This window comes from Coregonus clupeaformis, chromosome 14 (assembly GCF_020615455.1).
Source record: "Coregonus clupeaformis isolate EN_2021a chromosome 14, ASM2061545v1, whole genome shotgun sequence".
Lineage (NCBI taxonomy): Eukaryota > Metazoa > Chordata > Actinopteri > Salmoniformes > Salmonidae > Coregonus > Coregonus clupeaformis.
The window spans coordinates 30,530,398-30,644,832 of NC_059205.1; the positions used below are offsets into that span (position 1 = coordinate 30,530,398).

Here is a 114,435-nt window from a genome sequence, read left to right on the forward strand (position 1 = left end):
GAGAAACCAAGGCTATTTAGTCTGCCAATAAGAATGCGGTGGTTCACAGAGTCGAAAGCCTTGGCCAGGTCAATGAAAACGGCTGCACAGTACTGTCTATTATCAATCGCGGTTATAATATCGTTTAGGACCTTAAGCGTGGCTGAAGTGCACCCATGACCAGTTCGGAAACCGGATTGCATAGCGGAGAAGGTACGGTGGTATTCGAAATGGTCGGTGATCTGTTTGTTAACTTGGCTTTCAAATACTTTCGAAAGGCAGGGCAGGATGGATATAGGTCTGTAGCAGTTTGGATCTAGAGTGTCACCCCCTTTGAAGAGGGGGATGACCGCGGCAGCTTTCCAATCTCTGGGGATCTCAGACGTTATGAAAGAGAGGTTGAACAGACTAGTAATAGGGGTTGCGACAATTTCGGCGGCTAGTTTTAGAAAGAAAGGGTCCAGATTGTCTAGCCCAGCTGATTTGTAGGGGTCCAGATTTTGCAGCGCTTTCAAAACATCAGCTGTCTGAATTTGTGTGAAGGAGAAGCGGGGGGGCATGGGCAAGTTGCAGCGGAGGGTGCAGAGTTGGTGGCCGGGGGTAGTGGTAGCCAGATGGAAAGCATGGCCAGCTGTAGCAAAATGCTTGTTGAAATTCTCGATTATTGTAGATTTATCGGTGGTGATAGTGTTTCCTAGCCTCAGTGCAGTGGGCAGCTGGGAGGAGGTGCTCTTATTCTCCATGGACTTTAGTGTCCCAAAACTTTTTGGAGTTAGTGCTACAGGATGCACATTTCTGTTTGAAAAAGTTAGCCTTTGCTTTCCTGACTGCTTGTGTATATTGGTTCCTAACTTCCCTGAAAAGTTGCATATCGCGGGGGCTATTTGATGCTAATGCAGTACGCCACAGGATGTTTTTGTGCTGGTCAAGGGCAGTCAAGTCTGAGGAGAACCAGGGGCTATATCGGTTCTTAGTTCTGTATTTTTTGAATGGGGCATGTTTATTTAAGATTGAGAGGAAATTACTTTTAAGGAACAACCAGGCATCCGTTACTAACAATCTATTTACAAAACAGAAACGAACACAATCATAATGCTTCTACAGTAGTGAAACTATTTAATAATTAGACGTTACCAAAACCACATTCAACATAGGCCTATACACTACAGTTCAAAAGTTTGGGGTCACTTAGAAATGTCCTTGATTTACAAAGAAAAGCAAATTTTTTCAGAAATACAGTGTAGACATTGTTAATGTTGTAAATGGCTATTGTAGCTGGAAACGGAAACACTAATGTAGTTGTCCTCTTGCTCAGTTGTGCACCGGGCCCTCCCACTCCTCTTTCTATTCTGGTTAGAGCCAGTTTGCGCCTTCATTTCTCAGAACAAGAATAGACTGACGAGTTTCAGAAGAAAGTTATTTGTTTCTGGCCATTTTGAGCCTGTAATCGAACCCACAATTGCTGATGCTCCAGATACTCAACTAGTCTCAAGGAGGCCAGTTGTATTGCTTCTTTAATCAGCACAACAGTTTTCAGCTGTACTAACATAATTGCAAAAGGGTTTTCTAATGATCAATTAGCCTTTTATAATGATAAACTTGGATTAGCAAACACAACGTGCCATTGGAACACAGGACTGATGGTTGCTGATAATGGGCCTCTGTACGCCTATGTAGATATTCCATTAAAAATCAGCTGTTTCCAGCTACAATAGCCATTTACAACATTAACAATGTCTACACTGTATTTCTGATCAATTTGATGTTATTTTAAATGGACAAAAAATTTGCTTTTCTTTCAAAAACAAGGAAATTTCTAAGTGACCCCAAACTTTTGAACGGTAGTGTGTGTTTCTGTGAAGTGCATAGTTTCTGTGAATAGTCTTGAACCTAGTGCTGAAACGTCAACATCAGTCTAAACTTCATCCCCTGATCTTGTGTTGTTCTTTTCTAAACCCACCTTGGCGATGGAGAGAGTCTGCTGCTCCATGACCTCATGCAGCACAGAGCGTGTGCTGTCACTCATCTTGTCAAACTCATCAATACAACATATCCCGTTATCACTGAGCACCAGGGCCCCCGTCTGCAGCACCAGCTGCTTGGTCTCTGGGTCCTTCATCACGTAGGCTGTGAGGCCCACGGCGCTGGAGCCCTTCCCAGACGTGTACTGACCGCGGGGCACCAGGTTGAACACGTACTGCAGCAGCTGGGACTTGGAGGTGCCGGGGTCTCCACAGAGCAGGATGTTTACCTCGGCACGGAAGTTACCGCGGCCTGTCTGGCTGAAGTCTTTACGGGTGCCCCCGAACAGCTGGAGAAGAATACCCTGGGGAAAAGAAGAGAAAAAGTTTACAGTACTGGTCATGCATTTTGAATGGAAGTCAAATCTAAACTCACACCAGTCAAAATCAAACAATTGCTGCAGCAAAATGCCCTGGGAAATTAATGACAATCTTTATAGTACTGTTCATGGATGTTGAATGAAAGCAAAATCCACTATAATATGAAAGACAGCAGTTCCACATCCCTGGCAGCAGAGGACCCCACGTTCATTTGATGAGAGAGATGGGAGAACTGTCCTGTGGTGAGTTTCCCAAAAGCGTTGTAGCACAAACATCTTAATTCCATAGCAGGCAATGTAGAAAGTATTATCTTTGCGCTACAACTTCGCTTCCACTGACCTTCTTGATGTCCTCCTGTTCATAGATGCTGGGGGCCAGGGCGGAGGAGAGACGCTCGTATACGTCTGGTTTGGAGGCCAGCTCCTTCAATGTCTGGACGCGCTCTTCAGTGAAAAGCTTCTGGTCTGAATCCTCATCCAGCCCATGAAGGCGCTTCTCATCAGTCTTACGGAAGTGGATGACGTCGATGTGGGTCTTGTACACTGACTTCACGTTGCTCTGGCGAGGGTTCTCACGCATAGGAACTGCTCTGTAGATACCTGTGGGGGAGTTGAGGAGTTTAGTCATGACAATAGGACCAATTTCTGTTTACCGTCAAACGTCACATTCCAGTGATGCACGCGCATCCCAACATCAAAAAGCTCTGTAGCAGGATAGCGAACGCTGATGTCGGGAGTCTCGGGACCTTGACAAATTTAACAGTGAGTGAGTGATGACCATAAAAACACACAAGACTGATGGCTATTGCTATGCAGGGGTTGAAACAGAACCATTATTTTTTTTGTTCCGTTCCACTGTTTCGACCAGCAAAATAAAGTTCTGAACCGTTTTGAACCAAAACAGTTTATCTTTAATTTCTGTTCCTTTTTAAACCTCTGAAATAGATTTATTTTTTACATTTATCTCGACATTAAATTACTTAAATGGATAGAGCAGCTTGCTATGGAGCGGGCAAGCTACAGACAAGTGTAGTGTACGACATGCGAATAAAATTTTGCAGGTGAGGAGAGCACTGGTCATGAAGTGCTGGGCATCTTGTTGTTATGACATGTATTATCCGAATTAGGCCCACAGAATTATACCTACGGAGGAGTGGCTTCTACGAAGGAACTTTGAACTTCAGAGAGTTGACTTAACTGACATTGGACCAGAGCTAGCCCTTGATCATGACTCTCAGTTCCATTACATTATGCCACCTAGAGTTTGAGAGCTAGACCAGAGGTAGCTAACAAGCTAACTAGCTAATAAGCTTGTGTGTGCAGAGCGGCGCCAGAATTAAAATAAAACACGTACCTTTTTGTAGTTAATAAATCCAATGTGAAACGTGATACCTATAGTATCCTTAACTAGCATTGAAAAAGTTAATCCATTATTCTCCAATTAAAAATACATCCCTAATTTCTGAATCATGCCTGTAGCTCCAGTAGACTGTGCATGCTTCGGAGGGAGTGATTTTCAGATGACCGACACTGGAATCCATTTCTGAGTGAAAGAGGGATTTGCATAGGCGCTTTGTTGCGTTTTTTGTGGGACTGGAAAAAAATGCCCAGAACGTTATTAAACGGTTCCAATGCTTTTAAAATAACGTTTCTGCTTTCGCTCTCGGTTCCTTAAGAAATGTCAGTCTTTTCCGGTTTCGTTCCCTGAACAGGTTCCAACCCGTTTCTATGTTCAACAAGTATATTATTCTTATGGCTTTATCTAGGTCTATTTGTGATATTTTACCTTGCCTTGTTGGCTTGCTAGGTTATCAATCCTCTGATGACATCTGCGTTGTTGACGATAACCATCTGATTACGTATTTGTTAACTTGCATGAGCTGCATTTGAAGTTGCATGTGATCTTATCCACTGCTAGGTACACAGAGGTTTTTGATGACGAACTATGCGCTCAACTTTTCATGACGCAGCCGGGAAATGAGTCTATAGGATCATGTCTTCTTATTCAAACTGCAGTAAGACACAGCAGCAGTATGCATGACTTCAGCTAATTGTTTTTCCTTACCACGTGACCTGACCAGAAAAACTAAACCCATGGTTATAGGCTTTAAAAAGGGGCAAACAGCAGTTGAAACAACAAAGCGCTATTGATGCAAGGACTGACCATCCAAAATATCCCAATTATAGTTAAGCATATTTTAAGTCTATACAGTTTTTTGTTACAAACATGGGGCACGGTAGTTGAACTAAGCGCATGAGGCACTTAAATTATATTCTACAAGAAATCAATGAATACCATTCATTTATAAGTCCAAAAATGGATGTGGCAACTGCAGATTGCCCTTTTAACTAGAGCACCATTTTTGGAAAGCACTTCATAGCCTGTGTTATCATACTGTTACAGAATCCCCTTGTCGAGGGCGCTACATCATTGTGTTGTGTGCGCATTTGTTTATTTGCTTTCTGGAGCCGCACTGTCTGGCTCTTACTCATCCTCACCCTTTCTCCCCCTCACGTGAGAGATTGATCATCTCCAGCTCGTGGCTTCCGCCAACTAGACAATAGCTATGTGTCTCACCCCTGTGCACGCTCTAGCCATGCAGTCTCTCCAAGCCCTAATTGGCTAGCCAGCCTGACCCACACTCTCCAAGGGAGTAAATATGGCCCGTACCCGAACGGTCTTTTCAGTTTCCCAGTTTGAGTGTGGGTGGACTGGTGTACATGGGGATGCGTGAAAACATACGTTTGCATCACTATTGTTATGCCTGTTGGATGTGTTTACCACATGTGCTACAAATAGATATGACCTCTTCTTGCCATTTACGTTGCCTATTTGGGTATAGCTTCACTGTGTTCATTGAATGTTTATTGTTAGTAACACGAGTCACAAATAGTGCTCATGCTATGTAATACATGGTTATTAGTTGTTCTATTCATTGTATATATTGTATTCATAATCATTCCTTCATGAATAGCTTATCCCATTGTATTGCACTCCGCACATATCTATGCTGTGTATTTATCTCCTGTATAGCATATTCATTATCTCTCGGTCTCTGTACCTTCACAGAACCATCCCCATGTTAATCTTCCTCAGGGTGTTTAAATGAAGTTCCTCTGTGTTAACTCTTGGGCTGCTTTATTCCCCTCTAACCGGGGGCGGTGTCAGTGGGTCACAAACCAGTAAAATACGTAGAGCCGGGTCGCTCTCTTTCACATACCATATCCCCAACAGCAAAGCTATACATTATTGCTTCACAGCCATTTCTTCTGCGGATCAAACAGCTCACCAGTGATGTTGATGCGGTCTCCTGGCTGTACTTTGTCGACCAGGTCATTGTGAGCGTACACTATGGTGGTGTGAGGGGTCTGCCCAGCAGGCATGTCATCAGGAGACTCCTGCACTTTGATCTGAAAGGGGAGAGGGAAAAAAAAGAATTAGAGTGAGAAAACCAGAGCTCTGCTTCTTCAGAGCTGTGTCTGGGAATACACTAGTATTGGATTTGTGTTCTAACCTTATGGAGTAATGGGTATCTGAACTAAACCACCATCTCATCAATTCTGTTCAGCAGCATCCAAGCAAATGATATCTTCCATTTAAAGTAAGCAGACTGTCATACAGTATAACAACACCCCCCTGCCCTCTTCGTGGTCTTGTCCTACTATATACACTACTGTTCAAAAGTTTGGGGTCACTTAGAAATGCCTTGTTTTCGAAAGAAAAGCAATTTATTGTAGCTTGAAACGGCTGATTTTTAATGGAATATCTACGGAGGCGTACAGAGGCCCATTATCAGCAACCATCAGTCCTGTGTTCCAATGGCACGTTGTGTTTGCTAATCCAAGTTTATCATTTTAAGTAGTACACAGCGTTGTACGAGATATTCAGTTTCTTGACAATTTCTCGCATGGAATAGCCTTCATTTCTCAGAACAAGAATAGACTGACGAGTTTCAGAAGAAAGTTATTTGTTTCTGGCCATTTTGAGCCTGTAATCGAACCCACAATTGCTGATGCTCCAGATACTCAACTAGTCTCAAGAAGGCCAGTTTTATTGCTTCTTTAATCAGCACAACAGTTTTCAGCTGTACTAACATAATTGCAAAAGGGTTTTCTAATGATCAATTAGCCTTTTCAAATGATAAACTTGGATTAGCAAACACAACGTGCCATTGGAACACAGGACTGATGGTTGCTGATAATGGGCCTCTGTACGCATCCGTAGATATTCCATTAAAAATCAGCTGTTTCAAGCTACAATAGCCATTTACAACATTAACAATGTCTACACTGTATCTCTGATCAATTTGATGTTCTTTTAATGGACAAAGAAATTGCTTTTCTTTCAAAAACAAGGACATTTCTAAATGACCCCAAACTTTTGAACAGTAGTGTATATATTTTTAAAACTTCTAGTGCCTTCTTTCTCTCCCCATAGCTCACCATCTGTTTGTCGGAGAAGGCCGAGCGGTTATGGATGAGGGCCAGACTGTGGGTGGTGTTGCAGTTGCGGCACACGGCGGGCTCTGCGATGCGGCCACGGTCCACCTCCACGCGGGTAGAAAAAGCACACACCTGGCACTGGAAGAAGGCCTCCTGCATCTCTGGGATCAGCTGGGAGGTCCTGATCACCATGCCACTGATGGTGATCATTTGGTCAATGTCTGGGAGGAGAGGGACAGATGAAGATTGTATTAAGTACTGAGCAGTATAGCACCAGATGTGTTTTCAAAATTGTACTTGTTTCAAACATTTTAGTTATGCTTGACAGCTTGCCCGGAGCAATGGAACCAATGGAAGTCCCAAAAGTGCAAATCTGGCACTCTAGGCCGCAGGCTCATTCAAACACTCAAATTTGAAAGAAAATCAATACAATGTTTAATTGAGCATAATTCACTCTTCATATGGTTTATAGTGCAATAGATGTTCATGCGTTGTTCAGGGAAGCTAGTCATCCATCAGATTACATGGTCTATTACTAGGGCTGTTACAGTTCCCGTATTATAGCCACACTGGCAGTCACCAGTCATGACTGCAGTCAAATTCCACATGACCGATGAGTCACAGTAACTAGGCTTTTTTTGTGGGCCACTAAATCAAATAATTCCACACATATTAGTAGTCTATATGTAAATACCAGATTAAATTCAGAATAGTCTGATGGGTGAGAATACTATCGAGTGCTTGTCAAATTGCAAATAAGAGACTGATGAAGTGTGTGCAGCCTGTGCAAGAAACATGCAAACTTTCTTCAAATCATCATTAGTCGCATCATGCAGCCTTAGAATGTATTAGAAATCAAAACATAGCTTAAGGTTTGTGTCACAACTAAAGTTGCATAAATGACTAAATTAAGCATATAGGACATGTTTTAAATGATTATTTTGTTAACCACTCAACACAGAATAGCAGCATGCATGTGTGCACTTCCTCAGAAAAATATCATTTCTATTCTATTCAGCTATGTTCAATTGTATTCTTCTTACTATAAAATAATATAAAATGCCACAGGAATTATAAGCTGCTAAATGAACTAGAGCCATAGTCTATTACCTTCAGGGTTCAGGCTCCTCATGTTCCTGGTCTTCAGGGCATTGTACGGCCGCACCTGGATCTGGTGCTCCAAGATGGAGTCTGGGAAACGCTCAAAGAACAGCTCATTGACAGCCATGTCAAACGTGGGTATGACTTCCTGTGAAAGAGATATAGGAGAAACAAAGTTATGAATCACCATTCTTATTGGTATGCCCACATAATGAAACATATTGTATCTCTATGCCCATTTTAATAAATGGTAGAAAAATATTTAGCAGACAAATATTACAGCAAACCACCTGTACTAGCTGTCACAATTTAATTTAATACTGTCATAAGTGAAACATTTTAACTTTTTCATTCATAGCCCATTACCCTCCATCAATATTAAGGGGTCCTAAAACATTTCCATATGTTAGCTTAGTAGAACCCCCTCCCCAGACTCTAGAGGGTTAATGTGTTAGACCGTCTGGTGCGTGCGTGTTTACCTGGGGGTAGGAGATGAGCTGCCTGTACAGGTCCGCGTCAAAGGACTGCACATGGCCGCAGTTGATGTTCAGCACAGGCTCACCAACCACACTGATCTAGAGGGACAGCAGAAATAGAAAATGAACATCACTGCAAAAGAATAAGCGCAATTTTGCAATACTAGTCTCAAGAATACCTCAAGAAACCAAATACAAGAAATCCAACAATAAAGGACTAGATGTAAATGGTTTATCACTGTTTTAGGTGTCACGCAGAGCTAGGGGGTGGGGGACCCTACCTCCTCCAGCTTTTGCATGTAGAGAGGCTCATTCAGGTCCAAACCAGCATTCTCATCCTCATTGGAAGTCGGGTCAATGAACCTCTGCAGGAATCTCTGTGGGAAAATGAACAATAATAGCATTAACTAAGCTCTAAAAATAGATTGAACTCAATTTTTTATCAATTAGATTTGTATTATTTATTTTTCTACACCAATGACTGCACAGCCCTAAGGTTAACTTCCATACCTGGAACTTCTCCTTGCACGTTCCCACGTTGACATCAGTGCCCCAGATAACCAGCTTCTGACCCGCTGCCTGCTCACTGGCTACTGCACCATCTGCACTTGGCTGGTGGAAGAGAAAATGGCATTAGCTGTTATAGATTTCCTAACAATGTCATTCTATATCTATATAGCATAGGCCGTTAGCGATTTGCTAACGCTATCATTCTATAGCTAAATAGCATTAGCTGTTACAGATTTCCTAACTATCATTCTCCATATAGGAGTGTTTCTCTACTCACCGGCTCAGAGTGGAGGTCCACCTGGGGGGCCTTCCTGACGGAGCCCAGGTCAGGGCGCTGTCTGGCTGGGGTGCCACGCACACCACTGCGGGGGGTGCCCTCCACCCTGGAGCTAGGAGTCCCGTACATTAGAGGGGAGCTCATGTCCACTTCACTGGGGAGAACTGAGGAGACGACATTGACTTAACATTGAGTGACATCACAGGGTCAAAATCTCAATTCTTTTAAGTACAGTTCCAGTTTCTTTTTTGCAGTTGTGCTGCATAAATGATCTGGGCCCGTATCCACAAAGCATCTCAGAGTAGGAGTGCTGATCTAGGATCTGTCCATATCATCATATTCATTATTTTCTAAAAGGCTAAACTGATCCTAGATCAGCACTCCTACTCTGAGACGCTTTGTGGATACGGGCCCAGATCTCACAAAGCCTGGAGAAGTGTTTGTGTATCAGAAATAGCAATACAGCAGAAATATATATTTATGCGACTGCAAAAAATACTATCTCAAACAGGATCATTCTGTGTGTCAATGCTGGAGAGGCGGTTACCTGAGCGGCGTGGGCTAGAGAACAGAGAGGTGTCAAGGACTGCAGGGCTGGCAATGTCTGTGGCTGGAGACGTGGGCATGGCTGGCAGATCCCCGTTGGAGGAGTCCTGACCTCTCCGCCGCTGGGAAGGAGGGGAGACCAGGCCATCACTGTCCGCTACAGAGACAGAAAAATACATAGAGTTGGTTAGCTCAGATAAGACTGCTTCCTTTCATGTGATTTATAAGTCCTTGAGTGTTATATATTCAATGAAACATAGAATATCACTGTACAAAATCAACCAGTAAATATCGTTTATGGTACTCTGAGAAGCTTTTGCTGTCAACTTACGAGTGGCTGGAATGGCATCCCTGCTGCGCTTGCGTCCACCGGGAGTTGATGTTGGTGAAGACATTCTGAATGATCACAGGTCCTAGAAATTAAATCTGGTTGATTATACGGTCAAAAAAAGTTACACTCATTTATGCGTCATTAGCTCGTAAAATAACATTATGCAACCAGTAACTAACATAGTGGAGTTTAACTACAATTTGCTAATAACAAAGCCAGTTGTTAGTTATGTCACTAGCTAACTAGTTAACGTTAGTTGTTGGTAGCTACTTGCATTCTTTTCGACGTGCAATGAAACAATGCATCCTAGCCAGTTAGCTAAATTCGCTAGTTAGCAAGCTGGGAAGTCAACTAAACTTCCGAAAGAGTATGTAAACTAGAAAGAAAATATTGATTGTAAATCCTTAACTAAGTACATTCTCTAAATATATATTCCTAATCATTTTTTGTCAAATATTTTGATGGCTGGCATGTTCAAGACAACTGTAAACAGTAGCTAGCTAGCGCAAGTTATCAATAGAGACAAAGATACTGTAGCTAGCTAGTATCAGTGCATGAAAGGCACTACTAGCCGAGGAAACCCAGTCAGATTTTACTTAAAAATCCGGTATTAACACTTCCAAACACATAATCTGAATTTGCTTTAACAACATAAAACATTTAATAAGAAATTACCAATCGAGTTAATTTAACTTTTGATAACTTTAGAAATAGCTAGCTACAGTATCTTACACTGACTTTTCTTACCTACTACGCAATGCATTTGGCGCGAAATTGTGGGTGTGACGTTATAGTCCCGGGAAACTTTGCACCAATAGCAAAGCTAAACTACTTGAGCGCTAACCATTTGCATTTGCACATCAATGGGGTTCCGGAGTGTCTTAATGTCAATACGGTTAAACATTTTCACGGAACATGAATAATCGTATTTGTTGTAAGTATTTCATTATTATTTCAAGACTAGACCCATTATTTTCATTGCAATAATTGTGTTCACCTAAAGGTCTGGGTAATCCCCCCGTCAGTCTTATTCGTTTCACCCGACATATTCCACTCAGGGGCGATAGTGTAAACTTTTACCACAAGGTGGCGTATGTGCCATGAGAAATGTGTACATTTTTCGACTATCACTGGAAAAATAAAGAATGCGTATCCTTAGGTTTTCATAGAATTTATGGGATTTACATGAAACAGAAATTCCGGGAACACATCAAACATGCAGAATTAATCTTACCATAAGTAATTACTCTGCATTCCTCTTCTATATAGTAATAATGCCTTTATATCAAATGAATAACCATGATAACCTACTTCCCAGGGCCATCAAATCAAATCAAATCAAATTTTATTGGTCACATGCGCCGAATACAACAGGTGCAGACATTACAGTGAAATGCTTACTTACAGCCCTTAACCAACAGTGCATTTATTTTAAACAAAAAAAGTAAGAATAAAACAACAACAAAAAAAGTGTTGAGAAAAAAAGAGCAGAAGTAAAATAAAGTGACAGTAGGGAGGCTATATATACAGGGGGGTACCGTTGCAGAGTCAATGTGCGGGGGCACCGGCTAGTTGAGGTAGTTGAGGTAATATGTACATGTGGGTAGAGTTAAAGTGACTATGCATAAATACTTAACAGAGTAGCAGCAGCGTAAAAAGGAGGGGGTGGGGGGCAGTGCAAATAGTCTGGGTAGCCATGATTAGCTGTTCAGGAGTCTTATGGCTTGGGGGTAGAAGCTGTTGAGAAGTCTTTTGGACCTAGACTTGGCACTCCGGTACCGCTTGCCGTGCGGTAGCAGAGAGAACAGTCTATGACTAGGGTGGCTGGAGTCTTTGACAATTTTGAGGGCCTTCCTCTGACACCGCCTGGTATAGAGGTCCTGGATGGCAGGAAGCTTTGCCCCAGTGATGTACTGGGCCGTACGCACTACCCTCTGTAGTGCCTTGCGGTCAGAGGCCAAGCAGTTGCCATACCAGGCGGTGATGCAACCAGTCAGGATGCTCTCGATGGTGCAGCTGTATAATTTTTGAGGATCTGAGGACCCATGCCAAATCTTTTTAGTCTCCTGAGGGGGAATAGGCTTTGTCGTGCCCTCTTCACGACTGTCTTGGTGTGTTTGGACCATGATAGTTCGTTGGTGATGTGGACACCAAGGAACTTGAAGCTCTCAACCTGTTCCACTACAGCCCCGTCGATGAGAATGGGGGCGTGCTCAGTCCTCTTTTTTTCCTGTAGTCCACAATCATCTCCTTTGTCTTGGTCACGTTGAGGGAGAGGTTGTTGTCCTGGCACCACACGGCCAGATCTCTGACCTCCTCCCTATAGGCTGTCTCATCGTTGTCGGTGATCAGGCCTACCACTGTTGTGTCGTCGGCAAACTTAATGATGGTGTTGAGTCGTGCCTGGCCATGCAGTCATGGGTGAACAGAGAGTACAGGAGGGGGACTAAGCACGCACCCCTGAGGGGCCCCCGTGTTGAGGATCAGTGTGGCAGATGTGTTGTTACCTACCCTTACCACCTGGGGGCGGCCCGTCAGGAAGTCCAGGATCCAGTTGCAGAGGGAGGTGTTTAGTCCCAGGATCCTTAGCTTAGTGATGAGCTTAGAGGGCACTATGGTGTTGAATGCTGAGCTGTAGTCAATGAATAGCATTCTCACGTAGGTGTTCCTCTTGTCCAGGTGGGAAAGGGCAGTGTGGAGTGCGATAGAGATTGCATCATCTGTGGATCTGTTGGGGCGGTATGCAAATTGGAGTGGGTCTAGGGTTTCTGGGATTATGCTGTTGATGTGAGCCATGACCAGTCTTTCAAAGCACTTCATGGCTACAGACGTCAGTGCTACGGGTCGGTAGTCATTTAGGCAGGTTATCTTAGAGTTCTTGGGCACGGGGACTATGGTGGTCTGCTTGAAACATGTTGGTATTACAGACTCAGTCAGGGACATGTTGAAAATGTCAGTGAAGACACTTGCCAGTTGGTCAGCACATGCTCGGAGTACACGTCCTGGTAATCCGTCTGGCCCTGCGGCCTTGTGAATGTTGACCTGCTTAAAAGTCTTACTCACATCGGCTACGGAGAGCGTGATCACATAGTCATCCGGAACAGCTGGTGCTCTCATGCATGCTTCAGTGTTGCTTGCCTCGGCGAGCATAGAAGTGGTTTAGCCTCGTCTGGTAGGCTTGTGTCACTGGGCAGCTCGCGGCTGTGCTTCCCTTTGTAGTCTGTAATAGTTTTCAAGCCCTGCCACATCCGACGAGCGTCAGAGCCAGTGTAGTATGATTCAATCTTAGACCTGTATTGACTCTTTGCCTGTTTGATGGTTCGTCGGAGGTCATAGCGGGATTTCTTATAAGCGTCCGGGTTAGAGTCCCGTTCCTTGAAAGCGGCAGCTCTACCCTTTAGCTCAGTGCGGCTGTTTCCTGTAATCCATGGCTTCTGGTTGGGGTATGTACGTCACGGTCACTGTGGGGGACGACATCATCGATGCACTTATTGATGAAGCCAGTGACTGATGTGGTGTACTCCTCAATGCTGTCTGAAGAATCCCGAACATGTTCCAGTCTGTGCTAGCAAAACAGTCCTGTAGCTTAGCATCTGCGTCATCTGACCACTTTTTTATTAACCGAATCACTGGTGCTTCCTGCTTCAGTTTTTGCTTATAAGCAGGAATCAGGAGGATAGAGTTATGGTCAGATTTGCCAAATGGAGGGCGAGGGAGAGCTTTGTATGCGTCTCTGTGTGTGGAGTAAAGGTGGTCTAGAGTTTTTTTCCCTCTGGTTGCACATTTAACATGCTGGTAGAAATTAGGTAGAACGGATTTAAGTTTCCCTGCATTAAAGTCCCCGGCCACTAGGAGCGCTGCATCTGCATCTGGATCTGCATCTGCATCTGGATTCATGGACATTGAATTTAATTTATAGACAACTGCATATGCACAACAACAATCTGTGAATATAAAATATTGTTCATTATGTAACATATCCACTATCCACAATGTCATATGACCAGAGACGTGCACTTGACAGTTTACATCAGTGGTTCCCAACCAAGGGTCCTTGGACCTATGGGGGTACTTGAGAAGACTCATGAGACCATAGGCCTACTGGTAAAATCCACATGAGGGGGTACTTCAGGGGTAGGCCAAGTACCCCCATTGGACAGAGCAAAATTCAATTGGTGGTACCGTAACCAAAAGTTGGGAACCACTGGTTTACATGATGCCTATAAAAACTCTGGCTCCATACACGCAGCATGAAATTGTGTGCTTGTCAATGAGGGAATTTGATTAATCTGGCCCGGGCGACGTGGCGTGTTTTGCACCGGGTGAAAGTGTATTGCATTCGTTTTGGGGACCGGGCTACCTACCGGGCGTGAGCCAGGTGCCCCGTTTAAAGCCCACGGCGAAGTCGCCTCAAAACAAAAGTGAAGTAATTAAGCATGTGGAATAATGAGTAGGATTCTGTGTTTTCACATGCAAAAGTGATCGCTTTGATAAAAACGCTTATCTGCCTTCAAAATGAAAACTAGTTTGAAAATTCAAACATTTTTTATGGAAAAGTGATGTGTTTCTGGACACATTGACATGGCCTCGTTGACATGACCGAGCGGCGCAGATTACTGTTCGATTTGTGAAGTGCGCTCCTCCCTCACCGCTTTTTCCCGTTTACGTCACGGGTCATAGTCCGGTGCCCTGCGGCTCAGCATAATCTAATCTTCCCAATACACTCGTAGTAAAGAAAGTGGGTGGCATGTGCGCACACCCTTCTCTCCTCAAATGGGAGCAAGGGAGACCACGTGATTCAAACTTGACTCTACTGGCTTGTCAAAGGGGGAGGTAAACCTTTGACGTAAGCAGAGGAAAGATACAAAGTACACTCCGCGAAATACGGAAGCTTCAGAGAAGTTAGGAGTTACATATTACTCACAGATCTTAACCTACAGTGACTATACCGCCACTATTTTAGGATAAACCTAAACACCACTTAAAAGAAGCAACGGTGGGGAAAAGGAAGAGAAGCTCCAGTAATACAGAGTGAACGTGATACATTGTATCAAGCTTGTTCCAACTACCTGGCTACTAAGTCACGAAATCTATTGACGTCCGATCCCACGAGGGCAGAAAGCAGAGTTCATGTGTGATATATACAGCCTGGATTCTCAGTGCGTATCTCCACAATGCAACATGAGTTGGGCGATGGAGCCTACAAACTTCTACGACAATAAGCTGAGCAACGGTCTCCAGGGGGTCTGCAAACCCGGGAGAGGTGATCACAGCACGGTCACGGGCGAGGACACCACCATGGCCGAGCTAAGCACAGCCCCTGCAATGTACGACGACGAGAGTGCCATCGACTTCAGCTCCTACATAGAGTCGATGACAGCAGTACCACACCTGGAACTCTGCAACGATGAACTTTTTCTTGACTTATTCAACACTGTGAAGCAAGAGAAGACAGACTTCTACATGCCAAACTCGACTACGTCGTCCAGCAATATGCAGCAGCTGACAAACTGTTCAACCAACGCATACGCAGTTGGAAGCCAAAAAGAGTTCGAGAGGAAGCTTAAGGCTGGATTTGACAGCAAGGGGGTCTTCAGTGCACCGATCAAGCAGGAATCGGACTGGAGCGACAATGACATGTCCTCGTCGTTACCTTCCCAAATCAAAACCTGCGCACAGACCTCCGTGAGCCTTCCCATGGGACAACCAACTCCACCAACAACCCCAGAGCCCCTCTCAGCCCACTCCTCTCCTCGGAAGGTCGGAAAGGAGAAAGGGAAAAAGAATATTGACAGGTACAGCCAAGAGTACCGCCAGAGACGTGAGAGGAATAACGTTGCAGTGAGGAAAAGTAGGGACAAGGCAAAGCAACGCAACGTGGAAATGCAGCAAAAGATGCTTGAACTGGGTTCAGATAATGACAGATTACACAAAACTATCGATCAGCTAACCAGTGAGCTCACTGGCCTGAGGGAATTCTTCAAGCAGCTTCCCAATCACAACTCCTCGTTTGTGGGGACCACGGGTGGAGACAGCCGGTGACCAATTAATCTCACTTTCTAATTAACAACTTTTGAAATACATACCTCAACACAGATTTATTACCATCTGTAACAGATGCATTATAAACAAGCTTACATTTATGGCACTGGAAATGTACTGGAAATGTAGGCCTACTCCCATATTGTTGCCATAGTCTTTTTGGGGGATTTTTTTTCTATATTAAATTATTTTACCACTTCATTTACTTGTTGTTATACCAGATATGGTACATGTTTTATAATTCCAAACTTTGTAAGAGCAAGAGCATGTTTGAATTTGTATATAGTTTATATAAAATAAAAAAAAACTAGAAATATTTGTCTATATGGAATCTCTAATAAAAGTGCTGAAAAGTCATACAAATCAACTGGTCTATGAGTGTGTTTGGGGTGAATATATTAGTACATATCTGTGACTATAAATTACTTGGCATGGTTAAAATTTGTTTTATGTGGATCTGGTGTTTGCAAGAATCTACCTCTAGAATTACATTTTCACAGCTAGTGGACGAAAGTACAGAAAAAGGTAAACAAACACACTAACATATAATACAAGGTTTATTGACACAGTAAAAGCACCATTCATCTTCAGAGATATATTAGGAGGTAGGTATTCAAGGAAACACTTTGAAAGAAACGTGTGGCTATATACAGCAAACAGGCATATTTTACAGTCACCAGTTGGACCCACGTGAGCCAAGTCTGACATGTTACTCCTCTCTGGTCCTTCAGTTCTAACCTTGGGCTGTCAGCTCCAGGGTCCTAACATATCAGTAACATACAAACAGATCTATTTTTCCACCCTAACTATTCACGCTCCGTACAGAGAGAGCCTGTGGGGCAGCGGCCTGGCTGGGCTGAGGCGGCCTCCTAGTCCTACAGATTGATTTCATGGGATCCCTCTCCAAACTTTTGACAGCCTCAGAGGCAGATCTCTTCCAGGCCGATCCACAGGGCAGGTTTCCTGGTGACCACGCGGACGTACGCGCTGAGGGGTCCCACCTCCTTCCCCAACACATTCTCCACCTCGTAACCTGGGAACTGCAGAACAATCAACCTAACCATGGATCTATAGTCATAGGCTAGTCTAAGAGTAAGACTTATATACAAGTTAGACATGCTCAATGAGAACAAAAGTTGGAGCTAAGCTAAACATCAAAAGTGAATGTTACTCTATAATATCATTTCTAATGACAAAAACACAGTATTATTATTAGATTGGGGGGGAAAACACCCAATGCAAAAACTCAATAGTAAATATTTGTACTGGGTATGTGGCGCTGATCCACCTCAATTAACCTGGATTGTTGGGTTGCCCTTATTCTCAATAATGGATGTATGCCAGGTTATCAACGATATCCATTCTAGAATGCTGGATGGTATATGGTGGTCAGAGCCATATATTTAGATATATGGCTCTGATAGGGGTATGTGGTGATACTGGTGTTTGTAGATTAGAAGGCAATATAGATACAACTCCAGCGAGACTAGTATCATCTGGCTCCTCTTACAGTATTGATCTGTGTGAGTAAGTCCGGCCATTGTTCTAAACAGATCTCTTAACACAGTCTAACTATGGGATATTAGACAGATGACAATGATGTCACTGTCAGCAAATATACTGAAAGTCTAACACATAGGAGGATCAAAATGCTATACTGGTGCACTAAACTGAGAGGTAAGTACTGTCTGCATAAAAGGCAGGTACAGTGTATTACATAACGTGAGAGAGAGAGAGAGAAAGAGATTGAGAGAGAGAGCGCTCACCTCATGGCCAGAGGCTGCACAGTTCAACACAGATATGATGGTGCTCTGTTGGAGCTAGAAAACAGTAGAGAGAATAGTCACCATACTAGTTGGAATGGTCTAGACTGGACTGTCAAACTAGAGTTCTCCATATTAGCGGTTTTATTAAATTATGTCATATTACATTACAGCACATACCTTATAATAATGTAATAAGATATTATAAGCATGGACTTTGTCATAGCGTTTTTAACAGTTTAATCTTACCATTAATGATACAATCTAAGACTATATGACAGTGACACTATAAGAAAATACAGAAGTATTGGTATACACTTCATGCTAAAATATGTTTTGAGCTCACACCTTGATTAAGATTAGATTTGATCAACCATCCCTTTATATTACTTTATGCTTATGCACTGCTAGGTCACACATTGAAAATACACACATTTGCCAATACACAACCTAAACTCAAAATCCTGTCTCACCTTTACTTTCACAGTGCAGTCCTTTAGTGTAGAACAATTCATGAACACTTCAAGCTGCATGTTCATCGTTGGTTGGTCAACCAGTGAATCACAAGCAACACAAAGGAATGCTTGACTGGGGACAACAGACATAATGCAGATATTGACATCACATTTCAACCATAATACAAAAGTTCCCTTTGCGAAATATTAAAAGTAATTCTATTCTATTGGTAAACCAATAAGATTCAATCAGTTAATTAGGCTTATCCACTATAGCACATCAGCAGATGAATTGAAGACTTACGGCTTTTGGGGTGCCATCTCCAAGCGGTCGCTCCCACACAGGCTGCAGACTGGCCAGGAGTAGGCCGTTTCCTCATCCACACCAACTATCACACCTGCCAACACCAACACAACCATCAGCACTAGCCAGGGAAACAAACCTCTATAGGGCACCACACTGACTAAACTGCCTAACAGGCAAGCAACATGGGTGGAAACTGGGACTTAGCAGTGTAACAACTTTATCAATATTCTTGAGGCCACTGTGGTATGGATTAAAAAGGAAAGATAAAACAAGCTCAGTAAGAAAATAAGAATGTCATTTTAGGGTCAAAATAAAAGAAATCAAGTCTGAAGCCCCATTATTCTGATCTGTGAGTTGATACGGATAGCAAGTGTTTACTTCCTTAAAGAACTGACACAATCATAGTTAACAACCCAAGATATCCCCCCCCCCACACACACACCTTATGTAAAATAGATACACAATTTCCAACCGATAAAAAAATGCAGCATTCACACAGAGCCAGGCAAGCTGCTATAAGTTAGAACTTAATTACGAGTGCAGATAAATACACATTATACACTATTCTACACTACAGAGCCAAGCACAGCTGTACCGTGCTGGCCTGGTTATGCATCTACCATAGCGTCTGGAACCATGCTGGAAATGACCATTTGAAAAGAAACTAATCTGAGCCAGCACTGCATGGGGTTCAGCACAGCATTCAGGTTAGCGTGAATAGTGTGAATCAGACACTGGTGTTTGTTGTATTATTCAGCCAGCTGATCCAACATGGAAGATGAGTGAGAGAGACCTGAACTAATCAAAAGGGTTCACAGTTTCACCTTCGATCTCTCCTGTGACACAGGGTGCTAACAGATGCAGCTTATCGTGATTTACTCAACTTTCCCTGCGTTGCATATAAAATAAGACTGTAGACAGACAGTGAATGTATTTTGTGCCAGTATCTTAAGCGCTTAAGTTACTCTGTAGTTTGAGTGGATCACTTAATCAGATTCATATCATTACCATTGAGGTTAGCATAACAGTTTGACGGTTGTGTATCTTCTCCTATCTGCAGTTAGTAAACAGAGAAAGAGCAGCTTCTCCTGAGTGATGAGTCCTTCAATAAACATTCACCAAAACATATTGGATTAACGAACTAAAAACACAAACCAAGTAAATTCTACTTACAAATTACTCTGCATCTATAGAAACACGTTTTGAGTGTTAAGTAAATTCCTTGAATGATTTGTTCCTATCAATAGATAGAGTCCACAGGTTGAAAGGTTGTCAGAATCAGTGGCTCAACCGCATGAGGGAAACTGTGAATGACAGCGGAAGAACACAATGCATTCGACTAGCCACACGAAGGCCTCTCTGTATTTGTTACTTTGTGAGAGACAAACAGGCAACAGCCACAAAACACTCAAAACCGTTTGTCTGTCTGTCTAATAAAACAACAATTATGCGGGCTAACCCTGAAAAATAATTTATCAAGGAGGAGAGCGTGACTTTTTAAAAACATAAAAAATATTTTTCAAGCCACAAGTGTGAATGAATGCAGTGTACAGTATAAACTGACCCGAGAACGTGCAGAGGGAGTTAGGTGGTGTTTCTGGACCCAGGGGATCCAGCTTCACAGGTTGTGGTAAGGCCTGAGGAAGGACATGGGGCTGGGCTTGAGGTAGGGGCTGAGTTAAGGGCTTTGCCTGGGACAATGACAGTGACCCTGGGCCCAGTGTGCTCTCGGTCTCCGGGCAGCACACAGATACCAGAGGCTGCAGCTGCACAACTGACTGCTCCACACACAGGATCACACCTGAACATGGAGAGAAATCATGGCATAGCGTCATAAAACAGTAGTTAACCCTGACATTGGAGGTGCTTCCATTATTAATAGTTTTGGGGAAGCAGCAGCCATGTGACTTCAGATGTCCTACAGTATGCACTACATAGTGGCTAATGCAGTATACACTATATAGTGACAGACTAGATTAATAACACCATGCCTTTGTCCCAAATGGAACCCTATTCCCTATGTAGTGTACTACATAGGAAATAGGGTTCAATTTGGGATGCAACCCATGATATTGCAGTAAAACAGTACCATGCTCTCTGACCGAGTCCCTGAATGACAAGCAGCAGGCGCTGGGGGTGGGGGTGCTTATTGCCTTGGCGACAGAGGAAGTGAGCACACAGGAAGTGGTCACACACACAGCCAGCGTTCGTCTGCATGGTGGCCCCTCGTGCTGCTGATCCTCCTGCAAACTGGGGTCAGTCACCACCAGCCAAACCTCCCCTGGGCTCTGACCCACATCACCACTCTGAGACTGGAGGGGAGAGAGATGGGGGGGAGACAGAGATGGTGGGGGCTATCATTCATATCAGCCAAGATGATAATAAAGAGAGCAAGAGAAAAAGGGAGAGGGGATCAGTCGTTAGTGTAGATTATTAGAGAGAGAGACAACGGGAGAGAGAAAGAACGGAGAGAGAGACAAGAGAAACGAGAGAGAAACAACGAGAGAGAGACAACGAGAGAGACAGACAACGAGAGAAAATGGGCATGAGAGACTATGAGCTTACTTGGAAAGTACAATTCTAAGTGTCTTAGTGAATAAACACCTTTCTGTCTGTATCTGTTTGTGCATCAAATAAAAAACATTAGGCTCTGCTAGCTCAGTCTGGTTGCTCAGAATCATCTATTTGATGACTGACATGAAAAACAGAGTGGGATAGACAGAAAGTGTTGGACTTTGCCACTCGCTTTGTTCTGGGCTGTTATCTCCCTCCCAGTGGTCAAAGTGTAAAGGTTTCACTGACCAACAGTAAAAAAACGCCTGGTAGATAATGTAGGTTAGTATGCATACAGATGGTGAAGGCGGTTTGCCTCGTTTATCAACACAGTAAGTTCAAATGAATCCCCACTGTCCACCACAGCAGGACGTGATCATGTTCCTGTCAACTCTAACTACATTGTGTTACATCTACACGTCTCTAAAAAGATAGATATCACAGATAACAGTTTCTTAGTCACACTATACATTCTTATTGAAATCCAAGGATGCATTTAAAAGTACCTGCATTCTCTTGTGGATGACAGTGGCGACAAAGCTACAGCGATGGCTGTTGAGCACACACTGAAACAGATATGACAGGCCATTACTACAATGCATATTTGATCGATCACCACTGGTTCAACAAAGTCAGAGTAAAGGAAAAATGTGTAATCTGGTCTAAACAACTCAAATGTTTGGAGGAATAGTTGGGGAGGTAAAAACAGTAAGGGTTAGACTTCAGTTCTCGCTCTCTCTCTCTGTGTGTGTCACTAGTTACCTGCAGTATGTCTCTGAGGGTTTGTTCTGTAGGAGGCAGGTATAGAGAGGATAAAGACTGTCCCTCTACAGGCTCCACAGAGCCCTCTTGGCCTGACAGCAGGTAACAGAAGCTTGGGGCTGGGCCTTTGGGTCTGCTGTCCTACAACCAAAACAAACACATGGAATCAAGGTAATTCACTACGTGCAGAGTATTCATAGCCAGCTTATTCATAGTTAGCTTATTCTAACATAAATTAACCATAATAACATGGGTTCTCAATATCAACTGGAAATACTGTATACACTACCGTTCAAAAGTTTTAGAACACCTACTCATTCAAGGGTTTTTCTTTAATTTTACTATTTTCTACATTGTAGAATAATAGTGAAGACATCAAAACTATGAAATAACACATATGGAATCATGTAGTAACCAAAAAAGTGTTAAACAAATCAAAATATATTTTATATTTGAATTCTTCAAATAGCCACCTTTTGCTTTGATGACAGCTTTGCACACTCTTGGTATTCTCTCAACCAGCTTCACGAGGTAGTCACCTGGAATGCATTTCAATTAACAGGTGTGCCTTCTTAAAAGTTAATTTGTGGAATTTCTTTCCTTCTTAATGCGTTTGAGCCAATCAGTTGTGTTGTGACAAGGTATGCAGAAGACAGCCCAATTTGGTAAAAGACCAAGTCCATATTATGGCAAGAACAGCTCAAAGAAGCAAAGAGAAACGCAGTCCATCATTACTTTAAGACATGAAGGTCAGTCAATAAGGAACATTTCAAGAACTTTGAAAGTTTCTTCAAGTGCAGTCGCAAACACCATCAAGCGCTATGATGAAACTGGCTCTCATGAGGACCGCCACAGGAATGGAAGACCCAGAGTTACCTCTGCTGCAGAGGATAAGTTCATTAGAGTTACCAGCCTCAGAAATTGCAGCCCAAATAAATGCTTCACAGAGTTCAAGTAACAGACATCTCAACATCAACTGTTCAGAGGAGACCGTGTGAATCAGGCCTTCATGGTTGAATTGCTGCAAAGAAACCACTACTAAAGGACACCAAAAAGAAGAGACTTGCTTGGGCCAAGAACCACGAGCAATGGTTTGGGCTTAGTGGGACTATCATTTGTTTTTCAACAGGACAATGACCCAACACACCTCCAAGATGTGTAAGGGCTATTTAACCAAGAAGGAGAGTGATGGAGTAATGCATCAGATGACCTGGCCTCCACAATCCCCCGACCTCAACCAAATTGAGATGGTTTGGGATGAGTCGGACCGCAGAGTGAAGGCAGTTCTCAGCATATGTGGGAACTCCTTCAAGACTGTTGGTAAAGAATTCCAGGTGAAGCTGGTTGAGAGAATGCCAAGAGTGTGCAAAGCTGTCATCAAGACAAAGGGTGGCTATTTGAAGAATCTCAAATATAACATATTTTGATTTGTTTAACTATTTTTTTGGTTACTACATGATTCCATGTGTTATTTAATAGTTTTGATGTCTTCACTATTATTCTACATCGTAGAAAATAGTAGAAATAAAGAAAAACCCTTGAATGAGAAGGTGTTCTAAAAACCTTTGACCGGTAGTGTATACATCGTTCACGTGAGTTTCAATTGCGGAAAAGGCAGGGTATGATACTCAATGGAATATTGAATAACCTACATCTTGACAGCTCTGGTTTTCTCCAAGTACTTTGAGGGGCATCACTGGTGGCCAGAGGCTGTCTATCAGGCTGAAGAGTCTGGTACACCTGTGAGAGCGAGAGAAGAAGAGAGGGAGGGAGAGGGGTTGGAAAGGGAAAAGACAGTGAACTACAGGGTACACAGAGGGGGAGGTGCAACAATATCACAGTTGGTTTCCCTTTTATGGAATCACAGATCTGTTAAGACAGGGCACTTTTTAGCTTCCACAGAATCAACAGAAAGCATGCTGAGACTGGTGCGACAGAGACACACTCTCGCTCTCACTTCTTTATCACTATCAATCTGACTGCTGAAAAGATAAGCCGTCTCCCTGCACAGACCTGCAGCTTAGAGAGTTTTTGCAGAGGAGAGCCTATATGCACCTTAGAAATTATTTGCACTGACTACTCACACATCCAACCCTTCCACCTAAACACCAATAAACAAACAAACACACCCACACTCAGAACTCACACACAGCTGTTGTTCTTTTATATACTACTGATTCCACTACCCACTTTATATTTGTAAATACAGCCCATTATTACTATGCATACTACTTCCTTCTATTACTTCTATGTTATTTTGACTTGACTCTTTGCATTGCTATTATTGATTAATGTACTGCATTGTTGAGGGAGCTATCGCATAAGCATTTCGCTGCCCCTTTTGTACCCACTGTAAACTGTGTACGTGAAGAATACAATTGTTTTGATTCTTACACACACCAACAAATGGAACATAGAGCAAACACCCCATGTAGGGTGTCCAATCAAAAAACGCATATTTTGACCAATGTAAAATAATATGTTAATTGCGTAGATACTCCTCTAAGAAAACTATTGGTCCAAATCTCATGTCTCTATCATAATCCATTAAAGTTATTGGAGTTTTTACCCTTTTAGGATGGCCAAAATTAGGGTGACTAAATCAATGGATGCTGTGCGTGAATTAAGACTAACTGACAGGCTCACCGTTGAACTCGTTGTCTTTCTTCTCGAATCCGGAGGACATAAAACAATATAGAGGTAAGATAGATATCAATTTTGAAACATGACACTAAACATTTTCATATTTTAGTATACGCTTTTCATATTAATGCATAAAACTTCTTATTGTCGAAGCCTGTGCTTATTATCGGATGTATTATGTTACAAAATCGGACTTTTTGGATATAATGTTAATGACATGTTAGAGAAAGACCCCACTGAACGATTCAGAACATGAATAATCATATTTGTCTTGGTAAAATGTATTTTTTAACATAAGGAAGTGAAATTTCACCACCAAAGCATGTTTTCACACACAAAAACAAGTGTTGTTTCAATTGACAAATGTTGCTGTTGCTTTGAGGCGCCCCGTCTAGAAAATCAAACTAGGGGACCTACTGAGAGGAAGACTGAAAAAAGCGATGCTTCCACCCCCACCCTAAACGCCCAGAAGCAAAATAAATTAAACCTGTCCTTGAGTTCAGGGCCAGTCAGTCAGTGTGTGTGTGTGTGTGTGTGTGTGTGTGTGTGTGTGTGTGTGAGAGAGAGAGAGGGGTTGGGTTGTCATTACTATTCCTCCTCTTTGGTGCTGTCACTCAGTCTGTTTTAGTCGGTTGTTAAGAACCGGTTCCCCAGGTCCTAATCACAGGGTATCTGTGTACAGAACTGGCTCTGCACCCTGGGCTGGTCCAACAGGTCAGGGTGAAGAATGAGCTCACCTCACACAACTGACTTTGTTACCGAGACCTTACTGTAGCTTTATTGTGACATTGTACAAGTCGGCTGATTTGCCTAGTGAAGAATACTGTTTAAGTAGTATGTGAGTACTGAAAACAGGGAGTCAAGGACTCAGTGACAACACTAACATTTATCAAAAACTGATTTAACATGATTACAGTAACTTGATCTAATTGTCGATATAATGATGATTAAAATGTGGAGGTCTTTAAGTGCCAACACATCAATAACAATTGTTTAAGCCTTGATAAAGGCTTATTAAAATAGCAAACACCTGCTATTGTATATGCAGGGCTCTACAGTGCGACCATTTCACTCGCATATGCACCTAAATATTTTGCTGTGCTACCTGGAATTTTAATTTAGGAGCACCAGTCCGCTTAGAAAAATAAGGATTCCTTAATACCGCAAATATTTTTCATTGTGCTCCTACATTTCTTTGTGTGCGCCTACATATTTCAACTTAGGTGCAAAAGTGTTCCTTGTAAAGAAGGTCAGCATAGAGCCCTGATATGGCAGGAATGTTTTGCACAGAGTATAAGATGGTGGCTAAATGTGTTTGGCCCAATCCCGAATTGACACCTAAACCCTACGCACTTCAGGAGATCTGAGAGGATTTTACAGGTGTAAGTAATATAGTTATCGCACCACCTTGACCTCAAGTGCATACGGCGTAGGGCTTAGAGGTCGATCTAGGGTTGGGTCTTTGTTCTTGCTCCTGAAGGTGACATATCCATAATGGCGGACTGCAGACAACCCCCCCCCTCCACATTATGGGATGCTTTCTGGCACACAGAGATGATTCCTTAGAATTAAATGAATCTGTAAACACACTAACCCCTCCTCTAAATGTCCCCACACCAGTTCTCCAAACTGTTACTAATCTGAGCTCCTGACTGTGGAAAGTAACTCATAGGTCCAGTGCGTGCACCAATGATGTATCACTTTACATGTAAACATGAGACAGTGACATGGCAGGATGATCAGCGGGTGGCCATCTTGAACTCAGGTTGGAAAGTTCGTATGAGAGGTACAGTGCATTCGAAAGTATTCAGACCCCTCAACGTTTTCCACATTTTGTTAAAGCCTTATTCTAAAATGGATTCAATCGTTTTTTCCCCCCTCATCAATCTACACACAATACCCCATAACGACAAAGCAAGAAAATACAAAAACTGAAATATCATATTTACATAAGTATTCAGACCCTTTACTCAGTACCCTTTACTCAGTACTTTGTTAAAGCACCTCTGGCTGGGCCACTCAAGGACATTCAAAGACTTGTCCCGAAGCCACTCCTGCGTTGTCTTGGTTGTGTGCTTAAGGTCGTTGTCCTGTTGGAAGGTGAACCTTCTCCCCAGTCGGAGGTCCTGAGCGCTCTACAGCAGGTTATCAAGGATCTCTCTGTACTTTGCACCGTTCATCTTTCCCTCAATCCCGACTAGTCTCCCAGTCCCTGCCGCTGAAAAACATCCCCACAGCATGATGCTGCCACCACCATGCTTCACCATAGGGATGGTGTCAGGTTTCCTCCTTGGCATTCAGGCCAGAGAGTTCAATCTTGGTTTCATCAGACCAGAGAATCTTGTTTCTCATGGTCAGAGTACTTTAGGTGCCTTTTGGCAAACTCCAAGCGGGCTGTCATGTGCCTTTTCCTGAGGAGTGGCTTCCGTCTGGCCACTCTACCATAAAGGCCTGATTGGTGGAGTGCTGCAGAGATGGTGGTCCTTCTGAAAGGTTCTTCCATCTCCACAGAGGAACTCTGGAGCTCTGTCAGAGTGACCATCAGGGCTCTTGGTCACCTCCTTGACCAAGGCCCTTCTCCCCCGATTGCTCAGTTTGGCCAGGCGGTCAGCTCTAGGAAGAGTCTTGGTGGTTCCAAACTTCTTCCATTTAAGAATGATGGAGGGCACTGTGTTCTTGGGGACCTTCAATGCTGCAGAAAGTTTTTGGTACCCTTCCCCAGAACTCTGCCTTGACACGATCCTGTCTCGGAGCTCTACGGACAATTCCTTCGACCTCATGGCTTAGTTTTTGCTCTGACATGCACTGTCAACTGTGGGACCTTATATAGACAGGTGTGTGCCTTTCCAAATCATGTCCAATCAATTTAATTTACCACAGGTGGACTCCAATTTGTAGAAACATCTCAAGGATGATCAATGGAAACAGGATGCACCTGAGCTCAATTTCGAGTCTCATAGCAAAGGGTCTGAATACTTACGTAAATAAGGTATTTGTTTTTTATTTTTAATACATTTGCTAACATTTCTAAAAACCTGTTTTTGCTTTGTCATTATGGGGTATTGTGTGTTGATTGATGAGAAACAAATAATATTTAATCCATTTTAGAATAAGGCTGTAACGTAACAAAATGTGGAAAAAGTGAAGGGGTCTGAATACTTTCCAAATGCAGGTTAAATGAGGGCAGTGGAAACTGGCCATGGCTTTCATATCAGGGACACATTTGGCAGCTATCTAACATTCACAGGTCACACCTGTTTTTGTAGCTTTAGCCTCAGGCCTAAGCCCAAGGCTATGTTGGCCCCATTCGGGACCTAGAATAGATAACCTCATGAATAATCTTCAAAATCTTAATACATACATGTATACAGGAAAATACAAACCTCTGGCTAACTATAGTCTGTAGCCCTGGGTTGATGTTCAAATGAAAGGCCTGCAGTGTATGTGAGACTCTCTCACCTTTCCCGAGTGACCCGCTGCACCACTTTGATGGCTCGCAGGACGCAGGTCCGGCCCTCCCACTTCCTGGTGTAGAGGTGGAGAGGGTCCTCAGATGGCAGAGGGTGGAGCTGGACCATGCTGAACATCCCATAGCTGTCCTGGACCAGCACACACAGCCTGGAACACACAGACACAGGGAGAACGTAACACACAGCCTGGGCCACATAGAAACAGGGAGAATGGAGTGAAATAAACTGAGGGTTGCAAGAAAAGGTAGTCGTTTGCCAGTCCATTGACTATTATTTCAAATCTGTATTGGCATATTAATGTGTTGGTGAGGGCGTAAGAATATACAATTAATTGAACAAACATTATGAACCAAACCCACAGCTTTGTGATTTGGGCTTGTATTGACATTTTAAAGTTGAGGTGTTGGAGGTTGGTTTGACAGGCTGGCTGCTGAGAGTGAGAACCTTTGGCCTAGTAAATGAGATGTGCTGCTCTGCCACTGCACTCTGCTGCTCCCAGTGACCAAGGAGTAGAAGGAGATGGCAGAAGGAATTACTTAGGTGTCAGAAGGAGTTACTAGAAGGTATCAGAAGGAGTTACTAGGAGATATCAGAATGAATTACTAGCAGGTATCAGAAGGCGTTACTAAGGTGGTGTCAGAAGGAGTTACTAGAAGATATCAGGAGTTACTAGGAGATATCAGAAGGCGTTACTAAGGTGGTGTCAGAAGGAGTTACTAGGACTAACAGATGGATATCAGAGGGAGTCAGCAGGAGGATAGCAGAAGTAGTTAATATGAGGAGTTAGCAGGAGACTTTGGCAGAAGGAGATCGCAGAAGGAGATAGGAGTTCAAGTCAGCCCTTCAAGTCCAGACACAGCCCCTGTACTGTACCAGTCCTTAGAGGGTAAACAGTGCTGTTCATAACCCCCAGTTAAAAGACACCAGAGAGGGGAGTGGACTCCTAGTGCTCTATGCCCTCCGTCAGGATAGAGGGAGGAAGAACAGTGGGAGGAGTAGGAGGAAGAAGTGTAACGGACAAAAGTTCAAGGCTATCCATGCATATGCATTTCCCAGACACTAGGAACGGGAGTATGTTGGTTTCCATTCCAACCACCTGATTGGCTATATAAACTGTGTTGGTAAACATTGGTCTGTGTGTTTATTTCTCATCTACATCACGTTGCTAGGGAACAGTACAGCGTTTTATTAAGGTGTTGACAATTACCAATCCATATCCTACTTACTTAGAGTTGGAAATTGGCTGAGTCCAACAATCAAAGAAGAAACCTCATTCTACTACACTTTATGGCAAAGTTTTAATCACTCAATAAGGCAAAGTTTCGTTATCAGTTTAATTATGGAACTGTTTACAAGGGAGGTCCATGGGGAACGTCTGAAAAAGTCTGAATATGTGGATCATGAAATATTTCATAGCAATATACACAGAGCATACAAATCATTTAGAACACCTGCTCTTTCCATGAAAGGCTGAACATGTGAATTCAGGTGAAAGCTATGATGCCTTATTTATGTAACTTGTTAAATCCAAATCAGTGTAGATGAAGGACAGGAGACAGGTTAAATAAGGATTTTTAAGTTGAGACAATTGAGACATGCATTGCGTATGTGTGCCATTCAGAGGGCGAATGAGCATAACAAAATATTTAAGTTACTTTGAACGGGGTATGGTAGTAGGTGCCAGGCACACTGGTTTGTGTCAAGAACTGCAACGATGCTGGGTTTTTCACGCTCAACAGTTTCCCGTGTGTATCAAGAATGGTCCACCACCCAAAGGACATCCAGCCAACTTGACACAACTGTGGAAGCATCCCTGTGGAAATCTTTCGACACCTTGTAGAGTCCATGCCCCGACTAATTGAGACTATTCTGAGGGCAAACAACGCACAGATTTTAGGGAAAACAATTTGTTAGGTAATTTATCTAGCGATGATCTAAGGGGAGAAATTGAACATTTGGGTAGTAAATATTGTCATCTGCTGTCATCATATCAAGCCAAAACACTGCTCTTGGGTGATCGGAATACTGATCTTAACTAAACACCGTTTAAGACACGGGGCATCTATCAATCAGTGCATTCGCAAAGTATTCAGACCCCTTCACTTTTTCCACATTTTGTTACATTACAGCCTTATTCTAAAATTGATTAAATATTTTTTCCCCTCATTAATCTACACACAATACCCCATAATGACAAAGCACAAACCGTTTTTTAGAAATTGTAGCAAATTAATACAAAATACTAAACTGAAATATCACATTTACATAACTATTCAGACCCTTTACTCAGTACTCTGTTGAAGCACCTTTGGCAGCGAATACAGCCTAGAGTCTTCTTGGGTATGACGTTACGAGCTTGGCACACCTGTATTTGGGGACTTTCTCCCATTCTTCTCTGCAGATCCTCTTGAGCGCTGCACAGCTATTTTTAGGTCTCTCCAGAGAATTTCGATCGTGTTCAAGTCCAGGCTCTGGCTGGGCCACTCAAGGACATTCAGAGACCTGTCCCGAAGCCACTCCTGTGTTGTCTTGGCTGTGTGCTTATGGGTCATTGTCCTGTTGGAAGGTGAACCTTCGCCCCAGTCGGAGGACCTGAGCGCTCTGGATAATTTTTTCATCAAGGATCTCTCTGTACTTTGCACCGTTCATCTTTCCCTCTATCCTGACTAGTCTCCCTGCCGCTGAAAAACATCCCCACAGCATGACGCTGCCACCACCATGCCACGTTTCCTCCAGACGTGACACTTGGCATTCAGGCCAAAGAGTTGAATCTTGGTTTCATCAGACCAGAGAATCTTGTTCTCATGGTCAGAGTCCTTTAGGTGCCTTTTGGCAAACTCCAAACGGGCTGTCATGTGCCTTTTACTGAGGAGTGGCTTCCGTCTAGCCACTCTACCATAAAGGCCTGATTGGTGGAGTGATGCAGAGATGTTTATCCTTCTGGAAGGTTCTCCCATCTCCACAGAGGAACTCTGGAGCTCTGTCAGAGTGACCATTGGGTTCTTGGTCACCTCCCTGACCAAGGCCCTTCTCCCCCGATTGCTCAGTTTGGCCGGGCGTCCAGCTCTAGGAAGAGTCTTGGTGGTTGCAAACTTCTTCCTTTTAAGAATGATGGAGGCCACTGTGTTCTTGGGAACCTTCAATGCTGCAGACATTTTTTTGGTACCCTTCCCCAGATATGTGCCGACACAATCCTGTCTCGGAGCTCTACGGACAACTCCTTCGACCTCATTGCTTGGTTTTTGCTTGGTTTTTTACCTAATATAGACAGGTGTGTGCCTTTCCAAATCATGTCCAATCAATTGCATTTACCACAGGTGGACTCCAATGAAGTTGTAGAAACATCTAAAGGATGATTCATGGAAACAGGATGCACCTGAGCTCAATTTCGAGTCTCATAGCAAAGGGTCTGAATACTTACGTAACTAATTATGGGGTATTGTGTGTAGATTGATGTTTTTATTTATTTATTTTGTAATCAATTTTAGAATAAGGCTGTAACGTAACAAAATGTGGAAAAAGTTAAGGGGTCTGAATACTTTCCAAATGCACTGTAATCAGGTAATCATACTCCATGCGGAGTTATACTTCATTCATTTATAAGTGTGTAAGCCTATCTGTATTAATAGGTATATTATGATTAATAAAACACAGGGAGGGACAGAGAAGCAGTCTAATATTAAATTGTTTACGGTGACACTAAATAGTGTTGACGTGTAAATTTGTCTCCAGTTACATCTAGTATCTCTGTGCTGTAGTCAAGACATTTGTGCATTTGTTTATCTTAGTGCATATTTTTTCCACCAAACACACATTAATAGCTACATTAATTTGGGAGATGTATCATTTTGGGCAGAACTGAAAAATATCCTGTAGTACTCTGACTAAACTTCTATTTTCCGAATGTTGAAAAACAACCAGAGATCTAAAATCAGAGCATGCATAAAATAGTCCAAACTAGAATAGCTAATTTTGTCCAGTCTAAACAGTCACTGTTTTAAAGTAAACTGTGGCACAAAACATAGCCTACACACGTTTCTCTTTTTTTGACAGCAGAGCCTGTTCAAACCTGAAATCCTTAAGTGAAAGCTAAATCGGTGAGGAGATAGAGACAGAGTTGGGGAGAAAGGTGACATAACCACCAACCTAGCCAGCCCCTAAACTAAAACTATCCCCCATTCAGCCCCTCTTTTTAGCCTTCTCTAGTACCACTCCGTTTCAGTCACGGGCTGATTTCAGGATTTGTTATTGTGAGCAATCACTGGAACTCTCAGCAACTCTGGGGTTCTTCCAGGAATTCCGATCCATTGAGCTTGTCCAAATACACACATGCCTTCTTACACACACACACACACACACACACACACACACACACACACACACACACAAACACACTCCACTTGGCCCCACAGTAAGTAAGCGACCCAAACGTTAAGAACACAGCCGAGAGGCCTCATTGACAGGGGGCATGGAGGAGGGATTCCTTCCTCTGCACCGTCCACCAATCACATCGCAGAGTGATAAACACACTTGTAACAGGATCCCTGCAGCACATTGTGTTCCAAACTCTGTGAAAATAGCCAGCCTCCTCCTCCTCTCCTTCCCCATCCTCTCCTCTTCAATCCCTCTCCTTTCCCCCCCATCCTGTCTTCTCTTCTGCCACTCCTCCTACCCACCCTTCTCTATTCCTCCCTGCAAACAGTTAATCTTCTTGTTGATTCAATTCTGAATTTACTGGAACTAAACAATCTTCTAGCATAAATATAATCCTGGTTTCCACTCTCCCCTGTGTATGTGAAAGGAACAGGCTATAAAATCGAACAACAAAAGAACCAGAGAAGTGTGGCTAACCAGAATAGTGAGTCATATAGATTGGGGAGAGGGAAAAAGAGGTCCATAGGTCACTCATCCTACTTCCTTTGAATACTTAATGGGGCCATTGGGCCAGTGGATTATGGACTAGGCCTACATTGCACTAACCTATATTTCTAAAAACTCCACTACCAATCCCTCAATAATGATTGCCTAAAATGAACAATAAATTAAAATAACAGAACAAAGATTATTTCAAATGTTGGATTACTACACCCAAAGAACACGACTACATTATAATTTAAGTTGACTAAATGTGAATTAAATGTTACAATTGGGCAAATTCCTATTCAACAAAGTGTGCAATACGGACACTGACTAACAGGCTCAAGCAGAGGCAGGCAGGCAGACGTTCATTCTGAAATTCCAGACCTCATGGCCACATTCCATATCCAGGACACACCCCCACCTGAGCCAGCTCAATCTGGTTGTGGACTAGTGAGGAAGTCGGCTGAAGGCTGTGCACTGTGTTTCCTGTGAGATGAGGTGTTTGCTTACCAGCTGTAGCAGCATGGCAGGAGTAGGGGTGCAGGGGGGGACAGGAGCAGAGGTGTCAAATTACTACTGCCGGTCAGCCAATTAATGACAGCCTAGTCAGCTGCCCGGGACTCCCCTTCTACCCTAATGTACCACTCCAGTCCCCACCCTAACGTACCACTCCAGTCCCCATGTGCGCCTCACTGTGATCGCACCCCCAGCCCCAAAAACCACTGCTTTACTTTGCAGCAGCAGGACAGGACAAAAACAACAGGCCAGGGTAGGGCCAGGGAAGGGAACGAAAGGTTATATACTACATGCATGCATAAGTAAGGCAGGCCAGGGTTGGGCTGAAGTGTGCTCGTGTGTTCATTAACCAACACAACATGGCCACTCGGATCCCACCCCTCAATAAAAGTCATTTTAAAGTCACCTACAGTTTGAGTGTAATAATTGTCAATGTTATCTTGGGTTCAACATCAGAGGTCATTATATGACTAATGGCTGATTAAAAGTAATAAAGCATGGTAGCAATTCAACAATATGGCTCCAAAAGAAACATAATACTTCAAATGGCAGAAGCCATGCTTGCTCAACCCAGCACTTTATTCCAGTCCATCCAGTGCAATCTGTATATATACACTGAAAAAAATATAAAACACAACAATTTCAAAGATTTTACAGAGTTACAGTTCACATAAGGAAATCAGTCAATTGAAAAGTCATTAGTCCCTAATTTATGGATTTCACATGGCTGGGAATACAGATATGCATCTGTTGGTCAGGTAGGGGCGTTGATCAGAAAACCAGTCAGTATCTGGTGTGACCATCATTTGCCTCATGCAGCGTGACTCATCTCCTTCGCATAGAGTTGATCAGGCTGTTGATTGTGGGCTGTGGAATATTGTCCCAATCCTCTTCAATTGCTGTGCGAAGTTGCTGGATATTGGCGGAACTGGAATACGCTGTCGTACACGTCGATCCAGAGCATCCCAAACGTGCTCAATGGGTGACATTGTCTGTTGAGTATGCAGGCCATGGAAAAACTGGGACATTTTAAGCTTCCAGGAATTGTGTAGAGATCCTTGCGACATGGGGCTGTCCATTATTATGCTGAAAGATGAGGTGATAGCGGCGGATGACTGGCATGACAATGAGCCTCAGGATCTCATCACGGTATCTCTGTGCATTCAAATTGCCATCAATAAAATGCAATTGTGTTCATTGTCCGTATGCCTAACCCCACCGCCACCATGGGGCACTCTGTTTACAATGTTGATATCAGCAAACCGCTTGACCACACAACGCTGTCTGCCATCTGCCCGGTACAGTTGAAACCGGGATTCTTCAGTGTGCCAATGGCCATTGAAAGTGAGCATTTGCCCACTGAAGTCGGTTACGACGCCGAACTGCAGTCAGGTCACGACCCTGGTGAGGACGACGAGCATGCAGATGAGCTTCCCTGAGATGGTTTTTGACAATTTGTGCAGAAATTATTTGGTTGTACAAACCCAGTTTCTTCAGCTGTCTGGGTGGCTGGTCTCAGACAATCCCGCAGGTGAAGAAGCCGGATGTGGAGGTCCAGGGCTGGCGTGGTTACACGTGGTCTACGCTTGTGAGGCCGGTTGGACATACTGCCAAATTCTTTAAAATTCTAGCGAAATGGACATTAAATTCTCTAGCAACAGCTCTGGTGGACATTCCTGCAGTCAGCACGGCAATTGCGAGCTCCCTCAAAATTTGAGACATCTGTGGCATTGTGTTGTGTGACAAAACAGCACATTATAGAGTGGCCTTTTATTGTCCCCAGCACAAGGTGCAGCTGTGTAATGATCATGCGGTTTAATCAGCTTCTGATATGCCACACCTGTCAGGTGGATGAATTATCTTGGCAAAAGAGAAATGCTCATTAACAGGGATGTAAACAAATTTGTGCACAAGCTTTTTGTCCTTATGGCAAATTTCTGGGATATTTTATTTCAGCTCATGAAACATGAGACCAACACTTTACATGTTGCGTTTATATTTTTGTTCAGTACAGATGTATTTTGGTGATATGTATTTACTGTTATGACTTTCATGTTTGTCTCTTTTGAAAACTGCCGCAAACCAATTTCCCATTGTGGGATAATAAAGGGAACTACTACGAGTACTCTCAACGACCATCCCTTCTATCGTGAGCTCCAGTCTAGTGTCCATATTCAGGCAACTGTCAAGCCTGCCTAACATAAAAAACAACAGCTAAAAAAAACAATATTTTCCCTAAAGCAAATAGCCATTCGCTCGCTGAACAAGGTAATTAAATGGAAATTAGTTTTATGTAGTCTGCTAGTCAATCAAAGGTTATTGCTGGCCCTCCTGGAAGCTATAGATTGGGCAACGTTGTGCCACCCTGTGGCCAGTGGGTATTACTGGGCGCTGGGCATCCCCTCAATCTATGGCCTACTGCTGTAGCCAGGCCCCAGCAGTACCCTCCCTGGAGCTCCACAACATGCCATCTTTTGTTCCAAAGAATTGGCCTGGTGGATCACAACAGCACAGCAGGTCTGGCTTCAATTAGAAATGTTTGTGTCCTTTGTCAAGCAATGCCATATGGCTGGAGAGTAAAGAGAGAGAGAGCCCTCTGTGGAGGGAGTCTGTTCAGTTAACTGTCTAGTGTTTCCATATTTCTATGAAATATGACCTATAATTAATATAATTAATAATTAATTCCTTCCAAGAAATGGTAATTAAGTATGTTAAAAAGCAGCTTTTCTGTGTTGGAATGGTGTGGGCGTACCACAACAACAGAATGGTGTGGGCGTATACCGGTCATTAAAAATATTCATGCGAGTAGAGCGCTGAATGGCCAGCTCATCCTTCCTCAGGAGGATGACATCATCCTCTGAGGAAATAGCAAGCATTTTTGAAACGGTATGTTGAGGTTGGGTTTTTGAAGAGTTTTTTCTCCAATTTATGCTTTGGCGACAAAGGCAAGTATAGGACGAGTCAACAACATTATTTGGGTATGAGTTAACAGAATATTAACTTTTAAAAGTGAGATTTCTACTTGACAGTTACTTTAACAATAGCTAAGAACTCAGCTGGGGCACATGTTGCCACCAAGGAGAGGCAAGGCAAATGTCCATGGAGGGGCAGAGGAACTTGCTGCAGTGAAGAATCAACAATGGCATTATTTCACATAGCCAGCCACGCGGCGTCGTGGGGCATATTTACTGTGCGTTGGTTGACAACTGAACAGCAAGTGTTGACTATAGTTAATAAAAAACTGTCGAACTGACTAAATAAAGTCGATCTCCTATATCCCTTTGCCATTCATACATCATGCAATGTGGTTATATGTCCAGGCCATGGTATTTGTATTTTTTATTTTTTTATTCTGGATCCCCATTAGCTGCTGCCAAGGCAGCAGCTACTCTTCCTGGGGTCAAAGCACAATTACATACAATAAAACAATACAGAGCAACATATTATTACACACTACTCTACCATAACATATCTACAATACAAAATCAATAATACAGCAAAATAACAATATTAAAATGTATGTATGAGTAGAGTGTGTCTGTTAGCATATGTTAGCGAATGCTGTGTGTGTGTGCCCGTGTGTGTGTGTCTCTCGTCACAGTTCATAAGGTGTAGTGTTATCTGGGGGTTTTTAAATCTCATTTTACTGATTGATTGAGCTACATGATGTGGAACAGAGTTCCATGAAGTCATGGCTCTATGTTGTACTGTGCGTTTCGCATAGTCTGTTCTGGACATGGGGACTGTTATGAGACCTCTGGTGGCATGGCTGTATTTGTGTCTGAGCTGTGCGCTAGTTGCTTAAAACAGACAGCTCGGAGATTTCAACGTCAATACCTTTTGACCATGACAGTTTACAATCCAGGGTTAAACCAAGCAGTTTAGTCTCCTCAACTTGCTAAAATTCCACATTATTAATTGCAATATTTAGTTGAGGTTTAGTGGATCATTTGTCCCAAATACAATGCTTTTAGGTTTTGAAATATTTAGGACCAGCTTATTTCTTGCCACCAATTCTGAAACTGACTGCAGCTCTTTGTTAACTGTTGCAGTGATTTCACTTGCTGTGTTTGCTGACGTGTACAGTGTTGAGTCATCTGCATATATAGACATACAGGCATTACTCAGTGCCAGGTCATTAGTAAAGACTGAAAAAAGTAAGGGGCCTAGACAGCTGCCCTGTAGAACGCCTGACTCTACCTAGATTATGTTGAAGGCTAACATTAAAGAACACCCTCTGTGTTCTGTTAGACATGTAACTCAATCCACAATATAGCAGGGGATATAAAGCCTTAACACATACATTTTTCCATCAGCAGATTATGATTGATAATGTCAAAAGCTGCATTGAAGTCTAACAAAACAGCTCCCACAATCTTCTTCTTATCAATTTCTCTCAGCCAATAATCAATCATTTGTGTAAGGTACCATACATGATGAATGCCCTTCCCTATAAGTGTGCTGAAAGTCTGTTCTTAATTCGTTTACTGTGAAATAGCATTGTATCTGGTCAAACACCATTTTTCCCAAAAGTTTACTAAGGGTTGGTAACAGGTTGATTGGTCAGATGTTTGAGCCAGTAAAGGGTGCTTTGCTATTCTTGGGTAGCAGAATGACTTTGGCTTCCCTCCAGGCCTGAGGGCACACACTTTCCTGTAGGCTTAGATAAAAGAGAGGGCAAATAGGAGTGGCAATACAGTCCGCTATTATACTTAGTAATTCTTCATCCAAGTTGTCAGGCCCAGATGGCTTGTCATTGTTGATAGACAACAATCATTCTTTCATCCTCTTCCACACTCACTTTACGGAATTCAAAATTACAACGCTTGCCTTGCATAATTTGGTCAGTTATGTATGGATGTATAGGTTCAGAATTTGTTGTCATGTTAAGCCTACATTTGCTAATCTTGATAATAGAAAATTCATTAAAGTAGTTGGCAATATCAGTGCGTTTTGTGATGAATGAGCCATCTGATTCAATGAATGATGGAGCAGAGTTCACCTTTTTGCCCAAAACTTCATTTAAGGTGCGCCAAAGCTTTTTACTATCATTCTTTATATTTATTTTTGTTTCATAGTACAGTTTCTTATTTTTGTTAAGTTTAGTCACATGATTTCTCAATTTACAGTACGTTTGCCAATCAGCTGTGAAACCAGACTTATTTGCCCTTTATTTTGCCTCATCACGCTCAACCCTGAAAATATGCAATGAATGTGGTTGATTTTTACGGTTAGGGAAAAATGCAATTAATAGTGCCACTTTCTAGGATGTCAATATAAATGAATGTATTTATGGTTGTTTGTAATTTTGTCTTGCCTTTTAATCATTATGTGTTATTGTTTTTAACCATCAAGGACCACTTTGGAAACACGTTTTTTAATTAATACCTTTAAGTGATATATGTCTGTTACCCAAATAATTTACAAATCAATCATAACATTCTTAAATTCCTCATCAATCCACTGGGATTTAACAGTTTTACAGTCATTTTCTTAAAATGGGTGCATGCTTATTAGTAACTGAAATAAGCAATTCAGTAAATTCTTCAAGTGCAGCTTCAGGATGTTCCTCATTACACACATCAGACCAACAACTATACTGACTGGTTTTCTGATCCACGCCCCTACCTGTTTTTTTAGGTATCTGTGACCAACAGAAGAATAACTGTATTCCCAGTCATGTAAAATCCATAGATTAGGGCCTAATTAAATTATTTCAATTGACTGATTTCCTTATATGAACTGTATATTTTTGTTCAGTTTAGTAATCATTTCAGTAAAGTTCTGCCTACGGCTTAGTATGAAACGTAACCGTAATGCTGAGGCGGCATTGGCAAGCGCTATGCTCTTAATCTCTTGATGGTTGCTAGGCAGCGCCAGTTAACCATCCTCCTGCCAGTTCTAAACTTTGCAAAGCATTTCACTTCTACCATCTCTTCGCATAGCCCACCACTAAGCATGCAATGTTTTCTTAACCACAACTGGATGGATCCATAAAGAATTACTGTGGGAATAAATATCACTGAATGATGAAAATATTGGAATAAAGTAGGCTAATGCAATTGAAGGTATCAAATTGTTGCTTACTGAAAATCCCAGTCATCCAACCGTTGTAATACATTTATAGCGATAGCCTACCCACGTGTGATCAACTAGATGATCATTTCAGCACCATTTTGATTGGAACAGCACAACTGCGCTGCTTTGAGACAAGCGTGGGGACTAGTCTTGATAAATCAATCAATGTCCGATTTCTGTTTTCACTGAATCTCCGTTTGGATATTGTAGGGCTGTCCCTGACAAAAAATTATCTTGGTCGACCGAAAGTCATCTGTTCTTTCGACCAATCGATTGGTCAACATTTTAAAAGTGTATTTTTCCATATACAGTGCATTCGGAAAGTATTAAGACCCCTTCACTTTTTCCACATTGTTACATTACAGCCTTATTCTAAAATTGAATAAATACCTTATATACATAAGTATTCAGACCCTTTGCTATGAGACTCGAAATTGAGCTCAGGTGCATCCTGTTTCCATTGATCATCCTTGAGATGTTTCTGCAACTTGATTGGAGCCCACCTGTGTAAATTCAATTGATTGGACATGATTCGGAAAGGCACCCACCTGTGTATATAAGGTCACACAGTTGACAGTGCACGTCAGAGCAACAACCAAGCCATGAGGTCGAAGGAATTGTCCGTAGAGCGCCGAGACAGGATTGTGTCGAGGCACAGATCTGGGGAAGGGCACCAAAACATTTCTGCAGCATTGAAGGTCCCCAAGAACACAGTGGCCTCCATCATTCTTAAATGCAAGACGTTTGGAACCACCAATACTCTTTTTAGAGCTGGCTGCCTGGCCAAACTGAGCAATAGGGGGAGAAGGGCCTTGGTCAGGGAGGTGACCAAGAACCCGATGGTCACTCTGACAGAGCTCCAGAGTCCCTCTGTGTAGATGGGAGAACCTTCCAAAAGGACAACCATCTCTGCAGCACTCCACCAATCAGGCCTTTATGGTAGAGTGGCCAGACGGAAGCCACTCTTCAGTAAAAAGCACATGACAGCCCGCTTGGAGTTGGCCAAAAGGCACCTAAAGACTCGCAGACCAGGAGAAACCAGATTCTCTGGTCTGATAAAACCAAAATTGAACTCTTTGGCCTGAATGTCAAGCGTCACGTCTGGAGGAAACCAGGCCCTGCTTATCACCTGGCCAATACCATCCCTACGGTGAAGCATGGTTGTGGCAGCATCATGCTGTGGGGTTGTTTTTCAGCGGCAGGGACTGGGAGACTAGTCAGGATTGAGGGAAAGATTAACAGAGAAATCTACAGAGAGATCCTTGATGAAAACATGCTCCAGAGCGCTCAAGATCTCAGACTGGGGCGAAGGTTCACCTTGCAACAGGACAACGACCTTAAGCACTACGATGGAATTTTTAATGTTTGTGTTTTTCTAATAACCAATTTCTGAGTTATTAGAAACATTATTTTTGAGTTGGTTGGAACCTCTCCAGCGTGCTGATAATAAACAGAATGATTAATTTAAGATTGACTTTTAGCGTCCCTGTGTAGAATTTTCACGACAATTTGGCGTCAAAGAACAGGATGATTGATTCTGCCTGAGGAGCTTTCCAGTGGAGGTCTGCGAGGAAAACTGGAGGCACATTTTATTAAGTGTGAGGGAAATTCCCGTCTGACCAAAAGACGACGAGACCCGCTCAGACCAGACACTTACTGTGAGCTGCCCAGGAGGAGACATATCATCCGAGAAAAATTGAGGGACGGCAACTGATTTCAGTAAGTCAATAAAAAAGTATATAAAAAAAATTAAGATAAACCAATAAAATGAAGGCGAGTAACGCATAAAAGGGTACCCATAGTCTTATAGAGAGAAGGCTAATTCACTAGACTTATGAGAAGACTAAAGTGAGGGTGTAACGGTACCATTGAAAGCCCCGCTGACAGCTGTCTGTATGCATTTATAAGAGAAGTGTCTACATGGTCTGTAGCCACTACAAATAACACAAGGTGTTTTTGAACACGGGGTGTTATTTATATGTATAGGAAGAAACGTCAAGAGAATCGTTGAAGATGCACATGAGGTAATAAGAGAGATTACCGAGTGTGTTTGGTAATAGTACTAAGTGTGTATAGATACTGTAGAGCTCCAGATCAACATGTGTACTTGGTGCATTGAGTTGGTTGGAACCTCTCCAGCGCGCTGACAAAGAATGATTCATTTAAGATTGACTTTGAGTGTCCTTGTTTAAGAATTTCCACGACAGCACACAGCCAAGGCAACACAGGATTGGCTTCGGGACAAGTCTCTGAATGTCCTCGAGTGGCCCAGCCAGAGCCCGGACTTGAACCCGATCGAACATCTCTGGAGAGACCTGAAAATAGCTGTGCAGCGACGCTCCCCATCCAACCTCACAGAGCTTGAGAGGATCTGCAGAGAAGAATGGGAGAAACTCCCCAAATACAGGTGTGCCAAGCTTGTAGCATCATACCCACAAACACCGGAGGCTGTAATCGCTGCCAAAGGTGCTTCAACAAAGTACTGAGTAAAGACTCTGAATACTCAGGTAAATGTGAGTTTTTTGCAAAAATGTCTAAAAAAAACTGTTTTTGCTTTGTCATTATGGGGTATTGTGTGTAGCCTGGCTGGGCTGATGAGAAAGTGGATTTCGCAGCGAGATTGAACAGAGTAAATAGGCATTTCAACGTCATAGCTTTAGCCGGTGGTAACTTGGGGAATAGACACCGGCTGGAATGCACTTTTAACCAATTCAGCATCCATCCATCCATATACATACACAGTACCAGTCAAAAGTTTGGACACACCTACTCATTCAAGGGTTTTTCTTAATTTTTACTATTTTCTACATTGTAGAATAATAGTGAAGACATCAAAACTATGAAATAACACATATGGAATCACGTAGTAACCAAAAAAGTTGAAATAGCCACGCTATGCCTTGATTGACAGCTTTGCACACTCTTGGCATTCTCTCAACCAGCTTCATGAGGTAGTCACCTGGAATGCATTTCAATTAACAGGTCCGCCATCTTAAAAGTTAATTAGTGGAATTTCTTTCCTTCTTAATCAGTTGTGTTGTGACAAGGTAGGAGTGGAATACAGAAGATAGTCCTATTTGGTTAAAGACCAAGTCCATATTATGGCAAGAACAGCTCAAATAAGCAAAGACAAAATGAAGGTCCATCATTACTTTAAGACATGAAGTTCAGTCAATCTGGAATTTCAAGAACTTTGAAAGTTACTTCAAGTGCAGTTGCAAAAACCATAAAGCGCTATGATAAAACTGGCTCTCATGAGGACTGCCACAGGAACAGAAGACCTAAAGTTACCTCTGCTGCAGAGGATAAGTTCATTAGAGTTACCAGCCTTAGAAATTGCAGCCCAAATAAATGCTTCAGAGTTCAAGTAACATACACATCAACATCAACTGCTCAGAGGAGACCATGTGAATCAGGCCTTCATGGTCAAATTGCTGCAAAGAAACCACTACTAAAGGACACCAATAAGAAGAAGAGACTTGCTTGGGCCAAGAAACACGAGCAACGGACATTAGACCGGTGGAAATCTGTCCTTTGGTCTGATGAGTCCAAATGTGAGATTTTTGGTTCCAACCGCCGTGTCTTTGTGAGAGGCAGAGTAGGTTAACGGATGATCTCCGCATGTGTGGTTCCCACCGTGAAACATGGAGGTGGTGGTGTGATGGTGCTTTGCTGGTGACACTGTCAGTGATTTACTTAGAATTCAAGGCACACTTAACCAGCATGGCTACCACAGCTTTCTGCAGCGATACGCCATCCCATCTGGTTTGCGCTTAGTGGGACTATAATTTGTTTTTCAACAGGACAATGACCCAAAACACATCTCCAGACTGTGTAAGAGCTATTTGACCAAGAAGGAGAGTGATGGAGTGCTGCTTCAGATGACCTGGCCTCCACAATCATCCGACCTCAACCCAATTGAGATGGTTTGGGATGAGTTGGACCGCAGAGTGAAGGAAAAGCAGCCAACAAGTGCTCAGCATATGTGGGAATTCCTTCAAGACTGTAGGAAAAGCATTCCTCATGAAGCTGGTTGAGAGAATGCCAAGAGTGTGCAAAGCTGTCATCAAGGCAAAGGGTGGCTACTTTGAAGAATCTAAAATATTAAATATATTTTGATTAGTTTAACACTTTTTTGGTTACTACATGATTCCATATGTGTTCTTTCATAGTTTTGATGTCTTCACTAATATTCTATAATGTAGAAAATAGTCAAAATAAAGAAAAACCCTTGAATGAGTAGGTGTGTCCAAACTTTTGACTGGTACTGTATACAGTTGAAGTCGGAAGTTTACATACACTTAGGTTGGAGTCATTAAAACTTGTTTTTCAACCACTCCACAAATTTCTTGTTAACAAACTATAATTTTGGCAAGTCGGTTAGGACATCTACTTTGTGCATGACACAAATAATTTTTCCAACAATTGTTTACAGACAGATAATTTCACTTATAATTCACTGTATCACAATTCCAGTGGGTCAGAAGTTTACATACACTAAGTTGACTGTGCCTTTAAACAGCTTGGAAAATCCCAGAAAATGATGTCATGGCTTTAGAAGCTTCTGATAGGCTAATTGACATCATTTGAGTCAATTGGAGGTATACCTGTGGATGTATTTCAAGGCCTACCTTCAAAGTCAGTGCCTCTTTGCTTGACATCATGGGAAAATCAAAATAAATCAGCCAAGAAAATAAATTGTAGACCTCCACAAGTCTGGTTCATCCTTGGGAGCAATTTCCAAATGCCTGAAGGTACCACGTTCATCTGTACAAACAATAGTACACAAGTATAAACACCACTGGACCACGCAGCCGTCATACCGCTCAGGAAGGATACGCATTCTCTGTCTCCTAGAGATGAACGTACTTTGGTCTGATGAAACAAAAATAGAACCGTTTGGCCATAATTACCATCGTTAAGTTTGGAGGAAAAAGGGGGTTCCTTGCAAGCCGAAGAACACCATCCCAACCGTGAAGAACGGGGGTGGCAGCATCATGCTGTGGGGGTGCTTTGCTGCAGGAGGGACTGGTGCACTTTACAAAATAGATGGCATTATGAGGAAGAAAAAATTATGTGGATATATTGAAGCAACATCTCAAGACATCAGTCAGGAAGTTAAAGGTTGGTCGCAAATGGGTCTTCCAAATGGACAATGACCCCAAGCATACTTCCAAAGTTGTGGCAAAAAGGCTTAAGGACAACAAAGTCAAGGTATTGGAGTGGCCATCACAAAGCCCTGACCTCAATCCTATAGAACATTTGTGGGCAGAACTGAAAAAGCATGTGCGAGCAAGGAGGCCTACAAACCTGACTCAGTTACACCAGCTCTGTCAGGAGGAATGGGCCAAAATTCACCCAACTTATTGTGGGAAGCTTGTGGAAGGCTACACGAAACGTTTGACCCAAGTTAAACAATTTAAAGGCAATGCTACCAAATACTAAGTGAGTGTATGTAAACTTCTGACCCACTGGGAATGTGATGAAAGAAATAAAAGCTGAAATAAATCATTCTCTCTACTATTATTCTGACATTTCACATTCCTCATTCTGATCCAAAATGAAAATTAGTACCCTCACGGAATCCAGGCATAGAGACATTCAACAATATAAAAAAATACATATTGAAAAAAATCAACTATTTACATTTATATTGAAAATTAATTAATTAGCCAAAGTTTATCATAAGACATGAACAAAACGCATCAGTGATTAATATTTCCTGCAACTTTCTGAAAAGGCAATGATAATGCCCGTCTGTGTCTGTGCATTGTGCGTATCTACCACTTTGTGTAGCCGTTAGCGATGCTAATGAAAACAGTCTTCTGGTAGATGGAAAGGCTATCCCAAAAACCTTCTCAATTACATGTTAGCTACAAAGTAAACTATGCTTACCTGGCAGAATGATATAATTACTTTCATCAATCCAGTAGTTATTTGTTTTGCAAACTCTACCATTGCGTGTGCTACAAAAACATGCTAAACAACAGCCTCTTGCTAGATGTGCACTTGAATTAAAGGCCAACTACAGCCAAAAATCCAAATTTCTCTGATTTGTCCCAGACCTCAAAAGTTGTCTTCTGATGTGGTTTAAGCATTGTTGTGAACTTAGAACATCCAATTGTTTTTTTTCTATTAAAGAAAAAGTGATTTTGAGAGCGAACACCTGAAAAAAAAACAGGGAAAAAACTAAACTTTTAATTTATTTCTCAAGACAATGTGGGCTATTTACTAAATGTTTCTGTTTTAATAAAATACATAATTTGAAGAACAAACATTGTGGCAACTCATATCTTGCCATAGAACAGTCAACTAAACCCTAACATTGCTGAGCCTCTCAAGCGTCTTTCCTGTAGTTTATTTTGTCTTGACAACGTAGTGGTGTGCACACTAAACAATGTGGCACAGACAGGGGGTCACATGCTACAGGATTCTTCACTTCGTGAGGATTCTACATACCACGTTGTCTCGCGAAAACAATGTGATTAGATTGTTAACGTAGCTAGAACGAGCTGTGGCTCAAAGCAGCCTCAAAATGTTTTCAGTCAGACATTCACACTTGCCATACAGAGCTGAAATATCTAGCCAATACATTTTGAATTAAATAACATTGCTTGTGAACTTCAGAGATGTAACGAGACACTTTGGCTTTGGTTAAAGGCAAGTAGGCTACAAACGCATACTAGTAGTAGTCATTGCCCCTGCTCAAGAGTCTACACATTCTGGGTGATGAGATACGTTATCACCTCACTAGCTTCTTCTCTGGCGAGCTCTCATTGGCTATTGCTGATCACCGTTCTCAAAACTTGTTGTTGCACATCTCAAACTACAAGTGCATTGCAGATTTTGTGTTGATAAAATCTAATGTTTGAAAGCATCGGGACGTCTGGGACAACTCAAAGACGGGATCAGTAGCCCTCAGATTGTGTCTCTGACCCGCTCACATTAAACGAGCGTAGGTGACGGCCGCACACCCCTAGTAGAGGAATTTTGTCTCGTATCTCATTAACTTGTCTGGGACAGCTAAATCGGGGCCAAAATCGTGTAGTGTACGCCCGACTTTACAGTTAGTTTACCATGTAAATACTCACAAAGGGCCATCATATTCAACCTCATGGGGACGTCATGGTAGATGAAACAAGATATCAGTCAAAAAGATAAGACATGTTGCTGAACTCTACCTGCTCTTGCCCTTCTGGAGAGGAGGTGGCGCTGTAGGGGATCTGCCAGGGCCTTTGGACTTGAGTAAAGCCCCAGTGGAGCGCTCCCTGATGGGGGTACAGTAAACCCTCTGGACCACCACCTCTACGTCCTGCACCACCGACCCAGCCTGGCCCAGGCCCTCGATGGTCTCTAGGAGGGAGTCACACCCTCCCCTGCTGGCTGCACCTGGGCCTCCCCGGCCGCATAAAGACTGGAGGGCAGAAATTTGGAGAGAGGGGGAAAAAAACACTTATTGGACCAGGACATCATATTTTACCTGAACAAACATAGTGGAATAGTTGTGTTACTCAATTAAGATTTGAGACACTGACTGAACCTAGCAGGTTAGCCAACACTGTACTTTACCCCACTGGTACTAATTGTGACTGTGTAGAGTGCAGACCAAAATGATAGGGCTAATCAAACCTGGGTTAACATCAACAGAATATAAGGTGGAATATCTGCCAGTAAATGTAGTGAAACCCAACCCACCTGTTTGACTCTGCCATCTCCCTCTGGTGAGGTCTTGTTGATCTCAAGCTGACCAAATGACCTGGTCAGAGAGTATGGGCTGCATCTCTCTACTGGGACCAGGGCTCTGGGGAGGGACATGCTGGTTTGTTTGGTGTCAGAGTAGACCTTCTGGCTGAAGTGTGTGTTGAGAATAATGGTATTATGTTGACCCTCAATCATGAGACTTTGCCTGTAGAGAGAAAAAAAAAGGGGGGGGATCATTTTGAAATACAGAGCATAAGTTGTGTAATACCAAATGTTGTTTAGTAAATTGACAGAAAACTATAGCTGGAATTTGACTCGGTCATCTCTCACAGACGCAATATTCAGGTTAAAAGGAGTGGAAAGGTTGAGTAAACTAAACGTATAGATTTAGGGGGGCTCTGTTCTTGCATAAGACTGCAGAGGCAGGAAGGCTGAAGAAGACGTATGATGAATGTCAAATGTAGATGGATTGATAAGCAGGCAGCCGCCTCTACCTCCATCAGTCTCCTCACTCTCTAAACACCCTACCCCCAGGCACATAGCAGATTCAGGTGGGTTAGCCTGCCCCCACGCTCCATGGAAAAATACAACTGAACTGATAAGTTTGGAATCTTTCACTGTATAGAAAGCTGCCCTTTTCTTTTCCACAACCGTGAATTCAGACAGGCTGTTCAGGATACTGTGAAAAGCGGCAAGCCTGACCAAACATGCTTCACAGTACGATCCAAAGCTCTGGTTTTTTTGTGTTTGTTAACACTTTCTTTCTTCCTGTTATTTTGATAACACGCCCAATTCAATTTCAGAATAATAGCCTATGTACATTTCAGTTGGGACTGACAAAAAATAGAAAGGAAATGTGTGCATTGCACGTCATTTGACGATCCTTTGCATGTAAAGAGGTTAATCAAAAAAAAAAATTTAATCAACAGTCATGCATTTCAGCTTATCATGGATATTCACTTCACGCCCATCTGAACAATAATTTTACAGGCAATATCCATCCTTTGAAAACATTCCATCTAATTTTGATCGCATCATCTCTCTAAGTATTTACTATGTGGATGATACTAAGTTCTGACTCAATATTAATTTTTTGATGTGACATAGGTAATAACAACATGGCTTATAGTTGACTCAGGGCCAACTGCAGTCTCTGTGGCTCCAGGTAGGCTTACATGTCCCAGCCTGCCTCTGACTGGTGATATGATGGATGAGCCAGGATAATAAATCACACTTTATACAATGTAGGCTACAGTTGCTTTCAATATAACACATTTGATATGAGGTAATTGAGTACACTTTAAAAAATGTGTTATCTAATATTCAGAAGGTGCACATTTCTGGTAGTGTCGATCATCAGGAATTTATAAAGAATAGATTGTTTTAAAATGTTGTCCGGAAGTGAACAAGTGCACAAACTACACTACTTACACACATGCATTGTTTTAGTTATAATTTAGCCTAAGATTCCTCAATGTTAATAAAGCCTCAATATAAATAGGGTGCTTCAGCACACTCAGTGTCAGAATCAAGGTTTTGAAAAACCTGTTTTCTACATTTAATCTATTAGTGTCAAGGCTATCCTAAAGGAACAACAGGAAGTGTGACCCTGCACAGTGCAGGTGACTGTTGGGAACTAGTACATGTTCACTACGTGTCATTAGACAGGTACTTTAGGTTAAGGAGTGCCTGCTGTCGTCAGAGACTGTAAGGTGAATAATGTCTGCAGGTATTTCCGCTCCGCTGCTGGCTGTGCTCCCTGCCCACTCACAAGGAGTGGGAGGCAGAAGACGGGAGGGGCCGGCCCACTCAGTGAAGGAGTATGGGGGAGGGAACAATTAAAATGACACACAGGAAGCTGATAGACAAAAGATAAAATTTGCAATGCTGGTAAAATGTATGAATTCCTGGGTTTTTCCACTTTTGGCTGTTCTAAATGAATGAATAGCTACGAGGTCCAGCAATAGGCAAATAAGCTAGGTTGAATAGTTGGTCTATATTTCATTATCAAAATACGAAATTGGGTATAAAAGAGCAGATTGTGGGTTCTATACTGAACAAAAATATAAACGCAACATGCAACAATTTCCACGATTTTAACGAGTTACAGTTCATATAAGGAAAACAGTCAATTTAAATAAATAAATTAGGCCCTAATCTATGGATTTCACATGACTGGGGAGCCATGGCCAGCCAAATAGAATGTGTTTTTCCCCCACAAAAGTGCTTTATTACAGACAGAAATACTCCTCAGTTTCATCAGCTGTCCGGGTTGCTGGTCCCAGACGATCCCGCAGGTGAAGAAGCCGGATGTGGAGGTCCTGGGCTGGCGTGGTTACACGTGGTCTGCGGTTGTGAGGCCTGTTGGAGATACTGCCAAATTCTCTATAACAACGTTGGAGGCGGCTTATGGTAGAAAAATGAACATTCAATTCTCTGACAACAGCTCTGGTGGACATTCCTGCAATTAGCATGTCAATTGCACACTCCCTCAAAACTTGAGACATCTGTGGCATTGCACATTTTAGAGTGGCCTTTCATTGTCCCCAGCACAAGGTGCACCTGTGTAATGATCATGCTGTTTAATCAGCTTCTTGATATGCCACACCTGTCAGGTGGATGGATTATCTTGGCAAAGGAGAAATGCTCACTAACAGGGATGTAAACACATTTGTGTACAACATTTGAGAGAAATAAGCTTTCTGTGCGTACGGAACATTTCTGAGATCTTTTATTTCAGCTTATGAAAGCAACACTTTTACATGTTGCCTTTATATTTTGTTCAGTATAAATGCAGAAATTATTTTGCTTTCAATAACAGTCAGCGGGAGACTACTCTTCTCCACTGCTGGTGTAAAACAATACAGATGTAAGAGAACTGCTATAATATTGCTAAGCCAATGATACACTACGCTGTGTGTGTGTGTGTGTGTGTGTGTGTGTGCGCGCAGCAGAGCAGCATGCGTTTTCAATTATGTCCTCTTGACTTCTTCCACTCTGTTCCCAAATGCTCCAGAAAAAAAAAACCTGTGTGTTTTTTCCCGGGCCGGCTTGCTGGAAATGACCTAACTACTCCACTGCCAGGAAGAGGAATCTGAAGCAGCATTCCCTGGAGCAGCTTTCGACGTCAGAGCACCGAGTAGGCCCTTGGACCTCCGCCAGGCCAGCCCCAAGCCTGGATATTCCAGAGCTGCATGCTGGACTCCCAAACTAAACCCCCAACAGCTGGAACCAGCCTCTGCCTTGCTCCTGCTCCAAAACAACTTCACACACCAACTACTCTGACTGTGTATACACTACAGCACTACATAAGTTCCTGTATCCCGTTATTACACATTTTGAAATAGAGATTACAGGTAGGCCTATATTAAAAAATATAAGTGATATTTACATTTAACATTTTAGTCATTTAGCAGAAGCTCTTATCCAGAGCGCCTTACAATTAGTGTATTATCTTAAAGGGAAAGTTCACCCAAATTAACATTACAAAATGACATTGGTTTCCTTACCCTGTAAGCAGTCTATGTACAAGGTATGACAGCAATCCATGGTTTGGTTTAGTTTCCCTGGCACGGTTTTCACATGCTAACAATTTAGCATTCAAGTCATGTGACTGATATCAGCATTTTTCATGCATCATATTCAAATAATCTACAGTGCATTCAGAAAGTATTCAGACCCCTTGATTTTTTCCACATTTTGTTACGTTACAGCCTTATTCTAAAATTGATGAAATTGTTTTTTCCCCTCATCAATCTACACACAATACCCCATAATAACAAAGCAAAAACAGTTGATTTTTTTTGCTAATTTGTTAAAAATAAAAAACAAAAATACAGTGCTATGAAAAAGTATTTGCCCCCTTTCTAATTCTCTCTACTTTTGCATATTTGTGATACTGAATGTTATCAGATCTTCAACCAAAACCTAATATTTAGATAAGGGGAACATAAGTGAACAAATAACACAACAATTACATATTTATTTCATAAACAAAGTTATGCAACACCCAATTCCCCTGTGTGAAAAAGTAATTGCCCCCTTACACTCAATAACTGGTTGTGCCACCTTTAGCTGCAATGACTCCAACCAATTACTTCCTGTAGTTGTTGATCAGTCTCTCACGTTGCTGTGGAGGAATTTTGGCCCACTCTTCCATGCAGAACTGCTTTAACTCAGTGACGTGTGGGTATTCAAGCATTAACTGCTCGTTTCAAGTCCTGCCACAACATCTCAATTGGGATTAGGTCTGGACTTTGACTAGGCCATTCCAAAACTTCCAATTTGTTGCTTTTTAGCAATTTTCATGTAGATTTGATAGTGTGTTGATGATCATCCAGGTGCTTTTTGGCAAACTTGAGTCAACTTTTTGGACAAGATTGGTCCCATTATGCCTGGCGAAAACCAAACTCTGCATTCCACAGTAAGAACATCATACCAAAAGGTCAAGCATGGTGGTGGTGGTGGTGGTGTGATGGTTTGGCGATGCTTTGCTGCCTCAGGACCTGGACGACTTGCCTTAATAGAAGGAACCATGAATTCTGCTCTGTATCAGAGAATTCTACAGGAGAATGTCAGACCATCCGTCTGTGAGCTGAAGCTGAAGCGCAGCTGGGTCATGCAGCAAGACAATGATCCAAAACACACAATCAAGTCTACATGAAGTCCACCCGTCACTGAGTTAAAGCAGTTCTGCATGGAAGAGTGGGCCAAAATTCCTCCACAGCGACGTGAGAGACTGATCAACAACTACAGGAAGCATTTGGTTGGAGTCATTGCAGCTAAAGGTGGCACAACCAGTTATTGACTGTAAGGGGGCAATTACTTTTTCACACAGGGGAATTGGGTGTTGCATAACTTTGTTAATGAAATAAATATGTAATTGTTGTGTTATTTGTTCACGTATGTTCCCTTTATCTAATTTTAGGTTTTGGTTGAAGATCTGATAACATTCAGTATCACACATATGCAAAAGTAGAGAAAATTAGAAAGGGGGCAAATACTTTTTCATAGCACTGTATTACATTTACATAAGTATTCAGACCCTTTACTCAGTACTTTGTTGAAGCACCTTTGGCAGCGAATACAGCCTCGAGTCTTCTTGGGTATGACGCTACATTTACATTTTAGTCATTTAGCAGACGCTCTTATCCAGAGCGACTTACAGTTAGTGAGTGCATACCTTGTTTTTTTTATTATTTATTTTTTATTTTTCATACTGGCCCCCCGTGGGAATCGAACCCACAACCCTGGCGTTGCAAACGCCATGCTCTACCAACTGAGCTACATCCCTGCTGGCCATTCCCTCCCCTAGACAACGCTGGGCCAATTGTGCGCCGCCCCATGGGTCTCCCGGTCACAGCCAGCTACGACAGAGCCTGGATTCGAACCAGGATCTCTAGTGGCACAGCTAGCACTGCGATGCAGTGCCTTAGACCACTGCGCCACTCGGGAGACTACAAGCTTGGCACACCTATATTTGGGGAGTGTCTCCCATTCTTCTCTGTAGATTCTCTCAAGCTCTGTCAGGTTGGATGAAGAGCGTCGCTGCACAGCTATTTTCAGGTCTCTCCAGAGATGTTCGATCGGGTTCAAGTCCGAGCTCTGGCTGGGCCACTCAAGGACATTCAGAGACTTGTCCTGAAGCCACTACTGCGTAGACTTGGCTGTGTGCTTTGGGTTGTTGTCCTATTGGAAGGTGAACCTTCGCCCCCAGTCTGAGGTCCTGAGCACTCTGGAGCAGGTTTTCATCAAGGATCTCTCTGTACTTTGCTCCGTTCATCTTTCCCTCGATCCTGACTAGTCTCCCAGTCCCTGCCGCTGAAAAACAATCTCACAGCATGATGCTGCCACCACCATGCTTCACCGTAGGGATGGTGCCAGGTTTCCTGCAGACGTGACGCTTGGCATTCAGGCCAAAGAGTTCAATCTTGGTTTCATCAGACCAGAGAATCTTGTTTCTCATGGTCTGAGAATCCGTTAGGTACCTTTTGGCAAACTCCAAAAGGTACCTGAGGAGTGGCTTCCGTCTGGCCACTCTACCATAAAGGTCTGATTGGTGGAGTGCTGCAGACATGGTTGTCCTTCTGGAAGGTTCTTCCATCTACACAGAGGGACTCTGGAGCTCTGTCAGAGTGACCATCGGGTTCTTGGTCACCTCCCTGACCAAGGCCCTTCTCCCCCGACTGCACAGTTTGGCCGGGTGGACAGCTCTAGAAAGTGTGTTGGTGGTTCCAACGTTCTTCCATTTAAGAATGATGGAGGCCACTGTGTTCTTGGGGACCTTCAATGCTGCAGAAATTTTTTGGTACCCTTCCCCAGATCTGTACCTCGACACAATCCTGTCTGGGAGCTCTACGGACAATTCCTTCCACCTCATGGCTTTTTGCTCTGACATGCACTGTCAACTGTGGGACCTTATATAAACAGATGTGTTATTTTCCAAATCATGTCCAATCAATTGAATTTACCACAGGTGGACTCCAATCAAGTTGTAGAAACATCAAGGATGATCAATAGCAAAAGGGTCTGAATATGTAAATAAGGTATTTCCGTTTATTTACTTAATACATTTGCAAACATTTCTAAAAAGCTGTTTTCGCTTTGTCATTATAGGGTATTGTGTGTAGATTGATGAGGAAAATGTGTTATTTAATCCATTTTAGAATAAGGCTGTAGCGTAACAAAATGTGGAAAAGGGAAGGGGTCTGAATACTTTCCAAATGCACTGTATAAGTGACTTTGTTGCGTTTCACAATCAATTTGAGATACTTTTGGATGATTTGGACATGAAGCATGAAAAATGCTAATATCGGTCCCATGACTTGAATGGGATTTGTGCCAGAAATGCTAAAACTTCAGCATGTGGAAACAGTGCCAGGGAAACTAAACCAAAGCATGAATTGTTGTCATACCTTGTCAATAGACTGCTTACAGTGAGTACTTTTACATGCAGACAATAATATGATTATTGCGGATAGTGAGATTAATATAATAAGTTGATTAAAGCGTTTACATGCTTTGCAAGAAGAACGATTTCCCTAATAATCCTGCTTACATGGCATGGACACATCTGAAATCAGGCTACAAGATGGCATTCTGATAAATGAAGAAAATCTAAATAAACATTCTACCATAGCGACAATGTTATATTTGGGAAGCATATGTGATTCGGAGTTCGGACACAAAGTTTGTATGTGAAAACTACTTTTAAAGACCCATACATTCAGTTGTTCTGAACTCTTCACTTGCGCTAAAGAGGGAGGCTCGTTTGGCTGGTGCTAGCACACGTACAGATCAAATACACAGCTGGAACGCCTTTTAAGGTGTTTACATGTCCTAATAATTCTAAAGACTGCTCAGAAAACCAGGTGTTTTAATCGCCATATGCTTACTTCGATTTTGACCTCGCGCCGATTACAATAAGCAGAGTAAGGTGTTTAGATGACCATTGAATAATCTGCCTACTACCATAATCAGTTTAACATAGAATTATTACTGTGCATGTAAACGTACTCACTGTAAAGAAACCAATGTATCATTTTGTAATTTGGGTAACTATCCCTTTAAGATAACTAGGTGAGACAACCACATCACAGTCAAAGTAAGTACATTTTCCCTCAAAGTAATTATCAGCGAAGTCAGTGCTAGTCGGAAAAGACAAGTGCAGGCAATTTTATGACTATAGTTTTGCTGCATGAGGAAGATGTGTAGATAACATATAATGACTTGGGCATTTCCCCTTTTAATATTAAAGTGATTCCTTGACACCATAACTGTGCATTACTAACTATTGCAGACTAATGCTCTCTCACCATGGTGGGTATATATGGATGAGGTCTCTAGGCGCAGGCATGAGCTGGGCAGTCGTCTCCTTATTGAACAGTACCAGGACCCGAGCTCTGCTTTTGGTGGAGAGAGGGGGGGTGTGGTGTGTAGCAGAGGGGTTGTGCTGGTCAGCTCTTGTCGTAGTGGTGGAGCTGTTGGATGAAGGCCTGTGGTGGCCTGTAGCAGGGGGGTGGTGTTGCTCACACAGGGCCAGCTGCATGCAGCTCTCCTCCTGGACTGACAGGACCTCCAGCACCAGCACCCCAGGCTTATTCACTGGAGGACAGACAAGAACAACACAGATGGTGTGGGATGTGAGTGTCTGTGTGGGGTCACTCGTCTCGCATGGTTAGGGTCAATTCAGTTTTCAATTAAGGAAGTTCAATAGAAATTAACTTCCTGAATCTGAAAAAAATATTCATTACAGTTTCACTAAGTGTCACTCATGATGAGATATATCTTATGAGAGTGATTATGTGAATGAATAAAGTAGGCTATAACTATGATCCTGTAATGAAATGCAGCAACTGGAAAGCTCATCCATTCAGTGAGGTTCTTGCAAATGCTTTTGGGTGAATCTTGTGTGCCTGCCGCATCCAGCAAGCTGAGAGCGGCTCTCTAGAGAACAAAACATACCCAACGTCCCAATTCAAACAAACCTGCCATAGACAAATAAGCAGAGTGTGACTCAGCTCAATGTAATGTGTGCGTGTAACACTGACCATACAGTGGGGGAAAAAAGTAATTAATCAGCCACCAATTGTGCAAGTTCTCCCACTTAAAAAGATGAGAGGCCTGTAATTTTCATCATAGGTACACGTCAACTATGACAGACAAATTGAGAAGAAAAAAATCCAGAATTTTTTATGAATTTATTTGCAAATTATGGTGGAAAATAAGTATTTGGTCACCTACAAACAAGCAAGATTTCTGGCTATCACAGACCTGTAACTTCTTCTTTAAGAAGCTCCTCTGTCCTCCATTCGTTACGTGTATTAATGGCACCTGTTTGAACTTGTTATCAGTATAAAAGACACCTGTCCACAACCTCAAACAGTCACACTCCACTATGGCCAAGACCAAAGAGCTGTCAAAGGACACCAGAAACAAAATTGTAGACCTGCACCAGGCTGGGAAGACTGCATCTGCAATAGGTAAGCAGCTTGGTTTGAAGAAATCAACTGTGGGAGCAATTATTAGGAAATGGAAGACATACAAGACCACTGATAATCTCCCTCGATCTGGGGCTCCACGCAAGATCTCACCCCGTGGGGTCAAAATGATCACAAGAACGGTGAGCAAAAATCCCCGAACCACACGGGGGGGACCTAGTGAATGACCAGCAGAGAGCTGGGACCAAAGTAACAAAGCCTACCATCAGTAACACACTACACCGCCAGGGACTCAAATCCAGCAGTGCCAGACGTGTCCCCCTGCTTAAGCCAGTACATGTCCAGGCCCATCTGAAGTTTGCTAGAGTGCATTTGGATGATCCAGAAGAGGATTGGGAGAATGTCATATGAAACCAAAATAGAACTTTTTGGTAAAAACTCAACTCGTCGTGTTTGGAGGACAAAGAATGCTGAGTTGCATCCAAAGAACACCATACCTACTGTGAAGCATGGGGGTGGAAACATCATGCTTTGGGGCTGTTTTTCTGCAAAGGGACCAGGACGACTGATCCGTGTAAAGGAAAGAATGAATGGGGCCATGTATCGTGAGATTTTGAGTGAAAACCTCCTTCCATCAGCAAGGGCATTGAAGATGAAACGTGGCTGGGTCTTTCAGCATGACAATGATCCCAAACACACCGCCCGGGTAACGAAGGAGTGGCTTCGTAAGAAGCATTTCAAGGTCCTGGAGTGGCCTAGCCAGTCTCCAGATCTCAACCCCATAGAAAATCTTTGGAGGGAATTGAAAGTCCGTGTTGCCCAGCGACAGCCCCAAAACATCAATGCTCTAGAGGAGATCTGCATGGAGGAATGGGCCAAAATACCAGCAACAGTGTGTGAAAACCTTGTGAAGACTTACAGAAAACGTTTGACCTGTGTCATTGCCAACAAAGGGTATATAACAAAGTATTGAGAAACTTTTGTTATTGACCAAATACTTATTTTCCACCATAATTTGCAAATAAATTCATTAAAAATCCTACAATGTGATTTTCTGGATTTTTTTTCTCATTTTGTCTGTCATAGTTGACGTGTACCTATGATGAAAATTACAGGCCTCTCTCATCTTTTTAAGTGGGAGAACTTGCACAATTGGTGGCTGACTAAATACTTTTTTCCCCCACTGTATACAGTGGGAAGAACAAGTATTTGATACACTGCCGATTTTGCAGGTTTTCCTACTTACAAAGCATGTAGAGGTCTGTAATTTTTATCATAGGTACACTTCAACTGTGAGAGACGGAATCTAAAACAAAAATCCAGAAAATCACATTGTATGATTTTTAAGTAATTCATTTGCATTTTATTGCATGAGTATTGCATGCATAAGTATTTGATACATCAGAAAAGCAGAACTTAATATTTGGTACAGAAACCTTTGTTTGCAATTACAGAGATCATACGTTTCCTGTAGGTCTTGACCAGGTTTGCACACACTGCAGCAGGGATTTTGGCCCACTCCTCCATACAGACCTTCTCCAGATCCTTCAGGCTTCGGGGCTGTCGCTGGGCAATACGGACTTTCAGCTCCCTCCAAAGATTTTCTATTGGGTTCAGGTCTGGAGACTGGCTAGGCCACTCCAGGACCTTGAGATGCTTCTTACGGAGCCACTCCTTAGTTGCCCTGGCTGTGTGTTTTGGGTCGTTGTCATGCTGGAAGACCCAGCCACGACCCATCTTCAATGCTCTTACTGAGGGAAGGAGGTTGTTGGCCAAGATCTCGCGATACATGGCCCCATCCATCCTCCCCTCAATACGGTGCAGTCGTCCTTTCCCCTTTGCAGAAAAGCATCCCCAAAGAATTGTTTCCACCTCCATGCTTCACTGTTGGGATGGTGTTCTTGGAGTTGTACTCATCCTTCTTCTTCCTCCAAACACGGCGAGTGGAGTTTAGACCAAAAAGCTCTATTTTTGTCTCATCAGACCACATGACCTTCTCCCATTCCTCCTCTGGATCATCCAGATGGTCATTGGCAAACTTCAGACGGGCCTGGACATGCGCTGGCTTGAGCAGGGGGACCTTGCGTGCGCTGCAGGATTTTAATCCATGACGGCGTAGTGTGTTACTAATGGTTTTCTTTGAGACTGTGGTCCCAGCTCTCTTCAGGTCATTGACCAGGTCCTGCCGTATAGTTCTGGGCTGATCCCTTACCTTCCTCATGATCATTGATGCCCCACGAGGTGAGATCTTGCATGGAGCCCCAGACCGAGGGTGATTGACCGTCATCTTGAACTTCTTCCATTTTCTAATAATTGCGCCAACAGTTGTTGCCTTCTCACCAAGCTGCTTGCCTATTGTCCTGTAGCCCATCCCAGCCTTGTGCAGGTCTACAATTTTATCCCTGATGTCCTTACACAGCTCTCTGGTCTTGGCCATTGTGGAGAGGTTGGAGTCTGTTTGATTGAGTGTGTGGACAGGTGTCTTTTATACAGTTAACGAGTTCAAACAGGTGAAGTTAATACAGGTAATGAGTGGAGAACAGGAGGGATTCTTAAAGAAAAACTAACAGGTCTGTGAGAGCCGGAATTCTTACTGGTTGGTAGGTGATCAAATACTTATGTCATGCAATAAAATGCAAATGAATTACTTAAAAATCATACAATGGGATTTTCTGGATTTTTGTTTTAGATTCCGTCTCTCACAGTTGAAGTGTACCTATGATAAAAAATTACAGACCTCTACATGCTTTGTAAGTAGGAAAACCTGCAAAATCGGCAGTGTATCAAATACTTGTTCTCCCCACTGTATCATGCTGTTTGTGATGTGAATCATGACGATATTAGTGCGCTCCAATTCAATGCAAGACAAGGCAGCTCTATGTTGGAGTATGTGACAATCACTGATATTTGCCTGAGAGGATTTACAACAGGAGGGTTCATCAACACCAGCACTAAGTGGAAGGAATTGTTAGAACATGTATCATATCCAGAGATATGTTCCTCCGTTTGGCACACATAAGACATACTATACCGAACAAAAATATAAACGCAACATGCAAAAATTCAGATTTACAGTTCATATAAGGAACTTAGTCAACTGAAATAAATGAATTAGGCCCTAATCTATGGATTTCACATGACTGGGCAGGGGCGCAGCCATGGGTGGGCCTGGGAGGGCATAGGGTGGGCCACGGGGGAGCCAATCAGAATTAGTTTTTACCCACAAAAGGGTTTATTACAGACAGAAATACTCCCCCACACTTCTCCAGCATGCCAGTGGCCATCGAAGGTGAGCATTTGCCCACTGAAGTCGGTTACAACGCCGAACTGCAGTCAGGTCAAGACCCTGGTGAGGATGACGAGCACGCAGATGAGCTTCTCTGAGATGGTTTCTGTCAGTTAGTGCAGAAATTCTTTGTTTGGGCAAACCCCCAGTTTCAACAGCTGTCCGGGTGGCTGGTCTCAGACGATCCTGCTGGTGAAGAAGCCGGATATGGAGGTCCTGAGCTGGCGTGGTTACCTGTGGTCTGCGGTTGTGAGGCCGGTTGAAAATACTGCCAAATTCTCTAAAACGAAGTTGGAGGTGGCTTATGGTAGAGAAATTAACATTAAATTATCTGGCAACAGTTCTGGTGGACATTCCTGCAGTGAGCATGCCAAATGCACGCTCCCTCAAAACTTGAGACATCTGTGTCATTGTGTTGTGACAAAACTGTGGCCTTTTATTGTCCCCAGCACAAGGTGCACCTGTGTAATGATCCTGCTGTTTAATCAGCTTCTTGATATGCCACACCTGTGAGATGCATGGATTATCTTGGCAAAGGAGAAATGCTCACTAACAAGGCTGTAAACAAATTTGTGCACAACATTGGAGAAATAAGCTTTTTGTATGTAAATAACATTTCTGTGATCTTTTATTTCAGCTCATGAAACATGACTTTACGTGTTGCGTTTATATTTGTGTTCAGTATATAACAATGATAATGAACCCTTTATTAGTGGGCAGGTGAATACAGGACAGACTGAATGGAGTCCTCCTTCTGACCTGCAATAAACAAATAAATCTAAAGTGGAATAGTGTGTGAAGGAATAACATCAATGACTGACGCAGACACTTGTGCGCACACACACACAGCTTATTCTTGTGAGAATGAACAGGTTTGCTACAGCTGGTGCTGATTAGTGCTTTTTGAGGCCGGTTCGGTTTCAGTTCAATTAGTAAAAAATAAAAAATGTATTTAGATTATTATTATTATTTGTTGTTACAAACATTAAATGCACTATGCATTATGTGGGTTGAATGCTGTAACACAGAATAAAACAATTAATAAAAGTTCCATGATAGTAGTGACAGTCCATTACTGCTAATCACTTTGTTTTATTTGATGACTTTATTATTTAATTGCAAGTCATCATCTCATCTCTATAGAGCTGCTGCCTATGCTGTCTGACAAAATCACAATTTTACTAGTTCTTCAAAGTAAATAAGGCATACTTTTATGACTGCTGAATACCAACTATCAATCACTATTTTCAGGTAGAGATACTGTCCCTTGCAAAGCAACTGCTCTCTATCCCTCTTGATTGCGCATTCTTGTCTCATATGTAGCAGGCTAAAAGAAACACAGACCGGACAAGTAGGCGTGCAATGGATTATGATCAATGTAGTTAATTACCACATTTTCTGCTATAAACTATGTTGAATATTGGCCGGTTGGAAACTACAACTCCCTACTAAATCACACAGTTCGTGCTTGATCTAGAGTGCACAAAAAATAAAAAATAAGAACTAAATGAAATACAAATAATCAATTTAAGTTGGTCATTTAGTTGTTAATCGCTCAGCACTAATAATAGCTCAAGCTAGTTGTGTTGAAATAACTGCCGGTGTTATTGTTTGTGTAGATGCTCTTAAATCAATGTGAGAAAGTCAACAAACAAAAGTGGCAACACTAGTATGCAGTATAGCACACTTATGTGCATTGTTATGATCCAGGATGAGGGCCAAATACTCACACTAGATGTCACATGATTCTAAAAATGAGGCCAAGTTAGAGCAAACTTCTTCAATTTAACATTCTATCTTCTACAAGTTCTTCTCTCACTCCGACGAAAGACAACCAAGCCAACTAACTGACCTACTGACTGAACACGAGTTGGAAAAGGTGGGCGTTTTTAGGGTTGTGTTTTTCCACGATCAACTGTCACATTAAAATAGTGGTTTAACCTAATTATCTAGGAGCCAATGATAATGAGGGTAGACTCGTGCTTTGGTAGCACCATGGAAAGAAAAGACAAGTCAGCAAGCAGAGTGCTTCCTGTCACCTACGTACTGGCCCCGACGAACCAAATTCACTGCTGCCACAATTATCAACGAGCAACCAGCATTTCCTCCACACGCTCCAGTCTTCACGTGACCACAGATCTGCGCAGAGAATCACACCTGCCTGAGAGATTGACTTCTGTCTCAGAGAGAGCATCAAATCAAAGTTAATCTTGAACCATTAACGGAGAATACTTAGCATACGTAGGAATGTGTGGTAACGGTGACCCTTTCATAAGCCCTTTTGGGTTTCTATTCTCACCGTGCACATTATGTTTCATTTCACCTCTGCATGTTTGTTGTTGTTTCTCAGTTTTTACAATTTAAAATAAAACAAACTCTGTAGCCTAATACCTGTGCCTATAGTGTAGTGATGGGAGAGGAAAAAAATCAATACAGTTACATATCGGAAAACTATTTTTGACAATATATCGCATAGTTTTGACAAATCGCATTATTTTTGCGCTAGTTGGTTGTATCTTTACCAAAAGTTCAGTATTTTTCCTTCATAGCTTGTTCTCCATATTCTTTTTAAATACAGAGACCATTTGTTTTCAGCACTTTTATTTCCATGACTGATCAAAACTCGTTTTCTCATGGCTCTCTCTTGTCCCTCTGCAGCAGACATATGGTGAGCAATATGTTTGGAACATCGAATCGCAATAAATTCACAGTATCGAATCGCAATACATATAGGATCATGAGAATCACAATACATATCGTATTGGCACCAAAGTGTCATGATAATATCATATTGATCGTATCGTGAGGTCCCTGGCAATTCCCAGCCCTACTTTAGTGGTGTAAGACACAGACTTGTGCGTTTGTTTGTTGTCTGTATTACCTGTGGCTGTGGCTGTAGTAGTAGTAGTAGTAGTAGTAGTAGTAGTGTGAGAAATGGACTGGTGCCTCCAGAAGCTGATGGCTGACCTCTGTCTGCACTGGAGTCGGTTCAGTCGCTCCGCCAGGCCGCCACTGTAGGAAACACACACCACCTTCAATATCCTCAAGAATACTGTATAAATAGCGCTCAATACAGGCTAAGCTACTTTAAAATTGATTTATAAGAAGTGAACATTATTCTGTGCTGTGCATCCAAGCTATAGACTGTTTGATACCGTCCGGCAAATGGTACCAGAGCTACAGTCGGCATGCCAATTGCACGCTCCCTCAAAACTTGAGACATCTGTGGCATTGTGATGTGTGACATAACTGCACATTTTAGAGTGGCCTTTTATTGTCCCCAGCACAAGGTGCACCTGTGTAATGATCATGCTGTTTAATCAGCTTCTTGATATGCCACACCTGTCAGGTGGATGGATTACCTTGGCAAAGGAGAAATGCTAACAGGGATGTAAACAAATTTGTCCACAATTTGAGAGAAATAAGCTTTTTGTGCATATGGACATTTTTTCGGATCTTTCATTTCAGCTAATGAAACCAACACTTTACATGTTGCATTTATATTTTTGTTCAGTGCATTCGGAAAGTATTCAGACCCCTTGACTTTTTCCACATTGTTACGTTACAGCCTTATTCTAAAATGAATACAATATTTACATAAGTATTCAGACTCTTTGCTATGAGACTCGAAATTGAGCTCAGGTGCATCCTGTTTCCATTGATCATCCTTGAGATGTGTCTACAACTTGATTTGAGTCCACCTGTGGTAAATTCAATTACTTGGACATGATTTGGAAAGGCACACACCTGTCTATAAGGTCCCACAGTTGACAGTGCATGTCAGAGCAAAGACCAAGCCATGAGGTCGAAGGAATTGTCCGCAGAGCACCGAGACAGGATTTTGTCGAAGCACAGATCTGGGGAAGGGTACCTAAACATTTCTGCAGCATTGAAGGTGCCCAAGAACACAGGCCTCCATCATTCTTAAATGGAAGAAGTTTGGAACCACCTAGATTCTTCCTAGAGCCAGCCGACCCGGGCAAACTGAGCAATCGGGGGAGAAGGGCCTTGGTCAGGGAGGTGGCCAAGAACCCAATGGTTACTCTGACAGAGCTCCAGAGTTCCTCTGTGGAGATGGGAGAAACATCCAGCTGGTTGAGAGAATGCCAAGAGTGTGCAAAGCTGTCATCAAGGCAAAGGGTGGCTATTTGAAGAATCTCAAATATAACATTATTTTGATTAGTTTTAACACTTTTTTGGTGTTATTTCAGTTTTGATGTCTTCACTATTATTCTACAATAAAGAAAAACCCTTGAATGAGTAGGTGTTTCCAAACTTTTGACTGGTACTGTAAATCGGAAAGTACAGATACCCCCCAAAAAATATTTCTACGTAAGTACTTTACACCATTGTGTACAACCAAAGAATTTCTGCACAAACTGCCAGAAACCGTCTCAGGGAAACTCATCTGCGTGCTTGTCGTCCTCACCAGGGTCTTGACCAGGCCGCAGTTCGGCGTCGTAACCGACTTCAGTGGGCAAATGCTCACGTTCGATGGCCACTGGCACGCTAGAGAAGTGTGCTCTTCACGGACGAATCCTGGTTTCAACTGTACCGGGCAGATGGCAGACAGCGTGTATGGCATTGTGTGGGCAAGCGGTTTGCTGATGTCAACATTGTGAACAGAGTGCCTCATGGTGGTGGTGGTGTTATGGTATGGGCAGGCATAAGCTACGGACAACGAACACAATTGCATTTTAATCGATGGCAATTTGAATGCACAGATATACCGTGATGATATCCTGAGGCCCATTGTTGTGCACTTCATCAGCTGCCATCACCTCATGTTTCCGCATGATAATGCACAGCCCCATGTCGCAAGGATCTGTACACAATTCCTGAAAACTGAACGTTTCCCAGTTATTCCATGGTCTGCATACTCACAGGACGTCACCCATTGAGCATGTTTGGGATGCTCTGGATCGACGTGTACGACAGCATTCCAATTCCCGCCAATATCCAGAAACTTCGCACTGCCATTGAAGAGGAGTGGGACAACATTCCACCAGGCCACAACATTCCACACGGCCACAATCTACAGCCTGATCAACTCTATGCGAAGTAGTTGTCTCGCACTGCATGAGGCAAATGGTGGTCACACCAGATACTGACTGGTTTTCTGATCCACGCCCCTACATTTATAAAAAAGGTTTCTGTGACCAACAGCTCAATATCTTTATTCCCAGTCATATGAAATCCATAGATTAGGGCCTAATTCATTTATTTCATTTGACTGATTTCCTTATATGAACTGTAACTCAGTAAAATTGTTGCATTTATATTGTTGTTCAGTGTACAAACCACACACACACAATACATTGACACTCCCACAAACATTCACATACATTACATACGCATAACACACACATGCGCATCGACACCAGACACACACTAACCTTCATAATTTGCTTCCGCTGCTCTGTTCTATATTTTACTCTTAATAATAATAATAATAATAATAATAATAATAATATCTACCCTGATGCCTAGTCACTTTACCCTGCCTTCATGTACATATCTACCTCGTACCTTTGCACATTGATCTGGTACTGGTACTCCCTGTTTATAGCTCCATTCTTGTGTATTTAATTTTATTCCCTGTGTTACTATTGTATTCTTATCTTTAAACTCTGCATTGTTAGGAAGGGCTCGTAAGCAAGCCTTTCACGGTAAAGTCTACACCAGTTGTACTCGGCGCATTTGACAAATACAATTCTATTTGATCAACTGTAGAAATACAAAGTAATCACAAAGCAGTAGTTTGTTATGATACTCTGTGGAGAAAGATGTCTTATCCGAGGGTCTTAACTATGACAGTGACATTTGGCACCCACATGATGTCACCCAGGTGGTCCTTTGATCAGCAGCATCGCCCTGGAAACATCTGCAGACAGTGTGTGTGTGTATGTATGTGACTCGCGATGATCATGATGATTTTTTCCCTCATTGTTTCTCATTATCCAAGATCTAACCCAGGGGTAAGCAACCCTGGTCCTGGAATGCAGCTGGCACTTAATGATTTTGATTTAACCGACCTGGAAGACAAGGTGTGTTGAATTTAGGCAATCACTGAACTGATCAATTAGCTCAGTTGGTCGTGTGTGGTTGGAACACAATCCTGCAGTACACTCCAGGAACAGGGTTGCCTACCCCTGATCTAACCTATTATGAGAGAGATCATAAATGCTTCTTAAAAATATTTTTTCTTTAGAAGTCAAACCTTTGAAATGTCCTTTTCTTTTTGTTGGAGTCCTCTGGGGTCTTGGAGTTCCTGTCGGTCTGTTTCTGGGGCGTCTGCAGCGCTGCCTGAGCGGACCTGACCCAGTTACTGACTGACCTTCTGCTGCCCTCCCCTTCCCCAGACCCAGTCTGCAGAGGACAATCAGCCACAACCCCAGCCTCCAGTCTGTTCTGGGTCAGGGTGTCATGGCTCTCTCCCTCCCCATCAGACAGGTAGTCTGAGATGTCAGTGTCTGTCACCTGGGGATGATTAGTCTATTATTATGAGCTTTACACATCATAACATGATATCAGTGCAATATGTTAATTCCAAATGTCGTACTTTTGGCAGAAGTATTTTCCTTCATTCAAAGGAGTACGTTTTCATCTTAGATCCAACACTTGAATGCTAATATGTGTCAAGTGTTATGAACAATATGATCAAAAACCCCTCTTAAACTGTCATCAATGAGGATTAAGGCACGCATGTGGAACAATTAAGAGTGGGCAAAAAGGAACAAGCCGTTACACTAACAATAACAGAACGCTGTCTCATTGGTCACACACACAGCACACCTGAGGATATCAGTTCCCATGTGGAAAAATCCAAAACACTCTCCACCCTGTCATGTGCAGACAAGACCAGCATACCAGCCCCCTTTTCCTGTTAGCCACCCACACCAACCCAGCCGACGCAGCAGCCGAGCAGCATGCTCTCTTATTTGATTCAACTTGACCCTGCTAGGCGGAGTGCCAGCAGATGTCACACTAACTAGCTACAGAGAGCAGGAACACGATGTTCCTGGCCCGTGCTCAAAAATGTGTTCACTCACCCTGCCTGCACGGCACTGGATGCATTGTAAATAAGTACACAGCTCACACATTGCTCTCTCTCGGCCTATGAGGGACAGGTTCTGCCTCCTAGCTGACATGTTGTTGCTGAACCAACAGTAGTAAAAGGCTAGTTTACAACCCTGATGGCACGGCGCAGATGGGGTGCAGGTTATTAACCCTGTTGGCTGCTGACAGCTGAGGCAGACCTGGGTTCAAATACTATTTGAACTCTTTCAAATAGTTTGAGTGATCGCTTTAGCCTGCCAGTGCCTGGAATGCCAGCCCAGGTGGGTGGAGTTTGTACTTTTGGGACTTTTCTATTGGTTCCATTCCACTCAATCAAATAATAGCTATTTGAAAAATACTTCAAATAATATTGAAACCAGGTCTTGGCTTTGGAGGTTTAGCTTGAGCTTGGATGTAGCTGGCTAGCCAAATCTACTATTGAAATAAACTGTAACCATGCATGCTCCTCCTCCTCTCTACCCACCACACAGTTCTAGATCAATAATAAAAACTAAAAAAAGAGTACTACGCTGGCAAACACAGATAAAGTGAAGTCAGCCGAGCCATTTGTTTCAGCTTTATACGGAACAATAAATCTGTCCTTTTGGATTGAGATCTCAAAGTCCGTTTCCTGTTAGATCCAGTTTGATTTACTATTGACAGTAACCATCTCATCCTTTGCAGAGAGTAGAAAGTACTAACTCTTACCCTTCTGACCCAAACTATAGTCAAAGGAAAGGGAAACTGATAGCCACTGATAAGAATAGGATAGGGAAACACTAGCTTTTACACCGAACAAAAATATAAACGCAACATGCTAAGTGTTGGTCCCATGTTTCATGAGCTGACATAAAAGGTGCCAGAAATTATCCATACGCACAAAAAGCGTATTTCTCTCAAATGTTGATCATTACACAGGTGCACCTTGTGCTGGGGACAATAAAAGGCCACAGTGTTGTCACAACACAATGCCACTGGTGTCTCAAGTTGAGGGAGTGTGCAATTGGCATGCTGACTGCAGGAATGTCCACCAGAGCTGTTACCAGAGAATTGATTGTTAATTTCTCCACCATAAGCCGCCTCCAATGTCATTTTAGTATATTTGGCAGTACGTCCAACCGGCCTCACAACCGCAGACCACGTGTAACCACGCCAGCCCAGGACCTCCACATTCGGCTTCTTCACCTAAAGGACAGTCTGAGACCAGCCATCTGGACAGCTGATGAAACTGTGGGTTTGCACATCCGAAGAATTTCTGCACAAACTGACAGAAACCATCTCAGGGAAGCTCATCTGCTTGTCGTCCTCACCAGGGTCTTGACCTGACTGCAGTTCGGAGTTGTAAATGACTTCAGTGGGCAAATGCTCACCTTCGATGTCCACTGGCACGCCTTAGAAGTGTGCTCTTGACGGTGAATCCCGGTTTCAACTCTACTGGGCAGATGGCAGACAGCGTGCATGGCTTCGTGTGGGCAAGCGGTTTGCTGATGTCAACGTTGTGAACAGAGTGCCCCATGGTGGCGGTGGGGTTATGGTATGGGCAGCCATAAGCTACGGACAACGAACACAACTGCAATTTATCGATGGCAATTTGAATGCACAGAGATACCGTAACGAGATCCTGAGGCCCATTGCTGTGCCATTCATCCACCGCCATCACCTCATGTTGTAGCATGATAATGCAGGCCCCATGTTGCAAGGATCTGTACACAATACCTGGAAGCTTAAAATGTCCCAGTTCTTCCACTACTGGTTTTTGATCAACAGCCATACTTATTTTCTTTATTTTTTTTTTAAAGGTGTCTGTGACCAACAGGTGCATATCTGTATTCCCAGTCATGTGAAATCCATAAATTAGGGCCTAACAAATGTATTTCAATTGACTGATTGTCTTATATGAACTGTAACTCAGTAAAATCTTTGAAATTGTTGCATGTTGCACTTATATTTTTGTTCAGTTTACTTTCTAAATGATTGCCTTCGTTATGTCTGCATCCATTCATGTCAAGAGTATAACCTAGGCTGTATCTGGCTAACTCAAACCTACAAGCAAATCTCCCATTGACAATGCTTGATTTTAAGAAAAACGTTCAACTTTTAATGTTTCTCATGTTAGGTGGATTCAGCCTTATGAGATCATCTCTTGGTTTCTGTGAGGCCTCAGACCACAAGCCTCCAGTTCAGGGAGGTTAGATAGGTAACCTTTGACTCCCATAATGCTGATAACAGCTGTGAAAGTAAGGGGGAAGTGGCTGTACGGTCTGTGGGGGTGATGATTATCTGACTACCTGCTTCTGAGGCTTCCTGATGAAAATAGCCTTGACTGTATTTCTCCTTCAGAGGCACATTCTAACTTGTCAAGACAACACATCCATCCACTGTAACTCCAATCCAGCGTTTATACAGCAATCAATCTCAAGCAACAGTATTCCTTTTAACATAGTCTCTGGCAACAGAACTAGGGCCTATAGGTAGCTTCTCGTTGGCCATACATATTTCAGTATCTTCATGAAAACATAGGCTTAAGCGCCTTAGTTAAATTCACAGTGACTTCAGAAAGTATTCATACCCCCTAAACTTATTCCAAATGTTGTGTTGTGTTACAGCCTGAATTCAAAATGTATTAAATATATTTTTGTTCTCACCCATCTTAACACAATACCACATAATGACAAAGTGAAAACGTGTTTTTTGAAATTTCACACCTGAGTCAACGCAATGCATGTTAGAATCCCATTTGGCAGTGATTACAGCTGTGAGTCTATCTGGGTAAGTCTCTAAGAGCTTTGCACACATGGATTGTACAATATTTGCACATTATTCTTTTGAAAATTCTTCAAGCTCTGTCAAATTGGTTGTTAATCATTGCTAAATAAGCATTTTCAAGTCTTGCCATAGATTTTCTAGCAGATTTAAGTCAAAACTGTAAGTCGGCCACTCAGGAACATTCACTGTCTTCCTGTTAAGCAACTCCAGTGTAAATTTGGTAGTGCTGAGAGATTAACCAACATTTTGGTTATTTTTCATTTTTTAAACAACTAATTCACAGAAATTCCATTTAGTTCTGTTTTTTTTCTATGAGTTTGATGTGCAGTTTCTGTAGAGATAAATCAGATGAAGACTAAACTTTGTGATGTAGTAGGGCAGGGTTCTTCAATTCCGGTCCTGGAGGGCCGAAACACTTCCGTTTTTTATTTCTACCTGGTAGTTAATTGCACTCACCTGGTGTCCCAGGTCTGAATTAGCCCTGATTAGAAGGAGAGGATGAAAAACAGAGGTGTTTCGGCCCTCCAGGACCGGAATTGAAGAACCCTGTAGTAAGGCATTGTAGTTTCCAACAGGCCAATACTTGACATAGTTTAGCGCAGGAAACATTGTAATTAACAACAATGACCCTAATCCATTGCACTCCCGCTTAAACCTGTCCGGTCTGTGCTGAGCAGACATGGAGACTGAGAGAAGAGGGAATGTGCGATCGAGAGGGATAGAAAGCAGTTGCTTTGAGAGCCTGAAAATACATGATCTAAGTGATTGATAGTTGGTATTCAGCAGTCATAAAAGTTTATTTGAAGAACTAGTAAAATAGTGATTGTCAGACAGCATAGGCAGTTAAGTGATAAGCAGTAATGGGCAGTCACTACCATCATGTGACTTTTATTAATTGTTTTATTCAGTGTTGTTACAACATTCAACCCACATAATGCATAGTGCATTTAATGTAAAACAAATTATAGAAATCAAACAGACCCCAAAAAGCACTAATCGCTCAGCACTATTATTGGGCCTTGTGTTTTATGTTATTGTCCTGCTGAAAGGTGAATTCATCTCCCAGCATCTAGTGGAAAGCAGACAACCAGGTTTTCCTCTAGGATTTTGCCTGTGCTTAGCTCCATTCCATTTCTTTTTTATCCTGAAAAACTCCCCAGTCCTAAACGATTACAAGCATACCCATAACATTATTCAGCCACCACTATGCTTGAAAATATGGAGAGTGGTACTCAGTAATGTGTTGTGTTGGATTTGCCCAAACATAACACTTTGTATTCTGGACATAGTTAATTTCTTTGCCATATTTTTTGCAGTTTTACTTTAGTGACTTATTGCAAATAGGATGCATGTTTAGGCTTCCTTCTTTTACTCTGTCAATTAGGTTAGTATTGTGGAGTAACTGCAATGTTGTTTATCCATCCTCAGTTTTCTCCTATCACAGACATTAAACTCTGTAACTGTTTTAAAGTCACCATTGGCCTCATGATGAAATCCCTGAGTGGTTTCCTTCCTCTCCAGCAACTGAGTTAGGAAGGACGCCTGTATTTTTGTAGTGACTGGGTGTATTGATACACCATCCAAAGTGTAAATACTAACTTCTCAATGCTCAAAGGGATATTCAACGCCTGCTTAATTTTTTAATTTTTAACTTATTTTCCAATAGGTGCCCTTCTTTGCGAGGCACTGGAAAACCTCCCTGTTCTTTGTGGTTGAATCTGTGTTTGAAATTCACTGCTCGACTGAGGGACCTTACAGATAGTTTAATGTGTGCGATACAGAGATGAGGTAGTCATTCAAAAATCATGTTAAACACTATTATTGCATACAGAGAGTCCATGCAACTTGTGCCTTGTTAAGCACATTTTACTCCTGAATTGATTTAGGCTTGTAATAACAAAGGGATTTAATACTTATTGACTCAAGACATTTTAGCTGTTTAATTTTTATTAATTTGTAAAAATTTGTGAAAACATCATTCCACTTCGACATTATGGGGTATTGTGTGTAGGCCAGTGACACAATCTCAATTTAATTCATTTAGAATTCAGGATGTGACAACAAAATGTGGAAAAAGTCAAGGGGTGTGAACACTTTCTCGAAGGCACTTTAATCCTCATCTGGCGGGTTCAACACAACTCTAGTCCTCAAGAGGGTCAGAGTATTATTTCCATCCTTACCTGTAAGCTTTAACCAATCGATGATTTAATTGATCATTCAAAATGTCAGTGGGCGGGGATCAGTAGAGACCACGGGTGGGCCGCTAGTTGAACAATCCCAAAGCCATATATTAGAATATTCTAGAACTTTGGAAAACACTGGAGTGAACAGAACACCACTCCTTGTACATTCTCAAGGTGTCTGGCCAACCTTTAACAAACACTGTTGAATGACTTCTGAAGAGTGACATAATGCAAGCCTCCACTGTACAACACATGACATAAAGGCAGCCTCCTTTCCCTGTTCAGTCATTACATGTGAGCAGGTAGGCTAAAGACAAACATATTACCGCCATAAAATATAACAGATTGACTTATGTCAAACACATTAACAACGTTGAATGTAAAATATTGAATAATGGGTCATCTAATAGGCTGTTTGTATCTCATGATGTAAACAATGTAAACCTAGGTCAGGCAGCACTAAAGAATAGCCCCCTTCCCACAATTAAATATAGATAACTTTAGAGACAAACAAACTTAAAACTTCCAGAAAAAGTAGGTTAAACGTGTATATTGCCTGAAATAGATTTTTTTGTTTATTGATACATGGACATTGGTTAAGTGGCTACTGGCAGTTTTGGAACGTGGCCTACCCTCTCCCCACATAGACAGTGCTCCATTCAGCAACGCTACTAGTGAACTGTAACAATTTAGAACACGACCTGAACTTAAAATATACACCACTGAGTGTATAAAACATTAGGAACATGTTCCTAATATTGAGATGCACCCACTTTGGCCCTCAGAACAGCCTCAATTCGTCGGGAGATGAACTCTACAAGGTGTCGAAAGCTTTCCATAAGGATGCTCCAATGCTTCCCACAGTTTGTGTCAAGTTGGCTGGATGTCCTTTGGGTGGTGGACCATTCTTGATACACACTGGAAACTGTGGAGCGTGAAAAACCCAGCAGAGTTGTGGTCCTTGACACACTTAAACCGGTGCGCCTGGCACCTGATATCATACCCCGTTCAAAGGCACTTAAATATTTTATCTTGTCCATTCAACCTCTGAATGGCACACATACACAATCCATGTCTCAATTGTCTCAAGGCTTAGAAATCCTGGATTTAACAGGTGAGGATCACAGCTTTAACCTGGTCAGTCTATGTCATGGAAAGAGCAGGTGTTCATAATGTTCTGTACACTCAGTGTAGAATATGCTTTTATTCAAAGCAACTTACATTTACATTATTTAGCAGACGCTCTTATCCAGAGTGACTTACAGTTAGTGAGCGCATACATTTTCATACTGGCCCCCCGTGGGAATCGAACCCACAACCCTGGCATTGCAAGCGCCATGCTCTACCAACTGAGCTACAAGGAGGCCATGCGTGCATACATTTTACTTACAGATGGTCCCGGAAATTTAACCCACTATCCTGGCATTGTAAGCGCCATGCACTACCAACTGAGCTACAGAGGAAAGTGTACTGCATTGTACTTTGTTGGTATTGGCCTGCCAGACCTATTCTGTCAGTTTGTTTTTGAATACTCCACCTAGTGGTAGAATATTTTATCAGGTATAGCCTAATGGGCAAACCATGTGGCCCTGCGGACATACTGACTGTATGATATGGGAAACCATCATGATGCTATTGACATGTTGCTATACACGTGCACATATTTACCATTACGCTCATGAGTGAAGAGATTAGATTAAACTGGGGGTAGACAATAGTAAACACAGCACTGTAACACTGTCATATAAATGCAGAGGGAACAAAACAACGCACTGTAAGGTGCATAGCACCACCTAGTGTCATTGAACATGGCTGAAACTCTTATAACGCCATACCCGGTAATTTGCCTCTGTACATTTTTGTAGTCTTTAAAGTATTGTTTGTGTACGGTATTGTTTGCGTAGCATAATGGATTTTTAGCAATAGTATATTTGTCTTAAACAACAATATGAAATGTCTGAGTTTTTATTTATTTCAATAAACAATTTTTATTTAGTATTTCTAGATGTGATTATACATAGTATTTTATCTTATTGTTTTTTGTAGTATTGGTAAAGTTTGAGTAAAGCTCTAGTTTACTCACCGTTGTGGGTTTAGGTGATGATTCTTTTGGTTCCCCAGCGCAGGACTCCGAATCACAGTCAGAGATCTCCCCCACACCATCCTCCTCCTTTCCCTGATCAGCTTCAGCTTCATCCACATCGCTATCTGTGTCTATCGTCGGAAGCTCATCTAAAAAGATAATTTTTACAACTGTCCTGTGAAAATCTCACTTTTAAAAATACATATTCCGTTAACTCATACCAAAATGTTGTTGTTGACTCATCCTATACTCGTTCGTAAGTGGTCAAAGCATAAATTGGAGAAGGTCAAAGCATAAATTGGAGAAAGAAATACTTCAAAAACCCCACCTCAAACTTGTATCTCAAACAGGCCATTTAAAAATTGCTTGCCATTTCCTCATAGAACATGTCATCCTCCTCAGGAGGCTGAGCTGGCTAATCAGCGTTCTTCTGGCATTAATATTTGTAATTACCAGTATACGCTGACAACATTCTGTTGTTGGGTTAGGCCCACACCATTCAAAACACAGAAAAGCTGCTTTTTAACATACCTAAATCACCATTTTTTGGAAGGAAAATTATTTAACTCATTTTGTAATTAATGATAAGTTATATTTCATAGAAATCTGGAAACACTGGACAGTTACTTTAATACATTACCATATGCAGCTGATGACATAATGAACATACACAGTACATTAGGGCTGGGAATTGCCGGGGACCTCACAATATGATATTATCACGATACTTAGGTGCCGATACGATATGTATTGCGATTGTACGCATCACGATTCTATATGTATTGCGATGCGATACTATTGAGATTTAATGTTCTAAACATATTTCTCACCATGTCTGCTGAAGAGTGAAAAGAGAGCCATGAGAAACGAGTTTGAGATAAGTGCCCAAAACATATTTGCGTTTTCAGCTTCATGAGCAGTCTTTTCTATGAACTGTTCGGGCAGGAGTAGTTGGGTCCCATGCCACTGCTTAACATTGCAGACCGCTGCCCTGATGTTACCCTCAGTATAAGACAATGAGGAAAACCCCTCATTATTGGGTACAAGGAACAATATTACTATTATTGCTGTCCATTGAACTTGTTAAAATTATATTGCCTATGATCCAGGATATTTACACAGTGATGACAAGAAGTGAATTAATGAACAATATATGGAGGTGTCATATGTACTGGGACTGCTTTCTTGTGTGGCTACAGCGCATTGAATCCATTTGGGCTAACTAAATATAGCAATATAAGTTGGCAGCTATTCCCCTTCAATTGTTTTATATTTATTTTTTGCTACTGGCAAGGAGAGACGGCCAGGCCCATATGGGATACTGGAATTTATCTCCCAGGGAGGACTTGTATATATAGAGAACTTAAAAAGGAGGGCAAATTTATGTTTAAGGTAATTCAAATCATATTGCTAATAATAAATGAAGATCATGTATTAAGTGCTGTTGCTTCTACAGCTATCCTATTTTTACTGTTTAGGCATTAGGCTTGCATATCTCGCATCTTTTTGTTTTCATTTTCTGCCAACAACTGTAAAGGTCTGAATTGGTTACTTATTTCATGTTTGACTTTATTATTATTATTATTATTATTATTATTATTTCTTACACTGAGTATACCAAACATTAGGAACACCTCCCCCCCTCCCTCTGACGACCTCAGAACAGCCGTAATTCGTCGGGGCATGAACTCAGTGTCGAAAGCGTTCCACAGGGACGCTGGTCAATGATGACTACAATGCATCCCACAGTTGTGTCAAGTTGGCTAGATGTCCTTTGTGTGGTGGATCATTCTTGATAAACACGGCTAACTATTGAGTGTGAAAAACCTACTACCATACCCCGTTTAAAGGCACAAATCTTTTGTCTTGCCCATTCACCCTTTAAATGCCACACATGTCCATGTCTCAAGGCTTAAAAACCTGTCTCCTCCCCTTCATCTACACTGATTGAAGTGGATTTAACAAGTGACATCAATAACCATAGCTTTCACCTGGATTCCCCTGGTCAGTCTATATCATGGAAAGAGCAGGTGTTCTTAATGTTTTGTATACTCAGTGTATTTTATACCTTAAGACCAAAAAATATGCTGCTTAAGAGATTCCATGTGTAAGTCTGCCACTCGCCATTATGCTACAACCCTGTAATTATAGTGCATGGTGGGGGGAACCAGGAACGGTTTATATTGAGGGTCTTCTGGGTGGGGAGCGACCAATGGGTGGGTTTCCCTGTGGGTCCTGCTTTTTATTTTACATCTATGGGCTTATCAACACCAAAGATAACAATTACATTTTAGAAAAACAATGGCAAGACTAGCTATTCTCTTGTGATATTTGAAAGGCCTTAATAGTCCTATCAAACGTTCCAGGTGTCTTGATATTCTAGCAAGAAACCATATTGATATAGCAATGTTCCAAGAAACACACCTGCTCCAAAATGACGCACATATAACAGAGAACCATTTGTACAAACTGGTAGGCTTGGGCGGTATACCGTATACCGGGGTATTTGGAAAAAGCCACAGGATGGTTTTTCAATACCATTGAAACTATTTATTTGAAGTTTAAGAAATGTGAATATTTGTAGCTACTTAAGTAAATACCTGCAGTCAACTTGTGTAATAAATTAGGAGATAAAAACATTGCGTTCTTAACTTCACCTATCACATTATTATGAAGCTTATGGTAGTCCCCAGTCACGTCATATGGTGTTTGTTTACAAGCACACAAAGAGGAGACCCGAGCCTTGAGTCACTCACTGTTGTGCAGCATGCGCCAGATGATCTAATTGCAGTATGAAATTCACAACAAAATGTTTGCCAGCTACACTGAACAAAAATATAAAACGCAACATGTGAAGTGTTGGTCCCATGTTTCATGAGCGGAAATAAAATATCCCATTAATGTTCCATACGCACAAAAAGCTTATTTCTTTCTAAATGTGTTTACATCCCTGTTAGTGAGCATTTGTCCTTTGCCATGATAATCCATCCACCTGACAGGTGTAGCATATCAAGAAGCTGATTAAACAGCATGATCATTACACAGGTGCACCTTGTGCTGGGGACTAGGGTTGGGCGATGTCTGGAATGACACATTGTCCCATCAACCTGTCCAAACATCATTGACATACGATTGTATCGTCTATTTTTTTAAATACCCAGGGCAGGGGGGAGCGCGTCGTTGCATTGCCTAGCAATGCAGTAAATGATCTGTAATGCAGCCTGTTTCATGCACAAACCACCGATTAAAGTCTAATCATTAGACTACAATGTGGAAATCTTACCAAGATTGTATTTTCTTGAGTGCAAATAAATAAATCTAAACCAATCATATGGTGACATGTGGTACCGATAACGTTGAATGGTGATTTGGAACCAAACGTTGTAGGCCTACAGTGTGATAAGAGACCCTTTCAATGGTGATTTCAGACAATTTCAACCGAGATAGAGTGCGCATGTTCACCATAGAAGACATCCCTTTCCGCTCATGGCCAACGTCGCTCTCGAATACCTCTGCATCTGTGCAAAAACCATTCCGTCTGAACGTGTTTCAGTAGGCAATATTGTTACCCCACTCTGTAGTCTATTAAAGCCAGAAAAGGTGAACATGCTTGTGTTCCTAGCCAGAAACCTTTAGGACGGTTAACATAATGAAAATAAAAATAGTCAGAATGGTTCTTCATTGCATTAATTTTCAAAGCCTGTATTCACTGATGTATCTTATTCTAAATAAATGTAGCCTAGGCTACAATATTCTGTTTTGTGCATTAAACTTATTTGCACCGTAATTAAATTTGAACTTATTTTGTTTACTTTATTTATTTTGTAATTTGTAGCCTATCCAAATGAGGGTTATTCTTTTTATAGGCAACACTTATTTGTTGTTCCCGCTTATAAGCGCTGCTGTGGGAGCTTATGTAATGCTCGTTGCGCAATTCAAGGATATGAATAAACACTTCCACAATAATATAAATATCTGTTTAGAAGTTTACCTTGTACAAGTAACATTTACTCCACATTTTATTGACAGTAGCCTAGAGTAGGCCTATATTATTGGCTCTCCAATACTCCCATGGTAAACATCCAAGTCGTTTACTGGCCAACAAGCTTCGCAGTAATGATCAATTAGCAGATATTGCAACCATTGAATCTGAATCAGGTGAATTACTATCAGAACCCAATTTAAAATCAACCAAAGACTCTCCCTTTCTATATAGAATTATACACCTCTGATTGTAAATCCACACCAAGCCAGATTGAGTCCTTTTTAAAAGATAAAATAACTCCTCTTCTCTCAACATGAACTCAAAAGGGCATTGGATAACATTAATAAAAGGCAAATCACCTGTTTGGAATGGTATTCCTCCTGAGGTCCATTTAACATTTTGGAACCAATTAGGTAAACTATTACTCCAAATTATTTTTCTAAAATTCTGTCATCCCGTCTCTAAACTTACTTTAACCAAATTGGTATATACAGACCATTGCGTGTTTGTTAAAAATCTATTGTCCTCTGATAACCTCTGTCGTCTATTACGTATCTTACATGCTTAATCAGAAACCAAATCTCTTTGAGCAGTTCTCTCTCTGGACACAGAAAAAGCTTTTTGATAGACTAGAATGGTCATATTTTCGTCGTTTTTGGAACATATGGGACTTAGCTACAAATTCACTAATATTATTAAAATACTAAAGGCTAATACCTCAGTCATAGTAATAACAGGCAATACCTGCTCTGCTCCGTTCAGAATAAATAGAAGTAGCAGGCAAGGTGATCCCATCTCACATTTGCTATTTCTGTTGTCTATGGAGCCCCTGGCCCAGGCAAATTCCACCAATATCTTTCAAATATACAGATCACGTCATCTCATTATACGCAGATGACATCTTACTTTATCTAGACAATGTATCTCAATCTCTCCCAAACGCTTTGAAGATCATAGACAAATTCAGCTCCATCTCAAGTTATCAAATAAATCTAACCAAATCTGCCCTACTCCCCCTCAAGAACCCGACAGAGGACCCCATTTCTACTTATGAAATCTAGGGCTGTCCCCGACTAAAAACAATCTTGGTCGACCGAGAGTCATCTGTTCATTCGACCAATCATTTGGCCAACATTTTAAAAAGTGTATTTTTCCATATATAGACACACCCTGTTTGAATAAAATCAACTATTTGTAGGCTACTGAGCTTGTCTGATGCTTTAAGGAATTTGATACAAAATGAAGACACACAAATTACTAAAGAGGGAGCCAAAGATCAATGTAGACTAACAATGTTTCCTGAAGTCCACGATCATCTCCTTTGTTTTGTTGACGTTGAGTGGGAGGTTATTTTCCTGGCACCACACTCCCAAAGCCCTCACCTCCTCCCTGTAAGCTGTCTCGTCATTTTTGGTAATCAAGCCTACTACTGTTGTGTCGTCTGTAAACTTGATGATTGAGTTGGAAGCGCGCTTGGCCACGCAGTCATGGGTGAACAGGGAGTACAGGAGGGGGCTGAGCACACACCCTTGTGGGGCCCCAGTGTTGAGGCTCAGCGAAGTGGAGATGTTGTTTCCTACCTTCCCCACCTGGGGGCAGGCCGTCAGGAAGTCCAGGACCCAGTTGCACAGGGCGGGGTTCAGACCCAGGGCCTCAAGCTTAATGATGAGCTTGGAGGCTACTATGGTGTTGAATGCTGAGCTATAGTCAATGAACAGCATTCTTACATAGGTATTCCTCTTGTCCAGATGGGATAGGGCAGTGTGCAGGCGATTGCATCGTCTGTGGATCTATTGGGGCGGTAAGCAAACTGAAGTGGGTCTAGGGTGACAGGTAAGATAGAGGTGATATGATCCTTGACTAGTCTCTCAAAGCACTTCATGATGACAGAGGTGAGTGCTACAGGGCGATTGTCATTTAGTTCAGTTACCTTTGCTTTCTTGGGTACAGGAACAATGGTGGCCCTCTTGAAGCATGTGGGAACAGCAGACTGGGAAAGGGAGAGATTGAATGTCCCTAAACACACCAGCCAGCTGGTCTGCGTATGCTCTGAGGACGCAGCTAGGGATGCCTTCTGGGCCGGCAGCCTTGCGGGGGTTAACATGCTTAAATGTCTTACTCACGTCGGCCATGGAGAAGGACAGGCCACAGTCCTTCGTAGTGGGCCTCGTTGGTGGCACTGTGTTATCCTCAAAGTTTTTCGCTGGAATCTGTTCAATTGCTCTGGGGAGCGCAAACAAAGGATATGCTTTGGGAAAGTCGTATTCCTGGTCGTAATGCTGATGAGTTACCGCTGCTCTGATATCCAATAGTTTTTCCTGGCTGTACGTAATGATATAAAACACTGAGTTAATAATGTAAAATAAATAATACATAAAAAAACAAAATACCACAAAGTTTCCTAAGAGCTAGTCGCGAGGCCGCCATCTTCGTCAGCGCCAAGTTCTGATCTGCGTGCCAGTTATAATTTTCATATGCACATTTTCGTGAAACAGTTTAATTTATAATAAAGTCTACACATCTCAAAATCAATGTCATGTGGTTAATCAAAATTCTATCTCGAGTGCATTCGTAAAGTATTCAGACCCCTTGACTTTTTCACACTATACCCCATAATGACAAAGCAAAAACAGGTTTAGAATTTTTGCAAATATAAAATAATAAATGAAATATTCTATTTACATAAGTATTCAGACCTTTTACTCAGTACTTTGTTGAAGCACCTTTGGCAGCGATTACAGCCTCGAGTCTTCTTGGGTATGACGCTACAAGCTTGGTACACCTGTATTTGGGGAGTTTGTCCCATTCTACTCTGCAGATCCTCTCAAGCTCTGTCAGGTTGGTGGGGAGCGTCACTGCATAGCTATTTTCAGGTCTCTCCAGAAATGTTCGATCGGAAGGTGAACTTTCGCCCCCAGTCTGAGGTCCTGAGCGCTCTGGAGCAGGTTTTCATCAAGGAGCTCACTGTACTTTGCTCCGTTCATCTTTCCCTCGATCTTGACTAGTCTCCCAGTCCATGCCACTGAAAAACATCCCCACAGCATGATGCTGCCACCACCATGCTTCACCGTAGGGATGGTGCCACGTGACGCTTGATATTCAGGCCAAAGAGTTCATTCTTTGTTTCATCAGATCAGATAATCTTGTTTCTCATGGTCAGAGTCCTTTAGGTCCATACATACCTTCTCCAGATCCTTCAGGTTTCGGGGCTGTCGCTGGGCAATACGGACTTTCAGCTCCCTCCAAAGATTTTCTATTGGGTTCAGGTCTGGAGACTGGCTAGGCCACTCCAGGACCTTGAGATGCTTCTTACGGAGCCACTCCTTAGTTGCCCTGGCTGTGTGTTTCGGGTCATTGTCATGCTGGAAGACCCAGCCACGACCCAAGATCTCGCGATACATGGCCCCATCCATCCTCCCCTCAATACGGTGCAGTCATCCTGTCCCCTTTGCAGAAAAGCATCCCCAAAGAATGATGTTTCCACCTCCATGCTTCACTGTTGGGATGGTGTTCTTGGGGTTGTACTCATCCTTCTTCTTCCTCCAAACACGGCGAGTGGAGTTTAGACCAAAAAGCTCTATTTTTGTCTCATCAGACCACATGACCTTCTCCCATTCCTCCTCTGGATCATCCAGATGGTCATTGGCAAACTTCAGACGGGCCTGGACATGCGCTGGCTTGAGCAGGGGGACCTTGCGTGCGCTGCAGGATTTTAATCCATGACGGCGTAATGTGTTACTAATGGTTTTCTTTGAGACTGTGGTCCCAGCTCTCTTCAGGTCATTGACCAGGTCCTGCCGTGTGTTTCTGGGCTGATCCCTCACCTTCCTCATGATCATTGATGCCCCACGAGGTGAGATCTTGCATGGAGCCCCAGACCGAGGGTGATTGATCGTCATCTTGAACTTCTTCCATTTTCTAATAATTGCGCCAACAGTTGTTGCCTTCTCACCAAGCTGCTTGCCTATTGTCCTGTAGCCCATCCCAGCCTTGTGCAGGTCTACAATTTTATCCCTGATGTCCTTACACAGCTCTCTGGTCTTGGCCATTGTGGAGAGGTTGGAGTCTGTTTGATTGAGTGTGTGGACAGGTGTCTTTTATACAGGTCATGAGTTCAAACAGGTGCAGTTAATACAGGTAATGAGTGGAGAACAGGAGGGCTTCTTTAAAGAAAAACTAACAGGTCTGTGAGAGCCGGAATTCTTACTGGTTGGTAGGTGATCAAATACTTATGTCATGCAATAAAATGCAAATGAATTAGTTAAAAATCATACAATGTGATTTTCTGGATTTCCGGATTCCGTCTCTCACAGTTGAAGTGTACCTATGATAAAAATTACAGACCTCTACATGCTTTGTAAGTAGGAAAACCTGCAAAATCGGCAGTGTATCAAATACTTGTTCTCCCCACTGTAGATATACAGTACCAGTCAAAGGTTTGGACACACCTACACAAGTTTTTTATTTATTTTTTACTATTTTCTACATTGTAGAATATTAGTGAAGACATCAAAACTATGAAATAATACATATGGAATCATGTAGTAACCAAAAAAGGTGTTAAACAAATCAAAATATTTTATATTTGAGATTCTTCAAAGTAGCCACCCTTTGCCTTGATGACAGCTTTGCACACTTTTGGCATTCTCTTAAGCAGCTTCACCTGGAATGCTCTTCCAACAGTCTTGAAGGAGTTCCCACATATGCTGAGCACTTGTTGGCTGCTTTTCCTTCACTCTGCGGTCCAACTCAATTGGGTTGAGGTCTGGGGATTGTGGAGGCCAGGTCATTTGATGCAGCACTCCATCACTCTCCTTCCTGGTCAAGCAGCCCTTACACAGCCTGGAGGTGTGTTGGGTCATTGTCCTGTTGAAAAACAAATGATAGACCCACTAAGCGCAAACCAGATAGGATTGCGTATCGCTGCAGAATGCTGGTTAAGTGTGCCTTGAATTCTAAATAAATCACAGACAGTGTCACCAGCAAAGCACCATCACACCACCTCCTCCATGCTTCACTTGGACTCATCAGACCAAAGGACAGATTTCCACCGGTATAATGTCCGTTGCTCGTGTTTCTTATCCCAAGCAAGTCTCTTCTTCTTATTGGTGTCCTTTAGTAGTGGTTTCTTTGCAGCAATTCGACCATGAAGGCCTGATTCACGCAGTCTCCTCTAAACAGTTGATGTTGAGATGTGTCTGTTACTTGAACTCTGTGAAGCATTTATTTGGGCTGCAATTTCCGAGGCTGGTAACTAATGAACTTATCCTCTGCAACAGAGGTAACTGTTGTCTTCCTCTCCTGTGGCGACCCTCATTAGAGCCAGTTTCATCATAGCGCTTGATGGTTTTTGCTACTGCACTTGAAGAAACTTTCAAAGTTCTCAACATTTTCCAGATTGACTGACCTTTATGTCTTAAAGTAATGACGGACTGTCGTTTCTCTTTGCTTATTTGAGCTGTTCTTGCCATAATATGGACTTGGTCTTTTACCAAATAGGGCCATCTTCTGTATACCACCCCTACCTTGTCACAACACAACTGATTGGCTCAAACGCATTAATAAGGAAAGAAATTCCACAAATTAACAAGGCACAACTGTTAATTGAAATGCATTCCAGGTGACTACCTCATGAAGCTGGTTGAGAGAATGCCAAGAGCGTATTTTGATTTGTTTAACACTTTTTTGGTTACTACATGATTCCATATGTTATTTCATAGGTTTTGATGTCTTCACTATTATTCTACAATGTAGAAAATAGTAAAAATTAAGAAAAACCCTGTAATGAGTAGGTGTGTCCAAACTTTTGACTGGTACTGTTGTATTTCCTTCTTTAAATAAAACCATTGCCAAAAACATAACAGAACACAAATAAATTATATCAGACCTTAGTAGATGGACTAACATCCCAATCGCTCTAACCAGAATAATTTATATTGTGAAAATGAACATATTGCCTCCGTTGAATTTCGTGAGCTCAATGCTTCCCATGTCTCACCCTTCCGGCTTTTGGGATAAAATCCACAGTGCGTTTTCAAAATGTATATGGAAAGGTAAGCGATAGGGATGCACATTTCGGTCAATTTTGCTGCCGACTAAGTGACCCTCATTAAATGGTCAACAAATGGTAAAAAAAAAAAAATAACTAATAGTAAAATGACGTGACCAACAGAAAATACTATCAGAGATCTGTATATAAAGACGAGATGCTTATGTTTCCGCTCTAACAATGGGAGTCGTCCCAAGGCGGGAAGGCAGGCGACACGCTTAGTAAGGCCCAAAACATGCCCATAGAAACGCATTAGATTTATTTTGGACAGATTTTGGCGAGAGCGAAACCTCTCGCTTTGCCTCTTCCTCTCTGATGATACGCATGCATACAAGGACCGGTCATTTTTAATTAAGAGCTTAATGGAAACGTGCAACAATAGCAAGCCTATCGTATTACAGTCAAAAGGCTATAGCCTATTATTGAACATGCAACACCTGTAATGAAGCAGCTAATAAAACATAATTTTCCGCAATTAGCGGAAAACACAGTTCTACACTGCGCACCTAATGTGAGCAGTTCCATATGTGATAGATGAAAATCTCAGTTAGAAATTTAGAAAGAGCGGAAATCTAATAGCAACTACTACGATGGGTTGCTAATATGACTAGGATTGTGCCTTTGGCATCTGGACAACGAAAGAAAGTTGATAGGAAAACTAATATAACAGGAGAGAAATGCTGGTTAATGGCATGAGGAAGTCTTTATAAAATAATTGCCTCCACGTTTCTATGGATGGATTTTCGCATGGCTACTTTGAAGCAAGGTAAGACGTATCTTTATTTAAGTAAAGTAAAACGTTCACATTTAAACAATTATGCTGCCTCAAACTCAAGTTGCAAAGTGGTTGGTGACGCGTTGATAGTCAACGGTAGGCAGGCTATAGCCTATGCATCCGAATGGCGAATGAGAGGCACGCTTTACAAGGTAAGATTGTGAAATAAAAAGTGCTCCTTTTTAAATCGTGGCCACCAAAGTTTAACACGCGATTGCTTTTTGAATCTTTATTTGTTGCCCAATGACTGGGTTTACAATAGCAGGTTTCACTCCAGTAGCCTACAGTCTTTTTGAGGAGCTACTCTCGCGCTGTCTGTCAGGTGGTAGGCTATTCCGCTCCTCAAACTAAGATCTGTATGCTGTGCATGTCATAAATAAAAGGCATGACTAAAGTAACGACTAATCTCTGTAACAGATTAACGGTTAACATCCCTAGTAAGAGATCCCAGATTAAATTAACAGAAGGAAAGACGCTGGAGGGCTACCCAATTCAAACTTTAAATTGTATTTCCAAGCACTAGCATTTCACCCAATATAAACTACGCTCACACAATTTCTATTTGGCGCAAAATTGAAAAACGATGCAACTAGGAAACGAAATGCCATGACTTCAATTTTTAACAATAATGCATTGCAATCAGAAGGAAGTCCTATCACATCCCCCCCAACGGTCCAAATGCGGTATCGTACCCTTGCGATATCATGGATAGTAATGGTTTGAGGACATTCCAAGATCTGAAAGAAGCATTTATATTACCAGGTAACCTTTTTCTCCTTTATCTCCAATTTAGGTCAGTTGTCGAACCATCTAATTATGTAATTTGTAAACAGATTATCTGGTCTCCTGAAATGACTAATCTCTGTAATTTATGAACAACTACTGGAAAGCTCATACTCTGAGCTAACCATTAAAAAAGTATGGCCCACAGATCTAAATGTAACTGAATCATACTTTAACTGGACCAGAATATGAAAAAATATGACCTTAGCATCCAGTAATCCAAACCACCAATGTATTAATTTCAGGTTTGTTCACAGACTAACACACAATAAAAATGTATAAATGAAATTGGCCTCATATGTTCACTGTCCGCTAAATCAGGTAGGCACATTCCTTCATATGATGTGGGAGTGCCCTGCAGTTCAATGCTTTTTGGGGGTTCTCTAATCGTTATGGGGATGGATGGGTGGAAGGGGAACTCATAAGCAACCTCGGTTGCTGGGTGGGACGGAAAGAGGTGGGAGGCATGCTTTCTTCGGGTCGGGGAGTTGGATGAAGATGCGGGAGGATGGGGCTAGGCGGTGTGGGAAACATGGTTTCCGGGTGGGGAGGGATAATGCAGGTAGGTGGATGGGGACTGAGGGGGAGGAATGGGTTGGGGGAGCCTTTTTTATTTATTTTCCTTGCATACTAAATATTACAAAACTGTTGATACTGTTCTTTATATGCAGTTCTCATATTTTTGTTTTGTTTTTGTGGCAGCCCATAGGTACAAGAACATTTCAAATGGAAAGATATCTGAATGAATATGACTGAATATGTCCCCTGTAGCTCAGTTGGTAGAGCATGGCGCTTGCAACGCCAGGGTTGTGGGTTTGTTTCCCATGGGGGGCCAGTATGAAAATGTATGCACTCACTAACTGTAAGTCGCTCTGGATAAGAGCGTCTGCTAAATGACTAAAATGTAAATGTAAAATGTTATACCTGTAACCCCCTTCTGAAAAATTACAAACTAAATAAATACTGGTCACCAAAAAATATACACTGCTCAAAAAAATAAAGGGAACACTTAAACAACACAATGTAACTCCAAGTCAATCACACTTCTGTGAATTCAAACTGTCCACTTAGGAAGCAACACTGATTGACACATTTCACATGCTGTTGTGCAAATGGAATAGACAACAGGTGGAAATTATAGGCAATTAGCAAGACACCCCCAATAAAGAAGTGGTCTGAATAAAGAAGTGGTTCTGCAGGTGGTGACCACAGACCACTTCTCAGTTCCTATGCTTCCTGGCTGATGTTTTGGTCACTTTTGAATGCTGGCGGTGCTTTCACTCTAGTGGTAGCATGAGACGGAGTCTACAACCCACACAAGTGGCTCAGGTAGTGCAGCTCATCCAGGATGGCACATCAATGCGAGCTGTGGCAAGAAGGTTTGCTGTGTCTGTCAGCATAGTGTCCAGAGCATGGAGGCGCTACCAGGAGACAGGCCAGTACATCAGGAGACGTGGAGGAGGCCATAGGAGGGCAACAACCCAGCAGCAGGACCGCTACCTCCGCCTTTGTGCAAGGAGGAGCAGGAGGAGCACTGCCAGAGCCCTGCAAAATGACCTCCAGCAGGCCACAAATGTGCATGTGTCTGCTCAAACGGTCAGAAACAGACTCCATGAGGGTGGTATGAGGGCCGACGTCCACAGGTGGGGGTTGTGCTTACAGCCCAACACCGTGCAGGACGTTTGGCATTTGCCAGAGAACACCAAGATTGGCAAATTCGCCACTGGCGCCCTGTGCTCTTCACATATGAAAGCAGGTTCACACTGAGCACATGTGACAGACGTGACAGTCTGGAGACGCCGTGGAGAACGTTCTGCTGCCTGCAACATCCTCCAGCATGACCGGTTTGGCAGTGGGTCAGTCATAGTGTGGGGTGGCATTTCTTTGGGGGGCCGCAGAGCCCTCCATGTGCTCGCCAGAGGTAGCCTGACTGCCATTAGGTACCGAGATGAGATCCTCAGACCCCTTGTGAGACCATATGCTGGTGCGGTTGGCCCTGGGTTCCTCCTAATGCAAGACAATGCTAGACCTCATGTGGCTGGAGTGTGTCAGCAGTTCCTGCAAGAGGAAGGCATTGATGCTATGGACTGGCCCGCCCGTTCCCCAGACCTGAATCCAATTGAGCACATTGGATTCGTCACGCTCCATCCACCAACGCCACGTTGCACCAGACTGTCCAGGAGTTGGCGGATGCTTTATTCCAGGTCTGGGAGGAGATCCCTCAGGAGACCATCCGCCACCTCATCAGGAGCATGCCCAGACGTTGTAGGGAGGTCATACAGGCACATGGAGGCCACACACACTACTGAGCCTCATTTTGACTTGTTTTAAGGACATTACATCAAAGTTGGATCAGCCTGTAATGTGGTTTTCCACTTTAATTTTGAGGGTGACTCCAAATCCAGACCTCCATGGGTTGATAAATTTGATTTCCATTATTAATTTGTGTGATTTTGTTGTCAGCACATTCAACTATGTAAAGAAAAAATTATTTAATAAGATTATTTCATTCATTCAGATCTAGGATGTGTTGTTTAAGTGTTCCCTTACTTTTTTTGAGCAGTGTATATATTTTTGGTGCAGGTACAGCCGACTATAGTGCTAGCTAACATTAACTACCCAGGAAAAAAAAATGAGTCACAGTATCGATATATAAAATCTGCAAAAATAATATTGCAATACTCTACTCTATCGATTTTTCCCCCATGCCCACAGTATATTCAATTCTTAATTACAACCTTTCTTGACTGCTATTTTTGCACTGATGAGGAGGCATTAATGAATATTCTCTGAATGCTATTCAAAGACAAATACATATTGAAATCAAAATACCAACCACAGATTGTGTCATACGATGGACAAAATCCTTGCTAGTGATGCAAGCTGAATGCAAACAGAGCACTAAACATTGCACCCGTCTCAAGTACCTGTTTCAGTGCTGAGCATGCGCAGGGCTCTGCTGTAAGACTGGATGGGGGCTGCTGGTCTCCGGGGCCCGCGGTGCTCCTGAGCAACAGTGCTGCTGGGGGGAGGTGGAGGAGGCTGCTGGGCCTGGGGCTCACTGTCAGACAGCTCACTCTCACTAGAGCTCCAGGAGATGTGCACTGGGTCCTCATCACACTGCGGACCACTGCACTGCACTGGACACACGGGGGGACAAGGACAAAGACAGTCAGTCTCATGCGATACAGAGCTATAATGGATTTTCATGAATAATGGATAATAATAATAATAAAGCATTTTCAGTAATAATGGATTGTCAATAATGGATGAAGATGCATTTGTATAGTTTTGCATCAGGCACTTACAGAACCTTCCAATAGGTATTTTAATCAGTATAGTACAACGTATTTGACAAGGTAGTTATCACAAGAGACACTGACACAAATGACACAAGTAAACATCATGAAGCATTGTTGACTAGGGTTGTGAGATGTCAACCTTTGGCCTATTGAGATTATGTACTCATAAAACATTGATGTACAACGCTATCGCCCCCTATTGGCCAACCAAATATAGATATATTTTTTTAAAACTCAGTTTAACCACTGTTGGGCTATAGTGCGAAATTGCATGCCACAACTAGACGAATCATGACGAAAGATAATGTTGTTGAAACCCTGGAGAGGCTAAGTGCAGGCATATCTTTTCTAATATTGCTTTCTGGTGGAGCTTCAGCATGAAACAGGTTTGTGCGTGTCCATCTCCGATAAGGAACACATTGTCTTGCCGTAGTGAGTTAGGCAAGGTTATAAATCATGGGCTGGATAAACGCAAAGTCTACCGTCTTCAGAACTGGATAAGAAATGCTTTATTTGCGTCATCCTCCTCTCTTAATATTGTTTGTTTAATCTCTGGATCTCTCATAAAACTGTGATTGAGAATAGCCTATAGAATCAGACTTACTTTATTGTTCTTTTTGAAAGCGGCAACTTTAGGACACCTTAGGGATTTGGGAAATAGGCTACTGTTTATTACTTTACCTTGTCTTAAAGCTTTTATGACAAGTTTTGCAGGAGGATTGTCCATTTGGTTTTCAACCTCGCATGGAGGGATTTTTCTTAATAAACTTAAAATTGATTAAACTTGTCACTCGATTTTTTAATAGGTTATTGATATTGTTTGTTCTCGCTAATCATTACCTTACGTTTTTAGGTCATTCAAACAACTTTGAGATGGAACTCCATTAGATTCACTCTGTTTGATCAGGAGAAAGCCATGCATAAAACGATGAAAGCTTAGCCCAAAGTCGTACTCATAGCCTATCGAATGGAGAGAGAAACAGCTAGACAAGCCAGTTAAGGAGTGTCCATTATATATACACACAGTGTACAAAACAACACCTTCCAAAAGCATTCCACTGGGATGCTGGCCCATGTTGACTCCAATGCTTCTCACAGATGTGTCAAGTTGGCTGGATGTCCTTTGGGTGGTGGACCATTCTTGATACACGGGAAACTGTTGAGTGTGAAAAACCCAGCAGCGTTGCAGTTCTTGACACAAACCGGTGCGCCTGGCACCTACTACCATACCCCGTTCAAAGGCACTTAAATATTTTGTCTTGCCCATTCACCCTGTAAATGGCACACACACACAATCCATGTCTCAAGGCCTAAAAATCCTTCTTTAACCTGTCTACGCCCCTTCAGCTACACTGGTTGAAGTGGATTTAACAAGTGACATCAATAAGGGATCATAGCGTTCACCTAGATTCACCTGGTCAGTCTATGTCATGGAAAGAGCAGGTGTTCAAAAAGTTTTGTACACTCAATATACAGTACCAGTCAAAAGTTTGGACACACCTACTCATTCAAGGGTTTTTCTTTATTTTTTACTATTTTCTACATTGTAGAATAATAGTGAAGACATCAAAACTATGAAATAACAAATATGGAATCATGTATCCAAAAAAGTGTAAAACAAATCAAAATATATTTTATATTTGAGAATATTCAAAGTAGCCACCCTTTGCCTTGATGACAGCTTTACACACTCTTGGCATTCTCTCAACCAGCTTCATGAGAGTCACCTGGAATGCGTTTCAATTAACAGGGGTGCCTTGTTAAAAGTAAATGTGTGGAATTTCTTTCCTTCTTAATGCGTTTGAGCCAATCAGTTGTGTTGTGACAAGGTAGGGGTGGTATACAGAAGATAGCCCTATTCGGTAAAAGACCAAGTCCATATTCAAAACAAATCAAATTGTATTTGTCACAGTGAAATGCTTACTTACAAGCCCTTAACCGACAATGCAGTTTAAAGAAAGAATCACAAAAATACAATATAAAATAATACGAAATAATATTATGGCAAGAACAGCTCAAATAAGCAAAGACAAAATGACAGTCCATCATTTCTTTAAGACATTAAGGTCAGTCTATCCTGAACATGTCAAGAACTTTGAAAGTTCCTTCAAGTGCAGTCGCAAAACCCATCAAGCGCTATGATGAAACTGGCTCTCATGAGGACCGCCACAGGAAAGGAAGACCCAGAGTTACCTCTGCTGCAGAGGATCATTTCATTAGAGTTACCAGCCTCAGAAATTGAATCCCAAATTAATGCTTCACAGAGTTCAAGTAACAGACATCTCAACATCAATTGTTCAGAGGAGACTGTGTGAAACAGGCCTTCATGGTCAAATTGCTGCTAAGAAACCATTACTAAAGGACACCAAAAAGAAGAGACTTGCTTGGGCCAAGAAACACAAGCAATGGACATTAGACCAGTGGAAATCTGTCCTTTGAGATTTTTGGTTCCAACAGCCGTGTCTTTGTGAGACGCAGAGTAGGTGAACGGATGACCTCCGCATGTGTGGTTCCCACCGTGAAGCATGGAGGAGGTGGTGTGATGGTGCTTTGCTGGTGACACTGTTGGTGATGTATTTAGAATTCAAGGCACGCTTAACCAGCATGAATACCACAGCGATACACCATCCCATCTGGTTTGCGCTTTGTGGGACTATCATTTGTTTTAAACAGGACAATGACCCAACAAACCTCCAGGCTGTGTAAGGGCTATTTGACCATGGAGAGTGATAGAGTGCTGCATCAGATGACCTGGCCTCCACAATCCCCAGACCTCAACCCAATTGAGATGGTTTGGGATTAGTTGGACCACAGAGTGAAGGAAAAGCAGCCAACAAGTGCTCAGCATATGTGGGAACTCCTTCAAGAGTGTTGGAAAAGCATTCCATGAGAAGCTGGTTGAGAGAATGCCAAGAGTGTGCAAAGCTGTCATCAAGGCAAAGGGCGGCTACTTTGAAGAATCTAAAATCAGAGGTAACGCTGGGTCTTCCATTCCTGTGGCGGTCCTCATGAGAGCCAGTTTCATCATAGCGCTTGAAATTTTCAGGATTGACTGACCATGTCTTAACGTAATGATGGACTGTCATTTCTCTTGGCTTATTTGAGCCGTTCTTGCCATAATATGGACTTGATCTTTTGTATACCACCCCTACCTTGTCACAACACAACTGTTTGGCTCAAACGCATTGAGGAAATAAATTCCACAAATTAACTTTTAAGAATGCACACCTGTTAATTGAAACGCATTCCATGTGACTACATCATGAAGCCAAGTGTGCAAAGCTGTCATCAAGGCAAAGGGTGGCTCTTTGAAGAATCTCAAATATATTTTGATTTGTTTAACACTTTTTTGGTTACTATTATTATTATTATTCTTTTTAGCAGACGCTCTTATCCAGAGCGACTTACAGGAGCAATTAGGGTTAAGTGCCTCGCTCAAGGGCACATCGACAGATTTTTCACCTAGTCGGCTCGGGGATTAGAACCAGCGACCTTTCGGTTACTGGCACAAGGCTCTTAACCACTAAGCTACCGGCCGTCCCATGATTCCATATTTGTTATTTCATAGTTTTGATGTCTTGACTATTATTCCACAATGTAGAATGAGTAGGTGTGTCCAAACTTTTGACTGGTACTGTGTGTATTATATATATATATATATATATATTTTTTTTTAAGCTTTAGGGTATAAGACCCATGAATCCGACAGAGAAACAATATTCACTGACTGGACAATTTGCAATGCTTCGGTGGAATTCTGTGCTCTGTCTAGCCTACATTCCTCTCTTGCGTTCTGTACATATTTATTGAAATAGGCTATAGCAGATAGGGCCGCCAGTCAAGTTAAAATAGGCTAAACGATCGTCTGTCACATCCCAATGTCGTCACAATCGACAATCGCTGTCAATCGGCGATAGACCAAGTATCATAATATCGCCTAACCGTATTGTTGACTATTCAACGATTGTTTACAATACCTTGTGCTGGTGACTGTGCCAGTCGTCGTACAGCTCTCCATTTCTTCACAGATGAACTTAGGTTCTACAATAAATCCACAATGATATGTTTGAAGCATTATGAGCAACTCAGAATCATGGAGATTAATTGCAATGACAACATTAAATATAGTAGTTCAGACTGCTTCTAGGTCATATAGTGTGTGTGTACATTACCCACCTTTATCACAGGAGTATCCAAAAAGCTGTCTCCACATCTCTCCCAGGACTTGGTAGCAGAAGTGGCAGTGATTGAAGGCCCTCGTCCCACTTTGCAGACACCAACTTTGACATCAGGAAAGAACATACACTTTATGTCCTTGGAATATCTTTTGCGCTGAAAAATAAATGACTTCATATGTAAAACATTGTAAAGTAGATATTTAATTAAACTGTCTAGTTAGCTAGATAACTCTGGTCCATGTGCATGCGTCGGATCTGCACTACCAGATGCATGCGCATCCCAACAAACGCGTGGACCAAAGTTATTCTGGCGTGCTCAAAAGTAGTTTATTTCGTATTTAGGAGACGCGACAACCTGCACATACAGAGAAAAATGCTCTGCACTCTATCAACATTCACTTTAGTGAGTTACTAAAGTATAATGAAGCCAGTCACTAAACAATAATCGTGGGAAAAACCCTCTATGAAAGAATAATTGGAACGTTGTTGTCGCCGCGCGATTGAACCAGACTCAGAGCAAGCTAAGTTAGCTAGCTAGCTACCAAGCAGAATAGACTTAGAGAAACGTACCTTTCCTTGAAAAGGCATGTTGCCAAATGGCTACATGTCGTTTTGTGTGAGTAGGTATGACATGAAATGTCCAAGCATATTAAAATATTGTGAGATACAGTATTTTAGCCAGTATATGAAATGGCCACTAACGTTAGCTGACTTGTCCACAACTTTTCTTCTTGGCGCGCCGCTGGCGTCGTTTGTTCACGTGAAGCTTTCCGGAAGTGGTCAAATCTTCTAAGGCTTCTGGGAAATGCAGTACTAAATGTTTGTGACGCACCTATACTCCAGTAATTTGCTTGTATCAGTCCTTACGTTCATTCAGGTGAAAATGCTGGAAGCAAAAAATATACACCCAACATGTAAACTGTTGGTCCCATGTTTCATGAGCTGAAATAAAAGATCCCAGAAATTTTCCATAGGCACAAAAAGCTTATTTCTCTCAAATTTTGTGCACAAATTTGTTTACATCCCTATTAGTGAGCATTTCTCATTTGCCAAGATAATCGATCCACCTGACAGGTGTGGCATATCAAGAAGCTGATTAAACAGCATGATCATTACACATTGCAATTTGTGCTGGGGACAATAAAAGGCCACTCTAAAATGTGAAGATGTCTGAAGTTTTGAGGGAGCGTATGATTACATTTGGCATGTTATAATTAATTTGCATGCTGACTGCAGGAATGTCCACCAGAGCTGTTGCCAGGATATTGAATGTTCATTTCTCTACCATAAGCCGCCTCCAACGTCGTTTTAGAGAATTTGGCAGTACGATGCAGTGTTTCCTCTGCGTTCATTTAAGTGTGGCGTTGCGCCACGGCAGAATCATTGCCGCCACACCAAAGGAAACATCCAATTTCTACCAAACATAGTTTCAATAATGTTCTGTAAAGCACATTAGCTTTTCTTGGTAAATAGATCATCTGTCTGGGTTCAACACAGTTCTGAAGGTTATTTAGCTCTGTGAGCTGTGGCAGGCAGCCTGCAACTCAAGAAACATGCCAGTGCGCGAGTGCGCGAGTGACCAGTGCTTGATACAGACACTCTGTGGCACAAAACACAATTCACTTGAATCACTTCAGAATGCACCTGCATGGGGGGTGATAAGTGCCAGAATTAAGCCTAGGCAACTGTACCACCGTGTGGCTGTCGCCCACCATTGAACATCTGACTAACATGACATGATACCAACGCCTTACTAACGTCTGTGTGACGCCAGTGTGTAACTAACATGCCGTCATACCAACGCCTTACTACGTATACATGACGTGTACGTGTCATGTCACATGAACGTGACGTGAACGCGTCGGCAGTTTGACGCCTTAGAAAAAAACATGTCTTCATTAACAGTCCATGTTTATTCATGGGGGTATTTTATGGCGCTAGGAAGACGTTAGTGTATGGCTTACTTTACTAGACAGCGCAGTGTTGGCTGCAGTGGCTGAGGAGGTGGAGGTGAACCGGTGCCCAACTGCTAAGGGCCTCTACGCTTTCTGTGCCACGTACAGGTAGGCCTACATGTATTATAGATTATAGTGGACTCCAAATTAAATAATGTACTATGTTGCTATTACTGCTTTCAGTGTCTCAAAACTCTATTTGAGTGGTCCACAATGTGGCTTTTAAAACCTGTTTTGTATTGTCAATTGATGTATCATTGTGGAGTGACAAACTTTTCTAACTCTACAGATGTGGCAGCACTTTACCTGCAGGCGGATGTGCTGCCTCACCTGACGCAGCTTTCAAAAGGATTCCAAAAGGAGGATGTAAACTGGCCATAAAAGAGCAGGTACATTATTTTCTATCTTCATGTTCAAACGTGTGCAAATGTCTCAGTTTAACAGAGTCACAGGACAGCACTACTCAGTGAAATATTTAAGAACTACTGACACTTCATTATAAAAACTTCAAGCAAAACAACTCTTGTGTTGTTGGTCCCTGTGACAATGGCATCACTCCTCGCCATAAGAAATACTGGTGATTCCCAGCCCCCGGGGTCATTTCTGAGCCAACTCCACCAGGACCTCGATGACCCAATGGGTCTGGGCGCATTCAACATCAAGGAGGGGGAGCAGAGGGAGAGGCCAGGTGGAGAAGACCAAGACCAGGGAGCAGTTCTGGGCTCGGTTCAGAGAGGAGGTAAAAACATTTGATTTCAAATGCTGTGATGAAACCAATGTTACATGTGTGTTGGATAAACTATTAATCACTTATTTTCTGTTTTGTGCTGTAATTATGTCATGGATCCATATCTTGTTGGCCTCCAGGACAGCCTAGACCGGTGTCACACCAGCCTTCGCTTTGGCTCCTCCTCCTATCCAGCTCAGGAGTTCGGCGTCGCGGCCTTCTAGCTGCTGCCAAACCTACTGCTGGCAAACGCCCTTCACTCATCAAACCCAGACTTGTCTTGTCATCATTACTAACACCTGGTTCCAATCCCCACTCTATCACTGTATATATACTCCATCTGCCATGTACCTTTGTCGGTCATTGTAAATGTTACTTGTTTTCCTGAGAGGAATCACTCCTACTATTTCCTGAGTACTTTATATTTTGCACTTTGGGTTCGCCCTGTGCCTTTTTGTTTATGAAGATATATTTTGAGCACAACAGCGTTTGGGTTTCGTCCCACTTTGATCTATGGTACTTAAATACATTCAGTAGTTCTAAACCTGCGACTGCCTCCTGCCTACTCCTCTCTACACCAGTGACAACTGGAGGTTCCAACACCTGGAGCTTCTGGGAGCCTTCAGTGTGTTGGGACCTCAGGCTGCGTTCTCTAGTGAGAGGATAAACACCTTTAACCTGACCCTCCTCTCAAATCAAATCAAATTTGATTTGCCACATGCGCCGAATACAACAGTGAAATGAAATGAAAGAGTGAAATGCTTACTTACAAGCCCTTAACCAACAATGCAGTTTTAAGAAAAAGATTGTTAAGTAAAAAATAGATAAGTTAAAAATAATTAAAGAGCAGCAATAAAATAAAAGTAGGGAGGCTATATACAGGGGGTACTGGCACAGAGTCCATGTGCGGGGGCACCGGTTAGTCGAGGTAATTGAGGTAATATGTACATGTGGGTAGAGTTAAAGTGACTATGCATAGATAATCAACCTCCTGTAGCTCAGTTGGTAGAGCATGGCGCTTGCAATGCCAGGGTTGTGGGTTCGTTTCCCACGGGGGGCCAGTATGAAAAAAAAAAATTATGCACTCACTAACTGTAAGTCGCTCCGGATAAGAGCGTCTGTTAAATGACTAAAATGTAAAATAATAAACAGAGTAGCAGCAGCGTAAAGGGGGGCAGGGGGGTAACAATGCAAATAGTCCTGGTAGCCATGATTAGCTGTTCAGGAGTCTTATGGCTTGGGAGTAGAAGCTGTTAAGAAGCCTTTTGGACCTAGACTTGGCGCTCCGGTACCGCTTGCCGTGCAGTCTTCACGACTGTCTTGGTGTGTTTGGACCATGATAGTTTGTTGGTGATGTGGACACCAAGGAACTTGAAGCTCTCAACCTGTTCCACTGAAGCCCCGTCGATGAGAATGGGGGCGTGCTCAGTCCTCTTTTTTCCTGTAGTCCACTATCATCTCCTTTGTCTTTATCACGTTGAGGGAGAGGTTGTTATCCTTGCACCACAGGTCTCTGACCTACTCCCTATAGGCTGTCTCATCGTTGTCGGTGATCAGGCCTACCACTGTTGTTTCGTCAGCAAACTTAATGATGGTGTTGGAGTCGTGCCTGGCCATGAAGTCATGGGTGAACAGGGAGTACAGGAGGGGACTGAGCACGCACCCCTGAGGGGCCCCCGTGTTGAGGATCAGCTTGGCAGATGTGTTGTTACCTACCCTTACCACCTGGGGGCGGCCCGGTCAGGAAGTCAGTTGCAGAGGGAGGTGTTTAGTCCCAGGGTCCTTAGCTTAATGATGAGCTTTGAAGGCACTATGGTGTTGAATGCTGAGCTGTAGTCAATGAATAGCATTCTCACGTAGGTGTTCCTCTTGTCCAGGTGGGAAAGGGCAGTGTGGAGTGCAATAGAGATTGCATCATCTGTGGATCTGTTGGGGCGGTATGCAAATTGGAGTGGGTCTAGGGTTTCTGGGATAATGGTATTGATGTGAGCCATGACCAGCCTTTCAAAGCACTTCATGGCTACATATGTGAGTGCTATGGGTCGGTAGTCATTTAGGCAGGTTATCTTAGTGTTCTTTGGCACAGGGACTATGGTGGTCTGCTTGAAACATGTTGGTATTACAGACTCAGTCAGTGAAGACACTTGCAAGTTGGTCAGCGCATGGTCAGAGTACACGTCCTGATAATCCGTCTGGCCCTGCGGCCTTATGAATGTTGACCTGCTTAAAAGTCTTACTCACATCGGCTACGGAGAGCGTGATCACATAGTCACCCGGAACAACTGACGCTCTCATGCATGCTTCAGTGTTGCTTGCCTCGAAGCGAGCATAGAAGTAATTTAGCTCGTCTGGTAGGCTCGTGTCACTGGGCAGCTCGCGGCTGTGCTTTCCTTTGTAGTCTGTAATAGTTTGCAAGCCCTGACACATCCGACGAGCGTCGGAGCCGGTGTAGTACGATTCAATCTTAGTCCTGTATTGACTCTTTGCCTGTTTGCTGGTTTGTCGTAGGGCATAGTGGGATTTCTTGTAAGCGTCCGGGTTTGAGTCTTGCTCCTTGAAAGGGGCAGCTCTACCCTTTAGCTCAGTGCCGATGTTGCCTGTAATCCATGGCTTCTGGTTGGGGTATGTACGTACAGTCACTGTGGGGACGATGTCATCAATGCACTTATTGATGAAGCCAGTTACGTGATGTGATGTACTCCTCAATGCCATCGGAAGAATCCCAGGACATATTCCAGTCTGTGCTAGCAAAACAGCCCTGTAGCTTGAGCAAAACCTCAAGACTTCCTTAGTATTAGATTTCGTGCACCAGCTGTTGTTTACAAATATACACAGACCTCCACCCCTTGTCTTACCGGAGTCAGCCGTTCTATCCTGCCAATCTAGCGTATATCCCGCCAGCTGTATGTTATCCATGTCGTCGTTCAGCCACGACTCGTGAAACATAAGATATTACAGTTTTTAATGTCCCGTTGGTAGGATATCCTTGATCTTAGGTTGTCCATTTTGTTTTCCAATGATTGTACGTTGGCTAATAGGACTGATGGAAGAGGCAGATTACTCGCTCGCCGTCGGATCCTTACAAGGCACCCCGACCTACGTCCACGATATCTCCATCTCTTTGTCATGCGAATGACAGGGATTTGGGCCTTGTCGGGTGTCTGTAGAATACCCCCCCCCCCCCACGGCTAACACATTTTCCAGAGGAAACACTGCAGTATGTCCAACCGGCCTCACAACCTCAGACCACGTGTATGGTGTCATGCGGGCGACAGGTTTGTCAACAGCGTGAACAGCGTGCCCCATGGTGATGGTGGGGTCATGTAAATCCATAGATTAGTGCCTAATGAATTAATTTAAAATGGACTGATTTCCATATATGAACTGTAAATCAGTAAAATCGTTGAAATTGTTGCATGTTGCGTTTATATTTTTGTTCAGTATATTTGTTGATTTATTGATGTTTAAATACTTAGCAAGTGAAAAGCAAGAGGATATTTATCTACTGTCTGGCCTCTGAGTCTGCGGCTGATAACTTGGTTCTAAAATGACAAATGTTAGAGGATTCATTGGTTCAGTCTACTCTACAGTGCCCTACATTTATTTCGATGCAATAGACAGGAACAGGAGCACTAGAAATATGATACTCTTTCAACCAAAATGGAGTCAGTTCCTTCAGTAAACACACAGGTAGCCAGAGCATGTTTTGGGCATCAATACCTCTTGATTGATTCCTGCATCAAAGCTCAGGTGTAACATCGACGCAAGGAGTCAGGAAGCAAATGCAGTTAGTGAGTTTAATATTAATGAACATAGAACGATACAAAACAAGAGAAACGTCTGACAAGGAAACATAACCAATACTGCCTGATAACTGATAACAAAAGACTGCTATATAAAGGGTAAGTAATCAGGGAGTAATGAAGTCCAGGTGTGACTGATGATGAGACGCAGGAGTGCGTAAGGATTGGTTGCCAGGACCGGTGGTTAGTAGACTGGCGACGTCGAGCGCCGGAGTGGGAGTAGACGTGACATCAGGATTCATTCTCTTTATCCAGCAGGTAGCCATTTCATCACTGGTGACCACTGCCAAATCTAAATGAACAGTTCACATTCCAATCTACTGTCGCAGTGAATAATAATAATAAAGGTTGGTTATTTGATGGATAAGACAACGTAATGAAACACTCCCTTTGACTGAAAAGGTGAAAGGTTTTATTACAGCAAATCCATCCAAATCTCAACAGTTTTAAATAGCAAGTTCAACATACAAAACACAGCTCACTTAACATAGTTGTTTTTTTATTAAATATGTAAAAAGCAGGTCAAGTTATTCACAAATAAAATGCAAACATGCAACACATTTTGGGGAATGCATAATGAGTGGGACATCAGAAGAAAAAACATGATCTATTTATAATTATTGACAGTACATGTTTACATTCCTTTTCATTTACACAATATACGACTAAAGCATTATGGTGCACTGCCGAGTTCAATAAGAATAAATGCAACATTAAGAAAGGGTATACAATATACGTACTTGGAATATAGTATGTCAAATTACTCAGTGAACTGACTCACAACTTTCCCTAAGACCTGTGGTTCAAAAATCATATGAAAACATCTGAAATATACCCGACTTCCATAGAATACGACGGTGGCTAGTTGCTCTTGAAGTTAAAAAAATGTTTTATTGTGATCATACTAGTCTACACTAAAATGTTCTCCCTTCTCTTATGATGAAGCCATACTGATGAATCAACCTTGTTTCTGTCACTGTAGCACCAAATAAGGCATTTTTGAGTACACACTGATTATCAAAATTCTTTGAATTTCTGAAGATAGTCACATACTAGTCATAATTGGTCTAACTAACTTACTAACTACTACTTTTCATTCATGATTCTCATGGACTGTACTGCCTCCCTTCGCGTAGAGGCAATATCAAGTCTTCTTAGCTTTTAATAAATATTGTTTTTGCAATTAATTTGTAATTGTGTGAATTGTGAGAATCTATGGACAGATTGTCCATTCCAGAGTAAAATGTCAGTGCAACATATGGAGGAAGGTTAAATAGGAGCTACTACCGGCCCTTCAGGGCTTTTGCTTATTGCATTCTCATGATTAATATGGTTGATATGTACAAGTTTTAAAATAAACATTAACTTTGAAACAACGTACATAATGGATGGATCATGGGACCGACCGAGGCTGGCAACATACGTAACACGTCAGATAAAAACAATATCTGTCTACTCCATACTACCATTTAATAAAATCGAGAATTTTGAATGACTTATATTTTCACCCTTTTTCACTGCCCTTGGAAAATTCTGTGATGGTCTGAGCTTTTCTGCATGTGGCGGTATGTAATAACAGCAACCTGCCCACAGCATTTCACCGACAGTCAACAAAACACACAGAATGCAGAACAGCGGAGGGATATCAAAAAAAAAAAAAAAGGGTCGTGCTCCTTTTCATGAGGTTGCTTCATGTGCTCAGTCTTCAGGAAAACCAAAAAGAAATAAACCATGAGGGAAAAAATTAAATATAAAAGAAACAAAAATATCTAACCTGTAACAAAGTTCTCACAAAGCAAAAGGGCATGGTGGTGGGGACAGGGAGGGATGGCAGTCAGTACTCATCCTGCTGATCATCAGGAACCTCCTCTTCATGGACCCCTGGGTCCACATCCTCTCCCTCCCCCTCTCCTGCACCTTCCTAAGGGGACACAAGCAGTCATAGCAAAATGTTAGGGCTACAGCCACCATAGATATTTTCAAGTAATTAATAGCATTAGGTAACCTAAATCAATTGATCGATTAATCAAACAAAGGCCTGTGATTACAAAGAAAATATCTCCCCAGAAAAGAACAAGTAGCAAAACATTTACTATTCAAACCAGTACCAACATTCTAGAATCTAAAACAAATGTTGCACTACAACAACCCACACCCAATCGCCTTTGGGAAATTCCTATGAATGATCACTGAAGAGCCAATCAATAACAGCCAATTGACCTGTTCGTCTGCAGAGTACAGGATCTCCATTAGCCTCTCCACGAACTGTGCGCTCTCCTGACCCTGCTCCTGTGCCAGCACTTCCACCTCCCGCAGCTTTCCAAAGTAAAAATCCCTCTCCTTCTCCACCCCCTCCAGTGCAAGTTTTAATGTGTTCACCTGTACACAAAATGAGACAGACAAATTGATATTCCTATCATCTCTTGTTATTTGACTTTACACCACAAATTTGTCTGTGTGTAAACTGATTTTGCAGTATTAATGATTTTCCAGTTGTCAATCAAATCCAAATGGTCACATATGCTCCATCATAAAAATATTGCTGTTATACACTGCTGCTCCTCTGATCCCCAATTACTTGTTTCTTGGATCCTTTTCATGTTTAGGGTTCAACAGTAATCTAATCCTTGTAAGATCAGGATTATGTAATTATCATTCAAGGCAATTTGTAATTACTTGTCATTTTGGTTCTGCCAAAAACATTACAAATTCTTACAAATCTTACCAGTGAGTCCAACTTAGATATATTAAGTTGTAATGACGTTGTTGTAGTAACTTATATATATGAAATTGTTATGATGCTGTAGTAGTGGCTTTATACCTGGTCATTAAGCAATGTGACCTGTGCTTCCAGTTCCCGCTCTCCTTTGGCCAGAGTTGTCGTTGCAACTGGGATTCTTTTGGCTGAAGAGGGTCTGGAGGACGGATGGGGGCTGCAAGGGTTTTGTTTCGGGGTTGTTGCGCTCGCCCTGGTGGCTCCTGAACACAAATATAGGTTAGTCAGTCAGTTTCCTAATCTACATAAACAATGTCTGCTGTCCAAAGGGGTATACTACAAAATAGAATCAATGCAGAGTTCTTCCAAATGAATGTAAGAGGGGCGCTGCACCACCTTGTGGACTGGCTGCGCCACTATATAAACTATTTTTTACTTTATTTGTTATAATTTAAGGCTCAAGATTGCAGGAAATGGCATTTAGAGCTTTTTGCTTTTTTGAACACCTGAGTCCAAGGGGGAGCAGAGCCCCACTACAGGCACCCCCCACCACCTTACTCATCAGTACCACCTTGTTCAAAACTCCTGGCCAGCTAACTTGCAGCAACCAGAATTAACTACTCATTTTCTGGTTTATTAAGAAAGCTACACTTTGTTTTTGGTTGTCAAGTTAATTAGACCATGCCCATTTCAAGCTTATCTTTCTAAAAAAGTAAACTGTTATTTCAGAGTATTTAGGCAAATTAACTGGCTAACTCATTGATCCTGCTTTGTGTTATACCCCTCAGGCGGCTGGTATTCTTACCTGCAGTGGGGGAGCTGGCTGCGTGGTGTTGAGACTTCTTAGGCAGGTTGAAGATCTGCTCACCGGGGTCAGGTGGGGGGATGGCATCCTGACCCTGTCTGGCCTGAAGTGGGTCGTAATCTTTACCGTCGTAGTTGGCGTCAAAGAACCTCTTGAACCACTGGATGAAGTCAAGGTTGTCCTGAAATCTAGCTTTCACCAGCTTTTCCACAGGAATAATCTTTATAGAGGAGAAGAGGAAAACAATTTATCAAGAACAAAGAATTGGGGTACTTGTTTTATAATCTGCACTTCACGTGATATGACACATTCATAAAAAAATATATTTTAGGAGCAAAGTGAGTGTGTGTGTGTGTTTGTGTGTGTTCAATCAAATATAGCCTAGGCTAGCCATAGTAACTAAAGAAAAGCCCTATCTAATGGTAAACTGTTATTAGTAGCTACAGTAGGTCCCGTCAGGACACTACTCACTCAGCCTCATTCTCTCACCTTGTCCACATTCATTCTCTTGAAGGAGGCCTGCAGCAGCTTGAAGTTGTGAATGTACTCATGCTCGAATTTAGCCTGGAACTTAACCTTCTTAAGACTGACGCAGCCAGGGAAGAGCAAATCCATGAACTGGCAGTAGGCCGCTCCTACAAGTGAATGAAAATAAAACCACGTCAGAAGATGTGACACAAAACTACAATTTGTTTCTCTTCTGATACAGGTTCGAAACTAATGATAACGAACAAATGATATTTTTCAGGCATACGCTTGATCGAAATGTCTCACAGCACTGCCATTAGCCAACCTGTGCACAACACTACCTACAGCGGACCAGACACAACAGACTTGACAGTGCTGGAAGTGACAAGCAGCTTTAACCTCAAAATAGTACCATTAGCACACCTTGCTACATGACTGTGTGTGGTTCAGGAGATATTGGATTACTTGGGGCAGCCATGGCATGGTAGCCACAGCAAGTGTGCAAACTAGTTGTATTAATAGCACTGTCTGTCTTCTCTGTCAGAGCAAGGATAGGTTAGGAGCAGGGTTAGGTTTAGACCAGGTTTCTTTGACTATACATTTGACTATACCTATTACCTGGTAATTAGCAGAAGCTTAGTGTGGAACAGAGGAAAAGCATGGACATCGCTCTCCCTTCCAATACCTACAGTATCATTCTGCATCTCCCTTCCTATGCTAGGCCTATATCTTTAGCCCATAATGAGGTCCTTCGGTCTGGGAGGAAGAACAGTTTGCAGCAAGGTTAACAGGGTAATTATTCTTACCTGAGGAGAGCTGCTCCACTTTAGTGTAGTTCAGACCGAGAAGATCGTTAACCCAGGCAGTGATGTCATGCCTGCTCATAGTCTCCTGGGTTATTGAGGTAGAATATACGTTGACCGCCATCCCCCAACTGCAAAAGATTTTAAAAAGCCACCTCTCAGTCAGTTACATTTCACTTTCTCCAAAACATTACCATCTCAAAATAAGGATTTTTTTGTAATCTCTTTTACAGAATGGTTAGCCAACATATTCTGTACACACAATTGTTGACCAACAGATAAAAGCCACCATATCATTTTCAACTACTAACATTAAATATAAAGTGATGCGGTCGCAAAGATGAAGCAAGGCAGATAACAACAATACAAACCATCAAGGGGAAACTCGACAGCGAGCCAGTAAACCTAGGCCTATAACCAGAGCTACGAAATAAAGGCACACTGGTCTCAAATCCAATTCTGTGAGATCAGTGTGTATGCTGATTTTCATTCCAACCAATTCCCACTGTCAAATTGCTTAATAACATCTATTACAATTGATCTCTATGCATATCCCATGTTAGGTCCAGTAATGTAATAACATGTTAGTAATGCGGCTATAAGATTGGGATGCCCAACTTAACTGAAATGTATACACACTATCGACTCTTGTAAACAATCATGTAAATACACTCATAACAGGAGTTTGAGTATGGGTGTAGCACAAAATCTATATGGGATAAGGAGGAGCACATTGGATGGGGATAAGCTAAAAACGGTCATTTTCATAATGAAGCTGGCTGTGAGTTGAGATGTTATCTTCAGAAACATCAACAAAGCAAAGTGACATAAAAGTGGTGTAAGCTCTCACACTGCAAACAAATGGCATGAATAGTATAATGTTTGAAACTGTTGATCACCCTTCACAGTAAATGCAAAACTTGTCTTTAAGTGTAGCCTTGTAAAGTTCAGCAAAAAATAAAGTTTTTCACAGCTTTGGTATTTGGAATACTTTTATTCTAATGATGGGAGCACACATCATGTCAAAATGTAAGACCCGAATTGTTGTTGCAACATTTCATATTCTCAAATGGGTATCCGCAAAAATAACGGGCCTGGTGTTTAGGACATAGGAGACAAATGTCTACTAGTATCTATTGCTCCACCATTCAAAATACAAACATTCAACTAATGAGCTTACATCGCTTGTCACAGGGCTGGCCATAATGCTACGAACAAGCATTTCCATTTGATAAGATGATGGTAACAGCTAACGTTAGGCTACAATTACATCAAGCGCATAATCAACATCCTAACAGTTAAACCCTAAACATGAATGGCAAAAACGGACAAAATGTGGACTGGAGGTTCGGTTTCCAACTATCCTTTTCATTGATTGTGCACTGATAGATTCGGGGAGACAGAAAATCGGACAGCCGTTCTCGTGTCAACAAAGCAGATGTACTGCTAGCTTTGTTAGCTCATTGGCTGTACTTGACCCAAACAGAAGAGTTTATAATGTGAACAGACTGGGTTTAAAACCATGTCATAAAATAAACGGAAGAGCTAAGACATTAACCGTGCCCCTTTTCCCAGAACACACGATTAGGTAGCGTATGGCCAGCAAGAATATTCTAGCAGCTATTGCAATTATAGTCAAGAGAGTAACTGTGTATTTGACAATGAATCAAGCTAACCTGCTAGTTTCTTCCACAACGGTCCCATTTCCAACTGGCCACACAATGTGTGTTATTTTATGTTTAAATGTCACCGATTTCGCTTTGGCATAATTGTGAACTTGCAGGGGCCTATTCAATACGATTTACGCCATGGTCAAGAAACAGTCACCAAAAGGGAATACATCCAATGTATTGCACGAGCTGATACATTGTAACAGAATTGAAAAGGATCGAGCAGATGGCGTGGAAAACATCCAATGCTCGTGAAACAAATATTCAGAGTTTTGCAGCAACCTTATTATTGCTCAAAGCCTTGCTATGAAGCCACGCCAAATGCGGCATTTGCACGGATTTACCTGTAGGCGCGCTCTCCTCGCACTGTATTTTTTCTGTAAGGAATGCAGTTGGATCCGTCCGTTGGGATGATGTCGTTGTTATTCTCTCCATTTGGGGACAGTGCTTGGGTGGGACCAGGCATTGGGTCTCTAAAATATTGAACAGATTATCTGTTCTCTCTCTATGAAAGGACGACGCGATATAAAGTGCCGCACCTCGGGCTTGTTCTCCTGTCTGCTTATTCTTCACAAATCTGGCTCTGGTGACGTCAGCGGACACTAACCAACCACGTGACTGGTGATGGGGGCGCGCTTCTTGGACAGTGGACGGCGAATTCCACTAATAGAACACGAAGGGACATAGTATATTGCTACTTTCTCACTCATACACACGCGAAATGTTTTCTTTATTTCGTGTCTCTGCTTCAATAGCAATAGCTGGCCTACGTGTAGATATTTATTTAAATGACAAGCCTAAATTATAAGATTATGCATCTATTGTGCTTCTCTCCGGTATTTGAGCTAGGGGAAATTATACTGAATGTTGGATTTCATTGACATTAAAATAATAAAAGGTCACAGGTGGTTGGTTTATTGTTGAAATGCAGAAAGAATCATATTCAATCTATGACCGGGACATATTGGACCAATTCTGAATTGGAACTCTACTCTCCATAATGAAACCATATGGAGCCTAATGCAACAAAACATGCTGCCCTTCAAGAACAGGACTATTATCAAGTCATGAAATGTTAATTTTTCTTTTACATACCGGTAAGCAGTTCAATTCATTTTGCACTGAAAATCCTCTTCCAGTGATGGCTTTAAATTATTGCCTTCTAAAGTGCTGTGCTGCAATCATAACTAGCTATAGTCTAGTGTAGTGTAGCAGAAAAAAAGCCTTTGATGCTCATCATACAATAAGGTCACCAACCCTGGTCCTGGAGAGCTATGGGGAGCACAAACACGGATTCAACTACTGGGAATTATTTGATTAGTTGAATCAGAATATACAGTTTATTAGGTACACCCATCAAGGTACACCGATCAAGTCCTGTGTCGGACCCCCTTTGCCTCCATATAGCCTGAATTCTTCGGGGCATTCTACAAGATGTCGGAAACGTTCCACAGGGGTGTTGGTCCATGCTGATGCGATGGCATCACGCAGTTGCTGCAGATTGGACGGCTGTACAATCATGCTGCAAACAGCCCTTTCCATCTCATCCAAAAGATGCTCTATTGGGTTGAGGTCTGGGAACTGCGCAGGCCACTCAAGTAAACTGAACTCGCTGTCATGTTCCAGGCAATGTTTTTCCACTCCTCAATTGTCCAGTGTTGGTGATCACATGCCCACTGGAGCCGCTTCTTCTTGTTTTTAGCTGATAGGAGAGGAACCCGGTCAAGTCGTCTGCTGCAATAGCCCATCCGTGACAAGGATCGACAAGTTGTGCGTTCTGAGATGCCGTTCTGCACACGACTGTTGTACTGCACCGTTATTTGTCTGTTTGTGGCCCGCCTGTTGGCTTGCACGTTTCTTGCCATTCTCCTTCGACCTCTTTCATCAACAAGTTGTTTTCACCCACAGGATTGCCGCTGACTGTATTCCCACGACTGCGTGGCCTCACACAGTTCCAAATCCATAATCAAGTTCGCTGACGACGCAACAGTAGTAGGCCTGATTACCAACAACGACTTGAAGGCCTACAGAGTGGAGGTAGGCACTCTGACGGCATGGTGCCAGGTAAACAACCTCTCCCTCCATGTCAGCAAAACGAAGGAGCTGATTGTGGACTTCAGGAGGAACCAGGCTGGGCCCGCCCCCATCCTCATCAACTGGGCCACCATGGAGACGGTCAAAAACGTTAAGTTCCTCTGCGTACACATCTTCAGTGAGCTGAAATGGTCAAACCACACGACACTGTGGTGAAGAAGGCACGACAGCGACCTCAGGAGGCTGAATAAATTTGGCCTGTCCCAGAGGGCCCTCAGTGTTCTACAGGAGCACCATCAAGAGCATACTGTCGGGCTGTATCACAATCTGGTACAGCAACTCCAACGCCGCTGACCGCAAGACTCTAACAGAAGGTGGTACCATTGGGTGCACACTGCCTGCCCTCCAGGACACCTACAACACCAGGTGTCGCAGGAAGGCATCAGGGACCTCAGCCACCGAGCCACAGCCTGTTTTCCCCGCTTCCATCCCTCAGACGTGGGCAGTACTGGAGCATCATGGCAAAAACTGGCAGACTGGCCAATAGCTTCTACCCCCAGACCATCCGGCTGCTGAATAGCCACCACTAGGTTGCTGAACATTTATCCTGCCCCCACCCCCCAATAGACATTTAACATTGTTACAGCTTTAAATATGTATATATTATTTTTTATTGATTTATTCACTCTTTGACCTGCACTGTTGGAGCTTAAGTGTCACAGTTCCCTCAGCCAGAACCCAAAAGCAGACCAGGACAAGGAGAGTTGAACGAAGGTGAGGGTTTATTAGATACGACAAAAGGTGCAGAATAATCCAGGGACAGAGCGGGCGGCGTGGTTGAGTAGTTGGGGGTGCAGTACTGGGTCCAGTGATGGCTCGGCAGCCGCCGACCATCAGGCAGAGGTGGGGTGAAGGTTCCGGACGTGTGACTGCAGGTGGAACAAAAACGGAGGTAAGAACACAAAAACTCAACAAAGTACAAAATAACAAAACTCACGCTAGAAAACTCTAAACTGATACACAGAACACCTACTGTTCATGGCTAACGATCCGGCAGGAACTGGATGTTTGGCCCGAGCCTAAAAAAGGGTGATGATGAGGGCCAGGTGTGCAGATTGCTGACGGGATGCAGGTGCGGAAAACAAGAGAGCTCCCCGGAGCGTTCCCGAACCCTCGGGAAACTGGAGACTACGAACAGGAAACACTAGTCACCAGACAGGACCCGACTCAGACTGCCGGGATCGTTACAGTACCCCCTCCGACGAACGCCACCGGGCGGACCTCCCGGAGCGCCAGGATGGAGGCGGTAGAAATCCCTGATGAGGTCAGCATCTAGGACCTGTCGCCGCGGAATCCAACTCCTCTCTTCAGGACCATACCCCTCCCAGTCCACGAGATACTGGAAACCCCGGCCCCGCCGTCTGAATCCATGATGCGACGCACCGTGTAGGCAGGACCACCTCCGATCATCCGAGGAGGAGGAGGAGGAGGCGGAGGAGGCAACAGAGGACTGAGGAAGACAGGCTTGAGGCAGGAGACATGAAAGGTGGGATGGACTCTGAGCGTCCTCGGTAGTTTGAGTCGAACTGCCACCGGATTGATCACCTTCTCCACCACAAACGGACCAATGAACCCCGGTAACAACTTCCTAGACTCAGTCCGTAACGGAAGATCCCGTGTGGCCAACCAAACCCTATCTCCGATGGTATAGGTGGGAGCGGGGATCCGGCGACGATTCGCCTGGAGCTGATACCGATCCGAACCTCTAAGGAGTGCCTTTCTGGCCCGATGCCAGGTCCGGTGGCAACGCCCGAATATGGGCCTGAACAGAAGGCACTGATAGCTCCTTCTCCTGAGAAGGGAACAGGGAGGTTGGTAGCCATACAGGCACTGGAAGGGAGACATCCCAGTGGCAGATGTAGGGGAGAGTATTGTGGGCATACTCAACCCAAGGCAACTGAGAGGCCCAGGAGGTGGGGTTGGAAGAGACCAGACAGCGTAGCGTGGATTCCATCTTCTGGTTGGCTCTCTCCGCCTGACCATTGGATTGGGGTGAAAACCAGATGTGAGACTGACTGTAGCTCCAATGGCCAAACAGAAGGACTTCCAGACAGCAGAGGTAAACTGAGGGCCACGGTCGGAAACGATATCACTGGGCAAACCGTGGACCCTGAAAACCTCCCTAACCAGGATCTCGGACGTCTCCGAGGCAGAGGAAGCTTGGCAATAGGCACAAAGTGGGGCGAACTTGCTGAATCTGTCCACGATAGTCAGAACGACCGTGTTCCCCTCAGAAGCGGGCAACCCCGTGACGAAGTCCAGGGCCAGATGCGACCATGGACGCCGGGGAATAGGAAGGGGGTGAAGTAGTCCAGAGCTGGGCCGATTGGTACTCTTATTCTGCGCACACACTGGACAGGCAGCAACAAAACCCCGAGTATCCTCGGCCATGGCAGGCCACCAAAACGTCTGCGAAGAAACGCCATAGTCCGAGCCACGCCGGGGTGACAAGCCATCTTGCTGGCGTGGGACCATTTGAGGACAGCAGGACGAACCGACTCAGGCACAAACAACCGACCGGGTGGACCGTTACCGGGACCGGGCTGAGTCCGAAGGGCCGCCAGCACCTCCTCCTCAATCTTCCACATCACTGCTCCCACGACGCAGTTCCGGGGGAGAATAGTCTCGGTCTTGGACCCACTCTCCTCCGTCTTGGAGAACATCCGGGACAAGGCGTCCGCCTTGCCGTTCTTAGATCCAGGTCGGAACGTCAGGGCAAACTTGAATCGTCCGAAAAACAACGCCCACCTGGCCTGGACGGGAGTTGAGACGTTTAGCCGATTGCACGTAAGCAAGATTCTTGTGGTCAGTCCAGACAATAAACGGTTGCTCCGCCCCTCCAACCACTGGCGCCACTCCTCCAAGGCAAGTTTCACCGCGAGAAGCTCCCGGTTACCCACATCGTAATTCCTCTCTGCAGGCGAAAGGCGACGAGAGTAGTAGGCGCAGGGATGGAGTTTACTGTCCGTGGAGCATCGCTGCGACAGGATAGCGCCAACTCCCACATCAGACGCTGGCCCACTTCAACGACGAACTGACGGGCCGTGTCCGGTTGAGAGAGAATCGGTGCGTTGGTGAATCGCCTCTTCAAATCCAGAAACGCTCGATCCGCCTCCGGATTCCACTTGAAGGTCCTGATACTGGAAGTCAAGGCAGTTAAAGGAGCGGCCACACGGCTGTAATCCCGGATGAATCTGCGGTAGAAATTCGCAAACCCCAAAAATCTCTGGAGTTGCAATCTCGTACCGGGCTGGACCCATTCCAGAACCGCTCTAACCTTCTCCTGATCCATCCTAATCTCACCCCTGGAGATGATGTACCCGAGAAAGGATGTAGTGTGGGCGTGAAACTCGCACTTCTCGGCCTTCACGAACAGGCGATTCTCCAACAATCGCTGCAGAACCTGCCGGACATGCTGGACGTGGTCGGAAGGTTCCTTCGAGAAGATCAGAATGTCATCCAGGTAAACAAACACGAAGAGACCGATCATATCTCTCAGGACGTCGTTCACCATACTCTGGAATACCGCTGGAGCATTGGTCAGTCCAAACGGCATCACCTGATACTCGAAGTGACCCATCGGTGTATTGAAACCCGTCAACCACTCGTCCCCTTCTCTGATCCGGACCAGGTGATACGCATTGCGTAGGTCTAGCTTGGTGAACACTGTAGCACCCTGTAAGGAGTCGAAGGCAGAACTCATCAAGGGCAGGGGATACTTGTTCTTGACCGTGATGTCATTCAACCCCCGATAATCAATACACGGTCGAAGAGAGCCATCCTTCTTTCCCACAAAGAAGAATCCTGCCCCCAGGGGTGATGACGAGGGACGAACGAGACCAGCAGCTAGGGACTCCTTGATGTAGGTCTCCAACGCCTCACGTTCAGGTCGGGAGATACTGTATAACCTTCCCTTGGGGTAGACAGCTCCAGGAACCAGGTTGATGGCACAATCATATGGTCGGTGGGGAGGAAGTGACAGAGCCTTCTGCTTACTGGAAACTTCCCCCAAATCGTGATATGTCTCGGGAACCAGGGACAAATCTGGGGGTTTAGCCTCAATCACCTGACTGGGAACCGAATGGGGGCAGGCAGTCTTGAGACAGTTAGCATGACAATCAAGGCTCCAACTCGTTACCTTGCCCGTCACCCAATCGAACGTGGGATTGTGTTCCTTCAGCCAGGGGTATCCAAGGACCAGAGGAACATGGGAAGACGGCAGAATGAAAAAATGAAATCATCTCAGAATGATTCCCCGACAACCGCATCTTAACCGGTTCAGTCCTCATCGTGATACGTGCCAGACTACTGCCGTTCAGAGTGGTCGCTTCAATGGCTTCCGGCAATTGCTCCTTGGAAAGCCCCAGCTGTTCCACCAACTCGGCATCAAGAAAGCTTCCATCGGCACCTGAATCGATAAAAGCGTTAAGCGCTAAGCTCTGATTCCTGTTCACAAGGGTAGCCGGGAAGCGGGGTCTGACAGAGGTACTGAGAGGTTGAAACTGGCTCGCTAAAAGTCCTCCCAACTTTAGCGAGCCGGGCAGTTCGACGACCGCCGGGAACAAGTGGAGATGTAATGTCGGCGACCACAGTAGAGGCAGCAGTTGGTCTTACGTCTATGTTGACGCTCCTCCTTGGTTAACCCGTGCCGCCCCACTTGCATGGGTTCAGAATCGGGAGAGAGGTCCTCTCCACTAATCCTTAGTGGTGGAGAATGATCGACGTGTTCTGGTCCACCACCCGACCCGACTGGGAACTGAGAAGCTGATCGATTGGACGGACCCCATTGCTTCTCCCTCCTTCGCTCTCGGACTCGATTATCCACCCGAATAGACAAGGCTACCAAGCTGTCCAGGTCACTAGGCTCCGGATAGGAGATCAACTCATCCTTGAGCTGTCTCCGACAGGCCCTGGTAAAGGCCGCTTGCAAAGACTCCTCGTTCCACCCACTCTCCACAGCCAACGTCTTGAACTCGATCACGAAGTCGGCCACGCTGCGAGTTCCTTGGTGAAGAGAAAACAGACGCCTAGCTGCGTCCCTCCCTCGGACGGAATGGTCGAAGAGCTTCCTCATCTCGGCCGTGAACCCCTGGTATGAAGCCATGCAGGGATCCTGTCGTTCCCAAACGGCTGAAGCCCACTCCAGCGCTCGACCACGCAGCAACTCAATCAAAAAGGCTATCCTAGCCTTGTCAGTGGCATAAGAGTAGGGCTGTAGATCGAACACTAATCCACACTGCATAAGGAAGGAACGGCATCTTCCCAGCTCCCCCTCATATTTCTCCCGGCGTCGAACCTTGGGCTCACGGAGGGACACAACTTCAGAAGCGGCAGGCGAGATGGGTGAAACCGGTAGTGAGTCCTCCACCGGACACTGGCGTTGGTTCTGGACCTCCGTCAGGCCGGTAGAAAGGTTCCGAACTGACAACGCGATCTCCTGTAGTACCATGCTATGATGGCCCAACATCTTCTCCTGCTGGGTAAGGGCATGGCGAACAGAGTCCAGGTCCGCTGGGTTCATATTTGGGCCGGATCGTTCTGTCACAGTTCCCTCAGCCAGAACCCAAAAGCAGACCAGGACAAGGAGAGTTGAACGAAGGTGAGGGTTTATTAGATACGACAAAAGGTGCAGAATAATCCAGGGACAGAGCGGGCGGCGTGGTTGAGTAGTTGGGGGTGCAGTACTGGGTCCAGTGATGGCTCGGCAGCCGCCCGACCATCAGGCAGAGGTGGGGTGAAGGTTCCGGACGTGTGACTGCAGGTGGAACAAAAACGGAGGTAAGAACACAAAAAACTCAACAAAGTACAAAATAACAAAACTCACGCTAGAAAACTCTAAACTGATACACAGAACACCTACTGTTCATGGCTAACGATCCGGCAGGAACTGGATGTTTGGCCCGAGCCTAAAAAGGGTGATGATGAGGGCCAGGTGTGCAGATTGCTGACGGGATGCAGGTGCGGAAAACAAGAGAGCTCCCCGGAGCGTTCCCGAACCCTCGGGAAACTGGAGACTACGAACAGGAAACACTAGTCACCAGACAGGACCCGACTCAGACTGCCGGGATCGTTACATTAAGAATTTCACTGTACCCTACAATCACATCTACGACCCTGTTCATGTGACTAATAAACTATCTAATTTAATTTATTAATTAATTTAACAATTTGCCTATCAACTGAGTATAGCAAATATTAGGAACACCTTCCTAACATTGATTTGCGAACCCCCCCTCAATTCGTTGGGGCATGGACTCTACAAGGTGTCGAAAGCGTTCCACAGGGATGCTGGCCCATGTTGACTCCAATGCTTCCCACAGTTATGTCAAGTTGGCTAGATGTCCATTGAGTGGTGGAACATTCTTGATACACACGGGAAACTGTTGAGCATGAAAAACCCAGCAGTGTTGCAGTTCTTGACACAATCTGGTGCACCTGGCAACTACTACCATACCCCGTTCAAAGGCACTTAAATATTTTGTCTTGCCCATTCACCCTCTGAATGGCACACATACACAATCCATGTCTCAATTGTCTCAAGGCTTAAAAATCCGGTCTCCTCCCACTCATCTACACTGATTGAAGTGGATTTAACAAGTGACATCAATAAGGGATCATAGCTTTCACCTGGATTCACCTGGTCCGTCTATGTCATCATGGAAAGAGCAGGTGGTCTTAATGTTTTGTATACTCAGTGTAGAATAACACCAGAAACTTGTATTTTTGCTGAGTCAGTACCCACCACAACCAAAGCCATACAGTGCATTTGGAAAGTATTCAGACCCCTTCACATTTTCCACATTTTGTTACGTTACAGCTTTATTCTAAAATAGACTAAATTAATGTTTTCAT

The 114,435-nt window shown here is 42.9% G+C and overlaps 4 protein-coding genes across 5 annotated transcripts in view; 1 reads left to right on the plus strand and 3 right to left on the minus strand.

Moving 5' to 3' along the window:
• LOC121581029 (DNA replication licensing factor mcm4) overlaps positions 1 to 10,806 on the minus strand; it is a 14,113-nt gene extending 3,307 nt beyond the window's left edge. Inside the window, exons 1-12 of one of the 2 annotated variants that reach the window (XM_041896350.1) lie at positions 10,752 to 10,806; positions 10,005 to 10,086; positions 9,675 to 9,830; positions 9,128 to 9,291; positions 8,851 to 8,952; positions 8,622 to 8,717; positions 8,344 to 8,439; positions 7,874 to 8,012; positions 6,764 to 6,984; positions 5,611 to 5,731; positions 2,661 to 2,920; positions 1,940 to 2,305 (exon numbers count right to left, since the gene is read on the minus strand). In XM_041896350.1, the coding sequence (XP_041752284.1) occupies positions 1,940 to 2,305; positions 2,661 to 2,920; positions 5,611 to 5,731; positions 6,764 to 6,984; positions 7,874 to 8,012; positions 8,344 to 8,439; positions 8,622 to 8,717; positions 8,851 to 8,952; positions 9,128 to 9,291; positions 9,675 to 9,830; positions 10,005 to 10,068 (1,785 nt within the window). In that variant the 5' untranslated portion in view covers positions 10,069 to 10,086; positions 10,752 to 10,806. Of the gene's footprint in view, positions 1 to 1,939; positions 2,306 to 2,660; positions 2,921 to 5,610; positions 5,732 to 6,763; positions 6,985 to 7,873; positions 8,013 to 8,343; positions 8,440 to 8,621; positions 8,718 to 8,850; positions 8,953 to 9,127; positions 9,292 to 9,674; positions 9,831 to 10,004; positions 10,087 to 10,679 lie in introns of both variants that reach the window. The other variant, XM_041896351.1, reaches the window with a different exon arrangement.
• A 4,067-nt stretch (positions 10,807 to 14,873) lies between these two features.
• LOC121581531 (CCAAT/enhancer-binding protein delta) lies at positions 14,874 to 16,413 on the plus strand. Its single transcript, XM_041897027.1, has one exon. The coding sequence runs from the start codon at positions 15,135 to 15,137 to the stop codon at positions 16,044 to 16,046; it is 912 nt and encodes a 303-aa protein (XP_041752961.1). The 5' UTR covers positions 14,874 to 15,134; the 3' UTR covers positions 16,047 to 16,413.
• A 177-nt stretch (positions 16,414 to 16,590) lies between these two features.
• spidr (scaffold protein involved in DNA repair) lies at positions 16,591 to 93,306 on the minus strand. The gene is made up of 20 exons (XM_041896349.2): positions 93,113 to 93,306; positions 92,541 to 92,696; positions 92,342 to 92,405; positions 87,990 to 88,202; positions 73,471 to 73,619; positions 65,600 to 65,859; positions 62,261 to 62,391; positions 54,969 to 55,257; positions 47,149 to 47,359; positions 46,635 to 46,867; positions 27,989 to 28,147; positions 23,539 to 23,626; positions 21,887 to 22,027; positions 21,631 to 21,690; positions 20,661 to 20,883; positions 20,136 to 20,372; positions 18,569 to 18,662; positions 18,283 to 18,397; positions 17,813 to 17,866; positions 16,591 to 17,086 (listed from the first exon to the last, which is right to left on the minus strand). Exons 1-20 carry the CDS (start codon positions 93,128 to 93,130, stop codon positions 16,967 to 16,969), a joined length of 3,015 nt encoding a protein of 1,004 aa, XP_041752283.2. The 5' UTR covers positions 93,131 to 93,306; the 3' UTR covers positions 16,591 to 16,966.
• A 6,110-nt stretch (positions 93,307 to 99,416) lies between these two features.
• Positions 99,417 to 106,084, minus strand: mapre2 (microtubule-associated protein, RP/EB family, member 2). Its single transcript, XM_041896348.2, has 7 exons — positions 105,834 to 106,084; positions 103,823 to 103,950; positions 103,038 to 103,183; positions 102,549 to 102,768; positions 101,849 to 102,006; positions 101,248 to 101,406; positions 99,417 to 100,948 (listed from the first exon to the last, which is right to left on the minus strand). The coding sequence occupies exons 1-7, from the start codon at positions 105,953 to 105,955 to the stop codon at positions 100,862 to 100,864; spliced, it is 1,020 nt and encodes a 339-aa protein (XP_041752282.1). The 5' UTR covers positions 105,956 to 106,084; the 3' UTR covers positions 99,417 to 100,861.
• Between the last annotated feature and the right edge of the window lie 8,351 nt (positions 106,085 to 114,435).

Coding starts and splice junctions, on each gene's coding strand:
- spidr (XM_041896349.2), bottom strand. Junction 47,360..54,968: donor ATCCATATATACCCACCATG/GTGAGAGAGCAT, acceptor TTCTCTCTACAG/GCAAAGTCTCATGATTGAGG. Junction 22,028..23,538: donor AAAACCAGAGCTGTCAAGAT/GTAGGTTATTCA, acceptor TTTTGGTTGTAG/GACAGCAGACCCAAAGGCCC.
- LOC121581531 (XM_041897027.1), top strand. CDS start 15,135: ATGTGTGATATATACAGCCTGGATTCTCAGTGCGTATCTCCACAATGC.
- mapre2 (XM_041896348.2), bottom strand. CDS start 105,955: ATGCCTGGTCCCACCCAAGCACTGTCCCCAAATGGAGAGAATAACAAC. Junction 103,184..103,822: donor AGTGGAGCAGCTCTCCTCAG/GTAAGAATAATT, acceptor ATTCACTTGTAG/GAGCGGCCTACTGCCAGTTC. Junction 102,007..102,548: donor AGCCAGCTCCCCCACTGCAG/GTAAGAATACCA, acceptor ATTTGTGTTCAG/GAGCCACCAGGGCGAGCGCA.